Here is a 134,488-nt window from a genome sequence, read left to right on the forward strand (position 1 = left end):
TCAAGGTTCATCCATGTTGTCAAGTGTGTCAGAATTTCCTCCCTTTTAAAAGACTGAGTAATAGTGTGTCTGAATTTTAACAAGACAAATTTTCTCCCAACATCCTGTGGATAATCGGCAGGAATGGGGGCTGAGGGATGGGATACTGGGACATTTCGGAGTCCGTGTCATGTGGGGGAAGTTCCGCGGTCCTCTTGCCCAGACTGCCTGGGACAGCACTTCTAACAATGTCTTAAATGAGGACAAAGTAGGGCTGCCAAGCTAATAACATGTGAATGACACAAAATTGGGCATAACAGCTCTTCTGTTGAATGATGAATATAGATTCAAAATCTTTAGTATATTATAAAGATAAACTGAAACCAAGGAGATGAAATTTAACAACAGTAAATGTAAGATACCAAAATTAGGTTAAAGGGCATATGTGCGGACACACACACACACACACACACATACACACAGCAGTACAGGATGGCGTAAACTGGCCTAAGAGCAGCATGACCAAGAGTTGTGGGTTTTAATTGACCACAAGCTCAGTCTGAGTCAACAGTGGAATGTGGTTGCCAAAAAAACAACTAGTGTGATCCAAAGGTGCATTAATAGAAGCACAATGTTCGAATCGAGGCAGGAAATAGCTCCTCTGCTGGCTTTGCTGGTTAGGCCGCACCTGGAATGTTGTGTTGGACTGGGTTCCGCAGTTTCTGAGGGACAGCCAAGACCAGGAGGGCATTTGGTGGAGGGCAAACGGTCCGGAAAACGTGCCTTGTGAGGGGCAGGAAACAAATCGGGGAACATAGCAGGTAGAGGAGAAGACTACGGGGGAACACAGGAGGTGACTTTAAAATTTGGAAGGCTTGCCTTCATGTGGCCTTAGAAAATGGAACTGGAACTCATGGATGGAAGTTATGGGAAGGTTAAGTTCTCCTTAGAAAAATAAACAACGTCCTTATCGTTGATGTACCAGACAATAGAATGGGAGGGTGCAGGAGTGAGTTTCTCATGGTTGGAGGCAAGTAATGAGAGTTGTTTGAGAATAGTGGTTCTCAGGAGCAATTCCCCCCCAGGAGATAGAGATATTGTTGATCTATACTAATATGCTTCTAAACACCCTACAATGCACAGGGTAACCCCCAGAACAAAAAATTATCCAGTCCACAATGCAAATAGTGCTGAGCTTGAGAAACCTGCTTTAGAAGGAATTCCTACACTAAGAAGGTTAAGAACAGAGGCCCAAGCCCCCTGGCTGGATCTGGCCTGCAGATTTTTTTCTTTTTCTATCACTTGTCAATTTCACATAAAGATCTGAATTCCAATCTTCCTTTTAAAAAATCCTTACATTGGGTCTACGTTCCGGCATGGCAACAACTGCCTGGAGCTGCTGAGTAGCTGACGGCTCTTTTGGATGAATCCAGAGCTCTCTAGTTCATCACAGTCGTCACCTCATTACCTGTTAGATCACCGCAGGCATTTGAATTTGCGACTCCCTGGGCCTTTAATTCAGTGGTTCTCAACTTTGTCTTCGTATCAAATCACCTGGGAAGCTTTAAAAAATCCCAGTGCTGAGGCCGCACCCCAGACCAATTAATCAGACCCTCTGGGGGTGGGCCCCAGGAAGCAGTGTTTCTTACAGCCCCCAAAATGGTTCCAAGTTTCCAAGGTGTAGTCAAGGGCAAGAACCACGGTTTTATAATGGAATGATAACCCGTGGGAAGAAGCTGCAAGGCAAATAAACTCATACCCAGCAGACAGAACTTTCTAGTAGTCAAAGAATTTAAACAAGCTTCAGAAGTGAGCTCCACATTTCTGGAGGTAATCAAACAAGAGAATTTTCAAGAAGAAATCCCTACTTTAGGATACTTAAAAGGGAGGGAGACTGGACCAGAGCAGAGGTTCTTTACCCTGCGTGTGGGTGAGATTCACCTGAGGAGTTTCCCCGAGTACAGAGGTCCAGGGCTCACTCTGGAAGATTATAATCTAGTAAAGTCAGGTAAGGGCTGAGCAGGTACGGACTGAAAAAGCTCTCCAGATGCTACTGCTAAGCGCTCCTAGGGAAGAACCACTGAGCGAGGTGGATGACCTCTACAAGCCCCAACCTCAACCTTGGCAATGACTCAGGTTCTTTAAAAAAAATCTGCGTAAATCTTCAAACACACACTGAAATAGAAACATAAATAAGATGACCACCATGGGTTGGGGAGTATTTTAACACAGGAAGATGAGGTTAAATTTGAAGCTGCAAGATTCTCTGATTCAGTCTAACACTGAGACCTAAAGGATTCAAGGAAGGAACTGTTTTCTAGGTTCCAGCTCTTTTTCTGACATACTTCACATGTGATGTTTGCTTACATAACCTCTCAAAAAGCAGCTTATGTGCTTGTGTCAGAGTTCTTAGCTTCAAGCAACAGATACTGACGCTGCCTGCTTTAAGCGAAAAAGAAATCCATTGAATGGTTATTGGGACAGCATAAGAAGGCTTTAAAATATGCCTGCCTTAATAAAGTGTGATACATCAATTTGATGACTTATTATACAGCCATTAGAAATTATCATACAGATTAAAATGTATTGGAGTATAAAGGTGTCCACAATATAGGACTTGGTGAGAAAATTAGGTTATAGAATAAGTCATAAGCTATGACACAATTCATTTTTATAATAGCATCTATTTATATTAATAGTTATATACAAAATCTGGAAAAATCTGAAGAGCATATATTTATATTAATAGATATATGCAAAATCTGAACCTTGGCCTAACCCTCACACCTTATACAAAAATTAACTCAAAATGGATCATGGACTTAAATATAAAATGTAAACCTATGAAACTTTCAGAAAAGAAAAAAAACACAAGAGAAAACCTTTAAGATCTAGGGCCAGGTAAAGAATTCTTAGACTTGACACAAAAAACACAATCTGTAAAAGGAAAGATTGATAAATTTGACCTCATCAAAATTAAAAGCTTCTGCTCTGGCAAAGAACTGTTGAAAGAATGAAAAGACAAACTGCAGACTGGGAGCAAATATTTACAAACCCCACATCTGACAAAGGACTAGTATCTAGAATATATAAAGTACTCTCAAGACTCAACAGTAAAATAAAATAAAATAAAATAAAATAAAATAAAATAAAATAAAATAAAATTAGAAAATGGGCAAAAGACATGAAGAGACATTTCACCAAAAAGGATATGTAGATAGGAAATAAGTACATGAAAAGATGTTCAATTATTAGCCGTCAGGGAAACATAAGTAAAACCACAATAAGGTATCACTACATACCTACCAGAATGGCTGAAATAAAAACCAGTGACAACACCAAACGCTGGTGAGGATGTACAGAAACTGGATCACTTACATACTGTAAAACAATGCAACTATTTTGGAAGATAACTTGGCAGTTTCTTACAAACTAAACACGTAATTATCATTTGATCCAGCAGTTGAGCTCTTGGGCATCTATCCCAGAGAAATGAAAACTTATGTCCACACAAAAACCTGTACATGAATGTTCCTAGAGGCTATATTTGTAATAGGGAAAAATGGGAAAGGTCCTTTAATGGGTGAATGATGAAAGAAACTGTGATATATCCATACCATGAAATACTACTCAGAAATAAAAAGGAATGAACTATCGATACACAAAACAATTTGGATGGCTTTCCAGGGAATTATGCTGAGTGAAAAAAGCCAGCCTCAAAAGGTTACATAGTGTATGGTTCTTTTAATGTAACATCTGTGAAAAGACAAACTATCAGAAGTGAAGAACAGATTAGGGGTTAGGGGTGGAGAATGGGTTGGGGGAGAGGTGGGTGTACTTATTAAAGGACAATATGAAGGACCCATGTGATGATGGAACTGTTCCGTATGTTGACTGTGCTGGTGGATGCACGAACATGTGATAACGTTGTATAGAGATAAATACACACACACGAGTACAATTAAAACTGGGGAAATCTGAATAAGATCAGTGTATTGTACCAATGTCAATATCCTCGTTGTGATGTTGTACCATAGTTTTGCTAGAAGTTACCATTGGGAGAAACTGGGTAATGAGTATGCAGTTCTCTGTATTATTCTCTGTATTATTTCTTACAAGTGCATATGAATCCATAATTATCTCAAAATTAAAAGTTTAATTTAAAAAAATGCATTGGCATGTAAAGATGTCCACAATATAGGGTTTTGTGAGAAAATTAGGTTACAAAATGGAATAAAGAATACAAAAAAGAAACAATTTATTTTGATAATTTTGTGTATTTGTATTAATAGATATAAAATATGGAATATATGCTGAAGTGATAATAATGAATTCTTCTGGGTGGAGGGACTATGGGTAACTTTATCTTTTATTTCTGTGTATGTTTTATTTTTTCTACTGGACACATGGATTAGTGGGGTGAAAATAAGTAAACATTTAAAAAAAGAAAATAAAAGGCTGTTGGGTAAGTAGTTCACAGAATCGCTGAGATGTCTGGAGAAAGAAAAGTGGGGAAGAACAAGGAGGGGCTGGGCAGCAGGAATCTCTGGCCAGGTTCCCTCAGAGGGTCTGGCTGGGGCAGCACTGTTGCTGCCCTGGCTGCTCTGATGACGTAACTTGCCCATCAGCATCGCAGGCAATGGACTGGGTGCCCCCAATTCCCTGCTACCACTTACCTCCAGAACTTTAATCTTGCTGCAACCACTACTGCTGCAAACACACACACACACACACACACACACACACACACACACACACACACAGGGAGAGACGGAGACAGAAAGAAAGATCTCTCTGGTTCCTGCTTCCTGGTATCCTTTGCTCCTGACCCAAAGCCTGGAGCAGGTACTCAAGCAAATCTCATCATTTTCAGGATCTGGAGCAAGAACACAAATGGAGGTCCATATACTATATGCTTAAACATTTAAAAGTTATGAATAAAACCTACAAACTATTAAAGTATGTTCTATAATCCAATCCTGACAGATATACCTTCAGAGCATCCTGGAATGCCAAGTTCAGATTTAGAATTCTGACTCCTTGGAGATCTACACTTGAAGGTGAGGGTATGGGGGAACCCCCAACCCCCCTGGCCTGTGGGCCACCCCACTTCTCTTTCCACTCCTGGCTCTTCCTTCACACAAGCATGTAAACATCAGAGCTCCATTCACACCCTCTCTTGTAAAGAGTCATTTCTTGGCCACCCTTTGGGCTTCAGGGTGCTGATGCAGTCCACCCTCAGCAGGACAAACCTGGGGAAGAGATCTGTGTGGACTTAGAAATGAGTTGAGGCTGTTTGACCAGGTATTCCAGGATCCAGGATACCTGGAATGTGGTCTATAAGGAGGGGTGAGCACACCTCCTTAGTCCTGTGGACTCCTCACTCCATGGGAAGGGACACAGCCAGAATCTGGCTCTCCCTAGCTGCAAGGGAGTCCAGGAAAGTGAGGTCTGACACTTTCAGCTTCTTAGTAGAGGACAGGTTCTGCCAGCTACCAAGACTCATAGCATGGGGAATTCCAGAAACATAGGAAAGATGCTCAGAGCTGGGCAGCCTAAAAGAAGAATAAATGTTTACTATGATGCTTTAGCACTTAGATGTTATCCATTGCCATCTCAGAGATTCATACATGGTGATGATGATGATGATGATGGAGGCTAATATCTATTGAGTATTCATTTCTGTCAGGCACCATGCAAATCTCCTTACATACTTTATCTTATTTCATCCTCTAAGCTGTAGCCCCTTTTGTTATTGCCACCTCCATCAGAGAAAAGAAAGCTGTGATGCTAAGAGGTTAGATAACCTGGGCAAGGTCACTTGGGCAGCTAGTAGCAAAGACAGGCTTTGAACTCAAGAATGCTTGGCTCCAGGGTCTACAAGCTTTACCACTGCACAGGGTATCCTCTATAGAGTAGACTGGTAGAGATGATTTTGAACCTAAAAATCAAAATGTGTGCTAATAGCTATTTGCCTTGACTGTAGAAAACCTGAATAATACCCCCTACAAATGTCTGACCCTGAATGGGGACACCCATTGGGGTGAATTCACTGTAGGTGTGTCCCCTGGGGCAGGCTATCAAGCTGAGTTGAATGATATTTTACCACTGTTGCCCTGATACCCTTTCCTCTCACCAGTCTTCTTTAGGACCAAGGATTCCCAGAGGGCAAAGTTGTAGAGATAGGGCTAAAGAGTCCCAGTAGCAATGGAGAAGAAATGGTAAGTGATTGGGAGGTAAGCATGTGTCATCCTGGTGCATAGATAGTTGGCCTGGTTTAACGGAAAAATGATCCAAAATGGTGTCTGGGCAGAGAGAGGATCCCACTAGAAATAAAAAGTCAGCGCTGGGCTAGAGCAGTGCTTATCCCACTGCGGGGTGTTTGTTAGTGATGGCACCAAGGTAATTTCAGGTGTCACACAGCCATCAACTCACAAAGAAAGTTATTCTTTTACAAACATCTTCCAATCCTTCTGATTACATCAAGGAGACTTCTCAGTCTGGTGCTAAAATGTCCTTAACACCTCTCTTGTTTATTCACCTTTTGAACAAGGAGACAAGTCTCAAACTCAGTGTCTAACAGACAACAATATCTAAAGGATGAAACAACTCCATTTTGTCTTTATTGTATAAGTTCTTAAAGTTCCCTCCAATTTGGGGATATGATGCTGGTTTTTTACTTTTAGTAATGATCAGGCTCACTTTAATAATGATCAGGTTCACTTTAACTATAAAAAGTGAGATGATATAAAGAAATTTTACAGAAATAATCATAATGTTGTTAGGGCAGAAATCACGAAGGTGGCATGTAAATGACTGAAGTTTGAGAAACGCTGCCCTGGAATATCTCCAATTCCCTGCGTTCTCTCTCTTGAGAATCTGAGCATGGTGGAAAGGGCACCGAAAATTACAGAACCCCAATAAATAGTATCCACATCTTTCCCCCTTCCATTTTATTCTTTCATTTTATACTTAGAAGGGGGATTCTAGACATGAATACATCACCTCTTTTAGTATGTTAATAAATTATCAGAAATGTGTCCTTGCAACTCACAGTATCATTACACAGGGGTTGGGATGGCTGGGAGGCAGGGACAGGGTGGAGGGAAGGATTAGGGAAGGGGCAGTCGCTGATGAAAATAAAGAAGCATTTTCAAGGTCTGCAGCTAAGCCTCAAGCCATCACTGTGTGAGCAAGGAAGGGCTAGAAAGTTGTTTGTGTGAAATGGAGCGTAAACTGCAAACGTGTTATTGCGGTGGAGGAGAAGGGAGCAGAGATTGAGGGGGTAGGGATGGAAGGTGCGGACAGAAGGAGGGACCCACTTAGGAAGCATCCGCCCCCACTGCAAGTGGGAGACCGTAGGAGTTTGGCTGTCCTTACTTACACAATACCAGATAACGCTGCAGCTCACACGCCGTGTTTGTTGCTGCATCTCCATCAACAGATGGAGGTAATAAAGAGGCTAAAAATGGAAACACAAACTGGTGTGTAGCTTTGTTGTGGCAGTTTGTCATGAACAGTCAAGATTCCCTCGCCAGTAAGTGTGCTTGTCAAGGTCACCCAAGACCTCTTCGGTATTGAAACTAACAAGACACTTGGTTGGCCAGGCTGTAGCAAGGCCAGGGAGGCCAGTCTCTTGGGGCGTGAGGTTGGCTGCTGCCCACTTGTGATGAGCCCAGCTCAAGCAATGGTTTGGCTTCCCTGGGGCTTCTGGAGGCTGTTAGTTCCAGCTTTGGTCAATAACCTATGTAGTTAATCAACTTAAAGGGAGTGTTGTTAGCAATGGTTCTTGACCCTGGCTGCACACTAGAATCACCTAGGGAGCTTTAAAAATAATACCAGTCCTAGACCTCACCCAGGACCAATTGGTGAGGCCTCGGATATCAGCATTTTTTAAAAGCGCTCCAGTTGATTCTCATGTGCAGTCAGGGCTGAGAACCACTAGGCTAGATCATTAGGGGCCAAGTTCAGACACAGATACACAATGGCAATCTTGTTCCTTCTCTAGTCTGTGACTTCCTACCTCTCCCTAGTACACTCTGCATTGGGGTGGGTATAGGGGATTGGCATTGAGAGAGCAAGAGACAGTAATTTATTTAAGCAAAAACCAATTGATGCAGTTTTAAGATTGCTTCCAGTTTTATATGAATAATGCTGTAACTAACCAATAACCTCATGCACAAACCTGTGTATGTATCCATCATTTATTTTCTTGGGATAAATTTCTACCCTGAGTAAAAATGTATGAATACCTTCTAAAGTTTGTAATGTAGATTGTCAAATTGTCTTCCAGAACAATTGTTCCAATTGATATACTCAAGGATGCATGAGGGAGCCCTTTCTCCATATATTTGATGGCCTGGAGTTTATCTTTTAAAATTACTGGCCAACTTGATTGGTAATAAATTCTACTTAACATGATTTTACTTTGCACTTCTTTAATGTTCGATTTTTCCGTTTGTATATTAGTCATTTGTATTTCTTCTTTTCTGAAATAGCCATTCATTTAAGTTGACCATTTTTCCATTGTGGTGTTCATCTTTTCTTACTGATTTTTTAATGCTCCTTATTATACTTTTATAAAAGGTATATACTCTTTATATGAGATATAAAACTCTTAATATACTTCTCTCTATATACCTCTGTATTAAGGGTATTAAAATTTGTGTCATTTACATTACGAATATTTTTCTTGGTGTCATTTGCTCTTAATTTTATTTGAGACTTTTTAGATATATAACTGTAAGTTGCTTATGTAGCCAAATTTACCAGTCTTATCCTTTATGGTATCTTCCACTGCTTTTAGGTTTAAAAAGTTCTCTTTTTATCTCAAAATGTTCTTATAATTATTTTATGACCTAATTTCTAATATTGAATGCTTTGCTTCATCTGGAATTTGTTTTGGCTAACAAATTGCCTTAACTCCAATACCCAAATGCCAACTCCATCACATACCGAACATAAGAGCCTATTTGTGAGTTTTCTTTTTTGTCTCATTGATCAATGTCTGTTCTGTCTTGATCTATTAACACACTGTTTTAATTACTACAACTTTATCATTTAAGATCTCACAAAGTACATCATTCTTATTTTTATTTTCAAAAGCATTCTGTCTATTCTTCATGATTCTCATTTGAATATTTTTTTGGAAAAGTCTTGTAAACTTATTACAAAATTAATGGATGTTAAGACAATATTGTCTGAAAATTTTGACAAATAGGTCTATGGATCCAAAGAGAGAGTCCAGGAATGAGAAATGTAGTATTTTATATCTGTGAGAAAAGAGAGGACTATTCAGTGATTGATTTTGGACAAATGCTTATTCAATTGGAAAACATTAGAATGCTACCTTAGATTATATACAAAAAGATTCCAGGAAAATTGGCAAAGTCCACAAAGAGTCAGTTTACATACAAGGAATCCTAAATGGCCAAGAAATATATAAAAAGATTTTTACCCTCAGTGATAATCGGGGAAATGCAAATAAAAACAATTAGTTACCAATTTTTTCTTCCATATGACAGGCAACATTATTTTTAAAATATACTTTCTTAATAGTAGAGTTGATGAGGTTGGGAGGAATTGCTGGGGGAGTATGGATTAGCAAAGTCACATTGGAGGGAAATTGGGGAGGATCTATTAAAATTTAAAACATTCACACCTTATAACCCAGTGAATCCATCTAGAGAGATACTAGCATGTGTACACAGTAAGGGCAAGGAAAAGCCGGGCTCTACCAGTTGCTAACATACTGAAATACTTCTCTTTGGGTTGGTAGACAGCCCCACCTCAAGTCCTACAAGTGCTCTAAATCCCCACTGCCCAGGGCACTTTAACCTTTTCCCCTCAGCCTCAAACTGTCCCTACTGTCCCGTGATCCAGCAACTAAATAGTTATAATGAGTTAACTGACTGGCACAGAGGGAGCTCGGACTGCCCTCCAGCCCTGGCCCAGGGACTGTTGTAGCTGGCTGGGGATATTTAACTGTGGTCCCTGTGTTAAAAGATGTTCAGTGAAGCATTGTTGTAAGAACTACAGATCGGAAATAACTTGAGGCAGAAACTGCTAACAGCCTGCCAAATATCCTTGTCTCTTTCAAAACAACTGAACCTAATACCATTACTGCCTGTCAAAAGAATACATGTCCCAGGTTTCCTTGCAGCCAGGTGGCCATGTGATTAAATTCCAGCCAGTGAACGGTGAGCTGACAGTTGTATGGGACTTCCGGGAAATGTTAAAAGTTAGGATGGGCACCCTTCTTTCCTTCCTCCATGCAGTCACCTCTATTGAGGATGTGATGGTGGGGACTGCAGCACCCATCTTCAACTACAAGGAGGTGAGACACACCCAAGGTTATAGAGAGCTGGAAGCTTGGGTGCCTGGTAACTTCTTGGAGCTGCCATGTAGACACAGACTGCCTACTTCTGGACTTCCTTTAAATGAGATGAATTGATATCCTATTCAAACTGCTGTTGCTTTGGGTTTCTCAGTTATATGCAGCCAAGTTAAATCACAATGGATACAAAGCTCAATGCCTATTTACAGGGAAATGGCTAAATCAACCCTGATCTATAAAAAATGTAAATTGGAAACAATTTGAGGCAGCATATATAGGATGAACACTTTGCAGAGACTGAGTTAAGTCTACAGGCATTAACATTTTGAGTGAAAAAAGCATGTTGCAGAATATCATAATTGTATATGTGTACTACTCCCTAAACCCCCAATAAAGAATGCTGGTTTTTTCGCCCGATTTTTCTATACATGGAAGCATAGGAGAAAGACCGAAAGTATACTACCTAAATTGTGATAATGTTAGTAGCTTTTGGGGAGAGGACAAAAATTGCTGGGGGATGGTCAAAGGACACCATATCTTTGGCTGCAGTATTCCACATTTTTACAAAAGGAATGATTCATGTACTACTTGTATGGTACAAATTAATTAGGTTTCCCACATACCCACCAGCTGACCTTCTTAAACTGTTTACTTGCCTGCTGCTTGCCACCTGCAGGGTCCACATTTGAGAACGATCAGAGCTTAAGACTCAGACCTGGAGGAGCAGCCTCTTTGGCACACAGAGATTAGCTTGAAAGCCACCACCTGAGTGCTTTCTGTTGGTGAAGTTCAAGGTTCTTTCAGAACCCCTCTGTCACACAGACTGTATTTCTTACAATACCACTAAGTCTAAAGGAATGAAATAAAAGTATTAATCTACAGGGACAAAGAAAGTGAGAGGACACAACAGCAAATGAGAAATTACAATAAAAAATTGGACGCAGCACCCAGCACAGCAGAGCTGAGAAAATTGCACTGAACGCCTAAAGTAGGAAATACTGCTGGAGAGAATCTTCTAAAGGCTGAGCTTTGGAGTCATTGGGTGTTGCAGAAAGCAGGAAAGAGGTACAAGTCTGAGCAGCAGCACCCTGAGCTACAGGCCATGCACACAACTGGGAAATTATGCTGCCCATTCTTTAGTCACTTATTCTACAGAAAAATTGACTCAGATGACCTCAAGCAGGGAGACCTCAGACAGAGTGGTGAGAAGGGGAGGAGTGTTGGTATAAACCAAGGGGAATTAGGTTAAAGTCATCCTCCTATGTGGTAGTTATTCATTGGTCCCCTGACAGATTCTTCTGTTAACTTCTCATTTTTGAATGAGGCCAGTTTTGAGTCTGCTAGTTGCTTGAGAATAGTGTGGGGACAGGGTAGAAGGGAGCAATCTGGGCAGTTGGCAGTTTTATCTTTTTTTTTTTTTTTTTTTTTTTTTAAACATCTTTATTGAAGTATAATTGCTTTACAATGGTGTGCTAGCTTCTGCTTTACAACAAAGTGAATCAGTTACACATATACATATGTTGCCATATCTCTTCCCTCTTGCATCTCCCTCCTTCCCACCCTCCCTATCCCACCCCTCTAGGTGGTCACAAAGCACCGAGCTGATCTCCCTGTGCTATGCGGCTGCTTCCCACTAGTTATCTATTTTACATTTGGTAGTGTATATATGTCCATGACACTCTCTCACCCTGTCACATCTCACCCCTCCCCCTCCCCATAACCTCAAGTCCATTCTCTAGTAGGTCTGTGTCTTTATTCCCATCTTGCCACTAGGTTCTTCATGACCTCTTTTTTTTTTTTTTTTTTTTTTTTCCCTTAGATTCCATATATATGTGTTAGCATACTGGGCAGTTTTATCTTAATTTTATTGTCTCAAAACAATTCTTACCAGGTTTACAAGTCTTTAGCCTCTGAGGCAGATCTTCTCTCTGGGTGGGGTCAGAAGCCACAAGGGCTTTAAACAGAAGGACCCCTCTCATTGTTGAGATGACTTTAGGAAGACCTGTTGGGGCTGTATCAATCAGTGCCTGCTCATGAAGACAAAATACTCTAGGTATTTTAAACAGAAAGAATTTAATACAGGAGGTTGGTTCTAACAGTCACGGAAGGATAAGGGAAGCAAAAAGGGAAGGATAAAATTACTTAGAAATTAGTAACTGCAGGAACTACCCCTAGGCTATAGGAGCAAAAAGGAAAATGACTGCTATATCATGACTGCTATATCACAGTGATTGCTGGAGCATCTGCTACTGTTTCTGCTGCCTTAGGAACCACAGCCACCTCCACCTTGCAAGAAGCCAGGAGGTCACATTCCCACTAACACTGTAGGACCCTGAGGCCCCCTAACTGTCCAAGAGGTGGAGGGTCTGCTACACCCATGAGTTGTGTGCTGCTAAGGTTATAGGAATGCTCACTTCAACCTCCATACGACATGAACAAGAAATTAGAAACCTGCATTTAACCAACACTTCTGTTGCTGCTAATGCTATGTGAGACACTTCTAGAAGCAAAGCATGGTTTCTCCCTTCCATTTGTTTTCCAGTCTCCTGCTAGGAACTCACATTGGGCAAACTGAATTGGAAATCAGGTGGCAAGGGATTCTGGGAAATGTAGTTTTCAGGCTTTCAGCATCTTGCAACCCAAAGGAAAGCATGGAAGAGTGGAGGTAGAAATGAGAGAGAAGAAATGACTGAGTAGCTACTGCAGGAATTTAGGTGAGAATGAATGGTAGCTGGGACTAAGATGACGGCAATGGATGTGGTGAGGGGCAGTCTAATCCAGTATATATTCTGAGGGGAGAATCAATAAGATTTGCTCATGGATCAGATGTGGGGTATGAGAGAAAAAAGGAGTCAAGGCTAGCTCTAGATTATTCTTTTCTTGAGCAAATGGAAGATGAGAATTGCCATTTACTTAGACGACTAAGACTATGATAAAAGCAAGTTTAGGTAACTAGTAAGAGTTCAGTTTGGGACATGTTTGGTTTGAGATGCCTACTAGATGTCCAGGTGGAGATATCTGAGTAGACAGTTCAGGGGAAAGGAGATAGGAATTTGAGATGCAGTAGTTTATAAGTGGTATATAAAGTCATGGGACTTCAGATCTCACTAAGGGAGTAAGTGTAGACAGAAAAGAGATGATGTCCAAGGATGAATCCCTGGGATACCCCAAGTTCGAGATCATGGAGACAAAAAGAAACCATCAAAGGAAGCTTAGAAGGAGAAGCAGAGAGGTGAAAAAAAATGCCAGAAGAATCTGGTGTCTTGAAATCCTGGGGAACAAAAAGTTTCAAGAAGAAAAGGGTGCCAACTGTGTCAAATGCTGCTTATAGGTCAGGTTCAGTGAAGACTAAGAATTGACTTGAGTTTAGCACTATGGATGTCGCTGGTGACCTTGAGAAGAAGTTTTACAGGAGAAGTGGGAACATAAGCGTGACTGAAATGGGCTCCAGGGTGAGTGGATGGAGAGAATATAGAGTCAGTGAATAGAGATCTCTCTTGAGGAGTTGAGATGTAAAGAGAGGAATGAATATAAATGGTGCTCTAGTTGGAGAAGAGATGAGGTCAAGACAGGATTATGTCTCTCTTTCCTTTTTAAGATGGAAGAAGTATCAATTTATTTGTATGCTGATGGGAAGGACCCAGTAGAGAGGGAGAAGGCTGAAGATGCAGGAGAAAAAGGGAAGGATTGCTGGAGTCATGTCCTTGAATAGACAAGAGTGGATTGGATATAGTACACAAGTGGAGGGGTTGGCCTTATCTAAAAAGACAGACCATAACATCATATTAACAGGAGAGTAAATAAAGTATATAAACACAGCTACAGGCAGGTGGGTAGAGGCGGTGGTAAATGTTCTCTTTCAATTGCTTCTATTCACCAGTGAAGTAAGAAGCAAGGCCATTGGATGACGGGGGATGGGGAGGAGGTGTTAGAGGTTTAAGATGAGGTGAGAAGGAACTAAATGGTTACATAGGGGAATGGGAAAATGGATTAGGGAAATGTAGTATGATTGCTAGGAAGTGTTAAGGATCCACTTGAGATTAGAAATGGTAAATTTTAAGTGAGATTAGTCATCGTGCTTGTGCATTTTCTGTGTTCAACTGTCTGGGTGCAGGCATTGGGCACTGAGTGGGCAGAGAATTGATTTTAACTAGGAAATACGGCACTGTGAGAGAAGGTCAAGGGAGTTGATGACATAAGCAAAAAAGTGATTATTGTGTTTATCCATGGAATTTACACTGAATAAAGAGGGAAGAGTGGGTATGAAGGAGGTGATCAATAAACAGAGAATTCAGTCCTTTAAGTTAAGTTGTCCCATATCCTCAGGGCTAAAATTATTGTCCTCCAGGCAAAGGGGTCTTTGAGGGTATTACCTATCTATTTATATAATAAGCATTTATTGAACACCTGCTATGAACTGTCCAGAGAGGATATTTGGTTACTTACCTAGAAACATTTAAAATATCAAGGAGATAAGTTAGATCCAAAGCAGGAGGTGTCTTAGGTGATTAATGAGAACAGAGATTTACTTTATTGTCAATAAAACTTTCAAATAGGTTGAAAGATACATACCTAATTGAAAAGTACATACCTGTATCAATCAAAATAGCTTAAGTCAAAAAGAATTTATTCATGGATGTAATCGAAAAGTTTGCAGCATAATAATGGCTAATGTTTATTGAGGGCTTATCGTTAATGAAGATCTGTTCTAAGTGCACTGCATTTATAATCTCGTTTAATCTTATTAGCAGAGCCAGGATTTGAACTCAGGCAGTACGCTTCCAGACACTGCACTCCTAACCACTGTACTTTACTGTCTCTTGAAGAGATAGCTTCAGGCAAAGCTGGATCCAGGGATTCAAACATTATCACCAGGACTCAGTCTTTTCCTCCCACTCTGCTCACTTCTGTGGTGAATTAATTCACATGCCTGCTAGGTTCTCTCCATTCATGGTAGCTGCAGGCTTACACCATCCTTACATCCAGCATTTCCAGAAGAAAGTTATTTTCTCTTTCTGAAAGTACTAGACCTACACAGGTCTATACTTAATGATATGACATAGATTCACAATATCGTTAAGTTAAAAAAAAAAAAAACAGCTTACAAAACAGTAGCTATGGGCTGGCCCATAAATAAACAAACAAATGCATTTATAATTGGAAGGATGTAAAAAAAAATTAATGACAGTTGTTTCTGAATGTTATGATTTGGGAGACTTTTTGCTTCTCAGTATTTTCATTTGTTTCTCCATTGGAGAATGTATTATCTGTATAATAAAAATGTTGAAAAGAAACAAAAAACTCAATATAAGCTGACAAATGTATCTCCCTAAATTGTTCTCTGTACCTAGGTAGATCTTCCACTCTTATACTACTAAAATCTATATCACAGGAAATTGATAAATTCAGGGTGACGACACCAGCAGTGACATTCTTATCTGCTTCCTTGTGGTTAAAGAGGGAGTATCAGGAGGTCAGCTCTACCATATTGTTGTACAGGTGAACAGGCTTAGTATCTTCCCTGACATTACAAATAATTCACTTTGGAAAAATTCTGAAATGAAATATTAGCTCTTTTTTGGAAGCCCTGATGGGGTAATATTATTTAGTGGTCCATCAAGAATAAGAAAGGAGATGGAGATATATGTATACGTATAGCTGATTCACTTTGTTATATAGCAGGAGCTAACACAACATTGTAAAGCAATTATACTCCAATAAAGTTGTTAAAAAAAAAAGTTAACTTGCATTAGTGAAAAAAAAAAGAAGAAGAAGAAAGGAGATAAAGAAACCAAGGGAGTCCCAACATGAATATGCAGCCCAAATTCCAAGTACCAGGCTGAGCTGGAACTAGCTGTTTAATCCCCACCACCAAGGAGTTTACAGTCTTATTAGGAAGGCAAGGTGGTAAGATAGGGTGGATATAAGACAATGTGGGTTAAATAATGCAGGATGGGAGGTGGGGGCGTGTAACAGCACTGACCCAAAGGAACATTATGGGTAAAGCTGATCGTCAATCTCCCCATTCATGCTTTTTTGCACTAGTTTCCCCCTTCTTCACCCTGCAGTATCTGTGAGAACATGGACAATTCGACCTACTTGACACTGTTTCCTCATGTTTAAAATAGGGATAGTAACAATCTGTGTCATGTTTATTGAGAGGATTAGATTAGTTAATGCATCTAAATGCTTTGCCCAGTGCCTGCTACTGAGTAAATGTGCAGTAAGGAGTGCCTATTATTGTTATGATTATTGTTGCCAATGGCAAAAGTAAACCGTCATGGAGAGTGACAAAAGGCTTGGAATCTAACAAAGTACTTAAAATCAACCATGGTTCCTAGTCTTCTAGATTTGGTTCCCTTCTATAGGCAGTACTTTGTCCCTTGAACTTTTGCCCTCTGATTTTATCCAGAGAAGGGAGCATGTGTAAAACCTTCTCTCATCCTCACTCCTAACCTCTTTCTTAAATGTGGAATATTCTTTCACATCCTCTCAGCTCAGATGTGAATGTTGCATCTCACACAACCTGCAGACCATGTGACTTCATTTCCCAGCCTTTTGCCTCATAAGAACCACCCTCTTTGGAACATTCTTCTCACATTTTATAAAACTCGGCACTAGGGAAATTTTTGAAAATGACACTGAAATAAAACTGAATAATAAGACTTGATTGGTGCTGAATTGGGCGACTGGGATTGACATGTATACACTGATGTGTATAAAATTGATGACTGATTAAAAAAAAAAAAAAAGACTTGATTGGGTCCAAAGACTTAAGGGAATGAAAATGTCATTTTATAATTTCAAATTCAAGGTCTTACACGCAGAGTATTAGAGTGGGAAGGAAGATTCAAGATACTGCTGATGCAAAAGAGAAAACAAAGACTCAGAAGGAAAAGGACGAGAAAGAAATGCGTTCTGTGGCTGCTATTCTGTTTACAAGCCCAGTTCTCCATTCTTCTTATTAAATTCATGTATTACCTGGAAGCTCTTCTTCTGTGTGAATTATTCCAAATTCTGCTTTTTGCTTTTGTTAGCCGGAGTCACTTTCTGTTGCCCGCAACTCAGTAACCCTTACTGATTTACAAATAAAGAAAAAAAGGGGAGTTGCCGCTGCTTTTGGCTGAGCCATGTGGCTGACAGGGTCTTGGTGCTCCGGCCGGGTGTCAGGCCTGTGCCTCTGAGATGGGAGAGTCAAGTTCAGGACATTGGTCCACCAGAGACCTCCCAGCTCCATGTAATTATCAAATGGCAAAAGCTCTCCCAGAGATCTCCATCTCAACGCTAAGACCCAGCTCCACTCAACGACCAGCAAGCTAGAGTGCTGGACATCCTATGCCAAACAACTAGCAAGACAGGAACACAACCCCACCCATTAGCAGAAAGGCTGCCTAAAAGCATACTAAGGTCACTGACATCCCAAAACACACCACCGGACGCGGTCCTGCCCAACAGAAAGACAAGATCCAGCCTCATCCACCAGAACACAGGCACTAGTCCCCTCCACCAGGAAGCCTACATAACCCACTGAACCAACCTTAGCCACTGGGGGCAGACACCAAAAACAATGGGAACTACGAACCTGCAGCCTGTGAAAAGGAAACCCCAAACACAGTAAGTTAAGCAAAATGAGAAGACAGAGAAACACACAGCAGATGAAGGAGCAAGGTAAAAACCCACCAGACCAAACAAATGAAGAGGAAATAGGCAGTCTACCTGAAAAAGAATTCAGAGTAATGATAGTAAAGATGATCCAAAATCTTGGAAACAGAATGGAGAAAATATAAGAAACGTTTAACAAGGACTTAGAGGAACTAAAGAGCAAACAAACAGTGATGAACAACACAATAAATGAAATTAAAAATTCTCTAGAAGGAATCAATAGCAGAATAACTGAGGCAGAAGAACGGATAAGTGACCTGGAAGATAAAATAGTGGAAATAACTACCACAGAGCAGAATAAAGGAAAAAGAATGAAAAGAATTGAGGACACTCTCACAGACCTCTGGGACAACATTAAATGCACCAACATTCAAATTATAGGGGTCCCAGAAGAAGAAGAGAAAAAAAAGGGACTTAGAAAATATTTGAAGAGATTGTAGTTGAAAACTTCCCTAATACGGGAAAGGAAATAGTCAATCAAGTCCAGGAAGTGCAGAGAGTCCCATACAGGATAAATCCAAGGAGAAACACGCCAAGACACATATTAATCAAAGTATCAAAAATTAAATACAAAGAAAAAATATCAAAAGCAGCAAGGGAAAAACAACAAATAACATACAAGGGAATCCCCATAAGGTTAATAGCTGATCTTTCAGCAGAAACTCTGCAAGCCAGAAGGGACTGGCAGGGCATATTTAAAGTGATGAAATGGAAAAACCTACAACCAAGATTACTCTACCAGCAAGGACCTCATTCAGATTTGACGGAGAAATTGAATCTTTACAGACAAGCAAAAGCTAAGAGAATTCAGCACCACCAAACCAGCTTTACAACAAATGCTAAAGGAACTTCTCTAGGCAGGAAACACAAGAGAGGGAAAAGACCTACAATAACAAACCCAAATCAGTTAAGAAAATGGTAATAGGAGCATACATATCAATGACTGCCTTAAATGTAAATGGATTAAATGCCCCAAACAAAAGATATAGACTGGCTGAACGGATACAAAAACAAGACCCATATATATGCTGTCTACAAGAGACCCACTTCAGACCTAGAGACACAACAGACTGAAAGTAAGGGGATGGAAAAAGATATTCCATGCAAATGGAAATCAAAAGAAAGCTGGAGTAGCAATTCTCATATTAGACAAAATAGACTTTAAAATAAAGACTACTACAAGAGACAGAGAAGGACACTATATAATGATCAAGGGATCAATCCAAGAAGAAGATATAACAATTGTAAATATTTATGCACCCAACATAGGAGCACCTCAATACATAAGGCAAATGCTAACAGCCATAAATGGGGAAATCGACAGTAACACAATCATAGTAGAGGACTTTAACACCCCACTTTCACCAATGGACAGATTATCCAAAATGATAATAAATAAGGAAACACAAGCTTTAAATGATACATTAAACAAGACGGACTTAATTGATATTTATAGGACATTCCATCCAAAAACAACACAAAACAATTTCTTCTCAAGTGCTCATGGAACATTCTCCAGGATAGATCATATCTTGGGTCACAAATCAAGCCTTGGTAAACTTAAGAAAATTGAAATCGTATCAAGCATCTTTTCTGAACACAACGCTATGAGATTAGAAATCAATTACAGGGAAAAAAACGCAAAAAACACTAACACATGGAGGCTAAACAATACGTTACTAAATAACCAAGAGATCACTGAAGAAATAAAACAGGAAATCAAAAATACCTAGAGACAAATGACAATGAAAACACGATGATCCAAAACCTATGGGATGCAGCAGAAGCAGTTCTAAGAGGGAAGTTTATAGCAATACAAGCCTACCTCAAGAAACAAGAAACATCTCAAATAAACAACCTAAGCTTACACCTAAAGAAATTAGAGAAAGAAGAACAAAAAATCTCCAAAGTTAGCAGAAGGAAAGAAATCATAAAGATCAGATCAGAAATAAATGAAAAAAATGAAGGAAACAATAGCAAAGATCAATAAAACTAAAAGCTTGTTCTTTGAGAAGATAAACAAAATTGATAAACAATTAGCCAGACTCATCAAGAAAAAAAGAGAGAAGACTCAAATCAATAGAATTAGAAATGAAAACGGAGAAGTAACAACTGACACTGCAGAAATACAAAGGATCATGAGAGATTACTACAAGCAACTCTATGCCAATAAAATGGACAACCTGGAAGAAATGGACAAATTCTTAGAAAAGCACAACCTTCCAAGACTGAACCAGGAAGAAATAGAAAATATAAACAGACCAATAACAAGCACTGAAATTGAGACTGTGATTAAAACTCTTACAACAAACAGAAGCCCAGGACCAGATGGCTTCACAGGCGGATTCTATCAAACATTTAGAGAAGAGCTAACACCCATCCTTCTCAAACTCTTCCAAAATATAGCAGAGGAAGGAACACTCCCAAACTCATTCTATGAGGCCACCATCACCCTGATACCAAAACTAGACAAAGATGTCACCAAAAAAGAAAACTACAGGCCAATATCACTGATGAACATAGATGCAAAAATCCTCAACAAAATACTAGCAAACAGAATCCAACAGCACATTAAAAGGATCATACACCATGATCAAGTGCGGTTTATCCCAGGAGTGCAATGATTCTTCAATATACGCAAATCAATCAATGTGATACACCATATTAACAAACTGAAGAAGAAAAACCATATGATTATCTCAACAGATGCAGAAAAAGCCTTTGACAAAATTCAACACCCATTTATGATAAAAACCCTCCAGAAAGTAGGCATAGAGGGAACTTACCTCAACATAATAAAGGCCATATATGACAAACCCACAGCCAACATCGTCCTCAATGGTGAAAAACTGAAATCATTTCCTCTAAGATCAGGAACAAGACAAGGTTGTCCACTCTCACCAGTATTATTCAACATAAGTTTGGAAGTTTTAGCCACAGCCATCAGTCAAGAAAAAGAAATAAAAGGAATCCAAATCGGAAAAGAAGAAGTAAAGCTGTCACTGTTTGATACTATACATAGAGAATCCTAAAGATGCTACCAGAAATCTACTAGAGCTAATCAATGAATTTGGTAAAGTAGCAGGATACAAAATTAATGCACAGAAATCTCTTGCATTCCTATACACTAATGATGAAAAATCTGAAAGAGAAATTAAGGAAACACTCCCATTTACCACTGCAACAAAAAGAATAAAATACCTAGGAATAAACCTACCTAAAGAGACAAAAGACCTGTATGCAGAAAACTATAAGACACTGATGAAAGAAATTAAAGATGATACAAGCAGATGGAGACATATACCATGTTCTTGCATTGGAAGAATCAACATTGTGAAAATGACTATACTACGCAAAGCAATCTACAGATTCAATGCAATCCCTATCAAACTACCAATGGAACCTAGGGGCAGGACAGGAATAAAGACGCAGAAGTAGAGAATGGACTTGAGGACACGGGGAGGGGGAAGGGTAAGCTGGGACGAAGTGAGAGAGGGGCATGGTCTTATATACACTAACAAATGTAAAATAGGTAGCTAGTGGGAAGAAGCCGCATAGCACAGGGAGATCTGCTCGGTGCTTTGTGACCACATAGAGGGGTGGGATAGGGAGGGTGGGAGGGAGACGCCAGAAGGAGGAGATATGGGGATATATGTATATGTAGATCTGATTCACTTTGTTATAAAGCAGAAACTAACACACCATTGTAAAGCAATTATACTCCAATAAAGATGTTTAAAAAAAAAAAGGCAATTAAGAGTCAGAAGAAAACAAGATACAAAGAGGACTAGAGAAGATGGAGACAGTAGTTGGATCCTATGACTGTCCAGATTTTGAAGGATTCCAGTCGTAGTCTATTTCCTTAAAAATAAGCCCCCACCCCACCTTCACCATTTCTTAAAATTAAAATGGTCCCTGGTCCCTGTGATTGAGGTGGCACCTGTTTTTTGTATTAATCAAGACTCTTTCTATTACAAGTAACAGAAAGGTAACTAATTAGTTGGCGCAAAAAGCCCAGGGACCATGCTTCTGGCACGGCTAGATTCACATACCATCAGGAATCTGATGCTCCATCGTTCAGTCCACTCTCCTTTGTGTGTGTTTCATTCTCCAGGGTTTCCCCTCTTGATGGCAGAGATGGCCATTGGAAGCTTCAGGCTTATTTTGTACTAGTTTATCATCTCAGAAGAAAAAGTTTCTCTTTCCAGTAGTTTCAACAAAAGTTCTGTGGTTGATGCCCACTGGAAAGTGCTGAGTAGCTTTCAATCACTGAAATGTGATTGGAAAATTGTGACTGACTAGGCTTGGTCATATGCCTGCCCTTGAACTAGGCTCAGACCACACACACCACATAGGAAAAGAATGAGGGAAAACGCTCTAAGAACGGTAGAGATTATGAATTGCCCTCCATAAGTTTTTGTCAAGTTCTTTCTGGGTAACAAAACACCCACATATTAGCCTGGAATATAGCCACCCAGAATCAAGACTACATTTCAAAGGATCTCTTGAAGCTAGAAAGCCAGGTGACAATGTTCAGACCAACTGAATACAAGTGGAAGTGATGCAGGTCACTTCCAGGAAACGTCCTCAAAGAGATATGTCATGATTTTCTGTCCTTTCTTCCTTACCTGTGTCCAGAATGTGGACAGGATAGCTGGAGATGAATAAGTCATCTTGGACTTACATGGTGATTTGGGGATGGAGGAAACACATGGTTGAACCTGGGTCCTTAACACTGTGGAGCCACATCAGCACTGAATCATCTGTATCTTCTTTCATGTGATAGAAAAGTAAACATATGTCTTGTTTAACTGAGTGTTATTTGACAAACCATACAACCCAACGTAATCTTACCAGAACCCCCCGAAAGGAAAATCCTGGCATTCCTGGAAAAAATAGGGGCAGGGATGATGTGCAGGCATGTCCACTGTCTCACTCCCTGAAAAATTTTATCTCAGTCCTGGTCATTACTCTGGTTGGAAATTTGAAGAGGTAGATCTGCCTGGCTCTGATGTATCTGAATATCCAGAAATTTCAGAGTTTATGAATTCAAAGACAAAACTAATTTTAAAGTTGAGCCAAGCACAGAATTATGAGAAATAACCCTATTCACGTTTTTTTCCCTAAAGAAAAAAGCACTTGTCAGAGTGGATGAATCCACATTTAACCTTGTAACTTTAACAGTGAAGTGTAGAAATAGCAGTCTCACAATGTGGAAAACTGTTGAGAATACATATTAGAACTTCTTTCAACATATTTGTTTTGACATTTTTATTAAGAATTTGAGTGAGGAATTAATTAAATTGTAATCAAACACAGAGATGGGATGACGCCAATAGAACGGTTCATGCCTTGAATAATGGAATCAGAATTACGCAACATCAGAACCCCAAGAGGTTTAAGTTTTTCATAACTCCCCACTGTACAGCTGAGAAAACTGAGGCTCAGAGCTGTCAACCCATTTGCCCAAGGTATACCTGGAATCTAGGGTAAAGCTGTTGGCATTCCTTCTTTCTACTTTTTCTTTTTGAATAAATGAAAGCTATGTCATGATTCAAGATTCAAGTAGACTTTTTTTTTAATGGAGGAGTGAGATGATGAGATAAGGTACAATTTAATCAGGTCAAATGTGTAAGGACCTACATGTTGGGTCCAAAAAAGCCCACTGTACAAGCACAGTATGGGGTAGATGTGCCTTAATCAGCAGCACTTGTAAGAAACACTTAGAGACGTTATCTGGCTGAAGCTTGAGCTGTCAGCAGTGTGATGTAGCTACAAGAAAAAGATGATGGAGTCATGGGAGGCATTACTAGAAACAGAGTTTACGGAAGGGAGGGGAGAGTCCTGTTGAAGTTTTCAGTCTGTTGAGCTTTTCAGTCTACACTGGGGAATTCCTCATTCAGTCCCAGGTGTCAGACTTCAGAAGTGATATAGACACATTAGTTCAGATCTAGGATGGAATTATGTGAGGAATGGTCAAAGGAAGTTAGGAAACTGCAAAGCACTCTAACTAAGAGCTTGAATCTTGGAGTCCGACTGCCTGGGTTTCATCCCAGCTCAGCCAATTACTGAGTATGTGTTCATTAAGCCTTAATCTCATTGTCTGTAAATTAGGAATTATAATAGTACCTGTTGCTGAAGATAAATGAGGTAGTGAATGCCAAGTGATTTGCATGTTACTGGCACAAAACAAGCACTCAATGAATGTTAGGATTAAGGAAACGACGTGATGTGAGGATAATGGTAACAATCCCATAGGTTGTGGTGAATATTAAATGAGCTAACACATGCCCAGTGCTTGAAACAAACTTCCTAGTTATTATCATCTGTAGGAGAGGGATTGGCCTAAGGTTTCTAGGGATGGGTCTGGTTTGGGGACAGAATATTCCCTTAGCTTGGGCTAAAGTCCACAGAGCCTGACCAGATTATTCCCCAAAGAAGGACCCTGAAAAAGGATGTTCAGTTTGGGGAGAGAGAGGGGTGCAGTGAGGGTGGTGGTCACTCAGACATTTCACGGGGGTACTCACTTGGTGAACACCCGGACAGGATGACATGGCACTGCGGAGTGGCAGCCCAGCTGCGTTCTTGGCCATGGTCATTTAGGCCTGTCTGATGAACAGTTCTGATCCGCTAGTGTGGTCGCGCAGGGCAGTACTGGGGTTGGTCACTCAAGCCTGTTCTGGGCACGGTCACTGAGAATTGTCCTGTGGGCAGTCACTTAGGAGTCATTCGAGGAGGAACTGCTCCTGGATAAGTCCTCCGCGCCCTCTGTTTCCTCCTCCCAGTGCCACTGCGTGCAGAAGTCCTGGACCTTAGGGACGCTGTGGGACCCTGGTCAGCTCCCCGGGGAGCAGCCCACCGCTAGGGGGCGGCGGCTGAGAGGGACCCGCCCTCGGGGAGTCCGCTCCTTTGGGGCTCGCTCTTCCGCCAGGCCCAGGGAGAGGTGGAGTGACAGTGGGTGGGGATGCACGCTTCATGGGCGTGAGAGCGAGCCGCCTGGGTGTGAGTCAGCGCGCGGGGGTCCAAGGAGCTCCACGGATAGTCACGGAATCTCACTCACGCTCGGCTCCTCCACCCATCCCGTCCAGAGCGTGTGTCCCAGTCCCGCGCCTGCGTGCGCACACCGCACGATGTCCGGGGCTCTGGGTGTCCGTTGGGTGAAACGGGGGTGGGCGGAAGAGGGAGTGTCCCTGTGGGTGTTTCTGCGCCCAGGTTAGATTTCTCTCTCCCCTCCCCATGTGGGGTCTGGGGGTGTATCCCGCTCAGGTACGCGTGTACCTGTGTTTGTGCGTGCGTGCATGTGTCAGTGTGGTGGGACCTGTTATCAGTGCAGGGTGCTTGCGTCTGTGCCCGGGTCTCTGTCTGGGTCTGGATGTTGGCGCAGTCTCGAACCCCTGGGTGTCGGGAGGCCCTGGTGGCCGGGGTATCCAGCCTCCCGGAGGAGCAGATGCCTCGACACCTTCCCATCACCACCCCAAGCTGGCCCGGGCTCCTTAGGGAGCTGCCTACGTGGGGAGGGCCCGGGGTGGTGTGTCCCTGGGAGGGATAGAGAGTGGGGGCCAAGGGGCTGGCCGGGTCCCCGGGCGGGGCGCGGGCTCGGGGGACCCGCGCGGCTGACGTCAGGCGACTCCTTAAATAGAGCCGGCAGCGCGCTTGGCCCCGCATTTCTCGAGGAGCCGGAACGCGGCCGGCAGCCAGCGCCACCGTCCGGCCCGCCCGCCCGTACCGCCGCGCCGCCGCCGAGCGTTCGGGGCGCCGCGGCGCGAGGATCCGGGATGGGGCTTCGGGCGCTGGGCGCGCTTCTAACCCGGCGCACGTGAGAGCCGAGGAGCGCCGGGAGCCGCCCCGCCGCCCGGAGCCCCGGAGCCCAGGACGCGGGGATGTCGGAGGCGCCGCCGCCCGTTCCCCGAGGAGACGCCGCCTCCGGGATCCCCGGGCATGGTGCGCGCCCGGGCCGGCAGCGCCCGGAGAAGACGGCGCCCCCTATGCCCGACCCCCGTGGCCCGGGCCGCGCCGCTCGAGCCCTCTAGGCGGCCGCAGGGCCCCAGCCGCTCCGCCGCCGGCGCCCCCTCGGAAACCATGACCTCCGGCGCGGGCCCATGGAGCCATGGCCTATAGGGTCCTGGGCCGTGCGGGGCCACCTCAGCCGCGGAGGGCGCGCAGGCTGCTCTTCGCCTTCACGCTCTCGCTCTCCTGCACTTACCTGTGTTACAGCCTCCTGTGCTGCTGCGACGACCTCGGCCAGAGCCGCCTCCTCGGCGCGCCTCGCTGCCTCCGCGGCCCCAGCGCGGGCGGCCAGAAACTTCTCCAGAAGTCCCGGCCCTGCGATCTCCCGGGCCCGACGCCCAGCGAGCCCAGCGCTCCCAGCGCGCCCGCCGCTGCCGCGCCCGCCCCTCGCCTCTCGGGTTCCAACCACTCCGGCTCGCCAAAGCTGGGTACCAAGCGGCTGCCCCAAGCCCTCATTGTGGGCGTGAAGAAAGGGGGCACCCGCGCCGTGCTGGAGTTTATCCGTGTGCACCCGGATGTGCGGGCCTTGGGCACCGAGCCCCACTTCTTCGACAGGAACTACGGCCGCGGGCTGGACTGGTACAGGTAAGGAGGGGAGCCCCACTCTGCGCGCCCCGGCTCCAATCGGCTCCGTCCTCTGAGCCATCTCCTGCGCTTTCGCTTCCCCTTAACCCGGCTCGCTGAGTGGGTTCCGGTTGACACGTGAGGGGGTGGGGGAACTCTAGCAGAAGGATTTATCCAGAACTTCCCAGTGATTGTGCAGACGGGCCCCGGTTTCTTGAACGGCGAAGGACAGTTGGCTCTGGAATCGCCGGAAGGGAAGGGAGCTCTCTGGCCTGACCTCGGGGCGAGCTGGAGGGCTGGCTCCGTGTCCAGCGTCTGGGGTAAAGCCGAGTGCCCAGGGAAGGGGCAGCCAGGACAGGTGCTGCCTGAACACAGCCCCCTCCTGAGTATCGCCAGATCTTTCCTGGCATTTGACGGACCCAGAGAAGGGAAAGTCCGAAGAGGGCCCCCTCGCGGCAGGGCTCTGCGCTTGGGCGAGGTCCCCGGAGTTCAGGCCGAATGAGAGGGCATCCCCTGAGGTGTCGGCATGACAAAGGTCCCTTCTGGAGTCTCATTCTGAGCTCCAGGTATTTGCTGCTGTATCTGGCCTGAGACTCCCAGTCACTGTGACCCTGAATTAGTGTTTCTGAATAGTGGAAAGGACCCTGGATGTGAGTCTTGGCTCCGTCACTTAGCTTGAGCAAATTCCTAAAATTCATTGAGCCTTGATTTTCTGGTCCATCACAGGGAGCAGGAAAAGTCCCTGCCCTGTGTGCCTCTCAAGGCCTTTCTAAGCACTCTAAAAGTGTCAAAGAGACACTTTGCACTGGGCGATGCTTCTAAACCAGCAGCCAGGGTGTGGAGTTTGGAATGCTTGTAGGCACCTCAGATGAAGGCTGGCTAGGGTCATAGGGGCAACCAGTCATAGGCAGACTGTCCACTCCCCCACTGCACGGCCAGGGATGACAGTCACCCAAGCTGGTGGTGTCTGGGAATAGCCTGAAGCTTCTGGAAGGTAGTAGCCTCCACTGTTCAATGCCTATTTCCCTCCCAAGCCCTGTATGGTGCTGAAGTGTAGGAATGGCCCATGTGTGGGCTGAGCAGGGCATCCCTGGGGGTGGTGTCATGTATGTGGTCCCCATAAAACCTGGGTCACAAATTTCTCACCATTTGCCTGACCCCTTGAAGACTTGCTAGAAATGTCTGCCTAATAATGGAACTGGCGAGGGGTAACATGGTAGCTGACACAGTAGCTGAGGCTATTCTTTAAAAATTTTATTAAAGTAAACCCTCTAGGGAGTAGAAAGTCATAAGCATATTGGATAAAGGACAACTTCATTAGAAGGAGGACCCCACTGGGCTCATAATAAGGACCCTGGATTTGTAAGAATCGGGGCAAGAGGACCAACTTGTCCCCTTTGCCAGGGAGCCCTGGCCTGCAGTGGTCATGGCTTATGGGACCAGGGGTGGGACATGCCCCTTCCTCAGGAAGCAGACACACAGCCCCTCTCCAGTGGAGTGCCGCAGGGCACAGCTGGTCTGTGGGTGGCCCCGGCACCGTTATGTTGGCTCTATGGAATAGGGAGGGTGGCACAGAATGGCAGGTCTGGTGCTTTCCAAGCTGTGACCCCCAGACATCCCATCTGGGTGTACGAAGTATTCGAGGACAGCGTCTGAGCCAGACCGTGGGGTGGGAGAGGCAAACACATCTAACAGCAGAGCGCGATGTGGGTCAGCCATGGCCATACTCTAATGCACGGCAGGGTTTCCTCGATGGAAAATCTAAAGATCATTATGAAACCCTTTGCCAAAGTGAAGTGCCTTTTAAGTGCAAAACAGCAAAATTCTGAGCATTGCCTTTTATTGAGCCCTCCACTAAACACCTATTCCCTGCACCCAGCCCCTGCACTCCCTCTGCCACCGAACACCATACCACAGGCTTCCTTCTCGGAGCCTGTGTCATTCAGGGATGGCTGCTTTTTATTTTTAACCTTGGCATGTGTGATTCTAAGCCAGCTTAGCTGTGAACCTTAGAGATGGGAGCCGTGCCTTTTTTTTTTTTTTTTTTTTTTTTATATAGCACATTTGGATTCTGCTAAAATTCTCAGCTGAGTCTTGGTAGGTTTTATTTAACATCAAGCATGCTGACAGCTCCACTTCTCTCTCTACTACCCCCCACTTCCCAGGGTGTGTCTTACCGTCCCTTTCCCCCTTTATATTTCTGAAAGAACATTTAGCCTGCAGGTCTGGTACTAACAGCCCCATCCCCATCACTTCCCCAGGAAGGCTAGGAGCCTCTAGCATCAGGAGGGACTGTGTGATTTGTGCTTATTTGGGTTGCAAATCCACACCCCCAGAGCCCAGGGTTTCGGGTGTGAATGGTCATTTCTGCATAAGGTAATACTGCCCCATTTGGATGCTGTTTCCATAATTTCCAGAACGTTTCTCTGTATGTGTTTTACTCTTTATTATCACTCAAGTAATAGGCATTAGTTGCAGAAGTGATGGGGATAGATGGTTTTCTTTAAAACCCATGCTCTCACTTTATTCCTGAATTCCATGACTTAGGACGGCAGGTGGTAAGATGCTTCTCTCTCTGCCTGTTGCCCTTATCATTTCACAGATGTGAAAACTGCAACCCAAAAAGAGAGCATCCGGAATGGGACCCAAAGCAAGCTGATGAAATTTAGGCCCAAAAGTCATTGGCATGCACTGTCCCACCAAGATGTACACATACACGCTGTGTGTGTGTGTGTGTGTGTGTGCGCTCGTGCGTGTGTGCATTTCCAGCCAAGTACTCTAACCAGTGTTCTACACAGCTTGCCACCATAAAGCCAGTGTCCACTGGGTAGACATGGCCAAAGAGCCCTTGCACCTATTGTAGGGGACTGTGTTTTCCAAAGGTAGAGTTGCAGAGTTCCAGGCAGTGGATCTCATTATGATCTGCCCACCTTGAAGCCCCTGGGGATAACCTCCCAGGTCTGGAGGCCCCAATCAGGTAGACAATGGAAAAATCAAAAGGAGAGACTTCTTTCTGTGAGTAAGTGGAGATAAACCACGAGGTGACAAACGGTGCCTGAAGGCAGAATGAAACAGCCAGAGAGGCACCATTGGCCAGAGACCAGGAGACAGAAACTGCACCGTCCTTACCCCCAGCCTGAATCCTCTCTTGGAACTAGCCCAGTTCAAGCCACCCTAGGAGAGCCCATCACTGAAGCTTACCTCACCTCTGCACCTGGCTAGCTTCCCCTCTCCCTGTTTGCTCCACATACAGAAGGGTCCTGGCCTTAAGTTCTACTTTCAGCAGCTGGGTGTGCAGGGTGGGGTCGGCTGGCTGCTTGGACAGGGAGGCAGATTGAGACCGTGCTACCAAGGGACCCAGGATAGGACCTGCTGTCAGAAGGCAGGAGATAGTCCCCTATGCTGGGTAATTGGAAGCAGAGTGATCTTCCTGGGTCCTGGCTTCCTCGTCGTATGATGGCGCCTGTGGTAACTATCACAGAAGGTTGTTTTGAAGAATGAATGAAACCCTGTATATGAAAGTGCCCTGGAAAATTCCCTGGTGTATAAAGATAAGACAGTAATGTTATCACTGTTACCACTATTACTACTACTACTTCGCTAACACTCCTTTTACCACCATCAGTACTATTAGTATTAAAACTATCAGTTTCTTTCCCCACTGTTGTTACCACATGGGGCTGAGGAATTAATTGCTGGAAAAGTCGTTTCATGAAAGCCTGGGAAGGGTCCTGGCCTTAAGTTCTACTTTCAGCTCTGCTTTAATTGTCCTTTTTTCCCCTCCCTCCCTTCCTTCTCTCCTTCCTCCTGCATTGGTAAAAAGTCACTTCTCATTTCTGGATGTCGGTGTGCTCACCTTTAAAATGAGAATGATATCTGACAATGTATGTGAAAATGCTTCTCCCAATCTAAGATTATATTCGGGATGCATCAAAGGTTGAGTATGAGACAGAATATTCAGGGCCTTCATCTTTCATAAAGAGACATAAGTTGTGCATTGTCCAGTAGTTTTTAAAGTCTTAGGGGAAGCTGAGTTTTGTGTAAAGTGTTCTCCGTTTTGCTAGTTTTCAGCGACTGGGGGTGGGGGTGGCAGTGTGAAGAGGAAGTGAATCTTCTCTAAATGCATTGAAATGCCAACAAGAGCAAGTTAATATGTGATAATTGACTCTGTGCTCTGGTGTCAAAATTGTGATAGTTGAGCCTGTCCTGTAAATTTTAGACTCCACAAGTCTGGTTATTTATTTGTTCAGTGGCAGGGGTGTTCTGGGGGTGGCGTAAGGCAAAGAAGACACAGCATTTGCCCGAGAGGCAATAGTCTAAGTGAGAAAGAGAATTAAAAGCACAGAATAAGGTCTGTCACCCTATCCAGCTCATTTCAATCAGAAAATCAAATTTCAAGAGCGAAGCCAAACTCTAGAAAGGCAAACTTTAAGAAGAAATAAAACCAAAGGCAGAAGGCAGGGGAAGTAATGAACGTGGAAGGCTTTATCACCTTTAACAAACTGATGGACACATGGCACAGATGGACCCGTGCTTGCCGTGTGCACAGATGTCTGTGCACGCACAGCTCACACGTGGGCACCCGCACACACAATTCCAGTGTCTGTGCAGACACGTCTTCATAAGGAGTTTTCCTGCTTCTGTCCAGGAGGATGTCACACACGCTGATTAAATGGATCCGCTGAGTCCATAAATCCTCTGTCTGCCTTGTAGGTCTCTGTCAGCCTCGCAGCAGCTGGAGATATAGTAGTTAGTTCCAGCACATGTACAGTTCTTGTCAGGCACTGAGGAACATTCAGGATGGGCAAGAAGGACTGTCATCGCTCAAGGAGGCTTTTTGAAGAACTGGCTTTGCTTCCCCCTAGAGTTGGGTGGGACAGTGGAAGAGCTTGGAATGAAGACTGGGCTTTCCCCACGGCCTTTGGTATGTGGCTATTTAGGGGGGAAAGACCCGGACCAGCCCCAGTGCTATTCAACCGGCACACATTGTTACAGCTGTTTTGGATGTTAAAATATTACATAGATTCTAGGAAGCACATTTTCTTTTTCACCTTTTAACATCTCTGAAATTAGGATGTGTCTAATGATTGATGGGGTCTTAAGTCCTTGAGATACGATGCTTCCATATTGGATGGAAACTCTCTCACCCAGAGATGCCCTCTGCTCTGGAAACTCATTGGACCTTACAAAGGGCCAGCAGCTAGGTGGCAAATGCCTGGCCCAGCAGGGAGCCCCTAAGACCCTGCTTGTCTCTGCAGCCAGCAGGGGTCTCTTCTGATTGGTGAAGGAGCTGTACCCATTTTAGATTTTTGATTGTTACCCATGCCATTTTCTATCCTGAAATGAGGGGAAGTGTGGGTTGACAACCACCAGGAGACAAGATGCTCTGGTGGTCATGTTCTTCACGGGCTGCTGTTCTGCCCAGATATTTGGAGTCATATCCCAAGAGTCCCTAACAGGTTCAGGGCATGCTTGATGCCCAACAGGTGCTGTTACCTGCAGTGCTGGCTTCTGTTCCATGCATCTGGCGTGCAGGACTGTAGAATAGTTTTCTTCTCGTTGGTTAGACCTCCACGCATCATTCCTGAATGATTGAGTGGCCGAGTGGGCGGGGCGGGGCCGGAAGCACACAGCTCCGGATTGATCGCAGTGCCCTGAAATGAGTGCCCTTGGAGGGCACGCCCTCGGGTGTGGGGCGGGTAGGTAAGCTCACTGGCTGTGAGTCAGGCTGGAGGGCGTCTACAAGGTCACGCAGTCTATCTAAACCTGTGGGACTGTCTCTCCTCTCCAGAACTAACCCCAGGGTGGGTTCATCCATTTATCTGTCAAACGCCTACCATTTGCCGGAATCAGTGCCAAGCTGCTGTAGACCGGCTGTGCTGCCACTTTGCTCTCCTAGTGGGCTGCACGGATGGGCTGGAGGGTTTTGTAGTCCATGGGCAGCTGGATGAGGTGGGTGAAAGCCACAGTGATGGAAATAACTTAGCGTTTCAGAGGTAATTGCTGCCTGTCAAGCTCTACAGCTGGGCTGTTGGTCCGATGCTGCACTCACGGGGCTTCCTCAGAGGATAATGGCCTAGAGAGAGAGGGGCAAGGGGTTACTACTGAGCGTGTGCTTCCAAGGAACTTGGGTCAGATGGACTTGTTGGGTTACCTGGGGCTTGAGCATCACATGATTTCCCGGACACAGGTCCACTGGGAGTGGCTTCCCAAGCTTTGAAATCAGCGGCGTTAATCGTGGTTCCATCTCAGTGCTCGTGGCCACCGGCTCCCACGAGTAAGAAAACCAGGGTGTCTGCTCTGGGTGGAGGCCCAAGGACCTCTCACTGCTGTTCTCTGAGAGGCAGCATCACGCCCACATCTTCAGAGGGTAGCATTTTCCAGGCTTCAGTCATTTTTGTACCGCCTCATAGTTGCCAAAACCTGGCATGACCTCTACTATTATTTTCTTAATAATTTGTATGCTTACGTTAACATTTAAAAATTATAATTTTTATAAAGAACTGGGTTGATTTTTCTTCAGTGTGCACATTTTAGAATAGATAATATGTTCCCATAGTGCAGACTTCAAGAGTGACAAAGGATATTCAATGAAAACCATTCTGCTCCTTCCCACTCTGTCTCTCCACCACGCAGTTCCTCTTCCCAGAAGCAGTCACAGGATCCGTTTTTGTGTATCCTTCTAGAGATGTGCTGTGCATTTGTAAACCTAACACCCATTATGCAAATGTAGTCAAAATACATATTTTTTAAAAACAACTTTATTTGAAAACCACCTTAAATGGAAAACCAGCATCACTTGCCATAATTAGAAAGTAATTGTAAAAATAAGTAGATTGAAAACAAACAGTGCTATTGAGTTTTTGCTACTGAAAGTGGCTAGAATGTTCCAAGCCTGTAGCCTGCTCTATCTTTGTTTAAAAGAGGATGTTAGGGGATACTAAGAAGAGCAGTTAAAGAAATACTAATATCAATGTGAAACATTTCTCCTTAATGTAATCAGAAGGAATGAAAGTGAAGTGGAAAAGATAATAAATTTCCTCACCAGTAGGTCTAATGTAGTATCTAAAATCACTGAGATGAGCTATGCGCCAACATCATAGGAAACACTATCAGTCTGCAGAAAATCCAGTGTAAGTAAATACAGTGATGTGTCTAGCGTTCTGATTCCTTTGATGTGTTAATGATTGGAAGAGACAAGCCAAAGGAAAACTCGGAACAAATATGAGCATTCAGAAAAGTATTGCTGCTTACAATATTTACAAAGTAGTCTAGCCTTCAGAAGAACAGGATTCCGTGAATAAAGGGTATAGCAGGTATTTAAAAGAAAGAAAAAAAAAAACCCACAAGTTTACTGTTGGTTTCATCACTGCTTTTGCTGGTGGAGAATCAGCGGTCTCCCCCATGAATATCGTATCTCCATAGGTCATTACATACCTGCAGGCATCAGTGTTACAAAAGTCAAAAGTAAAGTTGTTTCCACTAGGGACTTGGCAACTTACGTGAAAGGGGCTCAAAGCTTTATTCTGTTTTTTGTTTTTAAAATTTTGAGGCTCATGTGAGAGAGGATGTCTTTTTGAAATCTCAGGATGCAGCGTCCTTTTTTTTCCCCTCTGCGATGCATGATGTGAGGCTTAAACATAACGGCAGGGCAGGGTGTCACTCTTGCTTTCTCAGACAGTTTGATCTCACTCTATAAAGAGGGGAAGACAATGTTATGTCTTTGTAAATACTTTTTAGTTGCATAAAAGGAGCTCCGATGGGGAAAATTGTCCTTGGGGCTTACCATATGTTGTCAACAGAACCCATTTAGAGGGTGTCTGTGATAGCAGGGCTCCCCAAGCTTGCCTTCAAATGGGTAAATAGTCATCGACCCTGTTGAGGCGGAGGCTTCCTGCTCACTCAGGGCCCCCGGGTCTTTGGTGCTCACTGCGGGTAATGGAATCCCAGATCCACCCTAAGCCTGGTGGAAAAAAGAGCTGGCATTGAAGCTGTGCCTCAGGGAGCACCGGAAAGAGGGAAGGAGGGCAGCCCTGAGTTCATGGATGAGATGAACTCAAAATGGAGATCAGAAGACAGTTTCAGCACAGTGATTAAAAGCTCGGGCTCTTGAATCAGAATGAACGAGTTGGAATCTTGGTTCTACCACAGAGTGTCGGTCCACCAACAAGTGCCCCAGTTCTATCTGCACATGGGGACCAACCCTCTTGCCTACATGTAGGACTGAACGAGTGATATCATGTAAAAGTGCTCAGAAAATTTCTAGCATGTGGAAGGTGTCCAACAAGTGTTGGCTGTCATTATCGGTCGTTGATTTTCCCGTCATTCCTTTATTGAGCTAAGTGCTAAGAACCTGAAGGTGAATAAGACACAGGTCCTGCTCCTGGGTTCCTCCCAGTTTGATGGGTTATGAAATGTTCATGGGAAGTTTTTATGCAAGTCAGAGCTGATGATAGGAACCATAACAGAGATGCAAGCAGAGCTATCGTAGCATGTGGGGGGAGACAAAATCCAACTGGGGGAATTTTGGAAGGCTTTCTGGAGGAGATAGTGTGTTATTTGGGTCTCAATGGGCAGATGGGGTTTTTGCAGGAGGCGGGTGAAAGGGGTGGCCCTATAGGGATGCTGTTTCTAAATACATTCATTGCACTGATTCATTTCACTTCTGATTACAGTCAAATCAAAAAAAAGTTTTTTCAAATCACTTTAGTTCTGCATGCATTTATTGACTACCTACTGTATGCCAGGCACTGTGTTAAGTCCTAGAAAAATTAAGATACAAAAGAACTCTCCTTTAAAGAATTGAAGGGGCAGACAAATCCAATAGCAAGATATGCTGAGAGAGAAAATGCTCCTGGCATATGGGGTCACAGGAGGGGCCCCCACTCAGGGTGGGTCAGAGAGAATTTCCGGGGAGCTGATGCCTAAGCTTTAGGACATTTGCAGTGGCTGTTTCCTCCGCCTGAATCACTCTTCCCCAGAGCATCCCTAGATCTGGCTGCTTCTCATCATGCAGGTTCCAGCTCAAATGTCACCTCGAAGACGCCTTCCTCAGCTACCCAGTCTAAGCTGACTCACCTTCCTCATTACCCTCTATCTCTTGTCTCCACCTTGGTTTATTTACTTTTTACTTCTTATTGCAATTTGAAATGATCTTGTTCATTTTTCTTTTTACTCACCGTCTCCCCCACCAGACCGAAACCTCCGGGACAGCAGGGATCTTGTCTGTCTTGTGCATGGTCGTGTCTCCTGAGCTCAGAGTGGTGCCTGGCACACAGTAGGTGCTCAATAAATAGTTGTTGAGTGACTATGCTTAGGTGTACAGGATGACTAGGAATTGGTGAGTCTGCTCCAAGACTACAGACTGGCCCCAGCCTTTCGTTAGGCTTTTCACACGTGGGTCTCGGGAGGCTGGGTGAGAGAGCGCAGGGTGCGGTGCCGGTGACTCAGCCACCCCTTCAACAGATATTTAGTGAGTATCTGCTCCATGCCAGGTACTGCTATAGTCCCCGGGGAGAGAGCGGTTGAAAAAAAAAGCAGACAAAAATCCCTGCCCCTGTGGTGCTTACTTTCTATGGGGTGGGAAGGAGATGGTCAGTAAAGAAGTTAAGTAAATTATATCTATGTCCGATGGTGACAAGTGCTGTGGGAAAGTGTAGGGAAGGAGGATGGAGAGAGCTCGTTGGGCAGGGAGGGGGGCACTGCGATTCTAGATGGGGTGTTTTCGGGAAGGCCTTACAGAGAAGGTGACGTTGGAGTGAAGACCTGAAGGAGGTGAAGGAGCAAAGCATGTGTGATCTGAGCGAAGAGCCCTCTAGGCAGAGGGAAAAGAAATGCAGAGGCTCTGAGGACAGCAGGGTCTCCGGTGTGACTGAGGGAAATCTAGGGGCAAAACGGCTGGAGTGGCCACAGCAAGGGGGTGAGTTATGGGAAGTAAATTCAGAGAGGTGGCCAGGCCCCCATTCAGATCCATGCAGGGCATTGCAAGAATTTTTTTTAATGATTTGTTTATTACTTTTTAAAAAAAGTATATGCTGTGTCATGCACCAGTGAAAACTGAGAGATCCAAAATGTTCCCCTCTCACTTTTAGAGTTGAAGAAACTGGTCTTCTCAGAGACTCAAAGATTTGACCAAAGCCACCTGGCTGGGGAGCGGCAGAATTGGGGCTTTTGTTTGTTTCAAACAAAATTAAGACCGTAGTGTAGACACATAAAGCACAATTTTCAGTCCTGCATTCTCTGCCTGATATTCCATCATTAAGATGTTCCCACACCATTAAATATTTCCAAACCTTGATTTCAGTGTCTGGGTCTCATTCTATCATGTGGTCCCGTGGAGGGCTTACCCATTCCCCTCTTCCTGGACATTTAGTTGCTGATCCCCAATTTTTTTTTTCTATTTAAGTAACTCTCCATTGCCTAGATCTCTAATTGTTTCTTTAACATAGAGTCCTAGAAGTGAAATTACTAGGTCACAGTGAAGAACTTTTTTAAAGGCTCGATATACATACTGCCAAAATGGTCTCCAAAACATTGCAAGAATTTTGGCTTCTACTCTGAGCGAGTGCGGAGATATATTGGATGGTTTGGAGCTAAGGAGTCATATGATCTGACTTATATTTTAAAAGGATCTCTTGGGCTGCTTGACAGAAACAGGGAAACTGATTAGGAGGCTTTTGCAGTGGTAACGGTGGAGGTGGGAAGGTGCTGGGTACCTTCTGAAGGTACAGTTGCAGGTTTTGCTGATGGATTCATAGGGACTAGCTGGGAGAGGGGAGTCAGGGAAGATGCTGGTGTGATGATGACATCTCTTAAGGGCTTGCTGTCTTTCAGACCCTTCTAAGTGACAGCAGGCTGGGGTCTGAACCTAACATACTTCCCAAAACAGCCCCTGGCTTGACGGGCCAAGCATCTACCTGTAGGTATCCTTGAATTAACCAAAGAAAGGAATGTCACGTTCTACTGTAGCTTGGAGGCTGCAGGGTCCCCCCCAAATTGGTGAGAGATGGCAGAGTTCCTCTTTCTGGAGGTGTTTGAGGCCCTTTTTATAAATGCAGTGTTCTTAGGTAACCTCTTGAGATTTTTGAAGATCGAATTAGCTTTGCTCCAACCCAGAAAAGGCACGTGTCACTCAGTGTGTGTATCACCCAGCTTCTCATTCTTGTTCCAGCCTCATAAACATGCCTGGCAAGGGAGCTGCCTTGATGGCACTGCTAGATTTAGGGGGCTTACGTTGAACACCATAATACCTTCCCACAAGATAATCAGGATCTGAATCTCCCCACCTTCTCCAAAGCTGCTGGAGCATGGGGAAATGTTCTCTGCCTTGGCAGCCTCTTTGCAGTGCATTTCTGCTTTGATGGTTTTAATGAAGGTATGAAATCATCCAACAGCTTTCATTTTGCTCAAGTGAGATGGCTTAAAGTGGAGGTAGCATTTCCCAGGATCAATCCCCATTTTTAGAAGTGGCTGGTTAAACTCTCTGCAGTTTATGGCCACTTCTGGCTGAAACAGTGTGGGATCTGAATTATTAATTCTGTGAGAAATGAGTTAAGTCACTGCAAAGCTCTGTGGTGGCAAAATCCCTACTACTTTAAGGCCTCTTTCTCATATTTTCTCTAGCATGAACATCTCCGTTAACCAGAAATTCTTGGGCAACTTGGCCAAATCTCTGTCTGACCGTCATTTTGTCAGGAGAGAAAGAATTTGACTTAATTCGATTGTTCTTTCCTACCAAGGATGACAAGGAGGAAATAGGCACAAAGACTCTGAGAGGTACTTATTTCAAAGCTATTTTTTATAGGTGCTCAAACTTGGACATGATTCAAATGTCAACTGTGCAAGCAAGGTCATCTCTAAAACATGAACCTCTGAGCACTTCTACCCTGTCCAGGTGGCTGGTGCCCAGGGAAGTGTGTAGAAGGATGGAGAGCTCTGAGCTGCTCTGATTATGGCACCGGGAGCTGGGGGTGGTGACCCAGCTGCAGAGAGCTCCTATCCCCTGGAGAAGCAGTTTGGAGCAGTGAAGGCTCAGAGATTCATGTTTTAGAGATGACCTAGCTTGCACAGGAGGTGAGAGCCTCTCTGATTAGGTGGTTTGGTGCAGATAGAAGTCCAACCTGGAGAGTGAGGTCTTGGTTGCAAGGAGAGGCTAAGGGATGGGCAGGGGTGGACCTCTCTCCAGCGTAGTTGGCACCTGCAGAACGACAGGAGAACATTGGGACGGTGGTGCAGAGGAGACTGGAGGGAGAAGGGTATGATGGAGAAGAGAAGGCAGCCACCCCTCAGGAGGATGAACTGTGTCATTTCTGACACAATTCCCTTTAAAGCCAAGCAGAGCTTTGATGTGGAGAGAGCTCCATTGGGTTGGTTGAATGATGAGTATTGAGAGTCTGTGTGTGTGAACCATTGGTGGAAGAGCTAGGCAATCATCCAGGTTTGTCTTGCCTCTGGGGTAATCTGTCAACAAGCTTCTCCCATCATAGAGTCAGCAAAGTTCTATCTAAAATCTGACACATTGTTTCCCAATCTTCAGTCGTTTGGGGGCCATCTACAAATACTTTTATAACCTTTACATGGTGTTAAAGTCCACTCATAATTTTTGCTTTAACCTATTTACTTAAACATGAAACTTTATATCACTATCTTAAATAAGAATCATCACTTGCCAGAAACAGAAAGTGGTCATAGAAACCAATGCAGTAAAAACCAAACAATGCAATTAGACTCCAGCCCGATACTGTTGCCTGTGCCACATTCTGCCTGAGGCAGCCTCTTTTTTTCTGTTAAAGAGAGAGATCAAAATCTGTTAGGGAGGTGTTAACATCATAGCACCTAAGACTTTCTCCATGATGTAATCAGAAGATTTGAATAGAATGAAAAAGGAAAGATGATTATTTTGTAATGATGTGATTAGGTGGCATTTAAAGGCATGTCTATGTGCCACCCAAATATTTTTTTAACCAGTAGTGGTACATATCTCACACTTTGGGAAATGCTGACCTACTCACCTGGATCCCTCTTGCTTTGATGTCACTGTATTATTTTATCATACTTGGTTGTCATGGTCCATCAACAGCTTGGGAGGGACTGGCTGACATTACAAAGTCTGGGTGGTTTAAAAAGCTGTGATTTCAATTTAAATTGCAAATTGATGGGGCATCATGGGAAAAGCGAATACAGACGTGAAGAACTGAAGGAAAAGATCCAGCTATGCAGTATTTTTAGATCTTTTTCTCTGGAATGATTTTGTATCATTTTTTTCTGGACTATGGGTTTGATAAGACCAATTACCTGAGGGCTACCCAAAGTTTCTTGACAATTCCAACCTAAGTGGCCTATGTAAAATCTTTATTTACTGTTCCTTAAAAAAAGCAAACAAACAAACAAAAAAGCTGTGACTTGGATGAAGCTCTAAGGCATTATGCCGAGTGAAAAAAGGTTACATACTGTATGGTTCCATTTACATGACACTCTCAAACAGGCAAAACTAAAATGATGGAGAAGAAATCAGTGTTTGCCAGGGTTTAAGGCAGGGGGAGGGTGTGAATATAAAGAGGCAGACAAGGGAATTTGCGGCGGGTCCGCGGTGGGGAATGAAACCCTTCTGTGTCCTGATTGTGGTGGTGACCACATGAATCTATACATGTGTTAAAATTCATAATGCTTAACACTAATAAAAGTCTATTTTCCTGTGTAATACTTTTAAAGATTAAGTTAAAAAGTAAAGCTTTATTTTAAAAATATCCATGATTGTAGAACTCAGCTACTGAAGGGCCATCCTATATCCCTAATTCTTAATTATCAAAGCGAACCAGCTCCCATGTTTTTGGAGTTCACAAGCCTACCTTCCATCTTTGTTATGAGTTAGAATCAAGAATGTGGGTAGCCTTTAAATCTTCCCCATCCCACACCCACATTCCCGAACGATGCTGGGGTCTGACGCAAAGGTAGGGTTTCCATTGTGGTCTGGGGCCTTGGTGGCCAATGCAGATGTCCAGCCAGGCCTCCACCTAAAGGTCTGAGGTCAGGACATGGAGGAGGCAGCAGTGGAAAATGCATCTCATAATCAGAGTGCCTGGTGGTGGATAAGAAGATTTGGCTGAGGTCCTGGGGAGAGTTGGCGGGGCATGTGCGATGGGGAAAAATGGATCACAAACCACAGAGGAAGAGGTATCCAAGGATTTCCCCCCCAAAACAAACCAATTCACAATCTACCAACAGCAGGTCTGACCACCTGAGCACCAGACAGCCTAAGGACGGAGACAGAAGCATCCCCTGCTCCCCACTCCCTCCATCCCGAGCCAACTCAGCAGGGACAGAAAGCTCCCCAATGCACCTTCTCCTGCCAGAGCACCCCCTCTTCTGCCCTGGGAAGAGCACCCACCCTGGACTGGAGATGCCCACAGCTCCCTCCTCCCAGTACTTGGTGAAGAACCCATGCTTCCCAGAGCCCCACAAGACTTCACTCCTCAGCCACCACTACAGATGGGTCAGCAATCGTGTTCTTTCTTTCCATGGCACCTGAAATTAGACACAGAGACCGCGTGTACAACAGAGAGAGGCCATTAAAGTCTGACTGTACTGCCTGCACTTTATATCCGCAAGGCACCCACCCCAGCATCCTTTCACAAACCCCAGTTTTCCCTTGGGTCAGTTTGAATGGATTTCTTTTCATTAGGTGATGAAGACACAACTTGGGTGGTTATGCTGAAGTCACCTGGGCTGGAGGCAAAAATGTGAGTGTTGCCAGCCTGTGGGTTTTAATTGAATTCATGGAAGGAGCTGCAATAACTCAGGCTCCTGTACCGCTGGAGAGGGAGGTCACAAGGTGTGGCGTGACCAGGAAGTAAATGGACACAGTGATGGGGAGGGATAGAGACAGGCGGTCCACACAGAAACCACAGTGAAGCAAGGGGTATGTGCACCAGACGTGTCTGAGGTGTCCACCCCTCCGACATCTCTTACTCTGTGCTGGCCCCTGAGGAAAAGATGGTTTGTATTTCCTAACATTACCTTTTTCCCATGATTATTGGTCTATTTGGACTTTTCCATGGTCAGCTCTCTTTGTTCCTACTAACCTATTTCAAATATGATGATGATCATACCACACATCAAGACATCTGGCATCTGCTACTGAGGTCATTGTCCCCAACATATAAATGCTTTAATTTTGCTGATTATAATTCATCTATAAGTAAATAAGTAAGCAAACAAAGAAAGATATGTCCACATGGTGGAATTCAGCATAGCAGATAAAGAAAGAAAAATGGAACGAATATGGAAAGTTCTCAAGATACATTACTATTCAGTTAAAAAATAACAAGGTGAAAAACATATTATCTTTTGTGTAAAAGAGGGAAAGGAATAATATATATTTAAATTTTCTTATTTGTGCACAACAGATTCTGAAAGAATACACAGAAACTAGTAATGGCAGTTTCCTGGGGGTGAAATTAGGTGGATGGGGACAGGGGTAGGAGAGAGACTTTTCACTACACACCTTTTATTTTTATTTTTTGAGCTATGTGAGTACATTCTTTGAAAAATTAAAATAAAAGTTGTACATTGTGGAAAACTTAGGAAACTGATAAAATAATTTAAAAATCACCCAAAATTGGACTTCTGGTTGTAGCCACTTAGGATTTTGCTTTTTACCACATTTACCAATTGCTTTAACAATTTGACCTGGATATCTTTCCATGACAATAAGTATGCATCTACAGAATCATTTAAAATGCTTTTTATAACATTTACTTGTGTAGATGTACCGTAAGCTATTTAACCAAATCTATTGATGGACATTTAGATTGTCCCCACATTTTATTATTTAGTAAGAAAAAGCATAGCGGCAAAAATTTGTCCATTCCCCCCCCCCAAGATATATCTCTTGCAGAGGAATTTGGGGTTTGAAGATAAACATACTAAAAGAAAGAAAAGTTTCTGATACAAATTGCTAACTTTCCGCTACCCCTATTGCAATATAGGTGAGGCATTTATTCTCCATTAGCAGAGCCTAAAAGGGCTCTTCCCCACAACCTTGTTAACACTAGTAACAGTCTATTTGATCTTTGCCAATATAAGACGTGGAAACAATCTCTTTTTAATTTGAAAAATTTGAACGCTATTATAAAATGTTTATTATTGATTTGTATTTACTTCCTGAATTTTTTTTGTTAATTGTTTTTCCTGTTGGATATATTTCTTTTCTTTTTAAAAGAGGACGTGTAGTGATTGACGATGCTTACTGTGGGTTGACGTCACACTTGTAGTGTCATATTATTTCAGATATGTTTCTGGTGGGGGAATAAAATTTGGCTGGTTTCCATGTTTTTATCTAGTCTGATAATCATCTTTCAATAAGAAAGTTTCCATTTTTATATGTGTTCTGATTATTGACATATTTGGACTTTTTTCTATCATTTATTTTGTTCATTTTCATTGTTTCTTTTTTCCTCTTCCCCTGACTCTCTGCTATTTGAATTGTTGGAGCTTTCTTTATTCCTCCTTTTCTTCCCGCTACTGGGCTGGAAGTTATACAAGCTAATTCTGTGCTTAATAGTTACCTTTATATCTGACCAAACAAAGCCTTAACAAAGAATAACTTACAATGCCGTGACTCCCAACCTCCCCTGCCCCAACTGGCTATGTTATGGTTGCCTAGTATTTTATTCCACTTGCTTTTGTGGTTTTAATGTTTATCAAAGTCATGTGTCTGCCTCGTCTAAACAGTTAAATGATATCATGAGGCTCATCACAAAAACAGCAGCCTACTGCCTGACTCCCCACGTTCTGATGTCCACTTCGTGGAGGCACCCGCTGTTGATTCCTTTGGCTCCCTCTCCGTCTGTCCCTCCATGTTACTAAATAACATGTTTCTATTGCTGTGTCGTATACATCACAAAAAGATAACCTTGGGAGTTAAAAGTGCACCTCTCAATTACTCAGGTAAGTGAAGAATTTCAAGATTGTAATTGTGCAATATGTGGAAAATAATGATAATGTGTACAATACTTACTGAAACTAGTCAGATGTAGTCAAAGCTCTACTCCACAGCAGCCAAGCTTCTTTATTAAATGAAGAAGATGAATTCACTAAGGACTCCACCCCAAAAGTTGGAAGAATGATAACACAAATGTAAGGAAACAAGGAAGAAATCATTGGGAAAGATAAAAACAGGAAATGAATCTAGGAAAACAGTAACATTGGTTTAAACAAAAAACCCAAGAACTGATTCTCTGAAAAAATCAATGAAATAGACAAACATCTGTGGTATTTAATGAAGAACAAAAAAGAGCACAAACAGGCAAAATTAGGAATGAGAAAAAGAGTAGAGCCAGAAGGTTTTTAAAAAATCTGCGAAGGGCTCAAGCATCTTTATAATGCTGAAAAAGAACTAGATAAAATCGAATTCGTATTTAATCCTCATAAAACACTTAGTGCATCTTTTTTTAAATAACTTAATTAATTAATTTTATTTTTGGCTGTGTTGGGTCTTCGTTTCTGTGCGAGGGCTTTCTCTAGTTGTGGCAAGCGGGGGCCACTCTTCATCACGGTGCACGGGCCTCTCATTGTCGCGGCCTCTCTTGCTGCGGAGCACAGGCTCCAGACGCGCAGGCTCAGTAGTTGAGACTCACGGGCCCAGTTGCTTCGCGGCATGTGGGATCTTCCCAGACCAGGGCTCGAACCCGTGTGCCCTGCATTGGCAGGCAGATTCTCAACCACTGCGCCACCAGAGAAGCCCCACTTGGTGCATCTTAAAGATACTTTTTCTCATAATTTTAAAAATAATTTTTAACATGACATCCTGAACTCACGTGGGTATCATTTCCCCCAAACTCTATCTGCTGATGAATCACAGAAGTGCTAGGTAAAGCGTAGATAATTGATAAAAGAGTTCAAGTGTAACAGCTAAAAACAAAAAGCTTACCTTCGAACTGTAGAAAGAGACATCCCCAGGGGCCACGGAGGGTGAGAACGGAATGGTAAGTGGCAGCTGCTGTTGCTGAGGGCTTTATTTCTAAGTAATTATTATTAAATCATCTCATATAATGTATCTCTTTTCAAATATTACATTTGATATTGTCTGTAAGCTTCATTACTGTATTCACAGCGTAAGTCTCTGTTTACTGGTGCCGGTATTCACCTTCCTTCCTCCATTAATTTATACCTTTCTTTAGTTGTTTGTTTTTATTTATCTCTCAACCAGTTGGAGAACTTTTATCAATAACTTTTTTTTTTAAGTTACTGTTTTAATTTGAGCCCTTTGGTAGGTTTAAGCATATCTTTCTGCTTTTCTCACACATGAGCAATAATTTGGCTGAATTAAAATTTTTAGGGCAAAACCTTTAAAAAAGAAAACAAAAACCCTTCTGAAAACAGCGTTCTACTGTCCAGTGGCGTGTGTGTGTGTGTGTGTGTGTGTGTGTGTGTGTATGTGTGTGTATGAGACAGAAGAGAAGTTTGATGTCAGCTGGATTCATCTTTTTCCTCTGCGGACAAACTGTTTCATTTTGTGTGGTTGTTTTTTTCCCTGCCTGGATGCTTTGTGATTTTTCTCTACTGTTTAAGTTAAAACATTGAATCAGGATATGTTTAGATGTGGTTCATGAGTTTACCTTGCTACTTACTAGCACTTCTACTCTGATCAATAGCATTCATCTGGATTTTCCATTAAATTCTTAATAAACTTTACAGATTTGTTCTCTAAAATTCTTTTCTCTTCTCTCTATCACTTTTTTCTTTTACCTCTGAATTCTGTAAGTGTCTCCTGAGTTGTTTTATTCACTGATACGTAGTTTGAAATGTGGAGTCCCATCTCCATTTTTGGCTTTTACTTTACCAATCAGTTCTTCTTTTCCATGCAACCCTTATTGACTTCAGATTATTCCCTCTCTACAGTTGAATGGATGTAGTGTTTTCTGAGTCTTGTTGAGAATGCAGCTGTTTCTAATATTACTTTTGTTCCTTGTAGCGACTGTCCTGCTTTAACATTTATTCTTATTTCTCGCACTGATTTATGAGCTACAGTACTTTATTCTTCCATACATCTGGTGACCTTTTCTCTTTTCTCTACAAGAGTAGACAGTTGACCTATTTTGGAGATGATTCCTGGAAGCAGGAAGGATAGTGGATAGAGGGACAAGGAGAAGGGGGGAAAGTGAATTACGAATAGCTGGTTGGCAGGTGGTGACTTGGACTCAATTGTGCTGGGGAATCCAAGGAATTCTAAGGAATCATCTAGAAAGTGCCTCAGAATTGTCTCTCCAGATGAGAGCCATTGGCTAAGAGTTTCTCCAAGGGGTGTTTCCCTCCCTGTGCTTCTTTCTGGACTGCCCTGGGTGAGGGGAAAGTGAGCAGGGGTGCTGTCAGGGTTCACAGGAACTGTCCATCATAGCTGCCACTGAAGTCCAAGGTGGGCTAAGGGAAGTGAAACAGGGCATAGAATGTATCTGTCACATAACATATCGCGCACTCTTTCTTGCCCATGAGCTCAAAAAGAAGTCAAGGTCTCCAGCTGCTTACTCTTCCAAACTACTTTCTCTGGAAGCAGACACAGAGATCTCCCAAGGACCAGGGATCTACTTTGCTGCTCAGTAGTGATAGCTCAGCCGTGACTTTCAAGTCCTCCAGTGTTTTAGATTGAGCTTGGTCTAGACAGAAGGTCCCATCTTAGTCTCTCAATCCCATCTTAGTCTCTTACTAAAAGGTGCCTCTCAGGCCTTTGTTTGCTCGGAATCCTTCAGACCAGGCCGTCTCCTCCAGGAGGGTCCCTGAGGCCCAGCGCCAGGGCAGCCAGCCATTCCCAGGGCTCTGTGCTCCACTGTGTCCAGTCAGCGCTGACCTCGGGTGGCTGGGAGATAGCTGAGCCTTCCTAGACTAATGTCTCCAGCATGGTTCTCCCAGGGGAAGCATGTGATGCTCGGAGGTCCTGAGCCTTGAAGGAAGGAAAGCTTAGTCTAACAGTGGTGTCGGAAGAGCTCTGGTCTTGGGTTAGGAAACCCATGTTCTAGTTCCCACAAGTTCATCAACTTGCCTTTGCTCTTGGGTGGATGACTTGTGTACCCTTAGTGTCAGTGTTTTCATTTGTAGAATCAGGGAGTTAGACTAGGTTTGTGTAACCTGAGTGGAGAATGTGTCATAACTAGGTGGTTTGGGGTGATCCTTGAGGTGATTTGGGATGATGTATACTCATGTTACACACATCAAAGTTCATGGTGAAAACATGCCCTTCTCAATACCCATTCCTCATTCCAGTTGAGTCATGGAGAAGGTCTGCTTGGTGTTCACAGCTATCACTGTAACACTACCTAGTTAGAGTTTAATCTTTTTTTCCTCTCTGTAGTTATTTTTACGGTTACCTACCATTTGTGGCAAGAGATATGGTTTTCTGTTTATGGTTCTAACAAAGTTTTTTTAAAACTAAAAAAAATATGTTTATGTAAGCAAAAAAAAGTGAGTGGATTTTAAGGAGAAATAGAAAGTAAACAATAGCACAAGAATATGGCCAGGATTGTGTGGGTTGTATCTGAACGACTGAATTTGGAGAAAATGGACTTAAAGCTCCTTTGTGTCACTCTAGAATCTCTTTGAGCAAAAATCCATCATGCAGTTGGGACTCAGGGTGCAACATTCCATAGCCTGGGATTTTGAATGATCCGTGTTGGATTCCTTTGGAAGGTGTTCCCAGCAGACCCACCAAGCACCACCCTTCAGATTCAATATCCTCTGCAACGTTGGATCAAAGAGGCTTTTTTGACAGTTGGTGGAGGCTCCTATATCTTACAGCAGCTTCAGAATGAGTCCTTAAAAAGCATAAATAACAAATTGCCTCTTTGGTTGCTTTGACATCTTTGTTTAGTTCAATCCAGGTGTGTCGTAGCTGAATAGTTTGGGCCAGAGTCCTTGCTGGGGAGAAAATCGTTATGAAAAGCTATCGATTAGGTGTCCACGGCTGCTGAAACCCAGCAGTAGAGGCTCCTGGAGCTGCATTTATGAAAGGGCAGGGGTCATTGAGAAGTGCAAGAATGGGATTGAGAGAGGAGACAATTTGTTGAAAGGACAATGGCGTATGCAGGCAGGCGACCACTGCAAATCCAGTTCTTCCTCGTTCCAGGTGGCAGGGTGGGTGGTACAGGGTCTGCTAGGGCAGAGTCCCCTACCTTTTTGGCACCAGGGACCAATGTCGTGGAAGACAATTTTTCCACGGATTGGGGGGCTGGGGATGGTTCAGGTGGTAATGAGAGTGATGGGGAGCGGCGGGGAGCGGCAGATGAAGCTTTGCTCGCCCGCCTGCCACTCACCTCCTGCTGTGTGGCACGGTTCCTAACAGGCTGCAGACCAGTACCGGTCCGCAGCCCGGGAGGTTGGGGACCCCTGTGGTAGGGTGTGTGCCCTACTGCCATTTGCAGCCTCGGAAAGAGTCCAGGGGATGCTTTTTCTTCCTATAAGATCCTGCCTTGGTGTCATTACCCCGGGACTCAGGTATGGTAATGCTGATCTACTGTTTTTACCACAGGGTCCCAGTGCTGCCCAGCCCCGCCCGATGCTGCCCTTCACTGCCCAACCATGAACGCCCAGCCCACACTTCCCTGCGCAGCGCCAGCTGGCACTGTCACCCCATCTGTGAACTGCACTATACTGTGATGATCACAGTTGTGCATCCCTACATTGCCCTTAGCAACCCTGTGTAACGCACTCCCTCACTGCACTGAATGTCCTCGAACATCTGTGCATTACTGCAAAATGAAGCCCAACCTTGTCCCTGGCCATCTCCTCTGTGCCTGGAACAGTGCCTGGCACCTAATAACATTGATACCTGTTTGTTGAAAGAATCAACGAGGGTTTGTAGCACCTGAGCAGGGCAGGACTCAGCCTCACTCACAGGCGCCCACTGAAACCACATTGCACTGCTGACTCACAAGAGAATGAAAAGCTTCTCAGGAAATCTGGAAGGAGCTCTTGAAAAGAACAAAATTGTAAGTAGCGAAGGAGGAGAGGTACAATGTTCCTTTCTGCCTATAGCTTTAGAATAGTTGTAATTGTGAACGGCCTGTCAATCACATTTGATAAGTTAAATCATACCTTAGAGCAGTATTTCTCAATGTTGTTTTCTTCTTGGCACAAAAGCTTTTGCATGGGTAACTTCTACAAGTTATGTGAAATTTTCTTTCCAGGGTAGAAGCCACTCCACTCTTTTTTTTCCAACTCAAGGTAGCATATTATATGCTTTTTTTTTTTTTAAGATGACACACAGTTTTGTCCCCTTTCACCCAAAGATTCCAATATGCCCCATACCTATCCCTCCTGCTGGTTAGAATTAATGTCTTAGGTGCTTCTAACTTCATTTTGCTCATAAATGTCTCCAAGAACATGATGAAAACTATATTCCCATTCCCCTCAAATTTATAAATATGTACCTGCAACATTTTGCAGAATTCATCTTATTGCAATGGAAATTGGCTGCCTTCAAGTCCATGCACTATGAATGCGATGCTTGCAAAAAGCATCTTTTTACCTCAGCTTTTTAATGAAAAACAAATGGTCATTTTCTAGAAAAAAAATGCTCCAAGTTGTGCAGAATAAGACAAAAAGTAGCCTTTAACTTTACTCAAAAGGAAGTTTCAATGATGCTGCCACCAGCGTTTAGCTGGTACGAGAAGCTGAGATTGTGGTGCAGTGCGCATGTCATCTTTGACATCAAATCAATTATGACTTTTGGTTTTGTTGGCGATGGGCACCTGACTTACAAAGGTAAGTAGAAGCAAGTGAAATCAGAGATTCTGTGGGTTGCTTTGCCCAGTGAGAGTGGCCTGGTGTCAAGGAGCACAACATTTCCCCAAGACTCCTTAAGTTGCATTCACACCACATCATTTCCTTTGTACTCATGTCGGGGAGGTCACCTTTCGCTCAGTCTGCATATTCTTTGCTTGGCAAAGAAACTTTATTATTTCAGAGATGTCGCCTGCTTTTGCAATTACCCAAAGGAGCTCACAAAATAGGAATTCTTTGATGGTGTCAGAGTGCATGTAAGAGGTGAAAACGAGCTTCTGGCTGCCCTGGGAGGGAGCAGCGATTTTGTCCACCTGGAAGGCCAGAGAGAATGGCGCAGTTATGATTCCCCTCATGACCTGCCTCATGCTATTAGGAGAGACATCAGTGGTTCTGGAGTGGGTGACAGTGTCCTACCGAGGCACGTCTTATATTTCTTCCACTGCTCCACACTGTAAGCCAGCTCACAAGCCACACTGACTCCTCTCCTTCAACTACTTTGGAAGTTATCTGTAATACTCAGATTCTTTCAGGGGCTCTCCTTATAATTTTAACTTCATAGTCTACAACCTGTCAATATTTTACCTTCTTCCCCCAAAATACAAGAACCTCAGCATACAAATCCCTATCACCGGCCCCCATCTACCATGTTTTTGTCTAGGATTTTAGTTACACCTTGTTTTTACCAGCCCACATCCTATTATCATTATTACCTCCTTTTTAAAAACAGGAAACTTCTCTGTAGATCTATCCAGAGGTTTCCTAATTCCTTTGGTCACCATTGCATCTTTCATCCACTTCCTCCTTCTACGTTCACTTGCTATCTACTCAAGTATGCCCTTCAGTAGTTTTTACTCTAAATTCTGTCAATACCTTTTTTTCTGAAAATGTCTCTATTTGCCTTCACTCTTGATTAATAGTTAACTCAGTACAGAATTCTAGGTTGGCAGTTATTCTCCCTCAGATCCTGCAAGATATAATTCCAGCATCTTCTGAACTTTCGTATCATTGTTGATAAATCTGCTCTGAATCAAGTTGTGATTCCTTTATAGGCAAATACGTCTTTCATCTCTGGTTGCTTTTCACTATCTCTTTGATGTTCTGTAATTTCACTACAATGTATCTAAAGTACGGATTTGTTTTATTTTGATACGAACATACTTTGTTTCCTAAATCTGAAGATTAATGCTTTCTATCAATTCTGGGAAATTCTCAGCTGTCATCTCTTGAGTGTTTTCTTTTCCATTCTCTATTCTCCCTTCTTCCTCCTAGGTCCTCCTGTTAGACACATGTTGTACCTTCTAATGCATTTCTCTCATCTCTTAATATTCTCCCCTGTTTGCCTTCTTTAATCTCTCAGTGTCAAACTATAGAACATTTCCTTTGTATTTTTTCATTTGTTGGAGAGTATTTGTTTTTAACAAGAGAAAGGCTCACTTTAGAAAGGTTAGAACTTTTACCAAAACTAGGATTTGCCTGGTTTTTCCCCCCTAATGGGCTATTCTTTCATTCATGTTTCTGTTTTTTTATCTCTTTAATTATGTTAAACATATTTATTTCATAGTTTCTTTTAAATGGCTTTATTATCTCAAGTTCTTGGGAACACCCATCCCCTTTTTGTCATATCATCTTACTCTCCATTATGATGGATTATTTCCTGGAGTGTTTTTTAATTTTTAAGTTTCAAGCTCATCTTAGTGGGGATTGTTTCTGCCATGTGAGTACCATGTGTCCTGGGTTGGAAGTATTTCTACTGAGTGGCTTTGCATTTGCTTCTGCTGCACTGGGACAGACTTTTGTGTTAATTTCTTGCTTTGGGACTCCTGCACCGTGCTCAACACAAGCTCAAGGTTTCAGTTTTTCAAGACTTAGTTTTTCCTCCCAGAACCCTGAATAAAGACAAAGTTCCTTACAGTTCCCCTGGGCCAGTGGGACAAATTTCTCTAGTCTTCCTTCCCAAAGATGACAACCCTTGCAAGTTTCACAGCTCTATACAGGGGTCTTGATTCCAGGTAACCACCTCCCATGAGCTTAGGGTCACACCTTCAGTCCTTCTCAGGGCATAACAACTCCATCGACTATGGCCTATATATGGTCTGTTATCTCTATGGGCCACTGTGGCATCATTCTAACTATCAAAGTTCTCCTCATGTCTGCCATTCAGGGATTTCCCTTTCTTTTTTGTGAACTCAACTATGTATTTTTACTGTAATATTTTATCTAGAATTTCTATCAATAGGAGAGTCCACGTTAACTCAGGCTACTTTGCTACAGGGCCATATGATGTCTCTTTAATTATGGCTGTATTTGCTTAGCAATACGATCAGCAACTTAGTAGGAGGTTGAGGATAAGGCTTTTTGATAAAGCAAATTCAACTTTTGGTAAAGTTCCAGTCTTTTTTTTTTTTTTTTTTTGATGTGGACCATTTTTAAAGTCTGTATTGAATCTGTTACAATATTGCTTCTGTTTTATGTTTTGGGTTTTTGGCCCCGAGGCATGTGGGATCTTAGCTCTCTGCCTAGGGATCAAACCTGCACCCCCTGAACTAGAGGGCGAAGTCCTAACCACTGGACCGCCAGGGAAGCCCCCTCCAGTCTTCTCAAATTGAGTTTTCTTCTCTCTAACAAAAGATTTTTATTTTCTGATTTCATTTCAGGGTGGTCAGGTGTAAACTGGTCCTTCAGCTTGGTTGCTGCGTTGAGCCAAGAGGTCCAGTCAGCACTTGTTCACGTATTATCAGCATTGGACAATGATGTTCCCAATCTCATTGCAAACCCTTTTGTCTTCCCACCTTTAATGCCTCCCTTGTTATATGCTTGGTCTTACTTTGTACCCTCATGTAATCTTAGTAAGATCCTGGACCAAGTCACCTACTTGTTCCACATCACCCACAGTGCCAAGCACATAGTAGGCAGTTTAAAAAAAAAAAAACCTGTATGCTTTATATGAACTCATTTGTAATTGGAGATATTAAAATTAAAACAATTTGAGATATTATTTCACACCTATTAAACTAGCAAAAAATTAGAAAAATGCTATGTGTCAGAGTAGATAAGAGGGTGTGAGAACTCTCGGGCACTGCTGATGGGAAGGCAGACTGCTGTAATTCTGTACAACGATCTGACATGACTGTCAAATTAAACATATCAAACTCCAGAGTTCCACTCCTGGGCAGATAGCCCAAAGACATCCTCACAAATTTCCATAAAAAGACATGTACAGGGAAAGATACTGCAGTGTAGTTATAGAGGTGGGAAGCTGGACACAGTCTCCATCCCCAGGAAAGTCGGTGAACAGGGGTGGGGATACACAGGTGGAGTCTTCTGCAGCCCTCAACATCAGCAGATAGATGAACACGAAGCAACACAGATAGACCTTAAAAGTAGAGTGCCGAGTGAACAATGCAGGAAGAGGAACGAGATATCCAGCGTAATACCATTTATGTAAATTTTTAAAAACCTACATGCCAAACAATATACATTTCACAAGAACATACTCAAGCAGAAAGATATCTAATAAATATATGAGGATGGATTGCCTGTGGGAGAGGGGAATGAAGAGAAAAGTGTGTACATTAATTAATAAATACATAAGAAAGGGGCTGTCACAGACCAATGATGATGACAAGCCACGGAGCAGGGAGTATGATTAACTCTCAACACATGGTGTTCAGAAGAATAAATAAGAAAGAAACATTTGTTCAGTTGGGAGTCTCATTTTCTCCTTGAATTCTTGCCTGATCAGGCCAGCCTTGTGTGTTTTCTAGAATCCTGTAATTATTATTTTAATATGTGTCCTTTCCTTCCAACTCACTGATAAGCTCTTTAATTGCAGGAGTTATGTCTTATTTGTTGTTACATGGCTGCAGCAAGATGTAGTTGAAAGAGGATGGATTTGCGGGTCAGATGAGCCTCTTCCACTGACTGTGTGACCTTGGGCAAGGTCATGTTATCTTTCTGGGCCTCAGTTTCCTCATTTGGAAAACAGGAGCGCAAAGACCTTTGAGGATTTTTACCAAGACTAAAGGAGGAAATATGAACCATCGTCCCCAGTACAGTACCTGTAGTAGATATTCAGTAAATCCTAGCATCCTCTCCTTGATTATATTTGCTATAGTCTCCAACATATCCTAGGTGTTCCAGCAAGATTTTTTGAACAGAAAGGGACTGATGTTCACATAGACTGGAGCAGAAGATGGTGGCTTTAGGTGTAGCTAAAACAGAGCTTCTGCACAGCATTGTTTTAAAGCATCCAGATTGCTTCTGAGTGTGGTTGTGAAATATTCTCCCTTGAGCACCTTTAGAAAGGAAGTCTCTGCTTTCACACATGCCTCTGCCATCCCACTTCCTGGCCCTGTTTCAGGCTTGAGGACTCTGTGACTTCTCACTCACCTTCCTCCCTGCTGGTCTTGGGGAGAAGGACTCTGTGTGTTCAAGCTGATTTGTCTCTCCCTTTTGTTCTCTGCTGTCTGTTAGAGAGACCATAACTTAACGCGAGGCTGGATGATTATCCCCACGCCTGCCACAGAGTCGAGAAAGCCTGACACTCTACCGTGGATGGTGATGATTTTCTGAGGCCTTTAGATTGATTGCATTCATCTTAGCAGCAGGTTATACACGCTATAAAATTATCCAGCTGCTTTCTAAAATCTTGTATTCAACCTGAAAGTCTTTAAAAGCGTTCACATTTTGAACATTTTAAATCCAGCAGGTTTTGGACAATGCAGCTGACTCACTGTGATTTGTGTGGGTTTTTCTTACCCCTCTATGCCTTGTTTTCCTCATCTAGGAAACGGGAATGATCTTCAGCATGGTGTATTTAAACACCCAGAGGGTCATGAAGCAAGCAACGAGCCCTAAATAGCAGGTTTAGCAGAGATACTCTCACTTGCTGGCAGTTATCACTCCCCCACTCATGTTATTTCACCACTGCCAGCCAGCAGGAGCTCACAGACATATACATTTACCTCTTTGAAATAATTGGGTCCTCTGTCTCTTTAAAATAAGCCAGCCCACTCAGATACTAAGACCATAAATTAAGAAGGGGAAAAAACCTTTTGCTAAAATGTTTGCTGTATGGACACGTTACAACTCAACTTCAGTATGTGGGAATACCATCCATTTTATTGTCTAGTTCTCATTCTAACTCGATTTAGACAGACTGAATAGGCTAGGTCATGCTGCATAACAAACAACCCCAATATATCATTAAGATTAGCAGAGCAAAGGTTTGTTTCTTGTTTATGCTACATGTCCTTCAAGTGTCAGCAGGGGACCTCTTCTCCTTGTGGTCACTGAGGGACCCAGCTCATGGAGACCTCATCTCAACATGGGCTTCCAAGTTCACCACAGTAGTGGAAAGGGAATGTGGCAAATAATATGCACTGGCTCTTAACATTTCTGCCTGGAAGTAGCTTCAGGAAAGGCTTGATCCAGGGCACAAACAAGGCCATTATGCTCTATCTTTTGGACCTGCTTCTTCTGGGTTATTTCTATCCTCAGGTTCTGGCAGTTCCAGGCTTCCCATGATCACAGCACCCATTTCAGCAAAAGAGACAGGGTTCCCTCAAATAGTTTCCACACAAACCCTGAGGTCCCTCTTTCTTTGTCCTGGACTGAGTAATAAAGCCATCCTGAAGTGATAACCAAGGCTAGGGCAATACAATGCATTATCAGCTTAGTGTAGTCATCTCCACTTTTAGGGCTGGATATGGGAGTAATGTTGCTCCCATAAAATAAAATACAGGATACCCAGTTAAATTTAGATTTCAGGTAAACACAGAATTTTTTTTTAGTATAAGTAAATCCCAACTATTTCAGGAGACATACTTAAACTAAAAAATTATTCATTGTTTATCTGAAATTCAAATTTAACTGGATATCCTGTATTTGATTTGCTAAAACTGGCAACACCATATGGGAACCCCCTTCCCAAGCCAGTGGTTCCTTCAAAGCAAAGAGTGGATGCTATATTATCAGAATAAGAGACTACTTAGTGTCATAAACCACAAGTCGTTCACCATAATAACTATGCTAGGGCTGAATGGCTGTGATGCTTCTCTTAGATGTATATGTGTGATATAGCTCTGAAATAATACCTTACAATGGCATGTGTAACAAACAACCCCACAACTTAGTCACTTAAACCAATAATTTATTACTATCTCTCATGGTTCCATGCAATGACTGGGCTCATCAGAGCAGTTCTTACACAGCATCTCTCATGCAGTTACGGTCAAATGTCAGCTGGGCCTATTATCATCCGAAGGTTCTACTGGAATGAATGTCCAAGGTGGCTCACTTACATAGCTGGCAGTTGATGCTGGCTGTTGGCTGTGAGCTCAGCTGGTGTTGTCAACCAGAGTGATGATGTGTGGCCTCTCCACCTGGCTTGGGCTTCTAGGAGCATGGCAGCTGGGTTCTGAGAAGAAGCATCTCAAGAGCCAGTGTTCCAAGAGGTCCAGGCAGAAGCTGCGGGACTTCTTATGACTTAGCTTCAGAAGTTCCAGAATTTCACTTTTGCTGGCTTCTGTTAGTCAAGCAAGTCACTGAAGCTGGTCTAGATTCAAGGGCAGAAAGGAATTAGACCCCATCACTTATGAGAGGAGAAGCATGTGTGTAAAGGGAGGGAAGGGATTGATGGAGTCATCTTGGAGACTGTCAACCACATGCATTTTATGTATGTTATGTAATTTAACCCTTACATCGACCCTGCTGGGTAGAAACTGTTGTAGCCCCATTTTATAGACGAGGAAACCAAAGTCTCGGTGGAGTCAAAGGACTTGCCCCAAATCAAACAGCTACTAAGTGGCAAAATAAGGACTAGAACTCAGGTCTTCCAATTCCAAGTCAAAGTTATTTTTTTCTCTATTGCAGCCCAGCTGTCTATTCTTTGGCGTGGGACCATTATTACACATGTGTTTTAGAATGAAGATGAAAACCCATCCTCCTGAAGGAGGGTATAATCCGTATTCCCCTGATTCATGGGAATTTTCCACTCCCCACTTGTTGTATTACATTCCTGGGTCTCCCCTAGGATAACTTAAGATAAAAGGTAAAGAACTTATTAGACTAATATAATTTTCAGCCAATGGTGGTGTTGATGGCTGGGATAGTTTGGATTATTATTCCATAAATAATCACTCTTGTCTCCCCTCCATCAGTGTTGGGCTTGGCCATGTGACATGCTTTGCTCAAAGGGATGTTAGCTGATGTAACATGACCAAAGGTTTGAATGTGCTTGTGTCATTGGGCTTGCTCCCTTGTGCTTCTATAACCACCACCTGGTCCTAGAAGGATGGGAGACACGTGGAACAGGCCTGGCCTCAACCAGAAGCTTAGGCCCAAGCCCAGGTGAGCCCAGCCCAAGCTCAGCCTGGACCAGTGGTTCTCAGCTGAAAGTGATTTTGCCCACCAGGTAACATTTGGCAATGCCTGGAGACATTTTTGGTTGTCATGACTAAGAGGAAGACGCTATGGGCATCTAGTGGGTAGAGGCCAGGGATACTGCTAAACATCCTGCAAATGTACAGGACAGCCCCCATGACAAAGAATTATCTGGCCCAAAATGTTAGCAGTGCTGAGGTTGAGAAACCTTGGACTTCCAGCCTACCTGTAGACACACGAACAGAAATAAGTGATTGTTATTTGAAACCCCTGAGTTTGGGGGGAGGTTTTTAATGCAGCATTATAGGTAATAAATGGCAGATATGATGGCAAATGAGAGAAGCGTGTTTTATGGGGCAAGCTCATAAATGGTTCCTCCCAGCTAAGCTTTGTAATCTCCTTGCTGGCTCTGGTCTCCAGGCATTTCCTCTGGCAAAGGGCAGCCCAGCAGATCAGCTTGGATTCTTACTTCCTGGGGAAGGGGGGCACCACCTTAAGCCCCAAAGATTCCTCCCTCAAGCTTCATATCATCCTCTTTCTTGCCTCCTGAAGCCCTTAATGACTCTCTGCCTCACAAGGCTTGCCCCTTCCCCTGTCTGTCACATTCAATTTGTCTGAAGAATTTTCTCCAGCTGGCTATTAATGCTTGTTTTCTCCTGCAGAAAAGCTCGCCTTTTCTCTCATCATTCCAGGCTAGACTCTCCAGTCCCGACGACTACGTGCATTCAATGGTGACTCGTATCCCCAAGGATCTTAATTCATTCTGCACTTTTTCAGAAAAGATGAAAAGTGTTCCTTTTGGTCCTTTATAAAATCCCCACATCCCTTAGGATGTTTTTATGTAGTCTTGGTTCTCAAACTGAGAAAAGAATCAGGTTCTGACTAATCTGCACAAAAGAAATGTGTATGTATAACTGAATCACTTTGCTGTACACCTGAAACTAACACAGCATTGTTAATCAATTATACTCCAATGTAAAATAAAGAGTTAAAAGAAATTATAGAAACATTTTTACCTACTGAATATGCAGTCCCGTTTTCTACCAGCTCACCTTCCTCATCCACTTTGAAGGATTTTTTTTTTGATTGTTGTGTAATTTACATACAGTGAAATGCATAAATCTGAAGGGTACAGCTTGATCAATTTTTACATCTGTATACACCCGTGTAACCACTACCCAGATCAAGATCTAAAACATTGCATCACCTCAGAAAGTCCCCTTGTGCCCCTTTCCAGGCAATCACTACCCCCACGGAGGTCATCCGCTATTCTGTCTTCTATCATCAAATGTTAATTTTGCCTGTTCTTGAACTTCATAGAGGTGGAATTATACAGTGTGTCATGCAGCATTTATTCATGTGTGTCTGGCTTCTTTCCATCCACATAATGTTTTGAAACTCATCCATGTGGTTGAGTGTACTATTTACAGGATTCTAAATGGCTTCTTCCACAGGGAAGAGGAAAGATTTGGTAACATTCCTACCACTGCTATTTCAGGAGTCCATGAATGGGTAAAAGAGAGGATTAGAGACTTCTTTATTTTTTTTAACATCTTTATTGGAGTATAATTGCTTTACAAGGGTGTGTTAGTTTCTGCTTTATAACACAGTGAATCAGTTATACATATACATATGTTCCCATATCTCTTCCCTCTTGCGTCTCCCTCCCTCCCACCCTCCCTATCCCACCCCTCTAGGTGGTCACAAAGCACCGAGCTGATCTCCTCGTGCTATGCGGCTGCTTCCCACTAGCTATCTATTTTACGTTTGGTAGTGTATATATGTGCATGCCACTCTCTCACTTTGTCCCAGCTTACCCTTCCCCCTCCCCATATCCTCAAGTCCATTCTCTAGTAGGTCTGTGTCTTTATTCCCGTCTTGCCCCTAGGTTCTTCATGACCTCTTTTTTTTTTTTCTTAGATTCCATATATATGTGTTAGCATACGGTATTTGTTTTTCTCTTTCTGACTTACTTCACTCTGTGTGACAGACTCTAGGTCCATCCACCTCACTACAAATAACTCAATTTCGTTTCTTTTTATGGCTGAGTAATATTCCATTGTATATATGTGCCACATCTTCTTTATCCATTCATCTGTTGATGGACACAGGTTGCTTCCATGTCCTGGCTATTGTAAATAGAGCAGCAGTGAACATTTTGGTACATGACTCTTTGAATTATGGTTTTCTCAGGATATATGCCCAATAGTGGGATTGCTGGGTCATATGGTAGTTCTATTTTTAGTTTTTTAAGGAACCTCCATACTGTTCTCCATAGTGGCTGTATCAATTTACATTCCCACCAACAGTGCAAGAGGGTTCCCTTTTCTCCACACCCTCTCCAGCATTTATTGTTTGTAGATTTTTGGATGATGGCCATTCTGACCGGTGTGAGATGATATCTCATTGTAGTTTTGATTTGCATTTCAGGATTAGAGACTTCTGAAGAGGATGGGCATCTAAGTCTTCCTCCCCTTCCCCCTCATGCCCATGACAAGGATCAACACAACAGGAGGAAAATCTGCATTTGTTTTATCTTTTTATAATTTTTATTTTTTATTGAAGTATAGTTGATTTACAGTGTTTCAGGTGTACAGCAACATGATTCAGTTATACATATACATATCTATTCTTTTTCAAATTCTTTTCCATTATAGGTTATTACAAGATATTGAATATAGTTCCCTGTGCTATACAGTAGGTCCTTTTTGTTTATCTGTTTTATATATACTAGTCTGTTAATCCCAATGCATTGGTTTTAGATATTAAGAATAGCTTCACCTGTTTGGTAGAAACTTCAAGGATTTTCTACTAGATCGGTTACAGATAAGGCTGGTCTGAAGGTGCCTTGGAAGGCAGCCTCACTTTCCCCATCCTGAGAGGAGGGAAGAGGGCCACGGGCAGGTGGAGATCCCTAAAGCAGAAGCCCATATGGTGGCTGGGTTCCCTCCAAGACTGGAAGGCTGCCATGTGCTGCAAAGCTCCATGGAAGGCATCTCCCTGGGGCTAGCAGCCAAAGCAAATCAAAATCCACTGAGACAGGGCATCCTCCAAGGCTGCCTGTCTGGTCGAGCAAGAAGCCTAGCACCTTTATTGGTCTAAGCAGCTTGACTCTTCTTGAGTCAATTTTGGTAATTTATCTTTTCCTAGAAAAACATCCATTTCATCCAACTTTTCAGTTTATAAACTCAGACACGCATGGTCTCACAATTGCATTTAGAATCAGCCAGTGGTTGGCTGGAATATTATTGCAATAGAATATGGCCATTGAACCTTCTGAGCCTTCAATAGCTGAGAATAGCCTCCTTTCTGTGGCACATGGGGACAGCAGCTTGGCTGTGTGTTTAGAGACCTGGGGTTGCAGGCTTCCAGAACCCCCCAAACTCGACATTGTCTTCTGTTTGATGCTGCAGAGGTGAAGTCTGAGGCAAGGCTGACTCATCCTTTATAGGTTAGCTTTTCCCCTGAATATTTGTAGTTCTTTTCCTTGAAGTTAGAACTTTACCAGAATACACATCTAAGTTTTGGTGTCTTTTATGAATTTTTTTTCCTGATATGATTTTTGCATTCTTTTGAAACACAGATTTGGTTTTTCTTTCATTCAAGAAACTTTTTTTCTCATATCGAACATTGCTTCTGTTACATTTGTTTTGGAGTCTTGTTCACAGATATAAGTTTTCTTGGTGCTGCATCACACTGCCTGTCTTTAATATCTCCCATCTTCCACAGTTTTCACCTCTGTTCTCTTCCTCTGAATCCTGGGGAACTTTTTCACACTTGCCATGTTGTCACTAAGTTGCTTTTCTGCATTGTTCATTTAGCTGTTACTGTATCAAATGCATTTAAAAATTTTTTAATTTTATATTGGAGTATAGTTGATTCACAATGTGGTGTTAGTTTCAGGTGTACAGCAAAGTGATTTAGGTATACATATTCATATACCTATTCTTTTTCAGATTCTTTTCCCATATAGGTTATTAAAGAGTATTGAGTATAGTTCCCTGTGCTATACAGTAGGTCCTTGTCGATTATCTATTTTACATATAGTAGTGTGCACATGCCAATCCCAACCTCCCAATTCATCCCTCCTCCCCACCTTCCCCCCTTGGCAACCACAAGCCCGCCCTCTAAGTCGGTGAGTTTGTTTCTTGTTCTGTACAAGTTCACCTTCATCATTTTTTTAGTTTCCACATGTAAGTGATATCATATGATATTTGTCTTTCTCTGTCTGACTTACTTCACTTAGTATGATAACCTGTAGGTCCATCCATCTTGCTGCAAATGGCATTATTTCATTCTTTTTTATGGCTGAGTAATATTCCATTGTATATATGCACCACATCTTCTTTATCCATTCATCTGTCAATAGACATTTATCAAATGCATTTTTAAATGGTTTAATTTCTTTCTGCCTCTAAACCAGAATCATTTTCATCCCTTTTTCTTTTCATCTCATCTATGTTTTTGTTTCAGGATGTCTGCATTTTCTTTAATTTTATTGAAAGCCCGAAGCAAATGCTATTGGAATTTACTTCTATTTCCTTTAGTAAACCATTTTCAAAAGTATAATTGTGCTCTGTCGATTTTATGATGCAGTTTTCAGGCTTCATACTTTTCCTTTTTATCATTTTTAATTGATGAGAGTTGCATCCAGCTCTGGCATTTCCTCCCAAGTAGAGGGCAGTAGATTCTCCTAATAATTTTCCCTCACATGGATCCTGAGCTGGAAGATTTTGCAAGTTCCTGGATTGAGCATCCTGGGAGGCAGAGAAGGAAGGTGAGGCCACGGACAGTCCCAGCCCTGGGCTGTGCCTTCTCCACAATTGACCAGGCCAACATCACAGGTTTTGAACATTCCAGATGTCCAGACCTCTCAAAATCAGTGGGGGTTATGAGGCTCAGGACTCTTTTGTGTGCAAGTGACCTTAAAACAAACCTTGGCTGGCTTGAGCAAAAGAGTATTTTTTATCTGATATAACTGAAAAGTTCAGGGGTCATTAGGTCCGGCTGGGTACAGGGGTATCAGAAACAATGCATCAGGTCTCTCTCTTTTCTCCGTTCTGTGTATTGACTTCATTCTCAGGCCCCCTACAGTGGCATGATGCCCGCCACAGCTTCAGCCCTCATATCCTCACAACTCCAAATACACCAGAAAGAATATTTTCTTCTTTCCCAGCATTCCCGGGAGAAGTCTGGTTGTAGACTCGTTGGCTCCAACGAGTAGCTCACATGCTCATCTTTGAACCACTCGTCACATCTAGGAGATGGGATATTCTGCCCAGTTTCGGCATGGGTCATAGTCCTACTTCTCAAGCAGGGTTTGGAATCTACCCCATCCAAATCCTAAAAAAAGAAATATTGGGGTACTATTACTATAAAAAGGATGAATGGATGGCAGTGACACAAACAATAGATGTCCACTGTAGAAACCTTCCCCACTTAATTCTGTGAAACCACTCTCCTTCCTCAGAGTGGTAAGTAGTGAATTGGCCCAGCAGGGATGCAATGTACAGTTGGGCAGGTCGTGCACTACACAGCCATGCCACATTTAAAGGGGTCCAAGTCACATCATAGACATTATAGATTTGTGTTAATTTTACAGTTTCCCAACAGATGGAAGTATCAGATGGGGCATCTTTTACTAATTGCATGAAGGTGGCTTATAGGCTGATATCAAATGGCAGGCTTCTGGAGGTGTAGTTTACTCAGTGGTTCTTTCTGCAATCTGTAATTGCTTTTCCTAAACTGCTAGTCCTGATGCAGTTTCTTCAGCTTATTTTTGCATGTTTAAGTATGTAAATCCTCCATCCTGTGTCATTCCCCAGAAATAGAAATCCTATTGCTAATGTAGGATTATTCTTCTTTCCTGCCTCCATGCCTATAGCCCCAAAACGTATACCTTCACTAAGAAACCAAAGCTTTCCCCATCTCTTACCTCTTAGGTTTTGAGGACTTCCGGTGGTAAAGAGTGGTAGGAAGTCCATTCTGGGGCAGGTGGATTAGGCTCTGGAAGAGAAGGAGAGCTCCATGTCTGCTTCCATTTGGTAGCTGATGTGTCATCAGTTGGTAGTGACCTTAAAGTGCCCCAGGAAGCAGCAATCCTGATTTTTCTCTGCCTTGGGCATGTCATGTCTCTCCTCTGGGCCTTTACATGAGGGAGCAGGGCTGGGTCATTTCTGAAGGTTTTTCCAGCTCTCAGCTGATGCCTGGGGGTGTCATTCAAATGTAAGAATAGAAACATTTCAACTGATGCTACATAGTCTCAATAACAACACTTTATTCAATGCTAATATATATGAGGCCCTGCCCTAGGGGTTTTATACACTGCATCATTTAACCCTTTCAACAACTCTACAGGTATATATTACTGTCACCCCCATTTTATAAGTGAGGAAAGAAAGTGAGGCTCAGGGAGGCTGAATGACACCTGTTTGTATAATAAAAATTCAGTTAGCTCTCATACGCATGACTTTATGTGAGATTTCCTGAATATAGTGACAAAAATAACATTAATTTTAATGACTCAGATCTGTACAACAAAGGTGGATGGCCTGTGACATGGATCAGACAGGGCTGCATTCAGATTTGACCTTTGTTCTTTAATACTATCTCTTTGACCTCGAGCACGTATTTTCTCTTCTGTAAAGTGGAGATAACATTTGCCTCGTGGTCAGGAGGATGAAATGAGTCGATATGACCACTTGGCAATGATATAAGCACTCAAGAAATGCTCCTCCTTGATTATTTACATTTATTTACTTGTTAACTTGGGTTTCCACAGTTGTAATTTTTCACATGAGCCAATATGTACTCTGTTTCACAAGACATTTCTTGCGTCTTTCCGCACATGTGTTATCCAACCACCATTTTCTTTCTTCAAGCCTTTGCATGATTTCCCTTTAAGAAAGCCTTCTTGTTATTTCCACTGGAGCCTCTTGATGAGTATTTGAGATGATTTTTAAGCATAAACAGTGGAAAATGCATTAATATCATTTCCTTTCCAGCCCCACTTCAAAATGAAAGGAAAATGTGTTTGGGGAAAAATTCACTTACAACTTTGGCCAGAAGCCCAAACTCTCAAAAGAGCCTGACAAACAGAGAAAACTTTAACTCCCTCTAAATAAAATCCCCATGTCTCTGATTCTGTGCTGGGGAAAGCTCTTACAGCGTCCCATTTGCTAATGATAGCCCGGACATCAATAATGGAATGTGAAAGACAATCTTCTAATCAATTTTTTTTTTTTCTGCTGGTTTAGATTAAAGCACAGAAAATGCCCAAATGCTCCGTCTGCTTCCTCTAAGATTTCTGGTGGGCTGGAGCTCAATTATAGCTGCCTTATCCATTTTTAATAATCTACTTATGATTATGCAAACACAGGGTGTGCTTATACCCACATCAGCTTCTGTTTCAGAGCTTCCATTTCCATCCATAATTAATAAGCCACTCGGTGCATCGGAGGGGAGCTGAAGGAGAGATGTGAGGGATTCTTAAGTAGGATAGCTTTTTCCGTTGTTGTTCATTCATTCATTTTACAAACATTTCCTGACATCTACAGCGTGCCGGGTGCAGTGCTAGACACAAAAGGTAAAAGAATAACATGTGCTGAGGCCCTCTTGAGCAGCTCATGGGCTGTCAAGGAGGATGTGTAAGCACAGGCGTTTGTGGTGTGGATTGTACTTGTTTTTAAACCAGAAAATTCACCCGCTGAGACAACAGAATTCTCTATGTTCTCCAATTATGAAGTGTAGGATAAGTAGATTACTATATTATTACAAATATAATTCTAGGAAGACCTATGTTGGAATCAATTTCTTCTGTTTGAGGGGGAGTGAGCTATTCTGGGGAGGTAGTCAATTTAGTAAGGAGGCTAGAGTAGTAAGACCTTTAAAGGTATAGTCAGACAGCCTGGGTTCAAGTCCCTGCTTTGTACTGTATGACCTTAGACAAGTCCCTTCCCCTCTTTGAGCCTGTTTCTGCATTGCAAAATGAGGGAAATGCCTCCCTTGCTGGGCGTCTCTGTGATGATGTACATGAATTCATTGGATATATTGCAAAGTGCTGTATGATATAATATATACATATTATATATACAATAAAGAAAACCTAAAATCTTGCTGACCGGAAATATGATAAAACCACTCTGTCCTTGTTTTTTGATCTTGCCTCCCCACCCAATGATCCCAGTCAAATGTTACCCACGCTCAGGAAAGACCCACGCCTCCACACTCGAGACTAGCACGAAGTATTTTGCCACACTCACGGTACACATTCTTGTTCGTGTTTGCAAACAATGCAAACGGCCTCTAATAATTCTTGGCACAAAGGGGATATTTGGGGAAAGATAGTGGGAACTCACAATTTGCAGAAGGCTGGATAACTGAATTTAGTACCTATTCTGTGATTCTTTGCTGAAAATGTAATTGAGTCAGTAATTTACTACTCAGTCTCATGGTCGCTATTCCAACTGTCAGGCCTCCTGACAGCCTTTCTGGGCTGTGCCCGCCCTCCTGTCTCAAAGACTTCCTTGTTGGGCCAGAGTGGTCCTCTCCTGTCAGAGTTTGCTTCTTAGCCCAACTTAGAGGAAGTCTGTACCTCCCTTCAAAATTCCCACTGGCAGTCTTTTTTTTTTTTTTTTTTTTTAAATATACATATGTTATCTTTTTTTAAAAAAATTATTTATTTATTTATTTATTTATTTTTGGCTGTGTTGGGTCTTCGTTTCTGTGCGAGGGCTTTCTCTAGTTGCGGCAAGCGGGGGCCACTCTTCATCGCGGTGCGCGGGCCTCTCACCATCGCGGCCTCTCTTGTTGCGGAGCACAGGCTCCAGACGCGCAGGCTCAGTAGTTGTGGCTCACGGGCCTAGTTGCTCCGCGGCATGTGGGATCTTCCCAGACCAGGGCTCGAACCCGTGTCCCCTGCATTGGCAGGCGGATTCTCAACCACTGTGCCACCAGGGAAGCCCCCCCACTGGCAGTCTTGATGGAAAATTCCAGCAATCTGTAACCTGTGATTTCTAGCTGAATTAAACCTATAAACATTAATCTCTGGCAGTAACTGAGCAGTCCCAGATGAGGTGGCAGGAAACAAATGCCTTATTTCTGAGGAGGGAGACTCACTTTCAACTGGTCAGAAGGTTTCTTGGGGGAGGGGTGGTTGAATTAAGACTCCATGGAGAGGTAGGATTGGACAGGTGGAGAGTGGGCCTCCAGGTGGCTGCAGACTCGGAGAGCTCTGATTGATGTGTGTGCCCCAACTCCATCCAGCCTCCTCCCCATCCTGACGGCCGGCCACAGGGCTCGGCCTTAAACATCCAGCACACCTGCCTCAAGGCCTTCACACTTGCTCTTTGCCCTGGAATTCTCTTGCCCGGATAGCCACGTGACTTGCTCCCCTGTTTCGCTCAAATCTCTGCTTCAGTGTGAGTGAGACTCGCCCTAAACATTATTTAAAATTACAACATCCCCCATACACACCAGAACTCCCCATCCTACTTCTGTGCCTTTTCTTCATAGCAAGTATCGCTTTATATAATTTACTTTTGGGGAGTCTCTCTCCCCCTCTAGGCAGGAATTATCATCATTTTGTTCACTGCTGCAATCCCCATCACCTAGAACTATTCCTGGCACATTGTAGACCCCCAATAAATATTTGTGGAAGGAACGGATGAAACAGCCATAGTTTTGTCATGGCCTTTGGATGTGTACGTTGCTTTTCTGGCCCCCAGAACTCCAGCCCACTCTGGGGGTCCATCAGGGACATGAGGCTTGCAGGCACCCTTCTCCTCACCCTTGTCTCTGATTGTGGCCTGGGAGCAGCTGCCTCAGCTGATCTGCACTGAGCCGAATTCAGTTGGCTTCTGGTGCAGAGCGTGTTGACACCCTGTACCTGCTGGGAAGGTGGTTCTTATTTCAGAGGGGCCTGGACATGGGGCTGTGCTCTGGAATGTCACAGGGGAGCTGGAGGAGCTGAGATCCTCAGACCAGCCTTGGTCCTCTTTCTTAGGCAGGCATCTGCACCATTATCTGAATACGAATTAATTTTTAGTCCAGAGCTGTGGAGGGGACCTCCTTCCAGGAGTCATGGGTCAATGGAACTTAAAATAATAAAATACAAACCTCCTACCACGGCCTCCAAGATCTTGGCTACTGCCGACCTCTGTGGCCCCTGGCTCACCGCCCTCACTAGAGTCAAAGGGGTCCTCTCTGTTTAATGAACCCACTGAGCTACTTTCCTGCCTCAGGGCCTTTGCACTTGATTCCTAGAGTGAGCAGTCTGCTCCCCAGTCCTGGCTCCCTCCCATCCTTCAAATGTGAGCCCAGTATATCCACTGCAGGGACCTTTCTTGTCTAAAGTAGCCTCTCCCATCCTGTGTATTTTCTTCATGACGTATTTCACTTACTTGTTTAATGTCCACTGCTTGTCTCTCCACCCCACCTTCGGAATGTGAGCTCTGTGGGATGGTGGGGATCGGGGGGGTTCATTTACCACTGTGAGCTCAATGCCTAGCACAGCATCCTGCACTTAATAAGTGCTCAATAAACATTTGTCGAATGAATACGTGAGTGAATGCACCAAAAGGCCTACTAGGCATTCTTGTTTTAGGATCTAAAGGCAACTGGTGTGGCTGTGTGTCTCATTTGTGAGGCAGGATTCTCCTCAGTTTCTTTGAAGAGAGTCAGCGGCACCAGTTGCAAACTGGTGGAATGTGGAGCTAGATGCAGCCTGTGGATTTGTTGAAGTGGTTTCATTGGCCTCCCACAGTGGTTTTTTTTTTTGGCTGTGTTGGGTCTTCGTTTCTGTGCAAGGGCTTTCTCCAGTTGCGGCGAGCGGGGGCCACTCTTCATCGCGGTGCGCGGGCCTCTCACTATCGCAGCCTCTCTTGTTGCGGAGCACAGGCTCCAGACGCGCAGGCTCAGTAGTTGTGGCGCACGGGCCCAGTTGCTCCGCGGCATGTGGGATCTTCCCAGACCAGGGCTCGAACCCGTGTCCCCTGAATTGGCAGGCAGATTCTCAACCACTGCGCCACCAGGGAAGCCCCTCCCACAGTGTTTTAAAGGCAAACTAACCAGGCACCTGTTATTCTTGCAGTCCCAGCTGTTCAGCATCACTTGTCTTACACTCTTCCCATCTCCCACATCTCTGTTACCTGCCTGGCTCTGGCAGCATTGACCGTTGGATCATTTTGGACTCAGATTGCTCAGACACCTTCTGTGGCTTCTACTTCTCCCGGCATGGATCAGAGTCCGTTCTCAGGAAGCTGGCTGGGGAACCAGTCACCTCACGTGTCTCTGATGTTCCCAGGCTCAGGGTGGGTAGCAAGCTATGCCTGCTGGCTTTCATCTTTCCAAAGGAGCTGAGCAAGGTTGACAGCCGAGAGGAAAAGAGTAAAGGTTTGGAACATCCCCTACGGGGATGGAGGAGGCAGCCCATGAGAGCAGGAAACAGGTTTGTTTTGTTCAATGCTAATATCCTCTGCACCGGCACAGCTTGGAAAATAGTGGATGCTAAGGAAATACTTGAGTACAATTTTTTAAATGGCCCTGGCTAAAATGACAGTGCTTGCTTTTGAATTTACAGCATCCCCATTTAGTTAGGTTTTGTTACTTTCCCCATCAGCCTGGTAGGAAGAGCAGAGAAAGCAGATAATGGTGATTTTGGTGTCCTGGGATGCCTTTAAAGATGCAGTGGGGCAAAAGTAATAGCGTGTGTGGGTAGCCCAATAAAAAATGCAACATACCTGCCAATGCCAGCATATCCTAAGAATTCCCTGGCACAAGCTTCCTACTGCCATCAACTTGAACTTGACAGGTAACAACTCACTTGGAGCAGAAGGGCCTTTGGTCCTCAAGACGAAGGTGTGTTGTCAAGCCTTCTGCAATGCATTAACCACCCATGCCCACCACTGGAATCCCAAGATCTCTGCACTGCCATTCAGCTTTGTCAACCACAGGTGCACTGTTTGCATCTCTGCCCCTACATCCACTTCCAAGTCTCACACCTCCTTGAATGCCCAGCCCCCTTGGCTGTGGTGATTGGTTCACGGTACGAGATGAACCATAGTGTCTGCGGCAGGACCTTCCTGCCAGAGTCATCAGGGCAACTTCATTTTTCTACTGAAGTTACTGGGCTGATAGGATGCCTGCCCCTGGCATGTGGATAAAACAGTGAGGGAGTTGGGACTGGGAGGGGCAGAGAGAGGCCGAGCTCTGGGGACATCATCTGAACCCCCGGATCCAGTGGGGTCTGCATGCTTCCATTTTGTGGCAAAAATTCTCTCTCCATTCAAACCCTTTTGTTTTGGTTTCTGTTTGCAACTCAAAGACTCCTTCCAACCTCTTAATAGTCATGGGTCCACCAGCTCCTGCAAATGGTTTTTTCTGCCCTGAGATCTTGCCCGCTTGCCACCGGAGCTCTGCTTGGCACTCACGAGTGGCTCTCTGCCTCCTGACCCAGAACATTCTTGTGAATGTCCTCTCTCGTGGACATTCTGTGAATAGACACACTGGCCATGGGTGCTCTCGGGGAAGCCACAAGTACAGTGTATTAGTTTCTTAAGGCTGCCGTAACAAATTACCACAAAGTCCGTGACTTAAAACAATGAGGGTTTATTCTCTCACATAGTGGAGGCCAGGGTCCAAAATCAGTAGCACCAAAATCAGGGCCAAAATCAAGGTGTTGGCAGGACTGTGCTCCTTCTAGAAGCTCCTGGGGAGGATCCGGTCCTGGCCTCTTCCAGCTTCTGGTGGCTGCCAGCATTCCTTGGCTAGTGGCCACATCACTCCAATCTTTAAATCTCTCTCTGCTCTGTCTTCACACCACCTGCTCCTCTGTGCGTGTCAGATCTTCCTCTGCTTCCCTCTTACAAAGAATACCTGTGATTTAATTTAGGGCCCACCCTGATAATTCACGAAAATCTCCCCAGCTTAAGGTCCTTAACTTTATCGCATTTGCAAAGACTGCTTTTCTAAATGAGGTCACATTTACAGGTGCCAGGGGTTAGGCCCTTGTATCTCTGGGACCATTATTCCACCAACTACACAATGTCTTCCCAGTTGTGCTGTGCTGCAAGTGAAGTACTACAAGTTGCCCAGGACCTTATATAAGTTCTTCTGGGATTCCTGGTAACCCCACTAGTGCCCCCAAATGAGCAGATTCATGGTACGTGTTTGAGAATGCTGTGCCTCCTGAATCCTGCCTTCTGGGATGTTACATCAGTGATTGCTAGTTTGTCTCCACCTTAGGGCCATAAAGTTGTTCTTATTCTCATGGTGCTTATGAAAACAGCCATCTCACTCACTGGTGTCATTCCACACACAAGTCCCCTGACTCAATGCCCCTCTTCCTCTGAGAAGCACTCCAAATTTTCTGACCTCCCAGGCCAGGACCCTTCTGAAGGACCCACACCCTTAAGACCATCATCTCCTGCTACAACACCTCTGATCCAGCAAGTGTCCTTTACTCACAAGGCTCACACACAGGGGAGTGCCAAAAGTCCCATCAGTGAGGCAAAGATTCTGGCTATTTTAGTACAATCCATAGTTCTCCAGGCCATCCAAGATGCTCAATGGCAAATACCCACCACCCTTTCCTCTCATCCTCTGTAGCTCCCAGCACCCATGACAGCACTCCACTGTTCCTTCCTCTGTTGAGTTTGGCAGGGTTCCTCACTCCATCTGAAAGCCCCTAATCATGGCGCTCATGTGACCAGGTTTTAAGACTTTGTTAAATTAACATTTGCTAAGTGGAACACAGGGTGTTGGATGGTGAGGAGGTTTAACAAAAGACCACAAGAGAAATTGAAATAGAGAAGTTAATTATTCACCCGTCCTGGAGGAAGTACATGGCATATCTCGCAAGTACATGGCATATCTCGCAGGGCCACACAGGGAAGTCCAGGCAGGGGGCAGGCCGAAAGAGAGATAGGACCTGGGAAATATGCCTTTATTAGGGTCTGTGTGTAGAGTGCTTTGGGGTTCCCGGGCTAAGGCCAGATTGGTCAATTTGAACCAGAAAGAGTAGGATTTTGGAAAGCTCCTTGGGGGTCTTATCTAAGGGGCACACAAGGGGAAGACCTTGGGAGGAGTGCGGGGCTGCTGGGGGAGTTGTATCAGGAAGTTACATTTGCTTGTGACTCTGTGGGCTGTTACCTAGGGCATGTGCTTACATGCGGGGGCTAGCGTCAGCTTAAAGCCTCCACAGCCCACTTGACCAAACAGAATGGATGCCAAGGCAGCAGTACCATGGAGTAGCTTAGATAAACTCTCAACACTACAGTAACTGCAAATGTATTGGACAAACGTTCTATTGGTAAGTTGGGTAGAAATTGAAGTCTCAAGGTAACATATAAACTTAAAAAGTGAGAATATAGAGGGACTGAAAGTCATCTGATCCACCACTGTCCCTTCAGTCAAGGCCACACCAACATGACCAACATGCAGTTTCTCTGTTTCTGGAGGTGGTGATGTGATGGATGTCTGACCCTCCGCGACCGTCTGAATCAAGTATCATCTGGTTGAAAAGAGCAGAAACTTATTCAAATTAGGTAAAGCAGAAAAGGGGGGTTTATTATAAAGTTACAGGGATATTTCATGGAACCAAGTATAGGAAATATGGCAGGACCTCATGAAGAACTGTAGCCAGGAACCAAGGCAGTAATTACCTATTTGAGCAAATGGCAAATATTAACTAGTATATCTGATTCTCAGTTCCAAATTCGCAAGATTGCTTGACTGCTGTAGCTTGAGCCAAGTGTCTACAGCTGCTCCAGTCCAGATTAGGAGGTCAGGCTACTCAGTACAAACAGGCTGCAGGGGCCACTCCTGTGAGTGAAGGGGTCGCTTGCAGAAAGGGAGATGTAGACTGAGCAGACAGCCCTGGGTACATATGACTGAGTACCTACAAATCACACATTTACAACTTCTGCTAGGAGCATGGCCCTCAAGACACTTTAATTGATAAATAAACCCAAGTGCTGCTTCTTTAAAAATGCAAAATAGATCTCTGGATAGGTAAATCAAGGAGGGGGGGGGCGGGAAGAAAACTTGAATGCACAATATTAGAAAGACAAAACAGCAGATTTTAAAATATATGTATTTCATTTATTAAAAGGGAAAACCTCATTTAAGCAGATGGTTTTCTACGGGAAAAAAATTGACTCAAGAAGATGTAGAAAAACTGAAAACGTAGTAACAACCATGAACGTATTTGAAAATGATGTCCCCCCAAAAGCTGCTAGACCATGTATGCTAGTCCCTGTATGAATTCAATCAAATCTTCAAGAAACTTGATAATTTATGCTATTCCAGACATATAAAAAACATACTTCCCTGTTTATTTTACTAGCAAGCAACTGGATTTCCCTGATACCAAATTCTGAACACAGATGCAGAAAACCTGAATGATAAAGGAGCAAATAATATTCAGCTAAATTAACACAAAGAAATATATATCTAGAGAATTGGTGAGGGGGTATTTACTGTAGCCAAGTAGAATTTCTTCCAAGAATGCTAGGAATGGCTTGTTATTAGGGTGCTTAATAATACGAGTAAAGCATATAGTGGGTAAAAGGAAGGAAAAATTCACAATCAGTTGGATGGCTTTTAAATTAGGCACTGCTAGAAGTCAGTGGTCATTTCTGAAAACAAAATACTAATTTAGGACTAGTGGATAGTCTTTTTATTTATCTGACTAGCTTCCTACATTATGTTTAAGTGGCATTTAAAGCCCAGAACAACACCATTATGACTGCAGTTATTTAGTATTTTCTGGAAGGTATAGCCAATGCAACAAGACAAGAAAAAAGTGAAACTAGACACAGATTCTGAAAAGAAGTCACCTTTTTTCATGATTAGCAGATTATGATATTGTCTGCCCACAAAACCAGAGAATCAACTGACAGTTTAGGAACTAATAAGAGAGTTTAGCAGAGCTTGGCAGAGGGAAAAATACCTACACACACACACACACACACACACACAATAATCAGTTAAGAATATTGTGTATTGTTACACACAATACACAGGGAGGAGGGCTGTTTATGACAGAAATAAAATGCTAAATACTTAAATAAATGCCTAGAAAGAATGTGTATGAACTATAAAACTTTACTAGATAATGTTAACAAAGACCTGAATGAGTGGAGGGCATGTACCTGGATGTCAACTCTCCTCAAATTAATCTATTCCTTTCATTCACTTAAATGGAAACACCAATGAAAAGAAAAACCTTGACTTTTAAGGTTCATCTGGAGATCAGTGAGAACACTGGAGAAGATTTTGAATTTGGAGAATATGATTATATTAAAACATAATGTAAGTTCATAATAATTAAAAGTATAGTACTGCTATAAGAAAGTTCAGTGGAGTAGAATAGAAAATTCACAAAATATTTGAGTTTGTTATATGATAATGTGTCACTTGAATCAGTGGGAAAGACTTATTTAAGAAATGGTATTGGGACAACTGGGTAGCCATTTGGAAAATAATTCTTCCCTCACATGTATCAAAATGTCTCAACATGCTTGTTAAAAATAAAACCATTTTATAGCTATGGAATGGTCAAAATTTTCTGAGCATGACACCAAGACAGAAAACATATAGGAAAAGACTAAGAAATTGGACTACATAAAAATGTAAAAGCATTTTTACACCAAAAAAATTATAAAGGTGAAGTGGAAGTTAAAAATGGATAATGGTATATGCAACACAGACAGTCAAGCATTAACTATCCTTAACTTGTAAAGATTTTTAACATATAAATAAGAAAGAGACAGACACCCTAATAACAAATTGGGCAATGAGCGTGAAAAAGCAATGTGTGAAGCAGAAATTCAAATGGACAATCTACAAATGAAAGAAAAGTGCTCAACTCAGTAGTCATGAAAAAAATGAAGTAAAATAATGGCAGCATTTTTTCACTTATGAAATTGGAAAATGTGAAAATACCCTCTTGTAGTGGTATTATGAATGTCAATTGGTATAACTGTTCTGGAAGGAAATTTGACTGTTTGTTGGAAAGCCTTAGACTCAGTCACATTCAGACACTGCTTTTTAGAAAACAAATTCAAGAAAATAAGGGGTAGATGTATATTTAACTTCAAGGATGTTTAATACAGTTTCGTTTGAATATTTAAAAATGCAAACAAACAAATATCTAATATAAGAGATTGGTATGGAATACTATACAACTGTTTAAAGCGATGAAGTACATAGTGTAAACTATTAACATGGAATATTGTCCATTGTATATTAACAAGTTTTAGAAAGTTACAGAACATCACGTTCATTTAGTGTGATTCGGTTTAGTTTTTGAAAATACACGCACAAAATCATATAAATAGAAACATAAAAAGTCTGAAGAATATACAACACACTGTTAATTATGTTTATTTGTACATGGTGGGATTATACAGGATCTTTGTTTTTTCCTTTTTACTTATCCGTTATGTTATTTCCATGTAAATCAGCCAGAGAATGCAAAGTCAGGAAATATTTTAAAGTCAGCAGCAGTTAAGTTTCAGATCCATTTCTGAGGGTGGGCCGTACCCAGGACTGTTGTTAATCTAAAGATGAATTCATCCACAACTGTGCTCCATTTTATAATCCCAAGCATTGATTTGTTTCTTTTTGGAGTTACTTTTGCTGCTGCAGCATTCTGAGGTCTCCTGAGCTGGGGGTGCCTGTTTAGCTAGCAGTCCTTTGTGTCCCTTGCTAGATTTATTCAGCAGTTTATCTGGTGCTTTTCCTAATTGAATAAAACCCATAATTTCATTTTTAAAATACATGAGTCCATTAGTGTCAGTAATTAGACATTAACAAATATGAAGATGGCCCATTAATGAAGCAGCAGTTTTAGGAGGCTCCACTGGTACAGTCTACAGGGGGAATCACTTATATATGCTGTCCCCTGAGGACTTTTGATGGAACTGTTTGTGATCATCTGAACAGCGGTGGGACCTACAATGAAATTAGCATTTTCCTGACAGGTATTCAACAGCGAGACCTGCCGCTGCGATTTATGTTGTTGGAAGAGCGGAGGGAAGCCCAGTGAAGCTGGAGAAGGGGGGTCTCCGTAAAACTAGCCCTCCGAGGCAGGGCTGATTCTGACTTTGCCTTCTGTTAGAGACCTCCTTCATCAGCCTTGTTGGACAAATCTTTGAGGAGAAGGTCTTCCATCACATTCGGGAAGCAGCATGGTATTGTAAAGATATGGGTTAGCATCAGACAGCTGTGGGTTCAAACCCAGCCCTGCCATTTTCTAGCTCTGCAGTCTTGGGCAGGTTATTGCAAATTACTCAGCCTACCCAAGACTCGGTTTCCTGATTCAAGATTACAGAGCAGGCCTGAGCTAAAACCTCAAGACCTTCAACCTTTTTAAAATTTAAGCCAGGGGAACAAAAGGAGCCCTTTTATACCGGATGTGGTCCAGCTCAGGTTGAAGGCAAAGCCTTAGAGTCTCAACCTTATTTGGGTTACTGACACCTTGAAAAAATTGGATAAAAATAGCTAACGTATATTGAATATTTACTATGAAGTGTTTTACAAATATAGTCTTCAATTCTTAAAACACATAAGGTAGGCACAGTTATTAATATCCCTGAGTTTACAGGTGAGTATACTAAGGTTTAAAAGCTTGTGTAGGGTTACAGAGAGAGTAAGGCGCTCACGTGGAATTTGAGCTCAGGCCATTTGACTGCGGAGGGCAGTTTATAATCCCTGGGATGTACTGTCATGTACTGACCCTCCCGTATATATACAATACACAAAACAGCATTTTGCAGACAATTTCAGGGGATCCATGGGCCCCAGCGAAGCCCACCAGCAATGCCCGATAAGCTCGTGGTGGCAGTAATAGTCAAGAATTTGGGGATTTGACCAAATAGTCTACCCACTTCTTACCCTCTCTCGCCAAGCCACCATCATCTCTTTTGTGAATGACTGTCAATAGCCTCCTAACTGATTCTTGCTTCTGCCCTGTGCTTTCTTCTGTCCGTCTCCAGCACTGCAGCCTGTGGGATCTGCTAAAACATAAATGGATTAGATTACTCCTCTGCTTCTCATTTCATTCAGAATAAACGTCGAAGTCCTTCTACGACCTCCCATGTCCCACACCCCAGCCTTTTGTGCTTTGTCCCTCTGACCTCCTCTCCTGCTATTCTGTTCCAGCAGCGCGGCCTCCTCACTCTCCCTAGCATACACCAGGCACAGTGCCACCTCGGGGATCGTGCACCTGTGTTTGTACCACCTGGAATGCTTTCTCCTCCAAGAGCCTCGTGCCCCCTCCCTTACTTGCTATAAAACTCTGCCCAAACACCTCTTCTGAGTAAAGCCTTCCCCAGACACTCTTTGTAAAACTTTAACCCCCTTACTTTTCATCATCCCTGTCCCTGCTTTGTTTTTTCCTCCTTAGCACTTATGTTCTCTAATATGCTATCTATTTTGCTTATTCTTCTTGTTTATTGTACATCTCCCCACAACACAATCTCCATGAAGGCAGGGGTTTCTGTCTCCTTTGTTCAGTCTACCTTTGGACGCTGGAACAGTGCCTCACACATAGTAGGTGCTCAATAAACATTTGATGAATGAATGAAACTGGTCCAATATCCTTCCACCCACAGGGGCCTGGGATTCGGAGGCAAAGTCTCCCAAGGAAGCCAGCAGGTCTCCTACATTGAGAGCAGACCTCTATCAGCAACACCTCATGGGCTAGAAACCTGTGGAGCTCAGACTCCGATGTTGGCAGGGAAAAGGATTCATTTTCAGAGCCAGGGTAGGCTCACCTGGGAGGTACAAACAATCCTGGAATAGCCCCGTGGGAACTGACCAGGCATATAAACATTTTGCTGGGTGCCAGTAGAACGATTACAGATGGTGCCTATTCTTCTCCAGACTGTGTGTTTATTGTTGATGGAAACGAGATCTGTAGACTGTTGTAGATACCCAAAGAGCCAGTAGCACAGCAGACTCTCTGAGATGAAAATTTCAGAATTTGGCTTGTAAATCTGCTCTCTACACAGAAATGGGACAGTCTTGTGATTTGTCAACTGAGTATTAGGATGTCAAATGGCAGCCCTGGAGATAAACCCAAGTGAAAGACTATTTAATAATCCACCCTTCCTTCTCTTATCGACCCTAAAGATGATTATTCCAGACATTTTCTAGGAGATAAATTCCCCCTTAAATTCATTCTGATTTTTATTGTCATTTACCCCGACTTTTATCTCCTCTACCAAATATAGCAAATGCTGCTCTTGGGCAATATTTGGCTCAAAGAAGTTTTGTTTGGCTCACGTGGTATTTTGAGGAAAAAAAATTTTACGGGATGCCAACTTAAAAATAAAATCACATGAAAAAATTAAATTTCTGGCTTGCCTTGAAAAATGGGAAAATTGGGCAACAGTGGACCCATATTCCTGCCTGCTAACAATCAGCTGGAAAGAAATAATTTCCTCTTTCGATGAAGTGTGTAGCCAAGGATTCCCCACCAGCCCCACCCAGCCCATTGCCTTCACCAGTTACCTGCCTGATCCATGGAAGTGCCTAAACTGGCAACTCTAGCACCCTCCACTAGGTGGTGGGCTGCTCTGTTGAGGACAGAGAAGGGGGCAGCTCTGGACCCCAGAATATAAGATTCTCCCAAACTTCATCCCAAAGAATCCAAAACATGGGCTTGTCAGGCAATCTGCTTCCCTGCCTGGGGCCCTAGTATTGGTTTCTAAACAGCAAAATGAGAAGGAGGTAGTTGTATAATGACTTCCAGACTTTCAGCCACGAATACTGAACAATCTGGCTAAAATGAGCCCTTGAGGCAGAAGGCCTGGTGTCAAATCGACCACTCATCAGATGTGTGACCATGCACACATTTCTTAAGCTGTCCATGCCTCAGTTTCCTCATCTGTTCAGTGATGGTAACAACGGTTCCTACCCCATTGGGTTAGAGTTGAGGATTAAATTATTTACGTAAAGCACTCAGAAAAGGACCTGGCACATAAGTAGCGGTCAACAAGAGTTCGCTGGAATAGGGATCCTGTGGTAACATGAAAACACCTGAAGTTTGAATTAGCAGAGCAGATTTCAAACCCTGGCTCCTCCACTCCCGGGGAAAACAACGCCTCTTTTCTGAGCCTGGGCTTCAGAACCTGCGGAAGCAGAATCCATCTCATAGGTTAAGCGGCAGCGAATGAAACCGAGAATGTTTAAAACACCAAGTTCAAAGCCTGGCACATGGTAGGCATTTAAATGTCCATTAAGTCTTATCTTACTTTAACGGCAAGTTTCTTGGACCATTTTCCCTTATTTCAACTTACATCCGACTAAAACTTCTGGGGGACAGATAAACTAGACTGGGAAGGGAGGGAGCATTGGGAGATGGCTTTTTCTTTCTGATACAGGTCACTTTGAATTCATAATCACTCCCTTTGTTCTTTAAATTTCTATAAATTGCCATCCTGGGATGTTCTAAACAGATATGTCAGAGTCTAGCTGGATTAAGTTGTGTCTACTCTGGCGATCTCTGACAACACAAAATCCATGTGTTTCCGTTTGCTTTTGTTGCGTAACAAAGTACTCCAAAACGTTGTGACTTAACAACCATTTATTAAGCTCAACAACTCTGCAGTTTGGCAGTTTGGCCTGAGCTCACCTGAACAGTTCTTCTGGTCTGGGCCAGGCTCACCTGAACTTGACAGGACTCCCTCATGCATCTGTGGCCAGCTAGTGGCCGGGCTGCCTGGTAGACAGTGTCTTGGTCCAGGATGCCTGAGATGATGGGAGCCCCATCTCCACACAGTCTCCCATCTTCCAGCAGGTGAGCCTGGGAGCTCTCAGTGGTGGCCACAGGGTTCCAGGAGCAGCAAGAGGGCAAGCCTTGATGCAACAGCGATTTTCAAGTTTCTGCATGTTGCACATTTGCTGCTATCCTATTGGCCAAAGGAAGTCATGTGGCCAAGTTTAAAGTCATTGTGGGAGGGCTCTACCAAAGGGGTTTCATACAGGAAGGGGAGTTGTTACCATTTTTGCAAACAGTCCATCCTACCATGACTGTAAGCCTACTTGGAAAACTACTCCCTTGACTTCTAACAAGTGGAAAATCTAGAAAGGGAGTATTCCTCCCTTACTTCCAGTTTCCACATTCTTGGACTTGCGGGGAATTTGTTCCTTGGTGGATGCACCAGCCAGCCTTCCAGCGGGGCTGGTACCCTGCTCCCCTCAAGCCTGGTTCACGGTGATACTCATTCAAGTCCCCCAACCCCTGCTGCCCTGCGTGGCCTGACTTGGGCAGAGTAGCTTGGGCAGTGAGCCCATGCGACCGTGAGTTTGTGCCTTTTGAATACCAAACTCTGCCAAAGCCATATGCTGTCTGGGAAAAGGCATTATTCACTGTGAACATCACGGCTGAGAACTGGCAGAGGCAGCTGCTGGGGCTGGAACCTGTCACAGTCGGGATGAGGACTGGGACCCACAGGCCCCAGGAAGCTGAAACTGCTGGACTAATGACAGCTCTCCTGGTTCTCCTCAGGTCTCTGGGTCCTACATCCTTAGGCCACTAGAACTAAAGGGGACTAGTGTTCTGAGTCCCTCAGACACTCAGAAGACACTCACCAGGGTTTACACCCCAGAACTTTGCCTGTATCTGGACAATCTGGGACCTGCCTGATCCTTGTACCCTGTGGGGAGGCAACATGGGCTACATCCCCCTGTGTGGCTCCCCTAGGGCTGGGTGGATGCAGTGGGCAGGACTCTTACCTGTGGCTAAAGTAGGAAGGTCAATACCAGACACGAACAAGAAAGGGTGTCGGAGGCCAAGGCTGCAGAAACATGCCCTAGTGGGACCATCATAACAGCAGCCATCACTGACAGAGCATTTGCTATGTGCCAGGTACCATACTGAGCATGGACCCTACAGGTCGTATAATCGTTATCACTACTTAAATAAGTGCAAACTGAGACCCCAGGAGATGCCGTCACTGTACTGGCCCAGCCAGTGGTAAGTGGAAAGAATGATGATCAAGCCCTAGCCTGCCTGTCTGACCCTGGGGCCCATGCCCTTAATTGGCTACACCTGAATGCCAAAGACAGGGAGGAGGAGGTGGCCATGAGTGGTTGGAATTGTGGGCTCAGAGGATGAAAGCAGAAAAGGGGGATGAGTGAACCCAGAAGGGTGGGTTCTTGCCATGGTGGGTTCTTGCCGTGGTGGGGTTCTCACACAAATCAGATCCCTTTGAAGGGACTTGGACTCTGGGGCCTTGGCATGAGTGTAGGTGTATGTTGGGAGTAAAATACAGCTTCTGTGGGGCACTTAGTCTTCCAAGAGCACCCCCAGTTGGGTCCTGACTATAGATTCCCTGACAACTCAAGCTCAGGTCCTCTGCCTGAGCCTGTAAAGACTTCCAAGACTTTACACCCTGTTGAAAGTTGGGGCGGGGAGGAGGGCAACACATGAGATTGCATTCCTCTCTTCCCTTCCCAAGTTCAGAACCAGTTGAGTCAAGAGTCAGACAAATGGCGATCAAAAGGTCAGCTCTGTCACTGAGGAAGGTGGCTGAGAATGTGGTCCAGAGAGCCTGCCGATGGCCCTGCTGAGTTAGACTCACACCTGGTCACAGCAGAGCTGGGACTTTGGACATCCCCCAGCGCCGTCCCTCAGCGTCGATGGACCAGAGGAGTGGGCACTGCCCTTTTTGGGGGATAGCTGCTTCTGGCAGGGCTCTGAGAGGGTTGCTGACCACAGCATGGTTTGTTACTTCTTCCAAACTCACCAGCTAATCAAGGCAATGTGAGGAGTGACTGCAGGGTAGCGAGAGAGACCAGGAGTGTTATTCTAGCTGAAGACTTTCCACGTGGTTCTAAGTGGGCAGGGAAATGGAGGTCCTTCTGACATACCCAGTTGGCCAGGTGACTCAGTGTACAGGGGAGGATGCATGTCCCTTTGTGCTGGGCTGGGAGAGTCTCACTTGGATAGAGGAGAGGAATCTGAGGGAGCCCTAAGGTCCTGACTTACCCTGAGGAGGGTGCAGGCCAGGATCAGCTTGGATTTCATTCTAGACTCATCCCTGACCCCAAAGTGCCAGGCAATCAGATTGTCCTGCAGTGTCCATGAGATACAGTGTTTCACTCAACAGTTATTGAGCATCTGACGTGTGCGAGCCACTCCACACAGTAGATACAAGAGGCATAGGGCAGTCTCTGCTCTCAAGGAACCGTTGTCTAAACAAGTGCCATGTAATTCGTGCAACAATACAGGTATAAACACGGTAGACAGGCAGCAGAGAGAAGCAAAGGATGAATTCCGTCTTGCATAGAGAGATTGCAAGGGGCTTCTCAGAGGTGGTGATGGTGACGCTGACTTCTGATGCATGAGCAGGGTTTCACCCAGAAGATAATGCTGGGATGCCCATTCTGGGCACAGATGTGTGAAACTGCAAAAAATGCCAGGGGAATCGTAAATCCTCCTGTATTTCCAGAGTCAAGGTGCATGAGGAGAGTATCTAAGAGACTGCACCAAGTGCCAGGTCGTGAAAGGCTGAGTGCACCGTTGAAGGATATTTTAAATCTGTTGTATACATAACGATTTCTTAAATTTGTGTCATTAGTGTAGCCCCTTCATGATTTTCTTCGTATCAGGTACTTGGGCTTTCTACTTAAATTATTTAGAAAGTAAACTTTTTATCATTGGTAAATGAAAAACTGGTATCTTTTGTCAAAGTAATAAATACAACAAACACAAAATGATATTCTTCAATTCTGATTAGACACTGTCGCCTGCTGAAAGCTCAGAGCCTGAGAACTGATCTCTCTTTGTTAAAAATGGAGAATAACATGTTAGAGACACACTAACACCGACTGAGACTTTGTCCTTGACTAAGCAGGAGAGAGTGGAAAGGTTAAACTTTTTGGTCTATGATTCAATGTTAATAAATGCTGAGCCCAAGGACCAACCAAATCACCCACCCTTATGGGAGACCCATAAGACATGGAGAACCGCTGAAAGATATTAAGCAGGGGCATAACATGATCCAAACAACAGAAATAAGTAGATTATAGAGTATATTAGGAAATGGTAAGTGAGGCAGAGAAAAATAAATAAGACAAGAGGGCAAGGAGTGCTGGGGGTGGGGTGTTGCAACTTTAAGTAGGGTGGTCAGGGATGTCTTCCTCCAGAAGGCGCATTGAGTACAGACTTGAAAAAGGTGAGGGAGGCGTAGAGCTCTGAGGGAAGAGCTTTCCATGCAGAGAACAGCATGTGCAAAGGCCCTGAGGTGGGAGTGTGGCTGGTGTGTTCAACTGCAAAATGGCCAGTGAAGCTGGACTGGAGTGAGGAGGGGGGAAATGGTGGGTGATGAAGTCACAGAAGGAAGGGGGAGGGTGCAGAAGGTCTCCTGGCATTTACCCAAAGCCCTATCTATATATTCCTGCCCCAGTCTTTGGGGGGAATACGTGAAAAATTCGGTCAGCCATTGTGTGCTCTGTTTTCACGAGCTGAGCACCAGCCTTCATCAGCCAGTGCCAGGACCGTCTATGCAGGTTACCTGGGCTCTGGCTACACACTCCGGGCTCTGCTTTCTGAGGAAATAACCAGTTTGACTGCTTATTTCTGTGGATTCCAACAGAATCCGCCGAGAGGTTCAGCGTCTCATAGACTTAGGAGCCTTCCTGTGCCGAATCCCCTGCAGGGTGGGACTGTGGCATGGAGGGTTCTATCCTCGGAGCTGTTACTGAGCTCCCCACGGGCAGGTAATTGAGCTCCTCGTGTGAAGCATGTTCTTGCCAGGCGTCCTGCGCGTCCCGCACCCTGTCCTTGGAAGGATGAAGGCAGATGGTGGATGAAGGTGGGGGGTAGGGACGGCTTGAGCACCCTCTGCAGCGTTGGTAGCCCAGCTGGGTATCCACCCCAGGGATCTGCCATTGAGTGCACATGGCCCTAGGAGCTGGCCCCATTTTACATGAGATTAACTGTGTCCAAGGTGTGGCGAGGAAGGAGAGGAACTCGGAGCCAATGAGCTGAGCTTGTGGCAGCATTAACGTGGTGGCACACCAGCAGGCATCACCATCCATCAGTCTGTCAGCCTCTCTGGGGGCCACTGGAGTGTAAATTAATCTGGAGGTAGCAACTCCACTGCCGAATCCTTTCTGCACATATGTTTGAGTCTGAAATCTTTCCCTGGGCTCCCAGCGTGGGTAAGGCAGCCACTTTCTTCCTCTGCCACCAACGCCTGGGGATCTTCCATGGCCAAGCATCCCAGGCAGGGGGCAGGGGCCGTTGGTCTGGGAGAGAGCCCCTGATTGCCAGCCGTGGGCTGGATGGGTCAGGGTGAGAGAGAACGAAGAACACCCTAGCCCCACAAAGCTCCAGACGGCATAGAGCCCAAAACTATTTAAGGACATTCTGCCAACCTAGATATTAAAAGAGTAATCAAATGAATGAGGGAAGGCTCAAATTTACTAAGTCTCCTATCCTATCTTGATTTGTCTTCTTTCCAATAAAGGTGTGGGAAAAGTTTTGATATCAGAAAGTGTAGACAACATCTATTGGTTTGCTCCCCCAGCGTCCATTCCCCTCTTTGGCTGGTACTAGACCTTGATTTCACCTTGGGGAACCTCCTTTGTGCCATGTGGTCCTGGATGAGGAGTATATAGACTGCACCCGGTCCACGGAGGTGGGCACATGACCTAGGCTGGCCAATCAGGGAACTCTATCCCTTGGCCATTGTGATTTGTTCAGGGATGGCATGTGACTCAGACTGAGCCAATCAAAACTTCCCTAAGATATGATATATGGACTCCGGTAGAAATAAGTCTCTCTTTCTCTGGGACCTCAAGCTGTGCCAATGGACATCTTTGCCAGTCACATGGAAGGAACGGTCTGCAACATGAAGCCAGCATACCAAGGACAGCAGAGCCAAGTGATGGAGACAGAGAGCCCCAGTGACACATTTGAGCCCCTAGATCTGGATGCACCTGAGACTAGATGAATCACTGGAGTTCCAAAGTGTGTGCGGCAATAAATTCTCTTATTGTTTGAGCTGAGTTTCTGTCACTTGCAACCAAGGGATAGACCTCTCTGTTCAAATCCTAGCTCTGCCATCTACTAATTCTGTGATCTTGGGAAAGAATTTACCTCATGTACATTCACTTTACTTATCTGCGAGGTAGGACTAATAAAGCATGTCCCTTGTGGGGCTGTTGGGAGGGGCAAACGTGAGTGCTCCTGATTATTTCGTGGCATTAACAGGTGCCCAGTGCAGTTCTGGTTCCCTTCCTTCCCTGATGCTCTACCTCTTGGTGGGCAGTACAGACATCAGTGCTGTCAGGAGGGGATACGGCGGGATCCACATGAACACTGCAGGCTCTAAGGGCTGCTCTCAGGCACTGCTTTTGCACTATCTCTACCCCTTTCCTCTGTGTCCCTCAGTTACCAGCCCCCTCCATGCTCTAAAGAGGGTACCAGAATGCATGTCCAGCCATGTCAGAATGGAAAGTATCAAATCAAACCAAGTTGAAAGGAAGCAGAGCTTGCAGGAAGCCCACAGGGGTAGAAACAAAGGTTTACATAGGGGCAGCTGACTTCCATGGCAGAATCCTCACTGCTCACCAAAATGAGGACAAGAAGGTTCCAGTGACCTTGGGAAGCTGGAGAAGACACTTCATAGCATCTCAGAAACTGATGCCTTAGGTTCTTGCCTTAATTTACTTATTTGCAAGACCTGCAATAGCAAGAACTGTGGGTCCTTTGCTTGCTTCTCTTCTCCCCACATCATCTCAAGTTCTTGGCATTTAATTGGTCTTTAATAAACATCTGGTAAAAGCAAGAACATGCCAGTGGCCTAAGGCACACAGGTTGCAAACTGGCAGCCAGTAGGCTGTAGCGTCAGGGAACACATTTGATTTGGACCTAATCATGTTTTTAGTGGCTGTTGATGTTGTTTAAAAACACTCACCAAAATTTTATAATTGAGAACTTTCATAGGAAAATCTTTATTTCTCACTTCACTTAAAAAAATAGCATATGTGGGATTTCCAAGGAAAGTCTTGGGGATCAGTAAGGGAGGTGAACTCAGCTACATTAAGATTCCCAGATCATAGCAACAATCCTGCCAACCATATGCTCCATTTGGGGCAAATTCAGATCACTTTATAGCACTTGCAGAATATTATAAACTGCAAACAGATGCCAATTTCCAAACATGTTGACCATTTGTGCCTCCTTCTCTGGGAGTCACAGGAGGAGAGGAAGTGACAGAAGAAGCCCAGGGAATGCTCTCCAGGCTCATTGTGTCAGGCAAGTGCTGCCCAGATCATCAGCCCAGCAATGCAGAGGATTTTTCATACCCTTTAAGAGGGAGCCAGATACATCGGAGAGGCCAGAGGAAACAAAAAAACCTGGTCCAATGGGCAAGAGTTGAAGGAAAAGGAGCAGTTTTGCCAGGACCAGAGAGTTCTAAGATAGAAGTATTTGAAAAGCTGTTGCATAGAAGAGCCATTGATGGAAGGCCTGCCTGTGCTGTGGATGATGGATGGGAAGTTCAAGGCATCACAATTAGCATAATCAAAAAAAAAAAAAAAAGAAATGAAGTGAGCTGTCTTGAGAAGTCACTGGAATGGCTGGAATAACCACTTAACTGGGTTTTTCCTTTTTTTGGCTTAAGGATAATATACTAGATGGTAGTTGAACTGTATACTTCCCTTCTGTTGAGGTTTGAGGTTAGCAATTAATCACACCCCTCTTCACTTCCTGATTCTAAACCAAATTTAAAAAATAGATGTAGGTGGAAATGAAAATATAATGTCTGCTTGTATTCCCAGTGAAGCTAGATTGAAGAATGCATCTTGAACACAAGACCAAAAGTAGGCATTCCACAAGTTCCCACCACCCCCCGAACCTGACTTTGGGCCAGCCTGCAGGAAAAGTTGGCGCACCCCGCCAGCCAGCCACAGAGAGGTTCTGGGTCTGCCTCACCCTCTTTTGAGAAAAGCCAGAGGGTGGTTTCCAGACCTGTCTCCTGAAACCAGAACAGGCAGGACCTGCCCCAGGTGGGATAAGGGCTCCATTTCTAGGCAAGTCACAGAGACAGAGGAAGAGGGAGAAACACAGGGTCAGGAAAGAAGCTGAGGCTTTCTTGGCCCAAATATCACCATGTAATTAATTAATTCTGACATCTAACACTTACAAAGTGCTTATTACATGTCAGGGACCATTCTAAGGGCTTCACGTGATCTATCTCGTATTATCTCATTTAATCCTTGCAACAACAATCCTCTGAAGTATTACTATTATTGTCTCCATTTTATAGATAACAAACCTGAGGAACAGGGGAGTTCCTTGCCTGAGAACATACTAGTAAAAGGTTGAGCTGAGCTTCAAATCCAGGTTCGTCTGACTCCAAATTGGAGCTCTTGCCAAGATAGAAGGAAATGCAGAAGCTTCATTCATGATGCTTCTCGGAGAGGATACAAGTGTTGGCAGGAGTCTCCCTGGCCCATTGGCCCAGGACTCTGTAATAGAAGGGGCTTCATATCTTGTGTCTCTTCCCTGGATGCCAGGTCCTGCAGTTTCACCCTCCAGGGCAGGTGCTGGGTCAGACAGAGCTGAGTTCAAACCTCCGCCACTTTCTATCTGGATGACCTCGGGTAACTTCCCTAACCTCAGTTTTTCCATCTCTAAAATGGAGGGAAAAAAATATCTACTGTCAGCTTTATCCCCTGTGAAAAATTAGGCAGGATCTGATTCCATCTAGACATCTACCTTGATTGTCATTCCTTTTTGCCAGATACATCTTCAGACCTAGACCATCGTGTTCTTCACTCTTATATGAAAACACACAACCACAGTACCAACCTCCTTCCCCCATTTTTGCCTCTTTAACTTAAGGATCTGTGAGAGGTAGCTTGGAGGCAGAAAGCTTTCCCACCCTTGTTTTCCTAAACCTCAAATACAGGAGAATCCTTCAGAGGCCAACCCAGTCCACAGTCTCTGAAGAGGGAATTGAGAGAAGCCAAGAAAACCCCAGAAAGAACAGAACGTTTGAACTTGGGGCTCTTGCCCTCAAATGTCACTTCTTACCAGAGTGGCCTCATTGTATGTCCCTGTAGATTCCATTTTGCTCTAGATTTTTACCAGAGATGCTCCTCTACTGGGGATATAGTGGGGGCCCTTCCCTAGAAGAACAGCACTGACCTAACCATGGTATATCTGGAAGAAATGAGGTCTTGGGTACAACACCAAGCGGGAGGTCTGGCCTACAGTCTTGGGGTCAGTACCGTCTGGTTGCCAAAAGCAGGGCACTCAGAGATTTCAATAGATTACCTCTGGCCCAGCCTGGCTCTCTCCCAGGGTCAGGTCATCAGAAATCAGCCGTTCTCTCATGTGGGGCTCCAGGCTCCCTCACACCCAAGACCGAGAGCTACATTTGCATCAATAACAGGGGTGCAGTTAACACATGACTATATTCTAACTAAAGTAACCCTGGAGGTTCACTTGCTTCTCTGTCGAAAATCTTTCCAGACCACCACGGATCCCAGTTTATAGCTTGAGTTATTTACACAATTAAACCCAAAGCAGCCCAGTTTATGAGTATGAGATGCCAAGTTTCCCTGCAAAACATAGCAAAGTAACAGATGCTTTAGAGCAATAAACAAACTGAAATATAGCTCTTCTCTCTCTCTCTCTCTCTCTGATACTAATGGGGAAAACCTTTCTGGGAAAATACAACTTGGGGAGGGGAGCTGTAAGTTGAGGGTAGGTTCACATCACCCCCTTGGACATGGGACCTGAATGGCCTGCCTTTGAGGAGCCACATTTGCCCCAAACCTTGGTAAAGGGGACTCCTTGTATGAAGCCCAGGGTCACCACCAGCCTCCTGCAAAATAGAAAAAGTCATCACTCCCAGTAAACCAGCTGCATGGGAGAAACTTAGTAAACCTGATGGCGACTGGATTCTACCCCATTTCTCCCTCGGCTGGAACACCCTGGGACAGGAGACAATTTGTACAACTTTAGGTCGTGGACCTGATGCAGGCACTTTTATGCTGCCCAGAAAGTGACCTCTGCTTCATAGATTTTTTTTAAAAAAGGAAAATCAAAAAAACAAACTCGAGAAGCCAAGGAGACATTTGCTCCACTCTCCTTCGCTGGATTACACCTCACATTTGAAAGATGTTGCTATGGCCTTGATGCTACTGCTGAATTATGCATCCTACACTTCATCAGAGCCCCGAGCACTTCTGAGCGACTTGTGTGTGAGCCTTGAGGCCCCCTCTCTCCATCCCCCAGTGGTCATCTCAGACCTTTCACTCTGTGTTCAGTCTTCTGCTCGCTCGTCCCAGCCCTGCAGCCGGTGACCTTGCTCCCTCAAAGCCTTCCACTGATCACGTGCGGGGAACTGTGCTACCACGTTATAGACACTTTATTTCGCCCTCACAGGAGCTCTGGGAGAGACTGTATCAGCCAGGGTTCTCCAGAGAAACAGAACCAATAAGACATACATAGATTATATATAAAAGGAGATTTATTATAGGAATTGTCTCACGTGGTTACAGAGTCTGAGAAGTCCCACCATCTGCTGTTTGCAAGCTGGAGGACAGAAGAGGTGGTGGAATTCAGTCCAAGTCTGAAGGCCTAAGAACCAGGGGAGCCGATGGTGTAAATTCCAGCCTGAGGCCGAAGGTCTGAGAACCAGAAGCCCCAAGTCCAAGGGCAGGAAAAGATGGGCGTCCAGCTCTGGAAGAGACTGAATTTGCCCTTCCTCGTCTTTTTGTTCCAGCTGGGCCCTCAATGGATGGGATGATGCCCTCATACGCTGGGAGTAAAGAGAGGGCCACTCTCTTTGCTGAGTCTACTGATTCAAATGCTAATCTCCTCCAGAAACATGCTCCCAGACACACCAAGAAATCATGTTTTACCAGCTCTCTGGGCATCTCTTAGCCCAGTCAAGTTGACACTTAACATTAGTGTTATAGTTGAAATTCTCCATTGTAGAAATGTATCACTTTCTCCCTTTCATATGTGTAGAAAGTGACTCAGAGTTGAAGTGACTTGTTCAATGTAAGCGGTGGAGACTAGATCAGAACTCAGGCTGGAGCTTTCACTGCACTGAAATCATTTCCCTGTGGGTCATGCTTGACACATTCAGCAGGGTTTTACCACAACTAGGAGGTGGGATAAGACCTGAGATTTGGGGTATTACCTATAACCTTTTTCTGGGACATAATGGACTTTTGACGAAAATATTTCTTTAAAAATAAAAATAAAACAGACTAAAGAGCTGCCTTTGGAGCAATGGTTATTCTTTTTTTTTCTTTTTAACATCTTTATTGGAGTATAATTGCTTTACAATGGTGTGTTAGTTTCTACTTTATAACAAAGTGAATCAGTTATACACATACATATGTCCCCATATTTCTTTCCTCTTGCATCTCCCTCCCTCCCACCCTCCCTATCCCACCCCTCTAGGTGGTCACAAAGCACCGAGCTGATCTCCCTGTGCTATGTGGCTGCTTCCCACTAGCTATCTATTTTACATTTGGTAGTGTATATATGTCCATGCCACTCTCTCACTTTGTCCCAGCTAGCCCTCCCCACTCCCCGTATCCTCAAGTCCATTCTCTAGTAGGTCTGCATGTTTATTCCTGTCTTGCCCCTAGGTTTTTCATGACCATTTTTTTTTTTTAGATTCCATATATATGTGTTAGCATATGGTAGTTGTTTTTCTCTTTCTGACTTACTTCACTCTGTATGACAGACTCTAGGTCCATCCACCTCACTACAAATAACTCAATTTCATTTCAATTTATGGCTAATATTCCATTGTATATATATGCCACATCTTCTTTATCCATTCATCTGTTCATGGACACTTAGGTTGCTTCTATGTCCTGGCTATTGTACATAGAGCTGCAATGAACATTTTGGTACATGACTCTTTTTGAATTATGGTTTTCTCAGGGTATATACCCAGTAGTGGGATTGCTGGGTCGTATGATAGTTCTAATTTTAGTTTTTTAAGGAACCTCCATACTGTTCTCCATAGTGGCTGTATCAATTTACATTCCCACCAACAGTGCAAGAGGGTTCCCTTTTCTCCACACCCTCTCCAGCATTTATTGTTTGTAGATTTTTGGATGATGGCCATTCTGACCGGTGTGAGATGATATCTCATTGTAGTTTTGATTTGCATTTCTCTAATGATTAATGATGTTGAGCATTCTTTCATGTGTTTGTTGGCAATCTGTATATCTTCTTTGGAGAAATGTCTATTTAGGTCTTCTGCCCATTTTTGGATTGGGTTGTTTGTTTTTTGATATTGAGCTGCATGAGCTGCTTGTAAATTTTGGAGATTGATCCTTTGTCAGTTGCTTCATTTGCAAATATTTTCTCCCATTCTGAGGGTTGTCTTTTTGTCTTGTTTATGGTTTCCTTTGCTGTGCAAAAGCTTTTAAATTTCATTAGGTCCCATTTGTTTATTTTTGTTTTTATTTCCATTTCTCTAGGAGCTGGGTCAAAAAGGATCTTGCTGTGATTTATGTCATAGAGTGTTCTGCCTATGTATTCCTCTAAGAGTTTGATGGTGTCTGGCCTTACATTTAGGTCTTTAATCCATTTTGAGTTTATTTTTGTGTATGGTGTCAGGGAGTGTTCTAATTTCAATCTTTTACATGTAGCTGTCCAGTTTTCTCAGCACCACTTATTGAAGAGGCTGTCTTTTCTCCACGGTATATTCTCACCTCCTTTATCAAAGATAAGGTGACCATATGTTTGTGGGTTTATCTCTGGGCTTTCTATCCTGTTCCATTGATCTATATTTCTGTTTTTGTGCCAGTACCATACTGTCTTGAGTACTGTAGCTTTGTAGTATAGTCTGAAGTCAGGGAGCCTGATTCCTCCAGCTCCATTTTTCTTTCTCAAGATTGCTTTGGCTATTCAGGGTCTTTTGCGTTTCCATACAAATTGTGAAATTTTTTGTTCTAGTTCTCTGAAAAATGCCAGTGGTAGTTTGATAAGGATTGCATTGAATCTGTAGATTGCTTTGGGTAGTATAGTCATTTTCACAATGTTGATTCTTCCAATCCAAGAACATGGTATATCTCTCCATTTGTTTGTATCATCTTTAATTTCTTTCATCAGTGTCTTATAATTTTCTGCATACAGGTCTTTTGTCTCCTTAGGTACGTTTATTCCAAGATATTTTATTCTTTTTGTTGCAATGGTAAATGTGAATGTTTTCTTAATCTCACTTTCAGATTTTTCATCATTAATATATAGGAATGCAAGAGATTTCTGTGCATTAATTTTGTATCCTGCTACTTTACCAAATTCATTGATTAGCTCTAGTAGTTTTCTGGTAGCATCTTTAGGATTCTCTATGTATAGTATCATGTCATCTGCAAACAGTGAGAGATTTACTTCTTCTTTTCCGATTTCGATTCCTTTTTTTCTTTTTCTTCTCTGATGGCTGTGGCTAAAACTTCCAAAACAATGTTGAATAATAGTGGTGAGAGTGGGCAACCTTGTCTTCTTCCTGATCTTAGTGGAAATGGTTTCAGTTTTTCACCATTGAGTACGACGTTGGCTGTGGGTTTGTCATATATGGCCTTTAGTATGTTGAGGAAAGTTCCCTCTATGCCCACTTTCTGGAGGGTTTTTATCATAAATGGATGTTGAATTTTGTCGAAAGCTTTCTCTGCATCTATTGAGATGATCATATGGTTTTTCTCCTTCAATTTGTTAATAGGTGTATCACATTGATTGATTTGCGTATATTGAAGAATCATTGCACTCCTGGGATAAACCCCACTTGATCATGGTGTATGATCCTTTTAATGTGCTGTTGGATTCTGTTTGCTAGTATTTTGTTGAAGATTTTTGCATTTATGTTCATCAGTGATATTGGCCTGTAGTTTTCTTTTTTGGTGACATCTTTGTCTGGTTTTGGTATCAGGGTGATGGTGGCCTCGTAGAATGAGTTTGGGAGTGTTCCTCCCTCTGCTATATTTTGGAAGAGTTTGAGAAGGATAGGTGTTAGCTCTTCTCTAAATGTTTGGTAGAATTCGTCTGTGAAGCCATCTGGTCCTGGGCTTCTGTTTGTTGTAAGATTTTTAATCACAGTCTCAATTTCAGTGCTTGTTATTGGTCTGTTTATATTTTCTATTTCTTCCTGGTTCAGTCTTGGAAGGTTGTGCATTTCTAAGAATTTGTCCATTTCTTCCAGGTTGTCCATTTTATAGGCATAGAGTTGCTTGTAGTAATCTCTCATGATCCTTTGTATTTCTGCAGTGTCAGTTGTTACTTCTCCTTTTTCATGTCTAATTCTATTGAGTTGAGTCTTCTCCCTTTTTTTCTTGATGAGTCTGGCTAATGGTTTATCAATTTTGTTTATCTTCTCAAAGAACCAGCTTTTAGTTTTATTGATCTTTGCTATCGTTTCCTTCATTTCTTTTTCATTTATTTTTGATCTGATCTTTATGATTTCTTTCCTTCTGCTAACTTTGGGGTTTTTTTTGTTCTTCTTTCTCTAATTGCTTTAGGTGTAAGGTTAGGTTGTTTCTTTGAGATGTTTCTTGTTTCTTAAGGTAGGCTTGTATAGCTATAAACTTCCCTCTTAGAACTGCTTTTGCTGCATCCCATAGGTTTTGGGTCATTGTGTTTTCATTGTCATTTGTTTCTAGGTATGTTTTGATTTCCTCTTTGATTTCTTCAGTGATCTCTTGGTTATTAAGTAGTGTATTGTTTAGCCTCCATGTGTTTGTATTTTTTACAGATTATTTCCTGTAATTGATATCTAGTCTCATAGCGTTGTGGTCGGAAAAGATACTTGATATGATTTCAATTTTCTTAAATTTACCAAGGCTTGATTTGTGACCCAGGATATGATCTATCCTGGAGAATGTTCCATGAGCACTTGAGAAGAAAGTGTATTCTGTTGTTTTTGGATGGAATGTCCTATAGATATCAATTAAGTCCATCTTGTTTAATGTATCATTTAAAGCTTGTGTTTCCTTATTTATTTTCATTTTGGACGATCTGTCCATTGGTGAAAGTGGGGTGTTAAAGTGCCCTACTATGATTGTGTTACTGTTGATTTCCCCTTTTATGGCTGGTAGTATTTGCCTTATGTATTGAGGTGCTCCTTTGTTGGGTGCATAAATATTTACAACTGTTATATCTTCTTCTTGGATTGATCCCTTGATCATTACATAGTGTCCTTCTTTGTCTCTTGTAATAGTCTTTGTTTTCAAGTCTATTTTGTCTGATATGAGAATTGCTACTCCAGCTTTCTTTTGATTTCCATTTGCATGGACTATCTTTTTCCATCCCCTCACTTTCAGTCTGTATGTGTCCCTAGGTCTGAAGTGGGTCTCTTGTAGACAGCATATATATGGGTCTTGTTTTTGTATCCATTCAACCTGTCTATGTCTTTTGGTTGGAGCATTTAATCCATTTACATTTAAGGTAATTATCAATATGTATGTTCCTATTACCATTTTCTTAATTGTTTTGGGTTTATTATTGTAGGTCTTTTCCTTCTCTTGTGTTTCCTGCCTAGAGAAGTTCCTTTAGCATTTGTTGTAAAGCTGGTTTGGTGGTGCTGAATTCTCTTAGCTTTTGCTTGTTTGTAAAGCTTTTAATTTCTCCGTCAAATCTGAATGAGATCCTTGCTGGGTAGAGTAATCTTGGTTGTAGGGTTTTCTCCTTCATCACTTTAAATATGTCCTGCCACTCCCTTCTGGCTTGCAGAGTTTCTCTGAAAGATCATCTGTTAACCTTATGGGGATTCCCTTGTGTGTTATTTGTTGTTTTTCCCTTGCTGCTTTTAATTTTTTTTCTTTGTGTTTAATTTTTGATAGTTTGATTAATATGTGTCTTGGCGTGTTTCTCCTTGGATTTATCCTGTATGGGACTCTCTGCACTTTCTGGACTTGATTGACTATTTCCTTTCCCATATTAGGGAAGTTTTCAACTATAATCTCTTCAAATATTTTCTCAGTCCCTTTCTTCTTCTCTTCTTCTTCTGGGACCCCTATATTCGAATGTTCGTGCGTTTAATGTTGTCCCCGAGGTCTCTGAGACTGTCCTCAATTCTTTTCATTCTTTTTTCTTTATTCTGCTCTGCAGTAGTTATTTCCACTATTTTATCTTCCAGGTTACTTATCCGTTCTTCTGCCTCAGTTATTCTGCTATTGATCCCTTCTAGAGAATTTTTAATTTCATTTATTGCATTGTTCATCACTGTTTGTTTGCTCTTTAGTTCTTCTAGGTCCTTGTTAAACGTTTCTTTTATTTTCTCCATTATGTTTCCAAGATTTTGGATCATCTTTACTATCATTATTCTGAATTCTTTTTCAGGTAGACTGCCTATTTCCTCTTCATTTGTTAGGTCTGGTGGGTTTTTGCCTTGCTGCTTCATCTGCTGTGTGTTTCTCTGTCTTCTCATTTTGCCTAACTTACTGTGTTTAGGGTCTCTTTTTCACAGGCTGCAGGTTCGTAGTTCCCATTGTTTTTGGTGTCTGTCCCCAGTGGCTAAGGTTGGTTCAGTGGGTTGTGTAGGCTTCCTGGTGGAGGGGACTAGTGCCTGTGTTCTGGTGGATGAGGCTGGATCTTGTCTTTCTGGTGGCCAGGTCCATGTCTGGTGGTGTGTTTTGGGGTGTCTGTGACCTTTTTATGATTTTAGGCAGCCTCTCTGCTAATGGGTGGGGTTGTGTTCCTGTCTTGCTAGTTGTTTGGCATAGGGTGTCCAGCACTGTAGCTTGCTGGTCGTTGAGTGGAGCTGGGTCTTGGCGCTGAGATGGAGATCTCTGGGAGATTTTCACCGTTTGGTATTACGTGGAGCTGGGAGGTCTCTTGTGGACCAGTGTCCTGAACTTGGCTCTCCCACCTCAGAGGCACAGCCCTGATGCCTGGCTGGAGCACCAAGAGCCTGTCATCCACATGGCTGGCCCACGGTCCCCAGGACTGTTGTGGCTTCAGCTGCTGAGGCCCGTCCAGAGCCGACAGCCTCAGTGAGGCTGCCCTCCCCTCGGGCTCCGGGGCAGTTCAGTGACGGCTGAGGGAAGAGGCCCCGAGCCAGGAGTTCCAGCTCTGCGGAAACGCGGGCTACATTCTGGGCTCAGGGGGTGGGACCGCCGCAATGGCTATTCTTAGGTTTGATTCAAGATATAGCATTTAAATGGTGACTACCTTCTTCCATGTCAAGATTCTTGATATAATAAGGACAAATCCACGTCTCCTCCACGACAATCTTGTACAATCAGAAAGAAAAAGAAAAAAATTCTGACATCTCTCCTTTGACCGCCTTGCTAATCAGAAAATTACTTTTCACATAAGTGGTTGGAATTAAATAATAATTAGTTACATTTACATGACAGCCCACCCCTTGAAAAATGTTGACATATGAGAGATACTATTAGATAATCACAATAATAACCAGACTTTGGGGTTTTCTAAAAGGATTTTCTTCTTAAAGGAGCATTGCTTTTTTTTTTTTTCTTTGAAAACCAATGAAATGTTTTTGACCATAATGCAATCATACTTTTAAACAGTTTTCCTCACATTTTCCTTTTTAGGATATTTGATAAGCAAATTATTTATAAACTTAACACAGAGGACAATGTGCATGTTCTTTGTGACTGCTTTTTCTGGTCATTACAGGGTTCCTTAAAGAGAGCTCAGCTACATACATCTTTCTGCGGTAGGTGACTTCCCCATTGCCTGCATGAGGACATGATCCTTCCCGGGAATCTTCTAATGCAAAAGCACATATATCTTTGTTTTGTTATCATTTTTTGAGGCCTTGCCTAGCACCAGACATTGTGCAAAATACCTTTAGTGCTCATCCATCTTCACCCTTAATTACTACAAGGACCCTATGAGGTAGGCACCATAATTGGCCCCATTTAACAGATGGAAAAAACTGAGGTTTACAGAGGTTAAATAACTTACCCATGATTTGTCAGTTAAGAGGTGATCAAGCAGAATTAAAAGCCATCTCAGACCAACTCCAGGGACTGTAGGTTTAACTACTAAGATATTGTGCCTTCCTAATGTTGAGGAGCTATCAAACTGACCTACTGCATGAGAAATGCCTTACAGTGGTTTAAATGAAGGTTAGACTTTGCAGTTCAACTCCCCCTGCAGTCAGCATCTTGCTGGAACCACTGGTGGGGAGAAGAAGTTGCCTGTGTTTAACAGAAAAGGGCCAGGGTTTGCTGACATGTTTAGTTAATCCTCATGGAGATGGCTGATGAGGATTCTGGTTAATTAGTTGTGGAATTTTAAAAAACGAGCAGATGTGTTGTGGTAAAATGCATTTTGCTTCCCGAACCCTGGGGGAAAGCACTGGGTATGTTCTGCGGCTGTGTGTACTTACATATCTTGATTGAACATTCAACAGCATGTTTTGCAAGATTCAGGTATCCTGACTTTGTTCCAACAATGGATAATTACATTCTGCTTCAGCTCTGCCTACAGTCTCAGGCAGGTACAAGATTAATCATAATAACCACAGCTAACAAGCACCTACTATGCACCAGCCAACACACGGGGAAATTTCCATGCATCACCTCCAATCCTTTCCCCAATCCTGCAGAGTAAGGTACATTTTCTACCCTTTATTGGGGAAACTGAGGCTCAGAGAGAGGATAGTTACTTGCCCAAGGCTGTACACAAATAAGTGGCAAAACAGAGACTCAAACTTAGACATGTCTGGCTCCAATGCCTGTATTTTTTCCCCTTCTGCATTCTTCATTTGAAGAAGAAATGCACTTGACAAAAAAAGTCAAAGGATGCACAAAGGATGTGTAATGAAAATGGAGTTTCCTCCCAGCCCTTAGTCTCCTGCTTTCCCTTCCCAGAGGCCCACTCTACCATGCTCTTACGTAGCATCCAATATAACTATGCATGTACACCTCATTTTTTTCTTTGAAGTTGTGGTTATAAGTTGTTTGGCTGAAATGGACCATATCTCTGTACTGAAGTTTCCTATTTAGAATTTATAAATGCTTTGGGAGCAAAACTGGGAAGGGTTTTGTATAAATATCAAATGAAGAACAGTCTGTTCTATCTACACATCTTTCAGGAAAAGTCATCAAGAACAGCAGGTCGCATATTTTTATACATAGTTGGGAGAAGTAGAGGAAACCAGAATATCCAGGGGTAACTATGTCCTCGCTTTTGATATCCAAACACACACACACACACACACACACAGAAGACCAGTTAACATGTGTAATATGGTATTTTCTAACTTCTTTTTTTCAACCTACCAGTTTAATACCAGCATTTTCCCGTGTATTAAACATTTTCTGAAAAGTTATTTATAATCACAGCATAGCATTTCTCAAAATGCATATACATACCGTCATTTAATCATTATGGTATTGTGCGTATTTAGGTTGTTCACCACTTTAAATAAAGAATATTGTGTTGAGCACCCTTATAACACATCTTTATACAAATATCTTAACATTTCAACAGGCTAAATTCTAACGAGAACCTTCCTTTAAATCATTTTTTGAAGTGTAGTTGATTTACAATGTTGTGTTAATTTCTGCTGTACAGCAAAGTGACTCAGTTATACACATATATACATTCTTTTTTATATTCTTTTCCATAATGGTTTATCCCAGGACATTGAATATAGTTCCCTGTGTTATACAGTAGGACCTTGTTGGTTATCCATTCTATATGTAATAGTTTGCATCTACTACTTTAAACTTATTTGCAAACCTAGCATTGTATGAGAGTGCATATTTCTATGCACCATGGATAACACTAAATAATAACTTTGTGATAGGTCAAAATGCTATCTTATTTGGATTGAATTTGTATTTCTTTGATACCTAATGAATTTTAATATTTTGCCAGTTTTATATCTTCTTTCAGGAATCGTTTATGTCTTTTCCTCAGTTTTCTGTTGGGGTGTCTTTCTTACTGATTTATAAAAACTCTAGTAAAGATACTAAATATTTGTCTATCATATTTGGAACACCATTTGCTTTTTTGCATTTTATTTTCCCTTATGGTTACTTTTTTTGTCTTCCAAAACTTTAGCTTTTTTTTTTTGGCCTCACCTTGCGGCTTGTGGGATAATAGTTCCCCAACCAGGGATCGAACCTGGGGCCCCAGCAGTGAGAGCACTGAGTCCTAACCACTGGACCACCAGGGAATTCCCCAAAACTTTAACTTTTAACTTTTTTCTTTCTTTCTTCTTTGATATCATGGTTATAAAGCCTTCCCAGTTCTCAAGAATATATACATATTTACTGATATTTTAATCTCTTACTCCATTGTTTTCTTTTTAACATTGAAATGTTTCATTCATCTTGAATTAATATTGGTGTAGATGTAAATGAGGAAATCTGACTACATTTTTCCCAGCTTAATCACCTAATTGTCCCAACAAAGTCCCAATAATGCATCATTTCCCAACTGACTTGAAATACTACCTTTATCATGTGTTTTTTATGTAGCTGTGATTATTTCTGATTTTGTATTCGGTTCTATAAATACATTTGCCTGTTTCTGAGCCAGAACCACACAGTTTTAATTACTACAGCTTTATAATATATATTGTGTGACACTGTAGCTTCCTCCCCATGATGCTTCCTTCTAACACAATGCATTGGCTCTTATTTTTAATTTATTCATCGAAAAGAAACTTTATAATTGTAATGTCAAATTCAATTTTTTAAATCCTCTTGGGACTTGGATTGGTATTACATTTGATTTATAGATTAATTTGAGAAGTATGGATGTCTTTCTAATATTACAATTTCCCATCTCTCCATTTATTAAAGTTTTAATTGAACTGTCTATAAAATATGGAACAATCTTAAATATCAATTGTGTTAGCAGGCGTCTTTGTCTTGCCTGACTTTAACGAGACTCATAGCCTGGAGGTTACAGCACATACAACTAGAATCAAAACCCTTGGGTTTACATCCTGGCTTCACCAATTAGTACCTTGGGTCTTTGGCAGATTATTTCTCTGCACCAAATTTCCTTATGTGAATAACAAGGTTAATACAAATACCTACCTAGTGATATTGTGGTGAGATTTAAATGAGATAATAGATGTGAAAATACTTAGAACCATGCCTGCCACGCGGCTCTCAATAAAAGTAAGCTATTGAAGAGAACAGACTTGTGGTTGCCAAGGGGGAAGAGGGTGGGGGAGGGAAGGATTAGGAGTTTGGGATTAGCAGATGCAAACTATTATATATAGGATGGATAAGCAGCAAGGTCCTATTGCATAGCACAGGGAACTATATTCAATATCCTGTGATAAATCATAATGGAAAAGAATATGAAAAAGAATACATATATGTATGTGTGTATAACTGAGTCACTTTGCAGAAATTAACACAACATTGTAAATCAACTATACTTCAATAAAAACTTTTTTTTTTAAGTTAGCTATTGATACTATTTCATCCTTCAATATACAAGTCCCTGTGGGTTTGAGATGGATATTCTTTTTCATGTTAAAGATGCAGCCTGCCTGGTTTCTTAAGGTAATTTTTTTCTTAATTAGTGATGGATGTTGAATTTACTAAGTGCCTTTTCAGAATCAGTTGAGAGGATCATTTTTCCTTTTGACCTATTTCTGCACTGAGTTATGGTTCTGTATTACATGTAATGATATGGATCTCAATGGGATGTGGCAGCTTTTCTCTTAATAAATTGTGCTTTGGTAGATATTACTTGAAATCTTGACTGGTCAGTTTCTCTCAAGAGGGATCTTTCACTTGTCAGCTTGAGGTAGATAAGCTGCCTGCCAGCATTCTGGCAGGTGTCTCGCCCCCCTCTTCACCTTGGCCAGTGTCTGGGGGCTGCCTGTTTTAATAGCGCCACAAGATAATCTCCCCATCTCTGCCCTACTAGGAAAGTGGCTCCAGCCTGCCTGCAGGGCTGGGGGAAGCTCTGTAGGTCCAGCTGCTTGGTCTAGAGACCTCTAACACTGACTGTGCTTCTGCCCTCTCACCCCACCAGGGTCCCTGGTGCCTCCAATTCCAGAGCTATTGGAAGATTCCACTTTCTTCTCAATAGTGACACCCCCTTCTCTCTGCAGCCACTTAAGTTTCAGCTTTCTTTTCCAAGACCAATACCCCTCGTAAGTCAGCCTCCCTTCTTCCAAAAGTAAGTCTCTCTTCCTTGTCTGCCACCAACTCTTCACCCATTCTCTTGATATTTTGACTTTATACCTTTTATCCATGCATTATCAACTTAGTGGTGACCAGAGAAGGAAGAGAGATGAACACTGTGATTCCCCTACGTTATATGAACGCACTACCATGAATTGGGCCCTTTATCAATATTAAATGATGCCCTTTGTCTCATTTAATGTCTTTTGCATTGGATTCTACTCTTTCTGGTGTTAATAACGTGACTCTAGCTTTCTTTAGACCGGCATTTTCCTGCTGCATCTGAACCCCTCCATTTTCATATAAAATGTTTCCATCCCTGTGTTCTGGGTGGTCTTATAAACACAAATATGACTGACTAGGTTTTACGTGAGAATGAGAAATCTTTATTGTTGTCATTTTTTTTAATTATGGGGTTTAGCCTATTTCCAGTGATTTTTTTTTTCCAGTGATTTTTAATATTAACACAATCAATCCTACTTCTGCACTTCTGTCATCTTGCTCTACAATTTTGGCTATTCTTTCCTTGCTTTCCTTTCCTGTCTCTTTTGTTATATGAGCTGCATTTACTTTGCTTTTCTATTTTCCAGTGTTTTGAAAGATGTATGTCCTGTTTTTAATGCTTCATTGTATTTTTCTCTAATAGAACAAATGAGTAGGAAGGACCTTCTGGTAAAGGATCTCCTGTGCTTTCCCTCTGCCCCTTCCCTCTCCCTCTTCCTCTATTGTCAATTTCTCAGTCTGTGTTAATTTAACCTGGGATTTTGAATTTGATTGATGAAATTATTAATTTTTTCAACTGTATTGGGGTATAAATGATTACTTTTTACATCTAATTTTAAAAGAAAACTATTGGTATTAAGAGCTAAATGTATTAATTCTTTAGACTCTGTGCTGTGTTCAATTCCAGTCACTCTCCTTTTATATTCAACTTCCCTTTCCCAAGTTCCTTCACACCATCACTCAGGTCACTGCTTTTATCTTCAGAAAACTTTTCGAAGAATGAGGTGGAATGCTTTTCAAGCTTATCTTATAGTGCTTTTCTTTTGCCTTCACAGGCAAATTGTCTAACTACTATTAGAAGTAACAATTTTTTTTTCTGCAAAACTCTATGAATGATGATTTGTGTTTTCTAGCATTTACTGCTGCTACAAAGTCCTTGTCTGGCTTGAATTTGTAGAAAAACTGTTTTGTTTGCTTTATCCATCCTGGGTATATATAATACTTATAAAATGTTTGCATTTTACGTATAATGTTAAATGTTTGACCGACACATGTTTGTATAGATAGATGATGGATGGATGGATGGATGGATGGATGGATGGATGGATGGGTTCACTGATGTAAGTTTTATTTTGTTTGGACTAAGCTAGCCTTTTGATCTGCCCACATTGCCATCTTTTATCTCTGGAAGTGTCTATTTAATGAAGTCTTTGCCTATAGCTCTGTCCAATTTGTTTCAGGTTTCCTCTTCAGTACCATCGCAAACTATTCGTTGCCTATGACTACTCTGTCTTCCATGTCATCTTCTCTCCCAACAGTTCAATCTTGTGGATCTTTACTTGAGAAGCCCAAGATTAGGCTCAAGTTTGTTCTGATTTTTATTTTCTACGTTGCTAGTTCTACTCTTGATTTCTGTCAGTGTAGTTTGCTAGGGCATTTTTAGATTCTCTACAGTACCGTCTTACCTCATCCATACCTGTTTTTGTCTTATCCTATTGTTTTTCTCATTTCATCGTATGGTCTTTTCATCCAAGCCAATGCTCATCTCCTGAACTTCTGCTCAAATGTCCGCTCTGGGGTTTCTTCGACCCCTCAATTCCCTCGTTACACTTGCTCTTCTTTTCTTCCACCCCAAATTGTAATTATATATTTGCTTATTTTTTGTTCATTATGTCCTCCACCAGACCAGAAGCTCCATGAGGGCAAGTGCTACATCTGTTTTACTTAGAGCCATGGCCTCGGCACCAGCAATGGCTGGCAAACAGTAGGTACTTAATAATTATCTGTTGAATGAGTCTATGTCTACATTACTCTGGCTTGGATTTCCTTTGGCCAAACTAGCATTGTTTTGAGCCAGAGGTTCCCAAACTTGAGTCATTATAAGGATCACCTTTTTTCCATATTCATGTACCATTTGTACTATTTACTTAGTATTTGTCTTTAGATCAAGTCACATTTTCTATGGTCACTGCATATTTAAGCCTCATCCTAAGCAGTAAAATCTGTTAAATATAGATGATCTTCTAGTTCTAATTTTCTAAAATACATTAAAATAAACACAAAACTGTTTTAAAAAAATGTAATTTTCATCCATGAATCACTTGCACACCAGAGATTATATGTGACTGCACTTTGGGAAACCCTTTCTAAAGAGCTCAGGCTGCTGCATTTTCTCAAGGTGCCCAGGTCTTCTTGCCTTTAGGCTTTGATTCTTCCCCTGTTATTCATTTGACAAGCATGAGTCATATGCTTTTTTGACTGCCTGTGGTGGTGTGGCCCAGTGACAAGGACTGAGACTCCACACTCAGCAAGGAAGACAGCATCCCTTCCTGATGGGGTTTGCAGACTAACTGGAGGAAAGGCAATAGATAAACAAACAGATATGCAAAAGAATTACAGGTTGTGCTCAGCGCGAGGAGGGAAATAAACCATGGGGTTTAGAGAGTGACATTTGAGAGTGGTGACATTTGAACAGAGACCTGAGGATGAGAAGGACTGAGCCATGGAAGAGTCAGGGGAGAGTGTTCTAGGCAGAAAGAGCAGAAAAGCCCTGGAGGCAGGAAAGGGTAGGACTGAAGGATTTGAGAGTGTCTGCTATCTCATCTTGCAAGGTGTCCTGGATGCCTTCCAGAACCGAAGTGCAGAGCTGGACCATTCTACACCACAGCCTGGACAAGTATCCAGATTTGCACAGTTTGGGTGAGACCTGGACCCTGTAGAAGTGCTGTTGACTCAGTAACCATACATGCAGCTTTGGCCCGGTTGATATCTGAGCAGCTGACTCCCCAGTGCTTTGCTCAACAGCACTGCTCTCCTTACTCCCTGCATGATCAGAAAGCCAACCCCTGCTCACCCTTGCAACCACTGGGCTTCGTGTATTCTGATACACCTGCCTCTTCGGGAGACAAAATGGAAAGAACTCCTGATGGTGGCTAACGTCTCCCAGGGAAGGGACGGAATTGTGGAGGACCAGGCAGGAGGTGTTGCCGCCAACAGCTGCAGTTGGATCACCTCCCACTAGGGGGCACTGTTATGCTGCAGGAAGCGGGGGCAGGCTTGTGGCGCTCAACCCTGCAAAATTTAGTACCCATAGGGACTCTGGAGTGTGAAATTGTAAAGCTTGGTGTTAAAAAATAAGATGAACTCACTGATTCATCCAGTCTTTGGCTGGGGTGTTTGCAGAGACCTGGGATGCATTCAGATCTGGTGGGGACTGACAGGTCCTTAGCATGGATCCAGGCACAGGTGGAAGGTGGGCCTCCGTGGACACTGCAGGCAGGGAACACTGGGAGGTGGAGGTGGAGGTGGAGACGCGCAGGTCTGGGGGACTAGCATCAGAAGACCACTGGGTTGACGATCTCCATCCTCGGCTGGTCAGCGTGGAAAATATGTGTTTGGCAGCAGGATAATGAAGATGTTTCATGCTAACAGTTTCTCTATTCTCCATGGTGCGAGCTCATCTGCTGAGAGGGACAGAAAAGGGCTGGCTTTGATCATTTGCAGAGAATAGAAAAGGTCTGCGATAGTCATTGTGCAGAATGGGAGGGCGAGTTGTCCAGAGGAACATGGTGGAATTTGCTAGCTGTGCTGAGGCCCCCTTTGTGTCAAGAATAAGGTATTTGTAATGGAGCCATCCTGCCAGTTTCAGACGTTCTCCAGCAGCACTTTCCCTTCTTCCCCTCCATCTGTTTTCACTTAGATTGACTTCAGGAGACTGCAAGGAGGATGAAGGTCCCCTAAGCCACCCCTTGGTACCACCCCTGGTAGCCTTGGGGCCACTTGGTGGAGCAAGCTGGCCCAGAATGGATGCTGGCAAGCAGAGTCTACCTAGAGAAAGATGCTGAGCTGCTCCTTGCAGCTCCGACCATGAACGAGGATGCTGTGATGGGTCCTAAGCTGGCAGGGACCAATGTCAGAAGAGACTGGGTGAGAGGTTACCAGTTGGATTTGGTTATAGATTAGATGTGAGTGTTGCTGGGGCAACTGGTGGATGGTGGGGCCATTAAGTGAGACATAAAGAGATAAGTGGTAAGTGCGGGAAAAATAACTGAAATATGTATGGAGAAGGACTGGTAAGAGGGGTAAGAAGGAAACCAAGACCTGTGTTCTCAAAGCCAAGAAAGAACACATTCCTGAAGAAGTCGGGAGTGGGGCTTCCCTGGTGGCGCAGTGGTTGAGAATCTGCCTGCCAATGCAGGGGACACGGGTTCGAGCCCTGGTCTGGGAAGATCCCACGTGCCGCGGAGCAGCTGGGCCCGTGAGCCACAATTACTGAGCCTGCGCGTCTGGAGCCTGTGCTCCGCAACGGGAGAGGCCGCGATAGTGAGAGGCCCGCGCACCGCGATGAAGAGTGGCCCCCGCTTGCCGCAACTAGAGAGAGCCCTCGCACAGAAACAAAGACCCAACACAGCCATAAATAAATAAATAAATAAATAAGTAGGGAGTGGGCTAATGCCTCAGATGCCACAGAAAGTTAAAACAAGGCCAGGACAAAAAGGCACCGGCATTTATGGGTTTGCTCAGAGAGAGCTGCTTTAGGGGGTGAGGAGGAAGGAGGCAGATGTGACAAGTTGAGGATGAATGTGAGGTGAGAAAGTAGAACCATGAGCTTTATTTCATGAACTTTGGGAAGAAAAGGAACTATATAGGGCTGTAGCAGGAGAGCATGAAGGGACAGATGATTGGCTTTTTGAACATGAGAAAGACAAACACTATGGCACAGTAACTATAGTTAATAAAACTCTATAGCATATTTGGAAGTTGCTAAGAGAGTAGCTCTAACAAGTTCTCATCACGAGGAAAAAAGGTAACTCTGTGTGTAAGTCTGTGCGGTGATGGTGTTCACTAGACTTATAATGGTGATGATTTCACAATATATATGTATGTTGAATCATTACATTGTACACCTGAAACTAATATAATGTTATATGTCTTTTATATCTCAATTTTTAAAAATAACTGAATAAATGAAAGAACAAAAAAAAGGAAAGACTTCAATGAAAGGGGGAAAATTAAGTAGAGAAAGAGGAATCCATTGATGGCTGGGTACAGTGCTTTATGGTTTACATGGGCCCCTCATGTGCTCATCCAGCTTAGACCTCACAGCAGCCAGGGGAAGCCCACCTTATCATCATCCACCTGTTGCACTGAGGAAACTACTATGAAAGTCACAAGGCCAGGAAATGGAAAAGCTGGGCCTCCAATCTGGGTTTTCTGAATTCACATCATCTACAGTTCATCATCCAATATCCATTAGCCAATTCCATTTAGTGCATAAACAGTCACTGACTATGCAATTCATGCCAGGCTGGCCAGGACCTGGCTACTCAACCTGTGGGCCATGGACCAGCCTGTCAGCCTCACTGCAGAGCCTGTTAGAAATGCAGAATCTCGGCCCCCTCCCTAGACTTATAGCATCAGAATCTGCCTTTCCACAAGACCCCCAGGTGATACAAATGTGCCTCCAAGTGTGAGAAGGGCTGACTTAAGGGACCCACTCCCAGGGAAAAAGGGAGGGTAGGCTTCGTGTGGGGAAGGAGCTAAGCCCAGACAGTGAGAGAAGGTGAGAGACCCAGAGTTACCCACAGAAGTTGCCCTGCTAGTGTCCCCATGGTCAGGCCAGACTAGCCTGATGGCACCTGAGAAATTGAGGTCCAGTTGCCTGGAAACTTATCAGAACTGTACGTGCAGCAGCAAAATCCATTCATTCAACACCCACGGTCGCCCTTCCTCCTTTCCTAGCCAAGATTCTGGAGAGCAAAGCTGTGCATTCCCGGCCTTCCATATCTTTGCTTCTCACCCACACCCCAGCTCCTCCAGACACGTTTCCTCCCCCTCACTCCTCAAAACTGTTTCCATGCAGGCTATCTTCTCCCTAAACAATATCAATGGAGATTTTTTAACATAGCTTTTTATTAGCTAGTTTTTTTAACTACAAAGAATGCATGCTCATGGCAAAGGAAAAGAAATCCAATGAGTGCAGAAAGATAAAGGTAAAAAAAAAGTCCATTCTATACCATGGGCCATCCAGGTCCCCCAAGGTGATCACTGCTAACAGTTTACTGTGTATCTTTTTAGAGATGGTATATGCATATCCATAGTGGCATCTGTGTGTATATTTTGTATGTAAATAGGTGCATATTGAACTCGCTGTTCTGCATCTTGCTTTTTTTTTCACTTAAGAATACATCTTGGACTCCTTTTTGTGTCAATATCTATAGAACCAGCTTATTTTTTTAACAGCCACAAAATAAGCTATTGTCTGGCTTTATTTAACCAGCTTCTTACCAATAGACATGTAGGTTGTTCTGGTCTCTTTCTGCTACAAACAGTGTTTCAGTCATTAGGTCAATGCCAGCTGCTGTAACAAACAAATGCCAAGAGAAAAGTGTACGTCTTGCTCACGGTAGTCCAAGAGGGTTGTTTTCCCAGTTATAAGGGGTCTTCGTGCCCCTTCTACCTTTTGGACCTTCTAGGGCCTCAGAGTTCTCTGCATTTAGCTAGTAGATGGAAAAGAAAATGAAAAGGACACAGCTACTTTGTAAGCACCTGGGTCTGGAGGTAACACACCTATAACCAGGCACAGGGCCCCACCTGGATGCAGGGGGTGCTGGGAAATGTAGTCCGTGGCTGGGCCACCGCCCTCTAGAGACAGAGCTACACTATGGAGTGAGGGGCAGGGATCTTTGGTGGACACCTCCCCATCTCTGCCACAAATGCTGCAACAAACATTCTTGCACACAGGTCTTTACACACTTGCACAACTAAATTTCCAGAAGTGGAATTGCTGGGTTAAAGGGTATGTGCATTTTACATTTGGTAGATAATATCTAATTGTCCTCCTAAAGATGCATTGATTTACACTCCCTCCAATATTGGCAAGTACTTAGTTCTACACACTCTTGCCAGCAATAACTGTTATAATTGTTTAAAGTATATTTTCCAGTCTTATAGGTGAACAATATGATCTCATCTTAGTTTTAATTTGCATTTCTTTAATTTTAAGAGAGATGGAGTATCTTTTCATGTATTTATTTCCCATAGGTAGCTCTTTTGCTATTAACTTTTCACAGCCTGCGTTCCTTTATTCTACCAGCTGGCTCTTTTTCTTATTAATTTGCAAGAACTTTGAAAAAATATATAAAATATATAAACACATATATAGATATTAAAAATATATGAAATCATCCTTTGTTTCCCTATCTTATATGCTGCAAATATTTTTCCAGAGAGTCATTTTCCCTTTATTTTATTTATGGTATTTTTCCATCCCAGAGACTTCCATTTTGTATGTATCTAACTTTTCAGTCTTTTCCTCCATGAGTTTTGTCTCATGCTTAGAAAGGCTGTCCTCGTGCCAAGATTAATTTTATATTCTCATGTTTTCTTCTAGTGCTAGAGTCACACTTGCTTGAATTCAGATTTTTCAACTTGCTGCATCGCTTTGGTGACTGACTTTAGCTCCCTGTGTCCCAGATTCCTCAGCCCATAAACAGGAATAGTGAGAGTGCCGGCCTCGTGGAGTTAATGTGAAGGCTGAGGGAGGTGGTTCATACACAGAGCTGAGAACCGCATCTGGCCCTCGGTCACTGCGCAAGAAATGTTAGCTGTGAGGTTGTTTACATCGAAGGCATCAATGACCCCGTCTCAATCAGCTCCGGCTGCTATAACAAAAATGCCATAGACCACGGAGCTTAAATGACAGAAAGCTATTTCTCACAGCCTGGAGGTTGGAAGTCCAAGATCAAGGTGCCAGCCGATTTGGTTCCCAGTGAGGACTCACTTCCTAGTTTATGGACGGATGCCTTCTTACTGTGTCCTTATGTGGCAGAGAGGGAGAGATCATCTCTCCCATGTCTCTTCTTATAAGGGCACTAAGGCCTCCACACTCATGTCCTAATTACTCCCACAGGCCCCACCTCCAAATACCGTCACACTGGGAGTTAGGGCATCAGCGTATGAATTTGGGGTGGGGATGGTGGGAACACAAGCATTCAGTCTGTAGCAGACTATGTGTATGGCTGATGTATGCTGTGTGTATGCACCATAATGATTTAATATACGTTTACATTGTGAAATGATTTTCACAGTCAGGTTAATTAACATATCTATCACCTCACATAGTTACCATTTTTGTATGTGTGTGGTGAGAACACTTTAGACCTACCTTCGTAACAGATTTCAAGTATACAACACAGTATTGTTAACTGTAGTCACCAGGCTATGCATTAGATCCCCAGAACTTATTCATCTTATAAGTAAAAGTTCGTACCCTTTTTCCAACATCTCCCCATTTCCCCACCCCCTACCCCAGCCCCTGGCAACCACCATTCTACTCTCTGGTTATATGAGTTCGACATACAGATTCCACCTGTAAGTGAAATCATGTAGTATTGATATCTGTCTTTCTGTGCTTGGCTTATTTCACTCAGCCATAGAAAAGGAAGGAACATCTGCCATTTGTGACAACGTGGCTGAACCCACAGGACATTATGCGAAGTGAAGTAAGCTGTGTGCCCATTTCTTCCGATTAGCAAGTGGCAGAACTCAAACTCAGGTCTCTTTGATTCCAAATCCCATACTCACAACCAGCTGCTAAAGTAGCCCACTGCCCTCTGAACATCTCTAGGATATATCAGGCAAGGAGGATCCCTTTCTTGTCTCCATCAGTCACATGGCAGGACCCAAGACAAATTCCATAATGCACAAAGTATGGGTGAAAGAATAGGTGTCACTGGGGGGACTTCCCTGGTGGTCCAGTGGTAAAGAATCCACCTTACAATACAGGGGACGCGGGTTCGACCCCTGGTCAGGGAACTACGACCCCATAAGCTGCAGGGCAACTAAGCCCGTGCACCACAACTACTGAACTCGCGCCTCTCAACTAGAGAGCCTGCGTGCCGCAAACTACAGAGCCTGCATGCCACAACTAGAGAAGAGAAAACCCGCACGCCACAACTAGAGAGAAACTCGAGCAATGCAACAAAGAGCCCACGCGCCACAACAAAAGATCCTGCATGCCTCAATGAAGATCCCGCATGCTGCAACTAAGACCCGACACAGCCAAAAATAAAATAAATAAATAAATAATAAATCTTAAAAAAAAAAAAATGAATAAGCGTCACTGGGGAAACTTGCAATAGAAGAGGCAGGCAAGGGGTTACTCTGTCTTCTCACCATCACCCTGGGGGACATACCAGAGCCTGGACCAGCTGTGGGTTTACGCTCCAGGGAAGGGACTCTGCCCCGACACCTACGTCAACTTCCCTTCTTATAGGGCAGGGGTGAGAACAGCCTTGTCAGTTGGGCGGACAATCAAACTACGGGGACACCAGGCAGGCTGGGCTGAGGTGCCAGCTGTGTACAGAAGTTATCTGGGAAAGCCAGCTGCCCAGCCCCTGGGGGCCTTGATGACTGTCAGAGACTGGGTTCAGGCATGGCCCCTCCTGGCAGAGGAGGAAGCCACCAGCCCTAGTGGGAAGCCAAGTTCAGTGCAGCCCCTCACACTGAGAAAAGGGAACACCCTTACCCCTGGGGTTTACAAGACTGTTAACTCCTTGAGGACAGAGACTACACCATGCCTGTCTTTGTACCCTGGCATACAGCAGGTGCTCAATAAATCCTTGTCCAATGAATACATGAATGCGTACCAAGCACAGGACAGGCCTTGTTGATAGAGATGTGACAGTGGTGATCGCTGCCTTCCGTGACCTAACACTCTAGGGTGATGACAGATGCAGATAATGTGTAAAAAAATGGGATGTGTCTGTAGTGACTACCATGGAATCACAAGGGTAACAAATTGCCTAACTCCTGGGAAGGGGGAAATAATAAGGGCACAGTCAGGGAAGGCTCCCTGGTGGAGGTGATGACAAGCTAAGAGCTGAGAGATGAAGAAGTTCTGCCTGATAGGCTGCAGAGCCTTCCCCCAGAGGGCAAAAGATGTCAGAGGTCCCTTAGCATGAAAAATGCAGTTTCGGGGGAGAACCCTGAATAGTCCACTCTGGCCAGAGCCCAGGGTGGCTGTGGGCTGGATCAAGATGAGCCACATAAATCCTGTTTAGGCCTTTATCCTGTGAGCAGTGAAGAATTATTGATGGGGTTCAGGCTGGGACTCAGCGGTTTCCTCCTGGGTCACATCAATGTAAGGATCTGGGGCTGTGGACTTGGAAGGAGAAGTTGCCACGATGCTAGAGGGGCCTCATTTCTACCCTCACAGGTGCTGTGCCTGCGCCCAGCCAGCAGGTAGCGGGTGAGCAGGTTTAGCAGGTTTAGGTTAGTTTTGTTTTGTTTTAACACCTTTATTGGAGGATAATTGCTTTACAATGGTGTGTTAGTTTCTGCTGTATAACAAATCAGCTATACGTATACATATATCCCCTATACATATATCCCCATATCTCCTCCCTCTTGCGTCTCCCTCCCATCCTCCCTATCCCACCCCTCTAGGTTTAGTTTTAAGAACCAGTTTCTTGCAAGAAAGTCTTTTCCCCCCTCTTCCGCTCCTAATTATCCCTCTGGAGACTGCAATGATTTTTTTTTCAAGGAGCCTGGTTGCCCAGCTAGGATCTAATAAATCACTGAAGTCCCCCAGGCAGCCAGACCTTTTAGAACACATACACAGAGTGTACAGATTTAGCAGGAAATGAAATCTTCCAGAGAACCCTCTCAGTGATAAGCAGGGGTGTCCCGGCCCTGCTCAGAGGCCCCGCACAGCACGTCCCTCTGTGGACAGTGGAGCCACAGGAACTGCCTCTGTCCCACTGGGTGGGTCAGAAAATGCCATTTCCAGAGAGCCTCAAGCTGACAAGTGAGTGTTTGGATTTTGTGTGTGTGTGTCTTTTTCGGTAAGGGCTGCAGAAGTCTGTGATTTTTCCATTCGAGAGAAGATAAAATACGGACTTTCGTGCACACATCTCCACTGGCACACACAAATATGCTTCTTCCTCGTTGTTCCCAGACTTGGGAACCAAAACCTTGCCTTTCTATTTTTTCTCTCCAGCAAATATTGACTACGCCCCTACTAAGTGCCAGCCACCTCCTAGGTGCTGAGAGCACAGCCATGAACAAGACAGACACCAACACTCTTCTTTTGGAACTTCCAGTCTATGGTTGGGGGCAGGGGTGGGCAGAGACATCCATCAAATAAATATATAACATCTTAGGTAGTAATGAGCGCCATCATTTGACTTATGAGGGTGCGTTTTATTAAGGCTGTGCTTCCCAAGCTTCTCTGATCATGAGTCCTGGGGCAGGGGGCTTGTTAAAAATGTAGGCTCCTGGGCTGCACCCCAAACCCACTGAAGCTGAATGTACTGGGACTCTTTAAGGCGCACCCCCAGGTGATACTCCTGAGCTACCATATTGAAGGCTATGTGGCTAAAGGAACATGTAGTCCTCAACCGTGGTTCTTAGCCCTGGGGGGCCCACTGGGATCATCTGAGGAGCTTTAAAGTTGCAGGTACCAAGGCCTCCGTGCCCACCCAGAGATTCTTATTTAATTAGTCTGGTGTGGGGTTATTTACATATTTCCAAAGCCCTCCAGGTGGTTCCAGAGTCCAGCTTGACTTCCCCAACTCCTCCTCTCCCAGCCACACTACAGATGACCACAGCCCTGTCCTCTTTCAACATTGGAGGGAGCCTTGGGCAAAGGACAGAGTGCAGATGGCAAAACAGAAATGACACAAGATGTGTTCCTTTCAATCTCATTTTACCTTCTTATATTGGGAGGTTTTGATTGAAGCAGAGCTTGGATTCCCCTCAGCCTGAGAGCCTGAGCACGTGTGGCCATGATGAAATTTTTAAAATGGCACAGCGATCCCCTCGCCCCAGGACTATCTGCTGGAACCTTCCTCTGCCCAAGGCCAGCATGCCAAGAAAAGGTCAAGCTTCATAAAGTAAACACTGGTAACTTCTAAGAACTCGAGGTAACCTCTGAATAGGCACCTACCTTTGACACTGGATCTTTGATCAATTTATTGAGCGCCTATGTCATGCCAGGTATTGTGCTAGGAAGGCAAAAAAGAACGAGAAACACACCCAAGATGCTGATGATCTGTTGAAATAAATGGATGCATACCTAGTAAGTTCTACACAATGGGGTGAGGTCTTAGTAGTTGGATTCAGGAAGTGCCAAGAAATTACAAGAAAGGGTTCACAGAGGATATGACTTTTCCTTTGGACTTGGAAACATGAGTAGACATTTACCAGGGTGAAAGAGACAAGAGAGATGACCAAGAGTCTTAAAAAATAAAAAAAAAACTCAGCAAGTGCAAAACATACGAAAGAACAGGATGTGTTTGGGGAGTGGATTTTGTGTTCGGCATAGTATAAGCATCAGATTGCCAGGAGGTGGCAAGAGATAAATTCTGGAAAGGTAGGCAGCAGCCTTGAGTACCAGGTCAAGGAATGTGGGCTTTCTTCAAAAGAATAACTGATGGTTGACAAGATTGGATTTGCTTGAGAAGCAGTTCCCTGGTGGACACAGACTGCAGAATAAATTGAAAGGGAGAAGAGAGTAGAAGCATGGAGGTCAGAGAGAAATCTGTTGTCAGAGGAACAGAGAGCCTGAGGTGTATGAGTGCTGGGGGAGGGGGAAACTTGAGAACTTACAAGAACGACAGACATTAGATGTGAGAAGGAGTCAAGAATGACTCTGACGTTTTTTCTGCTTTGTGAGTGGATTCGCAGTGATATCACCTACACGAACAGGCAAAAGAGAGAAGTAAGCTTGGAAGGAAAATGGGGAGTTCAGTTGTTGAGGTGAGGTGTCAAGTCCACAGACAGTTGGACGTTCCAGGCCAGAGTGTGGGAAAGCTGGAGCTGCAGTTACAGGCTCATGAGGAGTCAACAGCTCCTGGGCGGTGCTAATGGCTGGGGAAGGAATGAGGTCATCCGGGAAGATCATGTAGAATAAGACAAGTGGGAGATAGACTCCTGGGAAGGTTCCCAGTGGTTTGGAGAGAGTTGAGAATGTGAAAAGGGATGAGGGCTTCACTGCATAACTGGATTAGGCTGTTGGCTTCATGTAACCTCAGAAATATTGATGGAGACTTTACTTGTGCCATGGCTGTGGTAGACTTTGCAGATGTAGATGCAAATAAGGTGCACCTGCCCTCCCTCATGGAGTTTATAATCAAGTAGGGGTGAGTGTAGCTTCCACAGAGAGGAAGCCAAGTTGTGTAAGACACGTTGGAGTTCTTGGGTTGCAAACAACAGAAACGGACTCTGACTAATTTAAAGTAGTCCAGAAACAAACAAACAAACAAATTAGAAGGATGTGCAGTAACTCACAGAATACAGAGGAAAGTGGGAAAACCAGGTCTCAGAAAGGGCAAGAACCCGGAGAGCTGAAGGGACTTGGTAAAAGAAACCGATAGGGGCTTCCCTGGTGGCGCAGCGGTTGAGAATCTGCCTGCCAATGCAGGGGACACGGGTTCAAGCCCTGGTCTGGGAAGATCCCACATGCCGCGGAGCAAATAGGCCCGTGAGCCACAACTACTGAGCCTGCGCGTCTGGAGCCTGTGCTCCGCAACAGGAGAGGCCGCGACAGTGAGAGGCCCGCGCACCGCGATGAAGAGTGGCCCCCGCTTGCCACAACTGGAGGGGGCCCTCGCACAGAAGTGAAGACCCAACACAGCCAAAAATAAATAATAAAAATAAATAAATAAATAAATAAGCTCTTTAAAAAAAAAAAAAGAAAAAGAAACTGATAGGGAGGCTCTTCCATGCTCCTGTGTCTGGTTGGAAGATTCAGTCCACTTTCAGTCTTTATGATACATTTTTGTCTTTATGACACAATTGGCACTAATTAGCCTAACTTCAGCCATGCACCCTCCCCTTGGCCTGCTAAGATTTTATCTAAAGCAGGAGTGGTGGTTCCTTAAAAAAATCTGGGAGCTGTTACCAGATGTGGTGGAAATTGTTGCTGAGCAGGTTAAAATAACAGATGGGACGTAAGTCCAAACGATGAGTGTTAGACCATTCTTTCAGTAATTTTTGCAGAGCTACACAGAAAAGAAAGGACGCTGAAGCTTACAGGGTGAGAGAAAAGTTCAGCTGTTTGTTAGCAGCTGGAAACAAATCAGCAAAATTTGAACAATGATATGAGGAGGAAAAATGAGGCTTAAGGAAAAGCCTAATGCCCCCTTCCCACCACAGAGCAGGGAGGTGTGTGTCCATATGGTCTCCTTGTACATTATCATCTCGCAGGCCTCCTGTACTCTATTCCAGTGACCTAATGAGAAATAAATATATAGGGGTGTCCTTTGGTGGGATAGAGAAAATTTGGAGTACACATTTGACTCATGACGTGATGACCTTGGTGTGATGTTATTTACAGTCTGGTGTTTGTATCTTCCTTAGTATTTGTAATTTGGTTTTGTAGCTGATATGCCAATTAAGAATTAGAAGGGTGGAACTTCACTTCAGTGCACAGCTGGGGGAATGATGTGACACTCTGAAGATCACTGGAATTGGTCAGAATTTCCCAAACTGGTAACAGAAAGAGGTGTCAGTTGGTGCTCCCGGCAAAAGTTCACAGCTCCTTGGCCAGATAAGCTTTGGAAATGCTGCACCTTCAATTCCTCTCTTGGATGTTCTTTAGCGTATTAAAGGATATTGCAAAGAGGGACTTCCTTGACGGTCCAGTGGTAAAGAATCAGCTTTACAATTCAGGGCATTTGGGTTCGATCCCTGGTCAGGGAACTAAGATCCCACATGCCACGGGGCAACAAGCCTGCGTGCCACAACTACAGAGCCCATGCACCCTGTGCACCACAACTAGAGAGAAACCCGCACGCCACAACTAGAGAGAAGCCTGCGCACCACAACAAAGAGCCCGCACACCGCAACAAAAGATCCTGCATGCCTCAATGAAGATCCCGCGTGCTGCAACTAAGACCCGACGTGGCCAAAAAGAAATTAAATAAATAAATAAATAAATAATAAATCTTTTTAAAAAAAGGATATTGTGAAGAAATCTGTTTAATGGCTTATCAGGTCAACTTTTTGTGTGTTGATATCAATAACCCCCATAAAGTTTGGAAAGTTTTTAAGTTTAAATGCACTGTCACATATACGTAATTTCATCTACTCTTGTCATAAAGGCCAAAACCTCATTACAGTGTATGCCAAGGTCATAAAATATTACAGGCAGATGTCTAAGAAAATCCAGCCAAAGAATTCTATTCAAGTACACCTGTGATTATTTGCCAAGAATGATATCCAACTTTAAAAATAGCCTTCTCAGTATTAATAAATACTTTAAAAGTTTCAACCCATAAGGGTGCAGACTCTGGGTCTAGAAGCAAAATATCAGTCGTATCAGCTTATCAGCCGCAAAGAGAATTTGAAGATTCAAGGGGATAATGGGTAGATTTGCAGGGAAGGCAGTAGGGGAAGGGATCTGACAGCACAGGTGGGCAGGTGAGCCCTTGCTTACCTTGTCTTCTGAGATTAGTGGGAAGGGTTCAGGATGGATAATAGTCACTTTCAAGGTGAAGGAGAGGAAGACTGAAGGAGTGGAGGGGTGGCAGCTTATCCCTTTCCAGAGTAGTGAGAGACTAGTTGCGTGTTAGGGTGGTTGAGTATGGTTGAGAGTTTATGGTGAGAATTTGGAACACTTACTATGAGGAATGATGGGGCGCTGTAAAGACAGATATAAAAGATTATTGAGCAGTGTTGAGGGCTCAATTTAAGCTAGAATTAATAAATATATAAAGGAGAAGCAATCCTTTGTCAGGATCAGCAATTTTCTCTACTGCTGTTTGGCAACCCAAAGACAGAATTAGAAAGGATGAAAAGTTGGAAAGATGCATTATTAGAGATTGGAAGAGCAAGTATTACAAAGAAATTAATGATGATGATGATGGCGATGGTGGTTAGGGTTAGGGTTAGGGTTAGATGTGAAGATGATGCTATTGAAATGATTGTTCACTGGGTCCAGAGAAGGTTTAGAAGAAAGTGAAATCAAGAATATCACAGATGAATCTGAAGATCGGGTATCAATACAATGAATTTGAAACCATGGTAAAGGTAGAAAGAAAGAAGGTTGTAGTCTGTGTTTGTTTCCTGTGGCCGCCATAACAAATGACCACAAAATGGATGTCTTAAAACAATGGAGATTTATTCTTTCACAGTTTTAGAGGCCAGAATTCTGAAACCAAATTGTCAGCAGGGTTGGTTCCTCCTGGAGGCTCTGAGGAAGAATCTGCTCCATGCTTCTCTCCTGGCTTCTGGTGGCTGCCAACAATGCTTGTCATTTCTTGCCTTGTAGACGTATCACTATGTGCTCTGTCTTCACCATCACATTGCCTCCTTCTCTGTGTATCTCTTCTCTCCTTCTCTTCTTTTCTAAGGATATTCCTTACAAGGAACCCTAATCCAGGATGACCTCATCTTGAGATCCTTAACTTACTTCCATCTGCAAAGACTCTTTTTCCAAATAAGGTCACATTCATAGGTTCTGGGTGGTGGTGTCTTTTGGAGGATCACCATTCAACCCACAATATAGTCCTAGAGCGGAATTTCAGTGTGAACCTTTTCAGAATTAGGGCAGTTCCAAGGACAAGACCTAAGGTATGGCCATGAGAAAGAGTTGCTAAAAGGAAGAGAAAAAGGAGATATTTGGTCAAAGAACTGTAAGGCCAGGTTATTGAAGAGAGATGACGATAGGGGCTGGGACGAAGAAGACCAGGTACCAGGTGCTTCTATTCCAGAGGACTGTGAAGATGCATTCTGTGGGTGTTGGGAAGCCGTAGTGTTAAGAGTGGGGGAAGGATGCTGTGTTGGTGGTTCTCACCCCTACCTTCACATTGGAATCATCTGAGGAGCTTCAGAAAGGAACCCACCCCCAAATATTTTTAATCAGTTGGTCTAGGATGGGGCTCAGACATTTGTGGGGTTTTTATTTTTAACTTTCTTGGGTGATCTAATGAACAGCCAGGATTAAGAAAAACTAGTTAAGGGTAAAACACAACCTTCAGAAAGAAGTAGCAGACTTCCCTGGTGGCACAGTGGCTAAGAATCCACCTGCCAAGGCAGGGAATGCGGGTTTGATCCCTGGTTCGGGAAGATCCCACATGCCGTGGAGCAACTAAGCCCGCGCGCCACAACTACTGAGCCTGCGCTCTGAGCCTGCGAGCCACAACTACTGAAGCCCGTGCATCTAGAGCCCGTGCTCCGCAACAAGAGAAGCCACCGCAATGAGAAGCCCGCGCACCGCAACTAGACAAAGCCGGCGCCCAGCAACGAAGACCCAACGCAGCCAAAAATAAAAACAAAATTTTAATTTTATTTAAGAAAAATGTAGTGACTGGGAGCCAGAGGTGTTCCCCTTCACAAGGGCCTGAAAGAGACACACCTGAGAAGGAGACATTAGCATGTCCCACCATCCTCCCTTAAACCTTAAGCAGAACCAGGAAACTAAAAAAGTAAGGGAGCAAGAGGTTGCATTAGGGCTTCCGACTGAGGTCCCAACTAGCCTGCAGTTCTGTGCTTCTTCAGTCTTATACCAAGGAGGAAAAGACATCAGAACTCATTTCTAAAACACATGTTATTCCTACAAAGCATGCCCTTCCTCCCTCCAAAAGATTTTCTTAATATATTTAGAGAAGTATCTTTTGCTAGAACAATATTCGGTGGCTTCCTTTGTATTTTTTGAATATGTAACAAACACAATAAAAATTTCAAGCAGCGTAAAAGATTACACAATAAAAAGTAATTCTCATTTATCCCTGACCTCCTTGCTCTGCTCCCACTCAAGTCCCCTCCCCAGAAGCAATTATTTTTATTGGTTTCTTGGTATCTTTCCTGAGATAAACAAGTTGTATCTTGCTTTTTTTCATTTAAGCACTAAATCTTGGAAATCATTCCATAACAGTACACGCAGATCTACCTAACTCTATTAATTGGCTATTCCATCATTTATTTATTTCACACTGATGGACATTTAGGTTGGTTCTTAAAGCAAACTGTTAAAGACCTAAAAAAAAAAGTCAACAAGAGTTAAAGTGGGTTCTTCATGAGATGAGAGCAGGTGAGCCTCAAATGTCCCGTTGGTGAGGGGCGGGTGCTTCACTAGGGAGCTGGGTGGAGGGAAGTGATCTCCTCCAAGCCCCCAGCAGAGCCCTGGCTGATCATGTGCGTTTCTGCCCCGCAGGAGCCTGATGCCCCGAACCCTCGAGAGCCAGATCACGCTGGAGAAGACCCCCAGCTATTTCGTCACTCAAGAGGCCCCTCGCCGGATCTTCAACATGTCCCGAGACACCAAGCTGATAGTGGTCGTGCGGAACCCCGTGACCCGCGCCATCTCCGATTACACGCAGACGCTCTCCAAGAAGCCGGACATCCCTACCTTCGAGGGCCTCTCCTTCCGCAACCGCACGCTGGGCCTGGTGGATGTGTCCTGGAACGCCATCCGCATAGGCATGTACGCGCTGCACCTGGAGAGCTGGCTGCGCTACTTCCCGCTGGCCCAGATCCACTTCGTCAGCGGCGAGAGGCTCATCACTGACCCAGCCGGCGAGATGGGGCGGGTCCAGGACTTCCTGGGCATTAAGAGGCTCATCACGGACAAGCACTTCTACTTCAACAAGACCAAAGGATTCCCTTGCTTGAAAAAAACAGAATCGAGCCTCCTGCCTCGATGCCTGGGCAAATCGAAAGGCAGAACTCATGTACAGATCGATCCGGAAGTGATAGACCAGCTCCGGGAATTTTATAGACCTTATAATATTAAATTTTATGAAACTGTTGGGCAGGACTTCAGGTGGGAATGAGCCAGCGAGATGCAAGGGCTCTTCCACTTGTCTCTTCCACGAGGTTTGCCCTGAGAGCCCTTGACCCTCTGCCCCCAGGGAACCCAGGCTCCAACCCCTGTTCCCATCTCAGATTTCATCATCCTGGAACCCGGGAGCCCAGCTAAGGCCAAGAGACCAGAGGGGTCCCTGCCACTAGCCCTCCCAGTCTGTCCATGCAAAGCTAATCTGCTTCTGGCATGTCCGGTCAATGCTGAATGGTTTCCCTTCAGCCCTTAAGAGGCCTTGGGAAATTGCTTTAGGACGAGTGGGAGTGCATCTTCCAATTATGATACATATTATAAGGGATGATGGTCTGTTGCTATGAACACAGCAGTCTGTCCCTGTCACCGTCCACCCCGGAGTGGGTTTGTTAATTTCGAGTGGCATGTACCTCCCCTCTCAGCTTAAGTCTCCGAGCCACCCTGGGTGATGGATGGGGGACCAGCCTCGTCCTCCTGACCTTAGCAGCTCGTGGCGAGATTACAGAGCTGGAAGTGTCCCCCTGGCCACTCCTAGGAGACAGACCCTTCGCTGATGAAATAAACCAGTGATTTCAAAGCCTGTGGTCTCAACTCTGCTTGAACTGTCTTTGAAAACCACTCTGTGACTCTCCCTGCTCCCTGTGGACAAAAGCACATAATTCTGCTGTTACGGGTACTTTCCTCACGTGAGCTTTCATGTTCAGCATGCGACAGAATCACGCTTGTCCATGTGAAATAAATACGGCTCTCTCGTGTCCTCATGGCTGGGCTTTCTCTGTAAGTCAGGCCTGGAGCACGGCGCATTCATCCAGCTCCTCCAAGCAAGATGGGGCTGCACTGGGGATGGTCTGGGAGGGCAGTGAGGGAAGAAGCAAGGGGGTGGAGGAGGGAGAAGAAGAGGTCCTTGCTGGCAAAGGCTGGGGAGGTCAGTGGGGACATCCTCTTTCTGAAACATAGTCTGACGGTGTCAGCTCTCTGTTTAAGCTTTACATCTGAAGTGAAGCCAAACTAGAGGCTGATAGGACATCAGACATGTTTTTGCTTGGCCAGCATGATGTTTTGAAATAATTTCCAACATTTAAAACTTGGGAGTGTTCATATAAAAATATGGATTTCCAGCTTCTATTTTTTAAGTTTTTATTAGAGTATAATTGATTTACATTGTTGTGTTAGTTTCTGCTGTACAGTAAAGTGAATCAGTTATATGTATACATATAGCCACTCTTTTTTACATTCTTTTCCCATATAGGTCATTACAGAGTATTGAGTAGAGTTCCCTGGGCTATACAGTAGGTCCTTATTAGTTAATTTATTCTATGTATAGTAGTGTGTATATGTCAATCCCAATCTCCCAATTTATCCCTCCTCCCCTCCCCCCGCTAACCATAAGTTTGTTTTCTACATCTTCAACTCTATTCCTGTTTTGTAAAAAAGTTCATTTGTACTATTTTTTTAGATTCCACATATAAGTGATATCATATGATATCTGTCTTTCTCTGTCTGACTTACTTCAGTCAGTATGACATAGAGACTTGGCCACGCTGAGCCTGTGCTCCAGCACGGCGACAATGGCTGTCACCTTCGGATGGGCGCTGTACTCCTCGGTTTTTCAGTTCCCACCTGACCCCCCTCATCATCTGCCTGACCCTGTAGGCATTTGCGTTCACAGCCCTGCTTTGAGTGTGTACCATGGCTTCAGAGTAAAGTCCGAATCCTCCAGCATGGTGCCCAAAACAACCCCAATGTCAGTTTGGGGATTATGCACTTCTCCTCCCTCACCCAGCCTTATAGAACTACGTGTCTTTTCTTGATCCTTTTCTGTCTCCATGCCTTGCTTGGAATGCCTCCCCCCACATGTCTCCAGCTAATGGAAACCCCTGCTCCCATAAGACTTCACTCAATTGTCGCTGGCTTGATATTTGTGAAGTCTTCCCCAACCAAGCTGAGTTATCTGCACTTGGTAGTTTGTATGCATCTCAGTTCCAGCTTTTATCACACTAGAGTATCATTTGTGTAAATGCCTGTCTTGACCATAGACCGTGAACTCCCTAAGAGTCAAGATTGTATCTTGCTGACATGTAGTAGGCACACAGCAAGTGTTTGATGGATGAATGTGTGAGTGTGTGGATGGATGTTGGAGGTCTGGTGACATGAACAGGAATGTCCCATGGAACTGCACTTCTGGGACGCTTCCCAGATAGCTCCATAGGACCCACAGGTAGCTGGGAAGGATTGCTGAACCTCCAGGGGCCACTTTGCCTTTGTCTGCTCTGTCAGGCATCATGGAAGCTTCCTGAAAATAAGAGTCTGACTTACAAGACTTACAAACATAAGATATTGGCTCTGTGTCTTAACCCATCTTTCCACCCCAAGCATCTTAGGAGATCAAATGACTGAGAACATTGTACCAAGAATCCAGTTCCGGGAGTCTGCCCCCTCTGTGCATCCCCCATGGGCATGGAGAAGGGACACAGAGGCCAATGGGAGCTGCTACCACCCAGAAGCTGAGCCCTGAATCTCTGGTGATGAGAGGAAGGATGAGTTGTATGTGGACATTAATGAATTGCCCTTATAAATTCCCCATCCAAAAGTATTTGGTGTCCTGTGATCCTGGGCCACGCGGTGGCCAAGGTTGTATCCAGAGGGTGATAGAATTACATTGGGACACAAAGGAAATACCCAAGAAAGAGTCAGTGAAATTTGCTTGTTTATCCTGATCAGGGAGAATCCGGTTAGAATTGATGAAAATTCTGAATTTTGTGTGCACAAATGCAGCTTTATTCCTTTGCATTATAAGCATTCACAGACCTCCCAGACTAAGTAGCCTCTAAGTATTAATGAATAGGTCAGAGTCTATTGTAATTAGCGTATCAATCATCATATGCAAATGAAAGATGTTAAAGTACCTTAAAAATCCTAGTTTAAACAAGTGAAATCAGGTGTATACATGAGTCTGCTCAACAACCTCTGATTTTTAATCCAGTGCAAAAGTACCCTTTCGCCCAGGCTGCCCAAGGGCAAACTTGCACAAGTTCCAAATTAGTATGGTTTAAATAGATGAGGTCTGACTATTCAATCTGAGACAAAAAAGCCTCCTCTGGGCCTGAGTGTGTGTGTGTGTGTGTGTGTGTGTATGTGTGAAGCGTTTTTCTCTCTAACAGTCCAGGGTGCACGGTGATTCCAAACTACCAGAGACTCAGGTTCCTTCCATCCTGGAGCTCACAATTCACGATGGCTCATTCCATACTCACCAGCAGGAAGGGAGTGTAGAAATCAGTGGAGATCACCCAAAAGAGAATACACAGAGCGTCCTGACTCTTCAGGTGTGCCCTGAAGGTGGTTATTGGCTCCGCGAAGCTGGAGGTGGGCTAACTAGAAGTGGGCATCCTATGTGATTGTTTTGTGGGCATACTTGACTTTCTCTGGTGGGTCCTCAGTTAGATGCAGGGACATAAAAGTAGGACAGCTGGCAGTCATTGAGCAGGTCCTGACCATTCCAGGCCAGTTGCTGCAGGGGTATGGGTCAGAGTTCTGTTGTCACATATGGTCTGGCCGTTTTCCTTTCAAATATTCAGTCTCCTGGGAGCAAAAGGGAGAATGGGCAGAACAAACCTCTTCCAGTCAAGGTTGCAACATCCTTTTCACTCACATATTCCTCATATTGTGAACAGTGCCCCCTAGGCTTGTGCGAGGATAGTGGTACTATTTTTGCTCACATCACCTTGGGTAGAACTCTTAGATGCGAGGGGAGTAGGGAAATATAATCTGTCATTTTGGTGACACAGGGCTCAGCTAAAACTGGGGTATTCTATAGAAGCAGGGGAGAGCAGATACTTGGGGACACCTAGCTGTACGGGGCACAGAACCTTATCCACGCATCAAAGCTTCCAGCTGCGTCTGGATCTCTTGCGTCTGAGTGTCGCTCTGTAAGTGTGTTTCTCTGAGCCTATCCGAATGTGCCTACACCTATGTCAGCCTTGCTTTCCCTGCCTCTGTCTAAAGACAATATATCATTGGGAGCCCAGTAGGTCTGAGTTTGAATCTTACCTCTGCTCTTTCCTACCTATATGATCTTGGTCAGATTGTCAACTTCTTAGAGCTAGTTTTATCATTAGTAAACTGGGACAGAAATTGTACCTATGATAAGGGGTTTGTTGTGAGTCTTAGGTTAGAAAGCACGTGCCTGACACATAGTGGGTGCTCACTTGTATTCCCTTTATTTTCACTTATTTGGTTCCTGGCAGTGGAATCTACCACTCCTGTCAGCTTAGATCCACCGCAGCTCCAATAGAACCAAGCTGGTAGCAGTTTCCTCCATCCTATCTCTTCCAATGTGCCTAGGAATTAAGGCACTCTCACAACCCAGGAGCAAGTGGCTGAGTCTAAACTGATGAGCTGCAAAGATTTTGGCCCAATAAACTCAATACCCATTATGCCCAGGGTAGCGTGATCATTCACCCTGGTTTTCCCGGGACAGATCCAGTGTATATCTGATGTCCTGGAGAAATTATTGACACTGCCCCTTCCACACTCAGCAGTGCCCCAATTTGGGTGGTAAATTCCCTGGTGTCCTTATTGCCCCCAGGCCAAACTTGTCCCCGTGTTCTGCTCCTGCTGGCCTAGACCCTGGGTCCAGTCTTCTCCTAGGTTTTCTTTGGTTCTGACCGTTTGCCGTACCTCCTACTCTGATCTTACCCTGAACTCCAAAAGCAGCTTATTCTTCCTAAAGAGCTGATCCCCGAGATGGCATGGCTGGCTCCTTCTCATCGTCCAGTTCTCAGCTCAAATATCTACCTAGAGTTGTCCTCCCTTCCCCCTGTCGTTCTCAGTCTTGTGATTCTCTTTTCCTTCCATTATGGCACTTACCGCTATCCGGCATTATATGTGAGTTTACTGGTTGATATCTTTCTCCCCCCTGGGTCTGTAAGCTCCAGGAAAGAAGAGATCGTGTCCATCTTCCTGAGCACAATGCCCAGCGTACAGTAGGTACTTAATTATTATTTGAGTAAATGAATGAACGACTGGGGCTCTGTACCCTGAACGCATAACCCCACTGCTTAACCCCAAGAAAGGATGCTGTCCATAAGCTTTGCCTGGGATCTCTTAGGTCTCTTGGGGTCTTTACTGCCATTATTAGCCTATACAGCACCATTGTGAGAGTTAGGAAAAGGCACTCCCTCTTGGCGGATAAACAGAAAGGGTGCCCCTTTGGGATGCACACAGCCTTTGGGGGACACACTATAGCAAACAGAGTGCAGGTTGGACATCAGCCTCCACGCCCCCTGCCACTCCCAGCTGACATCTTTGTGTAGGGCACAGACTGCACCATCACGCGTGGCAGTCCTGACGGCCATTCCTTGCATTCACTGAGATTCCCTGGCCCTGAATGCATCTGAAAGTAGCACTGAGACATCCAGGATGCTTTCTATTCTCCCAGCTTCCTGCCCTGTCTTTGAGGCGCTCCCCCATCCCTACTGGTGTCGTGATGCGTAGTGACTCCCCACACTCCACATTCAGTCCCTCTGGTCTGTGCACACATGTGTCTGAGGATGCATGGTTTGTGTCTTCTTGTATGTGTGTGTCTGTCTCTTTCCTATATCCTCATACACACTTATTAACACTCAAAACTAGTCAACATTTACTGAGTGTTTGCAAAAGGAGAGTATGGAGGTCACAACAGATAACCTTTGTTGAATGCTTTTTCTGTGTCGGTTGCTGGGCTTTCCATATCTTATCAACCCTACAAAGCAAGTCCTATTTCAAAGTCCAGTGAGCACAGGGCAGATGGATGTGGTGGTTACAAACATGGGCTGCCTGAGTTCTGACTCTAACTCACTGCTCTCTTACTCTGGGATCTTGGGCCAGTTATTTTATGCTCTCTGTGCCTCAGTTTCCTCATCTGTAAAACAGGGGTGCTAATTACAGTTTCAACATCATAGTGGCTTTATGAGGATTAGACAAGTTAATCCATGTGAAGAGTTGAGAATCACATTCAAAAGTGGTAACTGATATTACCCTTATTTTTGAGGTGAGGAAACTGAGGCTGAAAAAAGTGGAGAAAGTCAAGTTCACACAAGTAGTAGAGCCAGGATCCAGACCAGGCGTTCCTCTCAAGGTCACACCCCGGCCCTTTTTTTTTTTAACATCTTTATTGGCGTATAATTGCTTTACAATGGTGTGTTAGTTTCTGCTGTATAACAAGGTGAATCAACTATACGTATACATATATCCCATATCTCCTCCCTCCCACCCTCCCTATCCCACCCCTCTAGGTGGTCACAAAGCACCGAGTTGATCTCCCCGAGCGATGCAGCTGCTTCCCACTAGCTATCTATTTTACATGTGGTAGTGTATATATGTCCATGCCACTCTCTCAATTAGTCCCAGCTTTCCCTTCCCCCTCCCTATGTCCTCAAGTCCATTCTCTACATCTACGTCTTTATTCCTGCTCTGCCCCTAGGTTCATCAGTACCATTTTTTTAGGTTCCTTGTATATGCGTTAGCATACAGTATTTGTTTTTCTCTTTCTAACTTACTTCACTATGCATGACAGCCTCTAGGTCCATCCACCTCACTACAAATAACTCAATTTCATTTCTTTTTATGGCTGAGTAATATTCCATTGTATATATGTGTCAAGGCCACACCCTTGATTGCTGCAGTATGGACACTGTCCTGGAGTAACTCACACAAGAGAGATGTGAGCAAATAAGTCCAGGGCAATAATTGGAGCGAATGCAGGGTGGAGGGCGGTGTAAAGGAGGAAATATAACACAATCAGAGAGGACTTCATGAAAAAGGATGGGGAGCTCCTTCCACTTATAGCAAATCTCACCACCTATTGCATAAATCTCAGCTTGTTTATTAGACACTGCAGGTGCAATGACATTACATCTCCCAGGAGTGAGAAGGAAGTTATGAGGTCTGGTCCTCAAATTTGGTGAAGAAACTACTAGATGAAATACAAAAAAATAGGAATCAATGGGATTTCATTCGTTCTGCATATATTTACTGAACAATTTAGGCTGACTAGCCAGACACGGAGGATACACAATTGTGTGAACCTTTGTTCCTGTTCCCCTCACAGAGCTCCCAGACTAATGAGAATGAGAGTCACATAAACAAACAATTACTCTATAATGTAATAAACTGAAACTTGGTGATGAGGGGCACAGGGAAGAGAACGGGAACTTTCCTGGAGGAAGTGACAATGGAGCCATGTCTTAAAGGATGAGGAGGAATTCATCCTCTGGAGAAGAGTGTTATGTGCCAGCCTGAAATGCCCAGGAATGTGTTTTTCTAGGTTGGAGCAACTGGGAACAAGGATTAAGGGCACTGGGCTAAATTCTGGTCACTAGATTAGACCCTGGGCCCATCTACACCACATCCCAGTTCAAGGGCTACTCTCAGTTCTTCCACAAATTTAGAGTGTACCCCACACCTGCTTACCCAATACGAAGGGCAGAAATGGATGTCCACTCTTTTTCCAGGGTAAGATGGGCCACTAGTCAGTTTGGATGTCTTCTATGGGAGACATACATAATCTCTTCCTCTCACCCCATCTCCCATTGCCCAGCACTGGAGAGCTGAAGAACGAATTCAGGTGGATAAACAGATGCCCCAAGGGGCCCCTCGCACTTCAACTTCAAATGCTATGTTGTTTGATTTACAATATTTGTAACTATATGTGGATTATGCCTTTTATCAATATAAATATTCATAGTATCTCATTAAAAAAAAAAAAGAAATGTATGTGATAAATGTTCCACATTGATTGAACTCAAGCGTGGCTCTGAGTTTCCAAAGAGTCAAGGCAAAGAGGACAACTGATGGGTGATGTGCTTCCTACGACCTAGTGTGAGCTCAAAGGAGAGAGAATCAATTTCCGGAGGGCGATCTTTACATGAGAGCTGGAGGTCAACATAATGTATCTTTGATAATTCCTTTTACAGGAACTCCTGGAATCTCCACATATTTGTCTTTCTTACATAAAGTGATGATAAACACGAAATAGTAAGAATGATGAGTCTATTAAGGGGATTCTATGGGGGATCAAGGTGATCTTGTGCAGAATTGCAAATGATGGCTGGTCCCAATGGATAGAGGGATAAATAAAGCCTGGAGAATTCTGAGAAGGAATAATTGTGATCTTATCCTTCCTAGAACATCAGCCACCTGATTTTGGCATTAGTTGTAGGCAAATGATTCACCACTGATGTCACTAGTGAGCACATGAAGTAAGTATTCCATGACTTCATGTGAAAGTAGACCTTCTAATAAAGAAACTGGGCAAATAGTGAACAAAAATGATAATTTATAATGAAAACAACTAAAACCTTGATTATTCTAAAAAGAGGAGGGTTATTGGAGTAACTACCGACGAAGCCAACAGTCTGTCTCCCCAAATGGTCCTCTGTTAATGAAAAATACAATAAATCTACTAAATATCATCATGACCCTAACCTTGAAGATTCCGCAGTTAGAAAATTCCAATGTTCCACTTTCACCTTGAAGTGTACACACCTGCATATAAGGTGACCCCACAGCTAGGGTGACCCATCATTTTCCCAATAATATCTTTTTGTGTGTATTGCCAACTTGAGTTTATGAAGTTGAACCATGTGAAATTGCCAACATTCAGCTGTTTTAACCTGCAAAAATGGCAATCTCATATGGTTCGACCTAATACAAACTTTTAGAAATTTAAAGGGAATAGTTATCTACTTGTAGTGTCTCATTTATTGTAGATCCTCAGATGAATTTAAAATCACATTATCTGGACAATTATAAGGATTTAAAATACTGCTTTGTTCCCCTTCTTGCATCTTCATGAAATGATATTATTTAAATTCTTCTCATTAATCTCTGGCATCAGGACCTTGTTTGAGTTAATCTAACAGTTCTCTACCATGGCAGTCTTCCAGTTCCATGTATCCATTCCCAGGACACATGAAGTCATGATCCTGTCAACATAATTACTTAACATCTCATTTAAGATGACTTCCAATGGCTTGTTTATGTCCAAACTTGCACTGTGAGTTCACATCTCAAGGAATAACGACTGAATTAGTGTTAAATTTCTCTGCCTTTTCTGTTGCCAAGTCCATCCAGTGATCTATATGAATATCCTAAGTTACCATTTAGGATAAGTGAGTCAGCTCACTTCAGGTGTCCTCATGGTTCAAAATAAAGTTATTTAGAGAATGCCCTTTAAATTAATACATTTTAAGGACTCAGATATAAGACTCCATTTTCTCTAAGGGACTTTTTTAGTGGGGAGAGCTGTCACCCCTCATATAAACATATTTGGAAACTGCTTTCAATTTTGAGTGTACAAGTGTACAGCAATTAACATGTTGGGAAAATTTGGCAGCAAAATGGCGCCCAGGTAACCAAGTGAATGAACCTTTTGAGTAGGATAATTTAATGTTTCCCATTTGGATGTCAAGATTTTTTTTTGCCAAATGCAGGTTTTCTTTTTGGCATAATTCACATTTAGCTCGTTCTACCTGGCACCATTTAGCCAACAGGTTTGGCTGTTTTCTATTGTCTCCTGGAACCAGTGAATGTAACCTTGACATCCAGGGCATGAAAGTATACTGGTCTCCTTGTTTCCTGTGGCAGTAGGACATGCTTCTAGTTCACCTAGAAACTGCATCAAATTATTGAAAGACACAGTCTTATTTTATGCCATTAAAAAAAAAGAATTTGCTATTCTACCTACTCCTATTCTCACAGTGAATTTAGAAAAAATGAGAGAGAGAGAGAGAGAGAGGGAGGGAGAGGGGAGAGGGAATTAAAAGCCTGGGATCAATACTATTAAGATCATATGACTTGACCCAAAAATGATGTATATATATGAAATCAAAGCTGATAATATATCAAGGGTCTTGGTTTATTCGTTCTAACCACTCTCTATTGAATGAAACAATCAAACCATGATCAATGGTCAAATAACTGAGCTAAAGCTGCCTTAGGAGAACACTAGGATGAGAGACCGACCCTGATCTGCAGTTTGTGAATATGAAATGTGGCATTGAGACTTCAGGGAATATTAATTGGACCAGTGTTTCCCAAACATTAGACACTTGGGCATCATCTGTACAATTTTTCATATATCCACATATTACCTGTACTATTATTACCTTAATCTTTTTCTTTTAATCATCTCCTTTTTGTTCACTTAAATTTATTTTAAAAGGAAACCTTTTGTTTCTATCACACATGGAGAATCAGCTCCACTAACCCTGATTAATTAAAATACAAAAGCACAACTATTGCTATGAGGGGATGTTTTTCCCCCATTTCTCTGGTTTCAAAGAGAAAGGATTTTCACAAAACACCCTTAGATTCTCGTCTATCCTTTCTCCTCTTCCCAGAGGGGTGAGAATTTACCTGGTTGTTGGGCGTAGTCACTGGTCCATATTTCTTGATTGGGTGGGTGTAGCTACTTTATCAAAATCCTAGTTTTTGTCTCTTTCTTCTTCCCTCTCCCCACAGATCGGCATCAAGTAGTCATCTGGGTAGGTGGGTCTGTTCCTCAAACTCACTTTCCCTGAAGTGGGATTCCCAGGATGCCAGCAAGGAGGCGAGGGCGTTAGTAAGGTCCCTTGATGCTAATAAAGCCAGGTTTCAGCCTTGCCTTTGTCATAATAAGAATGTCATGGTAATCTCCCATCTGCCTTGTGCTTTTATCCTTTTTCTCAGTTGGTTCAGAATTCAGTGAATGGATGGACCTAGAGATTATCATACTAAGTGAAGTAAGCCAGACAGAGAAAGACAAATATCATATGATATCGCTTACATGTGGAATCTAAAAAAAAATGATACAAATGAACTTATTTACAAAACAGAAATAGACCCACCGACATAGAAAACAAAGTTATGGTTACCAAAGGGGAAAGGGGGGAGGGATAAATCAGGAGTTTGGGATTAACATATATACACTACTATATATAAAATAGGTAACCAACAAGGATCTACTGTATAGCACAGGGAACTATACTCAATACTTTATAATAACCTATAAGGGAAAATAATCTGAAAAAGAGTATATATATATACATATATGTGTGTGTGTGTGTGTGTATATATATATATATACACAAAACTGAATCACTTTGCTGTACACCTGAGACTAGCACAACATTGTAAACCAACTATACTTCAACTAAAAAAAAAAAGAATTCAAGTGGAAAGAATATTTTTAAATATTTTTAAAGTCTTTAAAAATTATCAATATGATACCTAAAATTCTCTCACATACCAACAATAAGGCATTCATCTCACTTTGGGATATGCTAAAAATGGACAATGGATCTGAGACACAGAAATTTATCTTTGTTTTCTAGCTAGAATAGATTACACTTTGCATTTACCTTGATGGATTCTATTCAAAGAGTTAACGATAATCATTTGTAATAATTGGGGCACTGAAAACTGAGAGCAAAATCTAAGGAATTCTTGTGGTCAAATGTTTTCTTCAGGAACAGGGTGATATTCAAAAGATTTAAAAACCCGTACAACATTGGCTGTGACCAACGAGAACAGATTCCGGCCATGTATAACCAGGGTGGCCTCCTTCAACCTGGGGACCACGCCAAGTCCTCGGAGGCTCTGCTACCAAGAGTGAGTTCTGCAGACCAGAATCATCAACATCCCCTGTGAGCTCATAGAAATGCAGCCTCTCAGGCCCCACTCCAGACCTGCTGGGTCAGAATCCACATTTAACACGATCCCCAGGTGATTCCTATGTACCTGAACGTGTGGGAAGAACAGTGCATTTCTGCATTTCTAAAAAACTGCCAGTGGAGAAGGGAGAAATAGGGCATTACTGCTCATCAGGTATGAAGTTTCAGTTACACAAGATGAACAAGTTCTGGAGATGTGCTGTACAACAGTGCATACAGTAAAGACTCTGGTACTGTGCACTTCACATTTTGTTAAAAGGGTAAATCTCATGGTAAGTGTTTATACCACAATGATATAATAATAAATCACAAAGAGACACAAGGAAACTTTTGAAGGTGATGATGGATATGTTTATTACCTTGATTGTGGAGATGGTATCACGGGTATATGCATATGTTCAATCTCATCAAATTGTATAAATTAAACAAGTACAGGGTTTTTTGGTATACAATTATATCTCAATAAAACTGCTAAGAAAGAGAGAGAGAGAGTACTAAGGATTTTTTTTCTCCTCCCCAAAACAAAAAATAAAAAACAGAAACACCTGCCAAGGGATATTAGTCTGCAGACCCCACCTGGAGCGGTCACGCTCTCGGTAAGGCAGGGATGGATGTCACTAGACTCTGGAATTTGGAGAAAGCTTCCAGGCATCAAAGCTGTGTCTGCACCCCCAACTGCCCTCCTGGGGGCTCTGGCAATGGTAGCAGTGCCCCAGAATCTTCTTTGGGTCCCTGGACAGCCAGGTACCAGGCTTCCCGTTGACAGTGCTGGCTGCCTGTTCCAGCGTCAAGAAAAAAGTTATTTCCAGAAAAACTTTAGAGAGTCCCTGAGTTAACTTTCTCTGATTGTTAAAGTGAAGCCTTTGATTATAAAAGGAATAGATGTAAAAAAAAAAGATCTACAACAAGTAGGACAAATGTTAACATTTGTTAAACTTCTATGGTGGGTGCACGAATGTCTGTTGTTATTTTTTATATGCTTGAAATTTTGAAATTAAAAGATTAAAAATCAAGTAAAAATAATAGATTCCCAATTGAGATCAGAAAAATCGCAAAGAAAAAAATAAAAATCATCCAAAATTCCACTGCCCAGATATACCTCTGGGTATTTATCCTTTCAGTTCCTTTTCATGTGCAAAAGGAAATTTAAAATTTGCATTTTTATTATAATTAGTTAAGCACATGCTTTTAACACCTCTCCTTCAGAAATCCCAATTGAAATGATCACAGACAAATAAGTAAAAACAAGTGGGTTGGGGGCGGTCAGACCTGAGAAACAGGAATCTTGCCAATCAACAAGCCTAATGTGGGATTTCAACAAAGAACCCCAGCTCAGAGCAATGGGGACAGCGCAGGACACAGGCCTGGGGAGCTGTTGGCCCTGGCGAGTCCCCCGGCAGCATGCCAAGCCACTCTAGGCATTTCTGCAGTGAGCTCCTAATTAGGGCACTTAGAGGAGAGGGCAGTGCCCTGCTAACTTCTGCTGAGGAAATAAACTCAGAAAGTAAACTGCTTTGCCCATCAGGAAACTTCTCTCCTGCAATGCTGACTCTCCCGGAAATTCACTTCCTACTCATCACAGGCAACCAAAACTGCAATCCAGCAAAAGAAAACTACAAAAATACAAGCTTCCAAATCTCCCCTTTGTCTGAGACAAATAGGTGGAACAAAGACCTGTGGGTTCTCTGAGGGAACCTATTTATTTTTAAAGCCAGGAATGGACAAGAAGATCTCCCTCTATAAAGATGCGGAAGGAGAAAAAAATTCCGGGGGTGGGGGGGAAGAAAAAACTAAGAGAAGATTCAGGAGTTTAAATAAAGATTATGCTTCGATGTAAGCCAAGAAAAGTGAAAGTTTTTTATAATTAATCTTATTTCATATTTTCTTGTGATTCTAAAAGGCATTACATTTTATAAAAAGACAGTAATTAAGAAATACTATTTTTAACCAAAAGAAGGCATAAGTTAGGTTAAAAGGACAGGCTTTGGATTTAGATGACCCAGGTTCAGATTTGGCTCTTCCGTTTACTAGCTACGTGAGCACGACGTCTCTGCGCCTTAGTTTCTTCATCTGTAAAAAGGGCTGTTAATGGTAATCCTCACCTCATAGAATTCTCGAGAAGATCAATGTGATGATAGATGTCAAATGTCTGGCAAAACAGTCACTAATATTACGTATTCTTTTTGTTGCTTTAAAAAAAAAACTTATCAAATTTTTAAAATGCAGTGGACAACTTCTGGTTTCCAGAGGGTGAATTTAGCCTACATGTTTATCTCTCTATTGCCTCCCAAAATACCACTGAAGTGGTAAAAAGTAAAAATCGTAGTAACCCTGGAAAAGAGAGAATAGACAAGAAGTTCTAGGGAGTCCCTGGAAGATAGGAAATGGATGCAGACAGACTGACAGAAAACTCCTTCAGGGCTGAGCATGCCCCGTCTGCCCTGCGAGCAAGGCCAGGCTGCTCCCCCAGGGCTCCTTGGCTGGCCTGCCCCTCACAGGAAGCAGTGCTGCCCGAGAGGGAGGAAGGCAGAGGGGCGAAGATGCCCAGTCAGGGGCTGATAAAGAATGGAATAAACTCTTTCAGAATTTTTAAGTATTTCCTTGGATCCATGGTGTATGTTGGTGTTTCCTTCCGAGGAAGGCGCTGTTGGCAGGAGTTACACAATATGTGTATCTGTGTATTGGGTGGGAGGGGACACTGTGGGGATGGGGGGGTAGGTGTGTGCATGCCTGTACATCCCAGGTCCACGGGCGCAGCCACATAGGCTCCTTTCTACGGAAGGTGACCAGATGGAAATGTGAGGAGCAGTAGAGAGAGAAGCCCTCCCTCCATCAAAGACAAAGGCAGCTGTACTTTGTGCTAGAACATGTCGTTCCAAACTCCTCGGCAGCTGTCTTCATGCCTCCAGGGTCCGTCCATCTTCCCCAGAGCAAGAGGACTCCAAGAGACATTGTTGATTGTTAATAATTTCCATAATCCTCAGTATCAGCTACTAAGCCAGCCGCCTACTCCACATAAGCAATAATAATTTATAGTTGCAGTTAACGGGCTGCTTCATAGGAACCCACAATTATAATTGGATGTCAAGTGTTGTGGATCTCAGCGGATGGAAAGCGACAACCGCTGGGGCCTGGTGGTTAATTTTGTAATGTGATTATTAAAATTTCCCATCTCCTTGTTCTTCTGTCTTCTCTCAATGTGGCTTCCAGCTGTGGCCCCATCTTTGTCCGTGCTGTCTTCTCCAGCCCAGAATCTTGACCCTTCCTTCTGTTAAACCTGTTTCTGGACCTGTGACTTTTTACTGAGCATGGGTAGAAAGCCTGGATCCTGCAGAAAGAGGGCAGCTACCAACTTTTCTGATTGGGAAACCCACCAGAACAAACCCATCCAAGAAAATATCCTAAGTCCCCGGGTTTGCTCATCTTGCTTTGCACGAACTGAATCCCCCAGCACTCGGCCTGGTAGCCCCAGCCCATCCAGAAGATGACCATGGGGAGTACCCGGCTCCTTCAACCCAGTGGCCACAGGCTCTTGGAACGGACCGCCTTGGCACTTTGCAGTCAGAATCTGTCCTTAGAGTTCTCCTGTTCCAGACTCTAGGACTCAGATTAACACAGGACTCACCAATAGCACGTGTCAGGGAAGTGGTATAGTTGTTTGGAGAAGTGGCAAATAGATTGAGGAAACACGTAAAGCATGCTTTTATGTGTCTACTCCTGGGTGAGGAGGAAGTATGGCCTTCTTCTAAGTATGGTTGAGCAAGGGAAGGAAAGAACAATCAGAGAGGGGCTGGCGAGGGTGTCACTACCTGGGGGTGGCCCTGAGCCCACCTGCCTTATCCATTTCAGATCCCAGCTCAGCCAAGAACCCCGTGTCTAAAGCCAAGTACAGAGCCTAATGGGGCACTAACTTAGTCCCAATTCTAGCCCAAATCAAAGCCAGGTGAGGACCCAACAATT

The 134,488-nt window shown here is 43.4% G+C and overlaps 1 protein-coding gene across 1 annotated transcript; it reads left to right on the forward strand.

The window, feature by feature from the left end:
* Positions 1–26,084: 26,084 nt before the first annotated feature.
* On the forward strand, positions 26,085–118,836 carry HS3ST2 (heparan sulfate-glucosamine 3-sulfotransferase 2). Its single transcript, XM_061209255.1, has 2 exons — positions 26,085–26,569; positions 118,218–118,836. The coding sequence occupies exons 1-2, from the start codon at positions 26,085–26,087 to the stop codon at positions 118,834–118,836; spliced, it is 1,104 nt and encodes a 367-aa protein (XP_061065238.1).
* The last annotated feature ends 15,652 nt before the right edge of the window (positions 118,837–134,488 follow it).

The sequence above is a fragment of the Eubalaena glacialis genome, chromosome 13 (assembly GCF_028564815.1).
Source record: "Eubalaena glacialis isolate mEubGla1 chromosome 13, mEubGla1.1.hap2.+ XY, whole genome shotgun sequence".
NCBI lineage: Eukaryota > Metazoa > Chordata > Mammalia > Artiodactyla > Balaenidae > Eubalaena > Eubalaena glacialis.

What these genes read in the sequence shown, in the direction of transcription:
- HS3ST2 (XM_061209255.1), top strand. Translation starts at nt 26,085, where the DNA reads ATGGCCTATAGGGTCCTGGGCCGTGCGGGGCCACCTCAGCCGCGGAGG. An exon ending in CGCGGGCTGGACTGGTACAG is followed by an intron (nt 26,570 to 118,217) that starts GTAAGGAGGGGA and finishes TCTGCCCCGCAG; the next exon opens with GAGCCTGATGCCCCGAACCC.